Raw genomic sequence first — 109,918 nt, forward strand, 5'->3', positions numbered from 1 at the left:
ACAGAGTAGAACTCAGTGTTTACTGTCATTTTGTTGTTGGTGTGTTTTGTTTTTCCCTACCTCCTCTGTTCAAAAGTCATCTTCCTCAGAAAGCCTTACTACCTCACAAGGTTATCTTGTGAATTCCTGAAATGTTGTCTTCACTCCTGGTCAGTTCTGGGATAGCGTTTTATCCATAAAAGGTGCTTTAACAAATTGATCAATGGGTTGGAGAGAGAGATGTGTATGTCACCAGTTGAGGTATGTAGCAAATGGCATATTCTCTGCCCCCTAGATCGCCTGGGAGATGACCCTGAGCTGATGAAACCCTGAACAACAACACATAGACAGAAGTCGGGACTGATGGAGTGGGAGCCGACTGGTTACATCAGCAATTTTCCTATGCCTTTCACATACATGCTTGCTGCACTCTGTTAATTTGTAAATTTATATGCCTCACTCAACTACAATCTTCATTCAGAGCATGGTTCATGACTTATTTCCAAACTGCCTAGCACTACGCTTTGTACACTGAACAAATGTCATGTAAAAATAAGGAACGGAGATGTGCATAAGACTGAACCTGGAAACAGGCCAGGAGCTCTGATTGTTGAGTTGACGAGCGAATTCGCATAGTGCGGGGCAGGGGGTCGTGTTCTGCGGTATGAATGAAGACCCGGTCGGCCCTGGGTTTAAATCTCTGTTGGTTTTCCTTATTAGCAGCATCCCTCTGAGATTTTCCTCATCGGTAGAACTGGATGGTGACCACCAACGACTATTGTACTATTGTCACATAATAGTAACAAAGAATAAATAAGATCCCCTCTTATTAGAGGGGAATGGTGCCTGCGCGCAGGAAACGCCAACGTTAATTTCCCTCCCCAAAAGGCAACAAGGAAGTTATCCAATTCTCTGAGAAGGTCACCCGGGGTAATCTCAGCCCCGGGCTGGCCGGAGTGGCTCCGTCACTCAAATCTTTCCCTCCCTCCGCGAGGCAGCGCGTGCCAGAGAATAGGGGCCCGTCAGCGACGCCAGGCTAGCTCACAGCGGCGGGACTCAGAACCGGCCAGAGGCACCCGGCTTGAAGGGTCCGCTTCCTGCCCTTACGCTTCCGTTGGCTTCGTTTAAACAGGCCGCTTTCGACAGCACCCAATCAGGAAGCTCGATCTTCGGCCGCCGCCCAATGAGCGCGTGTAATGGGGGGAAAAAGGGCGTGAAGCCCAATCGCAGCGCCATCACACTTGAGGGCAAAGAGGTTAGGAAGCCGGCATGGCGCTCCGGTCAATAAAATCGATAGCTGGAAGCTGCCTGTGTTCCAGGCTAAGGCGGTGCGGGAGCAGCGCCGCCATCTTCCCCGAAGGCATCTTCCGGTGCCTTTCACCCAAGTTCGGGCAGGAGTTTCCTGAATAACAGCGAAAGGTTTCCGTTAGCCCCGCAAGGCGGCCGATTCCGATTCCCTCCGGGCCTCCCCAGGCACGCTCAGCCCCGGTCCGGCGGGGGCTCCCAAATCTCCGGGTCCGCCAGGGGTCCAGGCCGAGACGGGGAAGGCCGTGGCGCCGGCTTCTGGGGTCCAATGGCGCCACCTTCGGCTCCGCTCTCTGCGCGGGGACCAGGAGAGGCCAGACCCGGCCGGAGAAGGGGAAGGAGGCCGAGGGCGGTGAAGTTCGCAGACGTGGCCGTGTACTTCTCCACGGAGGAGTGGGGGTGTCTGCGCCCCGCGCAGAGGGCCCTGTACCGGGACGTGATGCGGGAGACCTACGGCCACCTGGGCGCGCTCGGTGAGGCCCGGCCCAATTCGCTTCCGCGGGGCCCGAAGGGATGGAGGAGCTTAGGGGCGGGGGTTGGGGGGACGGCAGAGTGTCCAGGGACCTGGCCTGCGACCAGGTTGTGTCAGGGGAGGAGGACAGGGTCTTGGCAGGAGATGACACCGGGTAGGTATTTACCCAGCGTTATCTAGGAGCTGGGCGTCTGACTGGTTCTCCTTCCCCAGGGTGCGCAGGTCCCAAACCAGCTCTCATCTCCTGGTTGGAACGAAATACCGATGATTGGGAACCGGCTGCTCTGGATCCGCAGGAGTGCCCACGGGGGGTAGCAGTCCAAAGAAGTGAGTGAAAAATGCCTGTGGAGGGCCTGCGGCCTCTAATGACTCAGTTTCAAGTTTTGGTAGCTAGGGGTTCCTCTGGCCCGTCCTGTAGTGCTTTACTTACTTACTGTGTTGGTTTTCATAACTTCAGGGTCTTGTCTCTCTGATGGTGTTGGGTGGGTCCACCATACAATGGTTTACCCATCAGTTTGCAAACTAATGGTCTGCAGTTCTCTATTGTGTGAATGAACCAGTGAGCTTTTCAAAGGAGTTACACTCCGGTGTCCTTCCCAGGATCCCTGTCCTCAGCTAGCTTTGAATTGGGCCCTGAGGCACCTGGTACCTTTCTGAGTTTTCCGGATTTTGGTTGAACGGATCTCATAGGGAACAGCTGCCTGGGATGTAGGGCCCTCTTTCTGCCCTTTTGGCGGGGTGACTGCTGATCAGTGCAGGAATCTGTACTCTTCTCAGGATCTAGCAAGGCTCTGATTGATGCCATTCAGGTAGAAGGACCCCAGATCCACCCACAGGGACGGATGTAACTGTCGGAGCTGGAGTTTTGGTGCCAGATTCTCTGAGACCAGTGCTATCTTTCCAAGATTCAGATCTGACCATGATACTTCCTTACTTAAAACCTGTTAGTTTGCGGGGCATCTGGGTGGCTCAGTCGGTTGAGCTTCTGACTTCGGCTCAGGTCATGATCTTGAGGTCCGTGAGTTCGGGCCCTGCATCGGGCTCTGTGCTGACAGCTCAGAGCCTGGAGCCTGCTTCGGATTCTGTGTCTCCCTCTCTTCTCTGTCCCTACCTGCGTGCCCCCCCTTAAAAATAAACATTAAATTTTTTTATTTTATTTTAAAAAAACGTGTCCGTTTTTGCCACGACAGGTTGGCAAATGGCTGTCAGTTATATCAAGTCACTTGGGGAACTTGGTAAAAAAAAAATACACAGATTTCCTGGACCCAGAACTATTGACTTACTCTTATGGATGTCTAGGCCATTTGTAACGGCCCCAGTCAGTTGGCATGTACGTTTAGATTTGAGAACCACTGGATAAAATATAGTTCAAGGCCCTATACAGCAGTGGTTCTCGGAGTATGGTCCTCAGACCAACAGCAGCATCAGTCAGGAAAGAATTAGAAATACAGATTCTTGGGCCCCATCCCAGACCTGCTGAATCCAAAATTGTCTCAATAAGTTATCCAGATGCTTCTGATCACAATAAAATTTGAGACCCATTGGCTTAGACGGCCTTAGAACCTAGAGCTCATAGCCATTATAGCTCATAGCCTATAGCCAGATCATAGCTCATTTGTTTCTGCTTCCTTGCCTTACACTTAACCTGTTCAAAAACTTTTAATTTGTAAAATCTGCATAACCTCCAAGAAACCTTTTCTGACTTCTCCAAATTGAGTTAGGGACTCCTGGAATCTCCTCTATTTCTATAGTAGTACGTCACCGTGGCACTGACACAGATTGTCTGTGGCACTAACACTCCTTGAGGAGGGGCTGAGTCTGTTTGTGTTCCAACCTGTAACACTGTCTTAGGCAAGGGTGGGGGCCCAGTATTTGTTAAATTAATTTCTCCCTGTGTTCCTGTAGAAACCAGAACCAGAAAGAAGAATGGAGACAAGGAAGTATTCCCACCTAAGGAGGCACCCCGAAAGGGGAAGCGAGGGCGGCGGCCCAGCAAACCCCGACTGATCCCCAGGCAGACGTCGGGGGGCCCCATCTGCCCAGACTGTGGTTGCACCTTCCCTGATCACCTGGCCCTGGAGAGCCACAAGTGTGCCCAGAATCTGAAGAAGCCTTACCCTTGCCCAGACTGCGGGCGCCGGTTTTCCTACCCCTCCCTGCTGGTCAGTCACCGGCGGGCACACTCTGGTGAGTGTCCCTATGTTTGCGACCAGTGTGGCAAACGTTTCTCCCAGCGCAAGAACCTCTCGCAGCACCAGGTTATCCACACAGGCGAGAAGCCCTACCACTGCCCTGACTGTGGCCGCTGCTTCCGCAGGAGCCGGTCCCTGGCCAATCACCGGACCACGCATACGGGTGAAAAGCCCCACCAGTGCCCTAGCTGCGGGCGTCGCTTTGCCTATCCCTCGCTGCTGGCCATCCACCAGCGCACACACACGGGGGAGAAGCCCTACACCTGCCTGGAGTGCAACCGCCGCTTCCGGCAGCGCACCGCCCTCGTCATCCACCAGCGCATCCACACTGGCGAGAAGCCCTACCCGTGTCCGGACTGTGAGCGGCGCTTCTCCTCCTCCTCCCGCCTGGTCAGCCACCGGCGGGTACACTCCGGGGAGCGTCCCTACGCCTGCGAGCACTGTGAGGCCCGCTTCTCCCAGCGCAGCACCCTGCTCCAGCACCAGCTCTTGCACACGGGGGAGAAGCCGTACCCCTGCCCAGACTGCGGACGTGCCTTCCGGCGGAGCGGCTCCCTCGCCATTCACCGCAGCACGCACACCGAGGAGAAGCTGCACGCGTGCGAAGACTGTGGCCGCCGCTTCGCCTACCCCTCGCTCCTGGCCAGTCACCGGCGCGTCCACTCGGGCGAGCGGCCCTACGCCTGCGACCTGTGCTCCAAGCGCTTTGCCCAGTGGAGCCACCTGGCCCAGCACCAGCTCCTGCACACCGGGGAGAAGCCCTTCCCCTGCCTGGAGTGTGGCCGTTGCTTCCGCCAGAGGTGGTCTCTGGCCGTCCACAAGTGTAGCCCCAGGGCCCCAAACTGTAGCGCTAGATCTGCTCTAGGGGGGGCCAGCCAGAAGGGCGATGCCCTTTAGTGTGGGAAGGACAGTGGCAGTTCATTTCAGTGCATGGAGGGGCCCAGGTCATACAGGGCAGAGTCAGAGCAAAAACCCAGGTTCCCTGCCGCAGAGACCTGAACTTCAGTGTATTCCACCACACTGGCTGCCTTACTGGATGTGTCGAGAACGGAGGGTCCCGTTAGGAGAGGTGACATCATTTGGTTGTTTCCCGGCTACCCTATCCTGAAAGAATTTCTGTGTGTGGATATCAGGACTGAGAGTTCTCCCGTCTGTTTTAGAGGCTGTTGGCTTTTGCTTTCTTGTCACAGGGGTTACCTGTCCTCTTGCATAGTCAGGAGAATCCCATACTCTGCCCCTTCTTCCATACGTGGTTAAAGCCAACCTGATCTAGCCCTCTTTTTACGACACTCCTGCCAAGTGTTTTGTTTTTTTGTTTTTTGTTTTTTTTTTTTACCCTTGCTTTAAAACCTCCCTTGACGGGGAGCTTACTACCTCACAAGGCAGGTCATTTCGTTGTGGGATAGCTCTGATCTTTAGAAGGCTGTTCAGGACCACATTCTCCTTCCCTATAAGCCTTGCCCAGAATATGTAATACTTCATGTGCGTGACAGCATTTCAGAGAACTCTATCACGACTGCTTTTGCCCCACGTTTTCAGGTTAAACAGCATCATTTGGTCCATCATTCCTTAAAGACAGGGTTTCAGTTCCCACACACATGCTCGCTCTCCAAACAGGTGCTGGGTTTTCAATGTTCCTTTTAAAGCCGGCACCACAGTGTGCACAGTACACCTCCTTGGTCTGTACTTGTCTCGGTGGCTCTAGATTGCACTGACTTTGGGGATGGTGGCACTGCACGGGGCTTCATTGGGTGACAGGCACCTAAATACCTAAGGTTTTTGTTTGTTTTTAAACCACATACTGTGAAGCTAAGTCTTCTGCAGCCTATGTTTGAAAAATTGGTTCCAGTGGGTCTGGGACATAGGCAAAATGAGCTCTGGGAGAGGACTGATTTTAAGGCAAAGCAGGGGAGCTATGGTCTAGCAGCAAGAGGCAAAACTGGGACCAGCTTGTACTTCATCCAGTGGATTTGGATTCGTTCCAGGCAGCCAGTGGCTGGAAAACCCTTGAGAACTGGGTCTCACCCTTCCCTGATTTCTCATCAGAATAAGGAGACATCAGCACAGACCTTCCAGGAGTCCTCAGCCAACATTTTTCATAAAATGGAGTGAGGCCATTCAAGGAGGGTAGAGTCAACAGTCATCAAGTTGTGCTCATGCCTGCCTTCCTCACATAAGCTCTCCAAAGCAGCAGCAGCAATGTGTCTTAATCTTTGATATGCCTCCCTGGTACCTACCCCTGAGTAGATGCTCAGTAAAGCTTTACCGCATTAAATGAACAAGGCCTACCACTTTGCCTTGGGTAGCTGCACCAAATTGGAATTTCCAAACATGACTTCTCTCCTATTCCAACGGCTGGAGTGGGTCATGTTCCTACCCCTATTGCTTGTTCCTTCGGCTCTCCTCATCTCAGCCCCAAAGTCGGGGAGCAGTTGGGGAACAGTGTTTGTAATTACCTCTGTTCTGGTGTTTAGCAAGTTGCATTGTAACTGTTTCTCCTTGGATGAATGGATGAGCTACCCCAAGACGGGTCGTACCAGATTGGGTCTCATTAAAATGTCTGATAAATGAATTATGTTCCTTGTGGAATTACTATTTATAAAATGTAAGTGTAGGTCCTTGACCAGAAATTTTTACAGTTTTGTTGTTGTTTTTAATGTCTATTTCTGAGAGAGCGGGAAAGGGGCAGAGAGAGGAGACTCCAGGCTCACCCACCTCTTTCTTTACCTAGGAATTTTGTAACTTTCTTTGGCCTGGATTGTAACTCCAAGACTTGGGAGCCACTGGTGGCCAAGTTCCAGTGTGTGGTCTGTGGAGGGTTGAGACGAGTGACAACTTACTAGGTTCCCTAAAGCACTTCAGTCTCAGGGTCCGTTCCATTGACCAGCTGTGATCCTGGCCCTGTTTTCAGTGGGAGATCCCAGTATCCTTCCAATAAACTCCCCCTTCTGTTTTAGGTAGAGTTTGTTACTTGCAACCAAAGAGCGAACGGATTCATAGTCCCAGTATGGATTTACCTCCCATCTGCCTTCATGTCTATGTACGAGCTGTGAAGAAGAAAAAATTGCAGGGTTGCTGAAAGCCCGCATGACGCCTTTCCTGATCTCCAACTTCAATTGAGCCTTCCTTATTACTTAAGTCTTCCCTCTGTCCTTCACCAGTGAAACACAAGGTTTCACATGGGAACTCTTAACATTCCACTCCCCACTGCCCCCACATTTACCAGTGTGACCACGAGTATTTACTTGCTTCCAGGAACCACCTCAGGGGACTCCCTTATGCACCATGATCGCCAACGAAGCTGTCCTTGGATTTCATCTACTGTCCTCTCAGGGACTTTGCTATTGTTCGTCTCTCCCCTTAATTTTATGGTTTCAGAGTCCCTCTCTTTGTTGGAACACACACATGCCAGTCTTTAAACATGATAAATATTTTTTAAGATTTTATTTTTAAGTAATATCTCATAACCCCAAGATCAAGAGTCACACACTCTACCAACTGAGCCAGGCAGGCGCCCCTCAGCTAAATATCTTGAAGGAGTAGCCTATGTTCACTTTATTCTTTGGCCTACTGCAACAGTATTGTAGCTACTTTGTTGAGCATTTAATGATCTGCCATGTACTGTGTTAAGTACCTTGTACACTCCAATCTAATTTGTAGGAGAACCCCTTCAAGTAAATGTTAGGAGACGCGCCATAATGTGTCTCCAACATTGCCCCGCATTCTGCTGAGTATGCCAAAAATGCAAGGCCCTGCCTTCAGCAAATTCTCCGACAAGCCGATTCAGACCTAGAGCCTCCTGAATGAGGAGGGGTTGGGTCCCTTGATGAAGGACTATGTTACACTGGCAAAAACATGCCGTGTATCTTCTAGCCTTTTCCAAATGGACCTGCAGCCATTTCCCAGAGTGGCAGGGCACAGGAAAAGGGGAAGTCACAAGAGTGTTCAGCGATTACTGGACACTGGATCTAGACATTTTCTAATTCTCGGGGATCCAAAACATGACTGTTAGTTCACCAGGCACAGTGGACTCATGGAGATCAGGCGGGTGTAGAAAAGCGTTGACTCAGCAGGCCTATGTTGCTTCAACCCTGCACATTTCAAAGAAAGTTCACCTTCAAGACTGGCACTTGGCTCACTCCTGCGAGATAAATTCTGAGCCCTTGTAATATTTGGCCTGATTAGGGTGTTTTGTATGCTGGAGGCCTCGAGTCACACTCTACCAGTCTGACCAGATGAGTTCATCCTAATAACGTGGTTTATGATGAATGCCTGTTTTTGCTCTGGGGGGCTGAGTCTGAGTAGCTGAGGTCAGTCATGTGGATACTCCATGTCTGTATGACTGACCCTCCCCCCGCCCCCAATGAAAACCCTAGACACCAGGGCTGAGTTTCTCTAGTTGGCAACGATTCACATGTATTGTCACAAATCCTTGTTGGGGGGATAAAGTGCATCTCTGCAACTCTACTGGACAAGGACACCTGGAAATTTCCAAGTTTGTGCCTGGTTTCTCCTGGGCTTTGCCCCATGCACCCTTTGCCTTGCTGATTTTTATCTGTGTCTTTTTGCTTTAATTAGCTACAAACTGGAGGATAGAAATAAAGGGGGGGAAATGCAAGGCCCTGACCACTCTTTCACTCTTTCCCCAGCCATTTCTTAGGGTTGTGTTTGCATGAAGCAACTGTCAGGGAGAAATAGTGTCTCTACATGGGACAAAGAGCAGCTTCTTCCTACTTGCCATGAAACGCCAGGTTCCCCCAGCTCATTGTTCCTCCCCCACAGTGCAACTCTGTGTGTCTAGAATCCACTGGGCCCCTCCGTGTCGTCTCTGTGGAGCTTAGGAGGCAAAAGAACCAATGCATATGTGATGCTCAGGTGACGTGTGCCATGAATAAGGTCTTTTGTCTCTGACATTGGAGTCTCTTGTCCTCTGCCAGCATCCATGAAACAACAGACTAATTTTTTTACTTTGTAAGTAGGGTAACCTTCACTTGCACACCTGACAATAGGTATTATTTCCCTTTAATAGAGGAGGCTCAGTGATATATTAAGGAACTGGTCCAGGATCACATATCTGGTACATCTAAGGGCCATGATTTCCAAGCCAGGTCTCACTCCAAACCTAGCTGCGAGACAAGGTATTACAACACAGAAACTGTCCTTTAAGACGCCTTGATGACTCAGCAAATCAATGATTTAGTTTTTATCTTTTTTACCTTAGTTTTCCTACCAGAGCTCTCATGTAACTTAGCTTTCATGCCTCATATTCTTCTAGTGTTCCTGGCATTTCTTGTGGTTCCTTCTAGTGTGTACACGTAGGAATTCCTTCTCAGTGTTTCTTGTGAAATGTACACGTTTTCCCAAATTCCAAGAACAATCCGTCAAGAAACTGGGAAAGTGCAAAAAATGTATCATAATTCTCCTGTGAGCTAAAGCTTAACAATAAACATAGAGAAAGAAGGTGCTGGTTTGGAAGGGGTCATTAAAAGCAAGAGCAGGAAATGCTGACTGTGCAGAGTTGAAAGTGAATGTCAACACACCTGTGAAAGGGGCAGGAGCAACTAGAATAAAAGATATCACAACAAGGGCGCCTGGATGGCTCAGTCAGTTAAGCATCTGACTCTTGATTTTGGCTCAGGTCATGGTCTCACGGTTTCTTGAGTTGGAGCCCCGAGTCCCCGCGTCAGGCGCTGACAGGGTAAACCCTGCTTGGGATTCTTTCTCTCTCTCTGCCCCTCTCCCACTCATGCTCGCTCGTTCTCAAAATAAATAAATAAATAAAAGCTATCACAACAGGATCAGGTAATGTTACCTGTAGCTGTGGCCACGTTGGAAGCCTGTGTTCCTGGTCCTGTCTGCTGCTAATCAAGAGTCATTCTTGCAAATAAAGTGTTATATTCACAGGATACTTTGCACAAATCTATAAATGGTGTTAGAGAAATAAGTTTTGGAAGCAAAATAAGTTGGTCTCTTTAAAAAAAATTTTTGTTTAAATCTTTATTTTTGAGAGAGAGAGAGAGAGAGAGAGAGATACAAAGTGCAAGCGAGGGAGAAGCAGACAGAGGGGGAGACACAGAATCTGAAGCAGGCTCCAGGCTCTGAGCTGTCAGCACAGCGCCTGACGCGGGGCTCGAACTCATGGACTGTGAGGTCATGACCTGAGTGGAAGTCAGACGCTCAACCGACTGAGCTACCCAGACACCCCAAAATACTTTTTTTTTAAATTAAAAAAATTTTTTTTAACGTTTATTTATTTTTGAGACAGAGGCAGAGCATGAACGAGGGAGGGCCAGAGAGGGACGGAGACACAGAATCTGAAACAGGCTCCAGGCTCTGAGCTGTCACCACAGAGCCTGACGTGGGGCTCGAACCCACAAACCGTGAGATCATGACCTGAGCTGAAGTCGGACGCTTAACCAACTGAGCCACCCAGGCGCCCCCCCAAAATACTCTTAAAGTACTGTGAGAGCTACAAAACTGTGGACTGTTGTGGTAAAATATACATAAAATTTACCATCTTAACCATTTTTAAGTATACAATTCAGTGGCATTAAGTACATTCACAATGTTTTATAACCTGCCACTATTTCCAGAACTTCTTCATCATCCCACAGACACTATGTACCCATGAAGTAATAAACAAATACATGAATGTTGCATTTGCAATTTTGATAGTTATTACCAAATTGCTTTCCAAGGAGGTTGTATGAATTTACACTCCCATCAGCAATATGTGGGAGTGTCTCTACCACCTGTGAGAACACAGTGCGTCATTCATTGCTTCATTCAACAGATATTTTGGGCAACTGCCACAGGCCATGTAATGTCTGCCCTCATGGAGATTCGAGGCTAAAGAAAAAAATAAATAATGTCAGGAAGCGGTCAGTGCAGGATGAGGGGATGAAAGTGATGAGGGGGATTATTTTGGGACAGGAGTGTCAACAAACTTTTTTTTTTTAAGATTTTATATATATATTTTTTTCTTTCCAACGTTTTTTTTTAAATTTATTTTTGGGACAGAGAGAGACAGAGCATGAACGGGGGAGGGGCAGAGAGAGAGGGAGACACAGAATCGGGAACAGGCTCCAGGCTCCGAGCCATCAGCCCAGAGCCTGACGCGGGGCTCGAACTCACGGACCGCGAGATCGTGACCCGGCTGAAGTCGGACGCTTAACCGACTGCGCCACCCGGGCGCCCCCAAGATTTTATATTTTTTAAAGTTATTGCTACACCCAACATGGGGCTCAAACCCACAACCCGGAGGTCAAGAGTCGCCGCACACTCCACTGACTGAGCCAGCCAGCTGCCCCAGCAAACTTATTTTTTAAATTAATTAATTAATTTTGAGAGAGGGGTGGGGGAGAGAGAGAAGAGAGAATGAGTGGGGTAGGGGCAGAGAGAGAGGGAGAGAGAGAATCCCAAGCAGTCCGCCCCATCAGTGCAGAGCCTGATTCGGGGCTCGAACTCAAAAAAACTGTGAGATCATGACCTGAGCCAAGATCAAGAATCAGACACCTGGAGCACCTGGGTGGCTCAGTTGGTGAAGCATCCGACTTGAGCTCAGGTCATGATCTGGTTCGTGAGTTCAAGCCCCAAATCCAGCTCTGTGCTGACAGCTGGGAGCCTGGAGCCTGTTTTGGATTCTGTTACCTGTAGCTGTGGCCACGTTGGAGGGGCCATGTCTCTCTCTCTCTCTCTCTCTCTCTCTCTCTCTCTCTGCTCCTCTCCGGCTCGAACTGCCTCTCTCAAAAATAAATAGACGTTAAAAAAAGTTTTTTAAGGGGCGCCTGGGTGGCTCAGTCGGTTAATCGTCCGACTTCAGCTCAGGTCATGATCTCACAGTCCATGAGTTTGAGCCCTGTGTCGGGCTCTGTGCTGACAGGTCAGCGCCTGGAGCCTGCTTCGGATTCTGTGTCTCCCTCTCTCTTTTCCCCTCTCCTGCTCATGTTCTGTCTCTCTCTGTCTCAAAAATACCTAAAAACATTAAAAAAATTTTTTTTAAGTTTTTTTTTTTAATATAAAAAAGAAAAAAAGAGTCAGACACTTAACTGACTGAGCCACTCAGGCGCCCCCCAGCAAACTTTTTGATCCTTACTCATCTGATAGGTGAAAAATACTATCATTCAATTTTAGTTTGCATTCCTCTATTAGGAGTGACTTTTAAAAAGTAGGCTCCACACCCAGCGCGGAGCCCAAGGCAGGGCTTGAACTCAAGACCCTCAGATCATGACCTGAGCCAAGATCAAGAGTCAGACACTTACCCAACTTAGCCACCTAGGTGCCTCTGATTAATTTTTCAAATGCTTTAAGAGATCCCTGTATTTTCTTTTACATGAATTGTCGTTTATATTATTTTTTTGTTGCTAGTCTTTGTCTTCTGCATTTGTAGTTTTTAAAAAATTTTTAAAAATTTACAGTCAAGTTAGTTATCATATAGTGTAACAGTGATTTCAGGAGTAGATTCCTTAATGCCCCTTACCCATTTAGCCCATCCCCCCTCCACAACCCCTTCAGTAACCCTGTTTGTTCTCCATATTTAAGAGTCTCTTTTGTTTTGTCCTCCTCCCTGTTTTTATATTATTTTTGCTTCCCTTCCCTTATGTTCATCTGTTTTGTATCTTAAAGTCCTCATATGAGTGAAGTCTTTCTCTGACTGACTAATTTCACTTAGCATAATACCCTCCAGTTGCATCCACATAGTTGCAAATGGCAAGATTTCATTCTTTTTGATTGCCGAGTAATACTCCATCGTATATATATGCCACATCTTCTTTATCCATTCATCCATCGATGGACATTTGGGCTCTTTCCATACTTTGGCTATTGTTGATAGTGCTGCTATAAACATTGGGGTGCATGTGTCCCTTCGAAACAGCCAACCTGTATCCCTCGGATAAATACCTAGTAGTGCAATGGCTGGGTCATAGGGTAGTTCTTTTAATTTTTTTGAGGAACCTCCACACTGTTTTCCAGAGTGGCTGCACCAGTTTGCATTCCCACCAGCATTGCAAAAGAGATCCTTTCTCCGCATCCTTGCCAACATCTGTCGTTGCCTGAGTTGTTAATGCATTTGTAGTTCTTAAATAAGGAAATTAGTCCTTTGGGATATAATTTGCGAATATTTTTCTTAATTTGTCATTGTATATTGACTTCTTTTTAAAATTATTTTATTTTTAAATGTTTATTTATTTTGAAAGACAGGGAGAAAGAGCCAGTGGGGGAGGAGCAGAGACACAGAGAATCCCAAGCAGGCTCTGCGTGGTCAGTGCGCAGAGCTGGATGTGGGGCTTGAACTCAAGAAACCATGAGATCACAACCTGAATAAAAATCAAGAGTCAGATGTTTAACTGACTGAGCCACCCAGGTGCCCCTTTTTTAAATTATTTAAAAATTGAAAAAAAAGGTTATTTATTTTGAGAGTGAGCGGGGGGGGGGGGGGGGGGGGGGGGGGGGGGGGGGGGGGAGGAGGAGGGGGAGAGAGAGAGAGAGAGAGAGTCCCATGCAGACTCCAAGCCCTCAGTACAGAGCCCCACTTGGGGCTCAACCCCACGAACCATGAGATCATGACCTGAGCTGAGATCAAGAGTTGGATGCTTAACTGCCTGAGCCTCCCAGGTGCCCCTATTGTAAATATTTTTCTAGTGAAATGTTAGTTTTCATTATTCAGTGCCACACGTTGTGCTTTGACTCATATTGTTTCCTCCAAGTTCATCTGGGAAGGGTGGTGGTTTGCTGGGGAACCGCACAAAACATGGAATACTTCACAAATTTGCTTGTCATCCTTGAGCAGGGGTCACGCTAATCTTCTCTGTATCATTCCAATTTTAGTATGTGTACTGCTGAAGTGAGCCCTGTATGCCTATTTTTAATCTAAAATGAAAAATACTTTTGGGGTGCCTGGCTGGCTCAGTTGGAAGAGCATGTGACTCTTGATCTCTGGGTCATGAGTTCGAGCCTCATGCTGGGTGTAGAGACTACTAAAAATAAATAAACAAATAAAACTTAAAAAAATGAAAAATACTTTGAATTTTGGCCCTTGATTCCAACTGTTATAATTTCCCGGATTTTAATATTATAAACAAAACATTTGTTAGTTGTGCTGTAGTTGATTTGGGGGTACTGTAACTCAACATATAATTTCCCACCTCAGTGTCCAGGTTGTACCTTGCTTACTCTATCATGTTTTATACTTCATAATATTCTTTTGGTCCTTAAAAGAAAAAAAAAATCATGTAGGAAAACGATGTGGAAAAAAAGAAACATGATGTGAGTAGCAAAATTTATATTTTTCTTTTTTAAAATGTTTATTTATTTTTGAGAGAGAGACAGAGCATGAGCAAGGGGGGTACAGAGAGAGAAGGAGACAGAGCGCGTGAGTGAGTGAGCAGGGGAGGGGCAGAGAGGGAGACACAGAATCCAAAGCGGGGCTCCAGGCTCTGAGCTGTCAGCACAGAGCCTGACATGGGGCTTGAACCCATGAACCGTGAGATCATAACCTGAGCCAAAGTCAGCTGCTTAACCGACTGAGCCACCCAGGTGCCCCCATTTTTCTTTTCTAGCCAATACTGGGCCCCTCTGTTCTGTTGCTTTTTCTTCCTCCACCTCCTTTCACTTATTCCACACTGCATAGCAAAAGATTAATGGGTGATAGTGATACAGTGCTTGTAAGGAAGGAACTTGCCATATTTCTTACAACAGACATTGTTGGACTATTTGCCAAAGCACACTTGACTCGGTGGGGAGCTTTTGTACTTTTTCTTGCAGGAAACACAGCCACCTTTGGAACTATAGTTTTCTTGGCCTTTGGGAGCAATGATGACTTCAGTTGGCAGCAGTGGAGCAAAGGAATCACTGATCTATCAGCAACTGGACGCTTTGTCATTTGGTGGCAAACAAGAGACAGGAATAATGCTAAACGAAATAATAGCAAACCTCTTAGGGTTGATATAGGTACTCACCTTTTACTTTTATTGTACACAGTATTTTCACAGGGACTTGCTAATGCATTTAAAAGGTTTTTATCTTTTGGAGGAAAAAAATAACCCAAATCTCCATACTATAGGCACAATAGAAGGACCTTACAACATTTTCACGTTAAGTCATTATGCTCCCATTTAGGTCACAGCACAGGCCACTCCCCAGCCACCGAGGGAGGAACTGATTAAATGGGAGAAATTTATTAAATAAGAGAAAATAAAATTTCCTTCTAGAAACCTTTACATTTATGATCAATTGATTTTCTTTCTTTCCTTTTGAAGTTGGCTCCACACCCAACAAGGGGCTTGAATTCATGACCCGGAGATCAAGAGTTGCATGTTCTACGGACTGTGTCAGCCAGGTGCCCCTATAAGCAGCTGATATTCAACAAAAATGCGAAGACAATCCAAAAAGTGAAATAGTCTTTTCAACAAAGGGTGGTGAAACAACTGGATATCCACATACAAAAGAATGAAGCTGGATCCCTATCTTCAACCACAAACAAAACTTAACTCAAAGGAGCGCCTGGCTGGCTCAGCTGGTACAGCATGTGGCTATTGAATCTCAGGGTCATGGGTTCAAGCCCCACACTGGGGATAGACATTACTTACTTAATTTATTTATTTTTGATAGACAGAGAGAGAGACAGAGCACAAGTGGCGGAGGGGCAGAGAGAGAAGGAGACACAGAATCCAATGCAGGCTCCAGGCTCCGAGCTGCCAGCACAGAGCCCAATGTGGGGCTCGAACTCACAAACCGCAAGATCATCACCTGAGCTGAAGTCTGACACTTAACCAACTGAGCCACTCAGGCGCCCCGAGATTACTTTAAAAAAAAAACAAATCTAAAAAAAAAATTAACTCAATATGGACCGTAGACCTAATTGTAAAAACTAAAACACTTAGAAGGCGGTGCCTGGGTGGCTCAGTCAGTTGAGTGTCTGATTCTTGGTTTTGGCTTAGGTCATGGACCATGGAATGGAGCCCCATATCAGGCTCTGCGCTGACAGCAAGGTGCCTGCTTAGGCTTCTCTCCCTATAAGTAAGTGAATGAATGAATGAATGAATGAATGAATAAGGAAATAAACACTCTTAGAAAAAAAACATTGGTGTCAATCTGCAATCTTGGGCCAGGTGGTTTGGTGTTAATCTGGATCTTGGGCCCTTTTCAAGTTTGTTTGTTTATTTATTTATTTATTTATTTATTTATTTATTTATTTAGAGAGGGAGCATGAGAGGGGTAGGGACAGAGGGAGAGGGAGAGAGAGAATCCTAAGCAAGCTCTGTACTGTCAGCACAGAGCCTGATGTGGGGCTTGAACTCACAAACTGCGAGATCATGACCAGAGCTGAAACCAAGAGTTGGATGCTTAACCGACTGAGCCACCCAGGTGCCTCTGGTCTGGCAATGGTTTTAGATATGACACAAAAAGGACAAATGACAAAAGATATGCACTAATTAAATCAAGATTAAAACTTGTGTTTCAAAAGATACCTTGGAGAGAATTAAAAGACAATCTACTGAATGGGAGAAAATATTCCCAAATGAAAGGAATTTGAATCCATAAACTCTTACACTGACGCTAGACAAAGACATTATAAAAAAAGAAAATTCTATGGGGCGCCCGGGTGGCTCAGTCGGTTGCACATCCGACTTCTGCTCAGGTCATGGTCTCACAGTTTGTGAGTTCCAGTCTCATGCTGGGCTCATTAGCAATGAACAATCCAGAAAGGTAATTAGGAAAACAATTCCATTTATAATAGCATGAAGAAGAATAAAATACTTAGGAGTAAATTCAAGTAAGGAGGCAAAAGACTTGTACATTCAAAACTATGAAATACTGCTGAAAGAAATTAAAGACCTAAATAAATAGAAAGATATCCGTGCTCATGGATTGGAAGACCTAATATTGTTAAGATGCCAGCAATACCCAAAGAAATCTACAGATTCAGTGTAATCAAATCAAAATCCTAAAGGTGATGACGTTTTGAGAGAGGTGGTGGTTGCAAAACATTGTGAATGCTCTAAATGCCACTTAATTGTACTTTAAAAATGGTTAATCACAGGTGCCTGCCTCTGGCTCAGATCACGATCTCACGGCTCGTACGTTCAAGCCCCGCGACGAGCTCTGTGCTGACAGCTCAGAGCCTGGAGCCTGCTTCGGATTCTGTGTCTCCCTCTCTCTCTGCTCCACCCCGCCCCTCACCCTGCTAAAAAAAAAAGCATTAAAAAAATTTTTTTTAATGGCTAATCATGCTTTGTCTAGGCAATATGCAGTTTGCTTCTCTTTTCTTTTTCTCCCAACATTTTATTTTGAAAGTTTTCAAACACACAATAAAGTTGAAGGAATTTTACAGTGACCACCCATATATTTACCACCTCACCTCATTCTAGCATTAACATTTTACCGTACTTGTACTTGCCTTATCATGTAACTATCCATCTCTCTACCAGACCATTTCCTTTTTTGATGCACTTCAAAGAAATTGTCAACATCAGTACACATGACCCCTGAACATTTCAGCATGCACACTATTAGCTAGAGGGCAATAATATTTGCTTTACATATTTTTGAGTTAAACTTACATAGAATAAAATGAAAATAAATTTTAAGAATTTGCTAAGCTGGCACAAAAACAGACACATAGACCAATGGAATAGAATAGAAACCCCAGAACTAGACCCACAAACGTATGGCCAACTCATCTTTGACAAAGCAGGAAAGAACATCCAATGGAAAAAAGACAGTCTCTTTAACAAATGGTGCTGGGAGAACTGGACAGCAACATGCAGAAGGTTGAAACTAGACCACTTTCTCACACCATTCACAAAAATAAACTCAAAATGGATAAAGGACCTGAATGTGAGACAGGAAACCAGCAAAACCTTAGAGGAGAAAGCAGGAAAAGACCTCTCTGACCTCAGCCGTAGCAATCTCTTACTCGACACATCCCCAAAGGCAAGGGAATTAAAAGCAAAAGTGAATTACTGGGACCTTATGAAGATAAAAAGCTTCTGCACAGCAAAGGAAACAACCAACAAAACTAAAAGGCAACCAACGGAATGGGAAAAGATATTTGCAAATGACATATCGGACAAAAGGCTAGTATCCAAAATCTATAAAGAGCTCACCAAACTCCACACCCGAAAAACAAATAACCCAGTGAAGAAATGGGCAGAAGACATGAATAGACACTTCTCTAAAGACATCCAGATGGCCAACAGGCACATGAAAAGATGTTCAACGTCGCTCCTTATCAGGGAAATACAAATCAAAACCACACTCAGATATCACCTCACGCCAGTCAGAGTGGCCAAAATGAACAAATCGGGAGACGATAGATGCTGGAGAGGATGTGGAGAAACGGGAACCCTCTTGCACTGTTGGTGGGAATGCAAATTGGTGCAGCCGCTCTGGAAAGCAGTGTGGAGGTTCCTCAGAAAATTAAAAATAGACCTACCCTATGACCCAGCAATAGCACTGCTAGGAAGTTATCCAAGGGATACAGGAGTACTGATGCACAGGGGCACTTGTACCCCAATGTTTATAGCAGCACTCTCAACAATAGCCAAATTATGGAAAGAGCCTAAATGTCCATCAGCTGATGAATGGATAAAAAAATTGTGGTTTATATACACAATGGAGTACTACATGGCAATGAGAAAGAACGAAATATGGCCCTTTGTAGCAACGTGGATGGAACTGGAGAGTGTGATGCTAAGTGAAATAAGCCATACAGAGAAAGACAGATACCATATGTTTTCACTCTTATGTGGATCCTGAGAAACTTAACAGAAACCCATGGAGGAGGGGAAGGAAAAAAAAAAAAAAAGAGGTTAGAGTGGGAGAGAGCCAAAGCATAAGAGACTGTTAAAAACTGAGAACAAACTGAGGGTTGATGGGGGGTGGGAGGGAGGGGAGGGTGGGTGATGGGTATTGAGGAGGGCACCTTTTGGGATGAGCACTGGGTGTTGTATGGAAACCAATTTGACAATAAATTTCATATATTAAAAAAAAAAAAAAAAAGAATTTGCTAAGCATACACCCAAACCTCCATCAAGAGATAGAACATCACTATCACCCTACAAAGTTCCCTCATGGCCTTTCCTAGTTAAACCCATTCCCCTCCCTCCAGAGACTACTGCTCTAATTATGTTGCCACTACAGATTCAATTACGCTGTCATAAAACATCACATAAATGGAATCCTAAGTGTGTGTTCTTTCATGCAGCAAAATGTCTTTATTGCTTCTCTTTTAGATCTTCAATTCTAGAATTCAGAGCTAGGAGAGTGCTCACATCCCCAACACAGTATTTGACAAAGCTCAGAAATTGCTATTCATTAGTGTTACCTGTGTTGGTTCCCCACTGCTACTGTAAGAAATTACCAAACTAAGAGGTTTAAAATAACACAAATTTATTATCTCACAATTCTGCAGGTCAGAAGTCTGAAAATAGGTCTTCCAGGACTAAAGTCAAGGTGTCAGCAAGGTCGCATTCTCCAAACTCTAGAGAATCCATTCCTTGCCCTTTCCAGCCTCTCGAGGCTGCCCCGAGTCCTCGATTTGTGGTCCCTTTCCAGCAATGCGTCACTCCCACCTCTGTTTTTGTTGGCACATCTTCTTTGACACTGATCTTCCTGCCGCCTCCCTCCCTTTTTGTTTACATAACTCATTTATTACAGGCTAGCAGTGTTTCAAATGAAGAAAGACTCCTCCGGTCCTCAGAATTCACTGTGACAACGGAAGTGGTCTTGTAGGTCCAGGCACCACCGGCTACTCTTTTCATGCAGGCACTACGATGCCAGATCCCCACAGTTCACGTCTTCACCCTTGTTTTGCCACAGAAGGAGCAAACGTACTTGGAGTGCTGGCTTATTTCAATTTTCTTCACCATTTTCCTGAGGGAGGCAAATGGGTCCTGTATTTACCGACAATTCTGACCTTCTTGGGGCATTTTAGCCATGTCACTGCAAACTAGGTCTGAGCCCAGACAGGACCCTCTTGCCTCCCTTTTATAAGGATCGTTGTGATTACATGAGACCCCCTGGGATAATCCATGATAGTCTTCCCATCTCAAAATCCTTGGCTTAATCACAACTGCAAAGTTCTGTTTGCCGATGTAACATATTCACAGGTTTCAGGGGTTAGAACATGGACATTCTGGGGTCCACTATTCTGTCTGCCATGTCACCTGAATAAATAAAAGACCGTAAAACCATGCTTCTCAAACCGGGTAGCCTGAAGATAGAAAAGAAATATGGTACATATTCTGGATACGCTTCTTATGGATTTGGGAGACAATTTTACTAACTTAAATTAATAAATGGCTTAAAACACTAGACTTCCCCTCTGAGTCAGAAATTCTGCTTCTATGATTTATTCTACAGACACGCTCATATATGTGCCTAAAGAAGTATATCTAAGGCGGGGGGCAGTGCATGTGTGGCTCAGTTGGTTGAGCATCTGACTCTTAATTTCAGCTCAGGTCATGATGTCAGGGTTCCTGAGTTCCAACCCTGAGTCAGACTCTGCACTGACAGCGCAGAGCCTGCATGGGATTCTCTCTCTCTGCCCGCACCCCAACCCCAACCCCCCTCTCTCTCAAAATAAATAAATAAACTTAAAAAAAAATCATATCTAAGGATGTGATTACATTATTTTATGGCAGTAAGACTGGAAAAAAACTAACTGACCATTAACAGAAAATGAACTAGATAGGGGCACCTGGGGGCTCAGTCGGTTGAGCATCTGACTTCAGCTCAGGTCACGACCTCATGGTCAGCTGTGCTGATAGCTTGCTCAGAACCCTGGAGCCTGCAGGGGATTCTGTGTCCCCTCTCTCTGCCCCTCCCCCACTCACGCTCTGTCTCTGTCACTCAAAATTAAATAAATGTTAAAAAAAATTGTTAATACATTTTTAATAATTTTTTTTAATTACAAAAAAGAAAATGAACTAGACAAACTGTTCCATCCATAGTGGAACACTATGTACGCAGCCATTAAAAAAAGCAGATCTATATGTACTGAAATTGAACAATCTGCAAGGTGCATCAAGTGAGAAAAGAAAGCAAAGTGAACAGTGTTTTTATTATACTACTTATGAAAGGAAGAAAATGTATCCTTTCATGTACCTAAATTATCTCAGGAAGGACACAAGAAACTGGCAATAGAGGTTGTCTCTAGGAAGGGGGAAGGGGAGGGGAGTAGAGGAAGGAGACTTTTTTTTGTTTTAATTGAAGCATAACACACATATGTAAGTGTACGTACAGGTCAATTTTCACAGTCTGAACACATCTGCATAACCAGTGCCTAGATCAAGAAACAGAATATTGGGGTGCCTGGGTGGCTCAGTGGGTTGAATGTCCAACTCTTGATTGTGACTCAGGTCATGATCCCAGGGTTGTGGGATTGAGCCCCATGTCAGGCTCTGTGCTGGGCATGGAGCCTGCTTGGGATTCTCTCTCACTCCTTCTGCCCCTCCCCCTTGCTCACAGGCATTCTCTAAACAAAAAGAAAAAAAAGAAAGAAAGAAACAGAATATTACCAGCACTGGGGCGCCTGGGCAGCTCAGTTGGTTAAGCGTCTGGCTTCGGCTCAGGTCATGATCTCGCGGTTCCTGAGTTCGAGCCCCGAATCAGGCTCTGTACTGACAGCTCAGAGCCTGGAGCTGCCCCCAGATTCTGTGTCACCCTCTCTCTCTGCCCCTCCCCTGTTCATGTTCTGTCTCACTCTCTCAAAAATAAATAATAAAAACATTAAAAAAAATTAAAAACAGAATATTACCAGCACTTTATTTTTAAATGTTTATTAACTTTTGAGAGACAGAGCGTGAGTGGGGGAGGGCCAGAGGAAGAGGGAGACACAGAAACTGAAGCAGGCTCCAGGCTCCACACTGTCAGCACAGAGCCAGACGAGGGGTGCCAACTCACAAGCTGTAAGATCATGACCTGAGTTGGATGTTTAACCAACTGAGCCACCCAGGTGCCCTGCTTTATTTATTTACTTCAATGTTTATTTATTTTTGAGAGTGAGAGAGAAGGCACACGAGCAGGGGAGCGGCAGAGAGAGAGGGAGACAGAGGATCCCACGCAGGCTCTATACTGTCAGCACAGAGCTGGACATGGGGCTTGAACTCATGAACCATGAGATCATGACCTGAGCCAAAATCAAGAATGGACACTTAACTGACTGAGCCACCCAGGCACCCCTACTTATTTATTTTAAAGTAATCTCTACACCCAACGTGGGGCTCAAATTTATGACCCTGAGAGCAAGGCTCCACTGACTGAGCCAGTCAGCCACCCCATTATCAGCACTTTACAAACAAAAAGCTTGGATTAGTTTTGCCTGTTTTTATATTTTATGTAAATTGAATCACATATTACATACTATTTTTGTGTCTGGCTTTTTTTGCTCAACAGTATGTCTGTAAGATTCATCCATATTATGCATGTAGTTCTAGATTATTCATTCTCATTTCTAAATAATATTCCATGAATAGTATTCCAATGATTTATTTATTCATTCTTCTACTGTTGTGAATAGGTTGTTGGCTACTGCAACTAATGTTGCTTGAACATTTGAGTACGTGTCGTTCAGTAAACCTATGTATGCACTTCTTCTGATTATGTGAGTAGGAGTGGAATTGCTGGGTCATAGATAGGCATGCAAATCTTTAGCTTTAGTAGATACGGACAGTTTTCCAAAGTTGTACCAATTTACACTCCACCTGTAGTATAAGAACGTTCAACATGTTCAAAACTTACTTTTGACTATGCACTCTATTGAATTTGACTATATTATGAAATAGAATGCATATCCACATGAATTGTATAGCTAGATTATGTCTTCAAAGTGGTTTCACTGTACGGATGGACAGTTTTTTGTTATATCCGCAGAACTTTCCTTCTCTGCTCCCATGAATACTACTTGGTTGGAAAAGTGTGAAAAACAGATTAAGAGGTGATTTGATTCATTTCCCAGTTTGATTACTCATTTATGAGCTGTAATTCGAACACAAAATTTCTGATCGAGACAGGGTACAGTAAGTAAGTGCTTAGCTAAGCACTTGGCTGAACCTGGGAGCCAGATGATTTTGAACCTGCTTTCTGTCCCTCAGCTGCTGCGTCTGTGAAAGGCAAGACATCTGTGACCTCGGGGCATGGGCCAAATCAAATACCGGGTAGGAATCGTTTCCGCAGCTCGCCCGGGCTAGCCCTGCCCAGGGTACCCAGAGCAGGTTGGGGCAGGCCAGCCCTCACTTCCATCATCTCCAGTTTTCAGCCTTTGGCTTTTACTCACCTTCAAGCCCGGGACATCTGCACCTGCTCGTAACAGGTCTCATGTAAGTAGAAGGCAGTAACCTCAAACCGTCAAAAACACTCTTTTAGATCCTGTCCCGGAAAAGCCAGGTCAAAAGAAAGCCTACTTAAGAAGAGAGAAAAGAAAGAGAAAGAGCCTACTGCCTCTCAGCGCGCGCCACCTTCCAGACAGATCGCTCCTTCTCCTCAGCCTTTCAAATAGGCCGCTCTGGAGAGACCAATCACAGCCTTCCTTCTTCCCCTAATCGCCGGCGCCGTCCAATCAACGTACGTCATCTACGACTTGCTGCCCTGCAGGTCCAACCTCCCTTCTGGTTTTCCCCTCGGTGAGGAAGGGCAGACCGGAAAAGCAAAGGAGGTTGAGGCCGAAGAGGCGCCATGTTGGTTAAGGGCAGGGCCGTGGCCGTTCAGGACTTTTTCAGAAGAAAGCTAGCAAAGCTCTAGCGTTTTCACATATTCCAGAAGCCTCTCTCGGCGTAGCACTGAAGGGTTTTTCCATGACGCCTCCCGGGGAGGCCGGGCGTGAGAAAGCAGCCCTGGGGTCGTGAACTTCGCGGACGTGGCCGTGTACTTCTTCTGGGGGACTGGGGGTGTCGGCGGCCAGCGCAGAGCGCCCTGTACCGGGACGTGATGTGGGAGACGTACGGCCGACTGGGCGCGCTCGGTGAGGCCCGGCGGTCCAGCTAGGGGGAATGACGGGAAGGGGGGGGACTGATGTCCCCAGATTCGAGTGGGATGGAAGTGTGGGACACTGAGGAAGCAGCCTCATCCTTCCCTCTTGGGTTCTCAGCCGAACCCAATGTTTCCCCTCCGTAGGATTTTCAGGCCCCAAACCCGCTTCTATTTCTTGGGTGGAAGGAGAGGTGGAGGCCCAGGATCCAGAGGGTGAGACCCCAGCAGCTGTCATCAGAGACGGGGGAAAGGTAACGGGTGGGTACTTCACTCAAACCCAGTATTGGCACCTCTTAGACGCCCGTCCCCTAACTCGAATCCATAGCACACACTGTCCCCTCCAAAGCCCCATCGCGTATCCCTAAACCTCCTCTCCAGAAGGTTCCAATCTCACTGCAAAATGGCTCATAGAACAGCTAAATAGCACTACTTAATCATACTGGGAAACCCCAGTCTAGTACAAAATAGTGCTTGAGTTGTCAGGGCAGCAAAAGGAAAGGAGAAACACACACCTAATTTGATTTTTCTTGTGTAATAAAATGAAGATAAATGTTCCTTTTAGGTATTAATATGTGGACCACAATGCAAGGATAATGTCATTCATCAGAGATTCTAAAATAAAACATGTTGGGGTTCTTGGGTGGCTCAGTCAGTTAAGTGTGGGACTTTGGCTTAGGTCATGATCTCCTGGTTCAGAGTTCCAGCCTCGAGTTCAGCTGTGTGCTGAGAGCTCAGAGCCTGAAGTCTGCTTCAGATTCTGCATCTCCCTCTCTCTCTGCCCCTCTCTCACTCATGTTCTGTGTCTCTCAAAAATAAACATTAAACAAACAAACAAACAAACATGTTTTCTCTGCTGTCACGTCATAATAAATGCTCGTTCCCAGGTCTTCCTGTGGAACCTGGAGTATAGTCCAAGTGTAGACTATTTGATGACATCCCCTTACTGGGGTTGGCCCAAGGGAGGTCATTTAGTGGCTGTTTTGCAAAGGGGTCATAAATAGGTTCAGGGTTGTAAGCTCCACAAAGGCTGAGACCATCACCACCCTCAGTGCCTGACAGAGTAGGGGTTCACCTCTGTTTATCTCCAGCTTTCAGAGCTTTCATGTGTTAACACCGTCCAGATGATGAAATTTGCTTTTACTCCAGGCTAGCTTTCTGGGTTTGATGAGGCCCCAGTCTCGAAGAGCCCCAGTCCAGCAGACTGCCGTATATTCAGACATTCATGCTGCTTCCCAGGTCAGGCCACCATATGGAATATACTAAGTTTGAAGTTTTATCTTTTATCCTGTCTCAGGATCCGGGGATGACAGTGAGGAAAAAGAACTGAACAAGAGTCCAAAACAAAGAGACGGCGCATGAGGAAGTGTCTCTCGAGGAGTGGTTACCATCCAGCAGGCCACCTGGCCCCAGTCACAAAGCCACCTGCCCAGAGCTCTACTGGACTCTGGGAAGAGCCCGATCTAGCCTTGGTTCAAGGACATTACAACCCACAAATCACCCTACTCTTGCCCAAACTGTGGCCACAACTTCAGCTACCCCTCCTTCCTGGCCAACCTGGGGAGCAGCCCTGCCAGTGTGACCAATGCCAGGCTCGTCTCTCCCAGTGCAAACATCTGCTCCAGCATCAGCTCGTCCACACAGGTGAAAAGCCCCACTCTTGCCCTGATTGTGGGCAGCGTTTCCACCAGAGGGGTTCCCTGGCCATCCACAGGCGGGCTCACACCTGGGAGAAGCCCCCCCCCAGACTGCAAAAGTCGCTTCACTTACCCCTACCTGTTAGCCATCCACCAGCGCAAGCACAGAGGGGAGAAGCCCCGACAGCTGTCCCGGCTACAGCCTCTGTTTTGCCTACACCTCCCCGCTGGCTGGCCATCCTCAGGTGCACACATACAGGCGCACACACTGTGTGGACTGTGGCCTCCGCTTTACCTATACCTTTCTCCTCCTCAGTCACCGGCACATTCACTCTGATAGCCCGCCCTTCTCCTGCCCACAATGTGGGAAAGGCTTTAAGCGCAGGTATGCCTTGGAAGCCCATCAGTGGATCCATCGCTCCGGCGAGAGCCTGAGGGAGTAGTGGCCTGTGTTAGGGCTTTCAGAGCCGATCCCTGTTTTGGGAGGCCTCCAGTTCATTTCCGGTACTTTCCAGGTATATTTCAAGAAAGTGGGTGATGGAGCTCACAAGTGATGATTAGAGTTTTCTTTGGAAGGGAAAAGGCCAAGTTTATGCATTTGCGGGATAAGGAGTGGAAAGAAAGGAGGCATTTGAGGAAAACAAAGCTCTGAGTTCAGAGGGCAAGCTGATACCTTGGAAGGAGGCAGGAATCAAAAGCCACTTGAGGGCTGAACCCATTTTCTGAGGCTTCTGCTCCCAAGTCCCATGTGGAGTTTCTTCACTGCCCTAACTAGCTTTTCCCCCTGGGTTGTTCTCTCCCTTAGAGCATTCTGCTTTCTGGACTGTAGCTCTCCTGTTCCTCAGAGATGAGATCCTCTGGACGCAAGAGCCTATGGAAGGAGCCTGCACCCTCTCCGAGGACCTTCTGAAATAGAGGGCACACCTTGGGCCCATCCCCAGTGGGGGAAGCTCATCCAAGGATTCTTTTAGCCAGTGCAGGTGAGACACTTGGCAAGGAGACACATGCAGTGTCAAGCCACTGTTGGCACTCTTTGGTTATAAGGGCCTAAAGGTGACGACAGGGAGGAGAACAGTGGCTTCAGCTGGGAAACTGCCCTGCCCTGTGCTCACTCTGTACATAGCGCACTAAAGTATCACGCTTAGCTGAAAGGTTTTTTTTTCCCTCTTTTATGAATTAGTGATTACGATGTTGTGTGTTTTTTTTTTTTTTTCCTCAGATATTCACATGTTCTCTGGATTTTACACCTTCTGAATAAAGATGTGTTCTTGGACCACAGCAGGCGGAAACAAAATGCTGGGACTTTTGTTTAAAAGAAAGAGTAAATTACCGGTGATAAGGGTTGAAATCAAGGCCTAGTATCTCCAGTCTAATTTTTACTGTAACGTTTTTATGTGTCAACAGTTAAAAGGGGTCTTTGTGACCCACTTAGATCTGCTAGCCCTATTTTCGATTAGGAAACTCTTGAAGGAATAAGCAAGGAAGTGGATGGGACTAAGCATGTCTGCATGCCAGGCATGGTGCCAGGGGATTCAAATAGCTCTTTGAACAAAAGACTGCTCTCAAAACCCCTGGGTTCCAAAAATGATTATTTTCTAAAATGTTTATGTATTTTGAGAGAGAGAGAGAGAGAGAGAAAGCATGTGCAGGGGAGGGGCGGGGGGGGGGTCGGGGAGAGAATCCAAAGCAGGCTCCACGCTCAGCAGGGAGCCTGACACGGGCTCGAACCATGACTAACAATATCACAACCTGAGCCGACATCAAGAGTTGGATGCTTAACCGACACTTAACCACCCAGGAGCCGCCCCCCCCCCCCCAAATGATTATAACTGGGTGTTATTTTACCTCACCACATAGCCTCTCCTGAATTGGTAGACATGGATTCCAGGCTGGGCTCAGTCCCAAGTAGCTATGGGGTCTTAAGCATGTCATTCAACCTTTCTAAGCCTCAGTTGTCTCACTTGTCAACCTCACAGGGTTGTTGGAGATAAAACGTGAAAGCACCTAGCATGTCTTCATAGTCTGAAGTGACTGAGTGCCCTCGTGTCACCGTATGACATTTTTTCAAACATTCAAAAGAGTTGTAAGAATTTTATGGTAAACACTCGCGCCCATCATTTAGATCCCACAATTAATCCAGATTCTACAATTATGCTTTATCACATGTCGATCCATCTCTCTAGCCCGTCCGTTTGTTTATGCGTCGTATTTTATTTCACAGTAAGTTGCAGACCTCATTACCCATCATTCCTCAGCTCTTCAACATAAGGCTGAGCTGTATGCAAGAAACTTCGGCGTTCCGTTATAACTAAAGCTATCTTCTGCATGTTTTATGAATTCTCATAGTCCTATGTGATCGAGATTCTGGAACAACATGTTAGTGGGCAATCAAAACATTTTGAAAGCGAGAGCATCTTTGTATTTTTATGTGTGGCAGGAAAAACAACATGACCTCAGCCACTTATGATGAAGCACAGTTTTAGTCTTGAAGGTGTGTTTCAATCCGATTAGTTAACACCCAAGTTTATTGTTTAGCTCTATCTCCCTCTTAATTTTTCTCTATCCCTCGTGCAAAAAGAAGTGGTTTATAACATTGTACGTGAGTACACAAAAGTATTTTTTGGTTCAGGTGAAATCCTTTGTAGTTTCTCTTTAGGTAAAGTTGATTCTCTGCTTGGAAGGAGACTCCTATCTGGAGGCACATTTTTCCTTACTCTATTTCTACACTATTCATCACTGTGAGTGCAGTGAGGCCCCTCCAGGACTCAAGGTTTGGTTTTTTTTTTTTTGATGTTTATTTTTGAGGAAGAGAGAGAGAGACAGAGTGAGCAGGGGAGGGGCAGAGAGAGAGGGAGACACAGAATCCGAAGCAGGATCCAGCACAGAGCCTGATACGGGGCTGGAACTCACGAGCCGTGAGATCACGACCTGAGCCGAAGTCGACGCTGAACCAACTGAGCTTGGGGCACCTGGATGGCTCAGTCAGTTGCGCGTCTGACTCCGGCTCAGGTCGAGATCGCGCGGTCCATGAGTTCCAGCCCCACGTTGGGCTCCGTGCCCATTGCTCGGAGCCTGTTTCGGATTCTGTGCCTGCCGCTCTCTCTGACCCTCTCCCGTCCGTTGTCTGTGTCAAAAAAATAAATAAAGGTTAAAAAAAATTTTTTTTTAATTCTTTTTAATGTTTATTTTTAAGAGAGAGAGAAACAGAGCATGAGTGGGGGAGGGGCAGAGAGAGAGAGGGAGACACAGAATCTGAAGCAGGCTCCAGGCTCTGAGCTGTCAGCACAGAGCCGGACATGGGGCTCAAACTCGTGAACTGTGAGATTGTGACCTGAGCCAACGATGGACACTTAACCGACTGAGCCACCTAAGCGCCCCTCCAGGACTCAAGTTTTAAAAAATTATAAAATAAGCAAGTAACTGTTGAGGTGATATCAGTGGAAGGCACACCAAAAGCCAGAAGTATTCCAGTGAAAACCAGCAAAGGTGGGGCAAGAAAATACAAAGACGGAAAAAGGCACTAGCTTGGGCAGCAATGAATAATTTGTGACCACAAGGGGGGAGGGGCGGGGACAGCAGGTGCTAGCGCAGGCAGGACAGCCAAGCAAGGAGTGGTTCCAAGACCAGACAGTGGACTGCCGTCAACAGAGAGGAGGGTTTTGTTAATCCAAGGACCAAATGGCACCTGCCTGATTGCAGGAATATTCCCAATGGGATAAAGCTATCTAGTATCTGTAGCCCAATGCCACAAACCATTAAGCTGATCCATCTCGACTGAAAAACTAGGAGGATTTTGAATCTAGGAGCCAGAGGATACAATCCAGGACAGTGGGGAAGTAAGACCCTGGACGACAACTAAGGCCCAGTCCAGTTTGAGGGCTCAAGGAGGGAGGTTTCCCGGGGGGGGGGGGGGGGGGAATGGGAATTTGAGGTTTGATGCTATCCCTGGTAGTTCAGAACAACTTAAAGAAGCAGAAAGGGCAGATGACGCAAGGAGAAAGGAAATACAATTAGAAAGTTTTTAAAAGCGGGTGCCTGGGTGGCTCAGTCGGTTTAAGTGCCTGACTTCGGCTCAGGTCATGATCTCACAGCTCGTGGGCTTGAGCCCTGCATTGGGCCCTGCGCTGATAGCTCGGAGCTGGAGCCTGCTTTGGATTCTGTGTCTCCCTCTCTCTGCCCCTGCCCCGCTATTCTCCGTCTCTCTCAAAAATAAATAAACATTAAAAAATTGAAAAAAAAAAGTTTTTAAAAGCAAACAATGACAATGGCAATATTACAATATGTAAATGTACCAAATCAACATGTTATACACCTTACATTTACACAGTGCTATATGTCAAATACATTTTAATTTAAAAAAAGCAAACACTGACCATAAAAGAAACATAATCACAGCATGTATAGGAAATTTCACAAATTTATTACCTCACGTCTGGAAGAAAGGTGAGCAAAACGGGGCTAGAAACCAAGCAAGTATCATTGCAGGATGCTCACAAACAATTTCTAAAATGAGTCTATCAAGAAACAAGAAAAGCATATAACACCACTGAACTGTAAAATTAAAAACGGTTCAAATGGCAAACTTTATATCTTGTGTATTTTACAATTAAAAAAATAATGTAACATACAAAACCCATTAAACTGTACAATTTAAATGCAAGAGGTATCTATTGAGCTAATTTAATCTCAAAGCTGTTAAACAAAATGCCTTATACAAACGTTCACAGCAACACAAAAGGTGGAAACAACTCAAATTTCCATCAGCTGATGAACGGGTAAACAAAATGTGGTATACAGGTGTCCCCTCACTTTTCAAAAGCTCCCATTAGGCCACTTCACTTTAAGAAAAACCTACGTTAAGGGGTGCCTAGGTGGCTCAGTTGGTTAAGCGTCCGACTTCGGGTCAGGTCTTGCGGTTCATGAGTTCAAGCCCTGCGTTGGGCTCTGTGCTGACAGCTCAGAGCCTGGAGCCTGCTTGACATTCTGTGTCTCCCTCTCTCTCTCTCTGCCCCTCCCCTGCTCATGCTCTGTCTCTCTCTCAAAAATAAACAACCATTTGAAATAATATATTTGTTAAAAAAAACACAAAAAAACCTACATTAGTACCCGTTTTCACTAACTGAAAGAAAGCCAAAAAGAATTTTTGCTTTTACAGAGGCAGCTTGCACCCCAAGCAGCAGGAATGGCCCCACCAAGCTCCTTCCCAGGGAACTACACTCAGCCCCTTGGCATCAAGCTACTATAGCTTTGAACTGTGTGAGTATCTGTTCTTGATCTAGATTTATTTTGTGCATCCTACGGTATAAGTAAAGCCTAAGAGAGGTTATTTTTGGCGTCTGGAAATGTTTAAAAAAGTTTTCCATATAAGTTAATGGTAATTGTTTCTTGGCTTTACACCATTTCTGGGTGGCTCAGTTGGTTAAGTGACCGACTTCGGCTCAGGTCAAGATCTCATGGTTCGTGGGTTCGAGCCCCACACTGGGCTCTGTGCTGAGCACTTGCTTGGAGCCTGGAGCCTGCTTCAGATTCTGTGTCTCCTTCTCTGTCTGCCTTTCCCCTGCTTGTGTTCTGTCTCACTCTGTCTCTCAAAAATAAATGTAAAAAAAACCTTTTTTTTAAAAGAAAGGTTTCATAGAAACATTCTACTATCAGATAGCAGGGAAAACCTATATCCATACAATAGAGTATTATTCAACCATAAAAGGAGTGAAGCACTGATAAATGCTACATCGATGAATCTTGAAAACTTTTTGCTAATTTCAGAAATCAGACATGTAAAGGCCACAGATTGCAGGATTCCATTTCTGTGAAATATCCAGAAAAAGTAAATGCATAGAGACAGAAAGGTTCGTGATTACCATGGGATGGAGGAAGGGGAGAATGAGGAGTGGCTGCTCAAAGGGTTGGGGGTTTCCTTTAAGGGTGATGAAAGTAGTGATAATGTTTGCATATTATTAATGTACTAAATGCTATTGAATTTTAAGGTATAAAATTAATTTTTGTTATGTGTATTTTACCACAATCAAAAATTGTGTAATGACTGGAAAGTGTGTACAAGGAGACATTCAGGGGTGACATCTAAGATGTATATTTTGTTTTGAGTGATGGTTAACACGGTTGTATGCATTTGTCAAGACTCAGCGAATTTTACATTGAAGAGCTGTGCGTTTTACTTTATGTACAATATAATTCAAATTAACAAAAGAGTTCAAAGTGGTCTTTAGGGAACAGAGTGAAAAGGGTAGGGGAGCTGCCTTTTTCATTAAAAACCTTTGCATTACTTTTTAAAAACCATGACTATTAGTTAATTTGGAAAAAATTAAAATGTAATTAAAAATGTCCCCATTCCGATTCCAACCTCACCAACCAAGTTCTCCCCCTAAGCTCCAGTCCAGAGACTGACAGCCGTCCCGCGATGCAAGGAGTCGGGCGCGATCCACAGCCGTGGTCCCAACGGTAAACGTGTACCTGGTTTCTACCTCGGCTGTACCCCAGGGCTTGGCCAGAGCATTTGCGTCTCTGGGGCTGGGGACCGGATTCCAGATCCTGCCGCGGGAAGGCGAGGAGGGACAACGTCGAGGACACAATGCGCAGCTCCACACGGGCCGAGGGCCGCCGGAGGTTCCACAGCCAGCCGAACGAGGGGCGCTTTCCAACGCTCCACTCGCCCGGCCGGCCGGGCGGTGCGGCCTCTTCCTGCTCTTGGAACCAATCACCGGCCGCCTGGCAGTGCAGGCAAAGAGCGGTGCTGGAAGCCACGGTCCGTCCATCCTTCTTGAAGGCAGGAAGGCTCCGCCCCTCAGCCCACCTCTACCCAGTTCCCATTCCGCCCCGTCCCGCCTATCTCCTCTCCCACCCCACCTGCAGCGGCCATTGTGGTTGAGGGCAAGTGGCCGCTGAGGCCGGAGAAGCCAGATAGGCGCCATGTTTGGTATGATCAAAGAATGGCGCCCTTAAAGAATCCAGAGACAACTGGAGCCAGGATGTCGCCATATTTTCTGAAGACACCTTCCGGGTCTCTTAACCCGGCTGTCTAAATCCAAGCTGCCATGAAGTGAATAAACACCGAGGGGTTTTGTTTGTCCCCATCACACCCCCCCGAATCCCTAGCAGCCAGTCCCTGCTACCTCGGTGCCCTCGACTGCGTCCGGACGCTAAGGCTGGGCGGGGCCCCGGCCTCCGGAGCCCTTCCTGTGGACGACGAAAGCTGAGGCCGCGCGCGGGGAGGCAGTGGCCTGGGGGTCAGGGCGGCCGCTGCTCGGGGCCGGGAGGCCCCATGGCGCCGCCCCCGGCCCCGCTCCTGGCGCTGAGACCGGGGGAGACCGGGGTTGGTTGTAAGAAGCCTGGGGCCGTGAGCTTCGCGGACGTGGCCGTGTACTTCTCCCCGGAGGAGTGGGGGTGTCTGCGGCCCGCGCAGAGGGCCCTGTACCGGGACGTGATGCGGGAGACCTACGGCCACCTGGGCGCGCTCGGTGAGGCCCCGGGTCAGAATACCCCCCCACCTCCTCCTTCACTGGGGTTCACAGGGGAGATGACGTGAGGACCGAGAGGATTGTGAGCTCTAATCCCGCACTATTCCACCAACAGCACCACAGCCACCTCCATTCCCAGGGCTTCAGGTTAGGGAGTGCTTCCATCCCGCATCCGCTTCCTTCAAGCAGGAGCGTTGCAGAACTTGTCCAGCTTGAGCATAAGTTCTGAGGAGGTGCCCTTACCCTGGCAGGGGGATGCCATCTTCCCAGGACAGCCTCTCAGGCCAGCACTGTGATCCCTGTTCTCTCCCAGGATTCCCAGGCCCCAAACCAGCCCTCATCTCTTGGATGGAACAGGAGAGTGAGGCTTGGAGTCCCGCCGCCCAGGATCCTGAGGAGGGGGAAAGCCTGGGAGGAGCTCTGAGAGGTGAGGGATTGTCCCAAGTCCCCCCCCCCCCCCCCCCCTTGGCGCTCCAGGGCTTCCTGTTTCACAGAATTTTCTTTTGAATCCCCACTGCCAGCGTCCCTAAAGGAATTAAAGAGACTGCCAATGTTGGATATTAAGGAGGAAAGAAGACAGACCTGGTACAAAGTTTTCAGAACTTGGGACAGTAGTCACGTTAGGACCAGAGTAGGAGAAGTAGGAGCCCAAGTCCAAGACTCTGGTTTCTAGGTCCCACTTGGAGAAAACACCAGCCATTCTTCCCTTTTCAAGAACAATTAAAAACCCCTAGGAATGGAAGCGGCTTCAGGTCTGCCTTTCACATTCCTCAAGCAAGGCAAAGTGGTACAAGAGAAAATGCCCAGTAATCAACAACTTGGTTTCCCCCCCATCACCATCCCCTAGCTGAATGCTCTTGTGCAAATGTTTCCTCGTCTGTAAAAGTCTTACCCTACAAAAAAAAATTGAGAAAACACAACAGTGATAGCTACTGTTTTCTTGAGCATTTACTAAATGCCAAACATGCTTCTACTGATTTAATCCTCCCGGAGACCATGTGAAGTAAAGAAACCTTTGAATCCCATTTGCTACATTGAGACACCAAGGCCCAGATAAGTCACTCTTCAAAGCTTGCGTTTTAATCGCTGGACAGTACTTTTCTGACACTTCCTAAGTAAAAGAATCCTATAACCTGAGACGGTGGAAGCAAATGTGTTTTAAAACGTATCTTAATTCCTGTTTCCCAGGAGGCACCCCAAACAAGAAGGAAGAGGCAACAGAGGAAGGGCCAGGAGCCAAGGGACCCAGAAAGACTCCTGGGAAGGAGCCTTCTAAAGAGCTGGTTAAACACAACCCTGACTGGACCGTAAGAAAGGTTTCGGCAAGAGCACAGCAACCCACCAACGCTGCCTGGAACCAGAGCACAGGTGTGCAGCCCTCGGTCCCGGTGCCTGGCGTGGACACTCAGGACAGCCAGCGGCGTCACGTGTGTGCAGACTGTGGCCGCCGCTTCACCTACCCCTCGCTGCTGGTCAGCCACCGGCGCATGCACTCAGGGGAGCGGCCCTTCCCCTGCCCCGAGTGTGGCATGCGCTTCAAGAGGAAGTTTGCTGTGGAAGCCCACCAGTGGATCCATCGCTCCTGCTCTGGGGGGCGGCGCGGTCGGAGACCTGGGATTCGGGCTGTGCCTCGGGCTCCGGTGCGGGGGGACCGGGACCCGCCGGTGCTGTTCCGACACTACCCGGACATCTTTGAGGAGTGCGGGTGAGCTGCTCCAGCAGGCTGGGGTGGAGCCTGACCTTGGACTGCCTGGGCCCCCCAGGGAGGCTCCCGAGTCAGGGATTTGGGAACCAGAAATTCATCCCTTGGGCTTCCCTCGAGGATCCCTCAAGTTTTCAAACTTGTAAAAAGAAAAGTGCCTGTAAAGATTCAAATAGATTAAACTTGATGCTACTCCCCTCTCAGGCTTTCTAAAAAACTGAAGAGGGTAGACGTTTCTCAAAGTGTTCATCTCAGCAGCACATGCCACCGAGATCTTTCTGGGGTCTCAGAAACCAGCCCTTGCTGCTTCTCTACAGAGGAAGCAAATGCTGAGGGGACTAAGGCCTGGGGAGGCCCCAGGGGGTGGCGAAGCCCTGGCTAATTGACAGCAGCAGGGAGTCTGGGAAGTGAAGTGGGTGGAAAGAACACAGATGCACGGATCTAGTCTCTGCAACTTGTCCCCAGGTACAGCTGGTAAGTCACATGCCATCCCTGAGCCTCAGCTCCCTCACCTGTAAAATACAGATTCATAATATCTACCTCAGAGGGTTACTGTGAAGGCTGAAATTTTAACAAGGTAGTATGTACAACATAGTAATTGTGCAATAAACATTTGTGGGAAGAACAAATTATTGTTGATATTTTATGCATTTTAAGGAAAATGTAAAGAAGCCTGCTAAAGAGGCAGGGCATGGATATCAGCAGCCACATTTTGCAGATGAGTAAACTGAGGCTCTGAGAGAAAAAGTGATTTTCTCAAAGCGTCACTGCTATAAGGCAGCAAAGCTGGAAACTGACACAGTGCCTAGAAATCTGCCACTTTATTTTTCTTTTTAAAACTTATTTATTTATTTTGAGAGAGCGCGAGCAAGCGAGCGGGAAAGGGGCAGAGAGAGAGAAAGGGAGAGAGGGAGAGAGAGAGAGAGAGAGAGAGAGAGAATCCCAAGCAGGCTCCATGCTGTCAGCACAGAGCCTGACACCGGGCTCGATCCCACAAACTGTGAGATCATGACCTGAGCTAAAATCAAGAGTCGGATGCTTTACCAACTGAGCCACTCGGGCGCTTCTATCTACCACTTTCAATGGGCAGTCCTATCTGGACAGAAAACAGATCAGGGGCTCAGGTGTGGCTGAGGTGAGAAAGGAGGCCTGGGCAGAGGTCTAGCCCTGCCTTCCTGGGGGAGTCTCAGCAGGAAACAGAGTCCCATCAAGGCCGGTGACCTTGCACTTAGAAAGTGCCATCAACATTCAGTGGCCATATGTTGAGTGGCTTCTGTGGGAGACTGCTAGGTGGTAAGGGAATTCTGGGATAAAGTAGGCTGATCCCATTCATTCAGCAAACACCCTATAAGGCCTCTGTGGGTTTTTGTGCTGGGCTCCAGGGACACTCAGACTCACTCGGATTCAGGTCCCAAGTTCCATGTGGGAAGATAGTGATTGGGGCTATGATGGAGGAAGCCCAGAGGCACCACCTAACCCATCCTGGCTGGTGATACACCAGGAAATGCAGCTTGGAGGAGATGGTTGTGCTTCCCATGACATGAGTAGGAATTAGAGTAGAAATAGAGCAGAGTAGGAATTGGTGTGCGTGGGAGGGAGATTTTCAGGCAAAGGGAGCCTTGTTTCATAGAAAGGATAAAAAATCGGCACGGTGTGGAGTAGAGGTTAAGAGCATGGTCTCTGGAGTCAGACTGTCTGGGTTCGGACCCTGACTCACTTGCTTTTTTTTTTTAATTTTTTTTTTCTAATGTTTATTTATTTTTGAGACAGAGACAGAGCATGAACGGGGGAGGGTCAGAGAGAGGGAGACACAGAATCTGAAACAGGCTCCAGGCTCTGAGCTGTCAGCACAGAGCCCGATGCGGGGCTCGAACTCACAGACTGTGAGATCATGACCCGAGCCGAAGTCAGCGGCTTAACCGACTGAGCCACCCAGGCGCCCCCTGACTCACTTGCTTTATAGCAGTGCAGTCTCTAGCAAGTCACTTCTTGCCCCGCCTCTCATGTGCCTTAGTTTCTTCATCCATGAAACCTGGATAATAAAAGCACCTACCTCATAAGAGTGGTGTAAGGATTAAATAAGAGGGTACAGGGGCCCTTGGGTGGCTCAGTCGGTTAAGCGTCTGACTTTGGCTCAGGTCATGATCTCACAGCATGTGAGTAAGGGCCCTGCTTCAGGCTCTGTGCTGACAGCTCGGAGCCTGGAGCCTGCTTCGGATTCTGCGTCTCCCCCTCTCTCTGCCCCTCCCCTGCTCACGCTCTGTCTCTCTCTCCCTCAAAAAGAAATAAACATTAAGAAAAGAAATTTTTAAATGAGATAATACAGAAGAGAACCTGGCACGTTAGAGTTTAATAAACAGTGGTTATTGTTATTCCAAAACAATACAAAATAGTATGTGAAGAGGGCAAGGAGGAGACCTGGACAGGTCTTCTGATTCAAGGAAGGTTTCCTGGAGGAGGTGGTTCAAACTGGCCTTGAAGGAAAGGAAAGATATCAACCAGACGAGGCATGTATAGGGAGTGGTCAGGGGCTCCACCTGAGTGAAAGGTAAAGAACCAGGTACAGAGTCATAGAAGACACCTGCAGTAACCTGGGAAGGTCACAGATCCCAGCGGGAGGGCTTGGGGTTTACCCTGTAGGCACTCAGGAGCCATAGAAAGGTCTTGAATAGGAGCAGGGCTATTTGACTAGTGCTGTCTGAAGATGTCTTTGTAAAACAGTGTGGAGCGTGAGTAAGGAGACCGGACTAGGAATCCGTTCGGCATTTGCTCCCAGGTAAAGGTGAGCGAGAGCTGCGATCAGGCTAAAGACTTTTTCTTTTCCTTTTTTTTTTTTTTTTTAAGGTTGGTTTATTTTTGAGAGAGAGAGACTTCAAGTAGGGGAGAGGCAGAGAGGGTGAGAGAGAATCCCAAGCAGGCTCCATATAGCACGGAGCCTGACACAGTGCTCAATCCCACTAACTGTGAGGTCTTGACTGGAGTAGAAACCCAGAGTCAGAAGCTTAACCGACTGAGCCACCCAGGTGCCCCCAGCAAGACTGTTTCTTGCAGCTGCTCTGGTTTGCTGACTTTTGAATTGGGGAGAAAGATACTCAGGAGAGGCTTCTGCCATAGAATCTGCATGGCTCGGTGACTGACAAGATGAGCTATGAACAAGTAAGCCCCAGAGGGTTCAAGCATGGAGAACTGGAGCAAGGGAGCCAGCAAGTGGGAAGGCGTAGAGGCCAAGGGATGACCAGTCCTAGAGAGGGATGAGTCAAAGAGAAAGGGAAGCTGGAGAGAAGAGGCCCCACCAGGGAGGGAGGAGCAGAACCAGGCACAGTGTATCAAACACAGAGTTGCCCAGGCCAGCTTAAGGCACAGAGGGAGTGCTGTCTGCTTTCTTTCTCATGTATCCATTTAACAAGTAACAAATAGTAAGCATTTGCCATGAACTAGGCACTATTCTGTGTGCAAGATACTGCAGGGAAAACAGACATAGGAACCATTTTGGAACTTACTTTTGAGAAGCGTGGGGAGAGACAAGTGATAAGCCAGTACCTAAGTAAGACAAGGTATTGTGACTAAATAATAAGTACTACAAAGGTACTAAGACAGAGATGTGCTCAAAGTGCCTGTTGCAGATGGGTACTTAGGCCAGGCCTTGGTACAGAGGAGACCTCTGAACGGAGTTCCAAACGATGAGAAAGAACCAAGGGGAAAGGGGTCAAGTGGCAGGATGTGGGAGTGGGGGAGCGCAGGGTTTCAGAGGCTGGGAGTCGGGGGCAGGCAGGGGTTCCCAGACAGACGGAATAGCGGACGCCATGCTCTGAGGTAGGGATGAGTTTGGGTGAGGTGCAGAAAGGACACTAGTGGCTGGATGGAGGAACTGAGTGGAGAAGAATTACAGGTGAGCTTGGAGGAGGGGGAAGGGAGTTGGTCACAGGACTCTGGCTGGCCACGGTGCCAAGTCTGGATTGATTCTAAATATATTGGGAAGCCACTGGGTTATGATTTTTCTTTCTTTTTTTTTTTTTTTTTTTGCCTTGTGATAAAAATACACCAACACATTTTACCATTTTAAACATTTTTAAGTGTACAGTTTACTGGCATTAAGTACATTTACATTGTGTGCATCCATCACCACCATCCCATCCCTCTCTAGAACTTTTCCATCTTCCCCAGCTGAAACTCGGTACCCATTAAACACTGACTCCCGACTCCTTTCCCCAGGCTCCTGCAACCACCATTCCACCTCCTCTATGAATTTGACTGCTCTAGGGACCTCATAGAAACCACTGGGAGGTTTTTTTTTTTTTTTTTTAATGTTTATTTTTGAAGGATGGGGGGAGGGGCAGAGAGAAAGGGAGACACAGAATCCGAAGCAGGCTCCAGGCTCTGAGCTGTCAGCCCAGAGCCCTACGTGGGGCTGGAACCCACGAGCCGTAGATCATGGCCTGAGCTGAAGTCAGACACTTAACTGACTGAGCCGCCCAGGCGCCCCACCACTGGGAGATTTTAAGTAGAGTGTCAAGGTGATGTGATTTGCAAACCCATTCTGGCTGCCCTAAGAATGGGCTGCAGTGGGACAAGCAGAGTGGAAATGGAGAGTAGCAGAAGGACCAGAGGTAACCACTGAGAATTAAAAGGACGGGACCTGTCTGTGGGCTGGATGTGGGGGCTGAGGCATCAGAGGAGCCTGGAATGATGATAAGGTTTTGGCTGAGTGAGGAGGTGGAATGGAGGAGCCAGTTCCTGGGGGGGGGCCCTGGGGTGGGGGGTGGGGGCGACGACAGGGTGGACTGCAGCATTTTAGAGCTGGAAGGGAGCGCTTGGGAGCTGGTTCCAAAGGTTTAAGCAGGGTTTAGGAAGCTGTGGGTGGAACAGGTTTCTTTGCTGAGGAGGGGTGTGGGGAAGAATGCTTGTTCTTTCCAGAAGCTCTCCTGTAAATACTGTTCCACAGAATACGCTCTGAGAAAGGCTGAGGCCCGGTCTTAAAGACCTTATTTAAGATCACACAGTTGAATTAGGGGCAGAGGTAGGCTTGGAACCCAAAGCTCTCGATTTCTCAGTGGGTGAGCCTGCTCTTTTCACTACACCAGGCTGCAGTGTCAGATGGATGGGACAGGCAAAAGCTGGAAGCCCAGAGACCAGCCAGGTGACCCAGGCCCAAACCATCAAGGGCCTAAGCAAGAGGAGCCCACTGGTGACAGCTGCAACAGAGTGCCTTTTGGGAAGCCTGTCACCCTTCCTCCAGAGCAATTTCACATACCTCCTAAACACCTGAATGACACACATATATATTTTTTGCCCTGACATGACCCTTAAATACAACCCTTTTACTTACTTTCAATACTTACCAGAACCTGTCATTTTTTTTCTCTTTACATTTATATGACAGTATGGAATTGTACATGCGACCAGAAACAGCTCTTCTGCCCTCCTAACCACCTCGCATTACAACTGCATCTTGGTCACCTGGCTTGAAACCCTACCTCTCTCTGGTTGCTGAGGTTGTACGTTCAATTGTTTGAGGCATTACAACATGAGTTCTGGAGTTAGGCTGCCTGGGTTTGAATCCTGGCTTCACCACTTACTAGCTGTGTGGCCTGGGGCAAGGTCACCCCTCGGGCCTCAGCTTCCTGATCCAGAAGGGCACTTATCTTTGAGGGATTGTAAGGGTTAAATGAGTTAACCGGAGGAAGCACTTAGAACAGTCTGGCATACAGTAAATGATCAAAGTAACATTATTGATGTCTTAGTCGTTATCACAGAACCCACTGCAGCCCCTGTACAGGCTGCCATTGTTCTCTTAGAGGAGCCTGGGCTTGGGAAATCCGGGAGCACCTTCAACTGGAGTATCAAAACAGTTGAGGGGCGCCTGGGGGGTCGACTTCAGCTCAGGTCATGATCTCACAGTCCGCGAGTTCGAGCCCCCCCCCATCAGGCTCTGTGCTGACAGCCCAGAACCTAGAGCCTGGAGCCTGCTTCAGCTTCTGTGTCTCCCTGTCTCTCTCTCTGCCCCTCCCCTGCTCATGCTCTGTCTCTGTCTCAAAAATAAATAAAAATATTTAAAAATTTAAAAAACAACAGTTGAGCCATGTCTTTCAGTAACTCATCTACTTTTTATACAGTCATCACTTAAATGGAGAATGCTGTTCATTTTCAGTAGGTCAGCAGGGGTCAGTACATTCAAAGTCTTCAGCTGCTTTTCTGGAACAGGCCTGGAGGAAGCAGGGCGAGATGGTGGAAGAGGCTCGAATTTAGTAGGAGTCTCAAGACCTGGAGTCACTAACGGGTTGCCTGACCTTGGGAACAACTAGGTTTGTTTCCTCTTCAGTCAAATAGCTGAATTCTAAGGCATCCAGAGGCATCTGGCCCAGTGTCCTCCGTTAAAGACACAGCAAATGGGGGCGCCTGGGTGGTTCAGTCGGTTAAGCGACCGACTTCGGCTCAGGTAATGATCCCACGTTTCATGGGTTCCAGCCCCGTGTTGGGCTCTGTGCTGACAGCTCCGAGCCTGGAGCCTGCTTCGGATTCTGTGTCTCCCTCTCTCTCTGCCCCTCCCCTGCTTGCTCGCGCTCTCTCTCAAAAATAAATTAAAACATTAAAAAAATTTTTTTAATTTTTTAATTAAATTTTAATAAAAAAAATTTTAATAAATTTTAATTTATATATTTTATATATATATTATATATATATTATATATATTATATATTTATATATATATATATAAAATATATATATATATTATATATTTTTATATATATATAAAATTTAATAAAATTTTAATAAAAAAATTTTAATAAAAAAAAAAAAAGACCTAGCAAATGTATGGAAATACCACAGACAGGCTATATCTGGAGGCATTTAAGAAACGGTGAGGAGGCGTCACAGAATATCATGCTGTACCTTGCAAATGAAAAAAATATTTTTGAGCAATGAACTAACTTGCTAAACATAATCTTTCTTGTAAGACCGGAATGGGCCCTCTGACCCGGATTGAGAGAAGGTCACCAGGCCGGCAGCCCTTAGTCCTGGCCCCCTTTCCCTCCGTAGGACCCCGGGCCGCCGCCGGCGCTCACGCACCGGAGCCTCTTCCCCTTTGCCTCGCCAAACGGGAGCATAGACGCCGAAGCGGCCACGGCCATCTTAACTATGGGCAAGAGGGCCTCCCAAGAGAGCTGGCGGAACAGCAGAAGACAACTCGAGGGCGGAATACACCAGGTTATTACCACCAGACCCATAATGACGCTATTAAATGCTTCGCTCTAAAATTGGAAGACGCTGGAGTGCCACCATCTTTTCTGAGGGCGCCTTTATTTTCTCGGACCTGGGACCACCAAGTTCGCGTAACGGACCGTTTCTCGCCGTCCTAGAGCGGCCCCGCCGAGGCTACTTCCGGCCGCCTAGGCCCGGAAGAGCCCAGCTCCCCGGAGGCGGAATCCCGGGCGTCTCTCCTTGGGGGGTGGGGGTGGGGACCCCGACTCCGTCCTTGGCCCAGTTCCCGGCGCCCTGCTGAGGTGCCCGCTAAGGCCGGTCAGGAAGGAGAAGGGGAGAAAAGGCCGAGGGTTGCGAACTTCGTGAAGGTGGCAGCGTACTTCTTCCCCGAGGAATGGGGATCTCTCTGGCCCGTGCCGACGGCCGTGTGCCGGAACGTGATGCGGGAGACCTACACCTACTTGGGTGCGCTCCGTGAGGTCTGGTCGTCCCGCATCTCAAGGGAAGGGGGCGGGTGAGGTGCGTAAGTCTGGGTGCCAGACTCGCCCCCACTTCTCCCCTAGGTTGGGTTCGTTTCCCGTGATCCCCGCCAGATCGGCCTGAAACTTATAACTGATCCTCTTCTACCCGACACCTCCAGTGGCTCCCCAGGACTTACGCAAAAAGTTCAGAACCTGTGTACCATAGCGTGAAGGCCCGTGGCATGCTAATCTCCTCTTCCAATTCAAACCCAATCTCTCCCTACAGGCGAATGATCCCATGGGTTCCAGCTACATGAAATCTGTGTTTTGGAGGACAGACATCTAACTAGATGACCCTAATGCAACATCTTTTGTGAGCTCTTCTGTCTCATGTAGGAAGACTCAACTGCAGCTTTTTAGCTCTGTAGCTCTGCCTGAAGGTCCCCCTACTGCGTCCCCATAGCTGATAGGTGACATCGCTCTCCCTTAGTTTAAATTTAGAGCTTAGTGTAAACTTAGAGCAGGAATCTTATCTTGGTTCACCAACGTCTCCAACACCCAGAACATCTAGAACAATGCCTGCCACACAAGAGATGCCCAATATGTTTTCTTTAAATAATGAGTTGTTTCTTGAGTGCTTTGGGTTCTTCCCCAGGACTCTCAGACTCCAAACCAGTCCTCATCTCCTGGGGGGAGCAGGAGGCCCAGCTGTGGGGTTTAGATGCTCAGGATCCCCAAGAGGATGCCAGAGAGAAAGAAGGATGAGAGGTGGGGGCAATGTCTCAGTTCCAGCTGGAAGGGAACATGTTTTGTTGAACAAGAAACACCATCTACATGTTCCTTACTACTTTTTGCTGACCTGAATTTATGATTACCCACTGGAGACTGGAGTCTTGACCTTCTCTTTCTCAATTGACTGTGGCATCCAGTGGTCCCATGGCCAGGTCACAGTATGAATCATCCAAACTCTGACAGTGGCAGTGTCTGAATTAAAGCTTAGGATGGAGGCCGTTCACCTTTTTGTCCCCAGGTGCCTGTACCTTGTAACAGCTGCTCCTCTGGATGAGGGTATCTCTTCGGGTTGGTTTCAAAGTAGAAATGGCCCTGACTTGTGACTCTCTCGATTGTGACCAACACAGTCTAGGTGGGTGCTTCCAGGGGCTAGGTACCCATCTGCAGTTGTGAAGGTTGAGTAGAGTTTGAATCTACTGTGTTTCACAACAGCCACTCAGAAAAATGATACATTTGGAAGGGGTCAGCAGAAGGAGTCTATTTGGGAGATGTCATGAGCCCCTGGGGTGAGAGACACTAGCTTGGCTTCGAGCTTGTGGCCAAGGGTGCCTGTATGTAGCCAGGCCTTTCCCAAGCCCCAACTCTACACCCAGCCTCAGTGTCTGCTACTCACACAGCACCCTACACCAAGTGCAGGCATGATTTGGCATGACCTTTCACCTGGAGAGGGACTCTGTGCCTGCAGTTAGTGTGGCCACTCCTTCTGCCATAGCTAGTACCTTTCATGCTCCCTGCTGACTCACACAGGCAAGTTGTTTTATTCCTGTCTCCAGTGTGGGAGGCACTTTAGTCAGAGAACCACCAGGAGACCCCGGCCTGGTGCCATGGACCTCAGGGGCTGACATGGGTGTGAATCCTGCCCTGGGTTCTTCCTCAGGAGCATCCAGACCCCTCTGTGGGTTTTCAGCACTCCCAGAGCTCTTCTAGGCCTGCGTGTGAGAGGCACCACCATGAGGAGTGGGCACTGACAGATGAGAAAACCCCATTAGTCTTATGGAAATCTGTTTTTCTTTCTTATGTCCTTCAGTGGTGTGAGAGGCTAGGAGGAACTACAGCTCAGTCGAGTCCCTGGGCAAATCTGCATGCTTACCTTTTCCAGGCTTTTTGTCTTTTCCTTTTCCCCTTTTCTGCTGTGATCAACTCTACTTGCCCAGCTCCTCCGATGTGGGGAGACGTGTCCACCAGATACAAGGTGTTGGGCGCAAGGCTCAGGGAGGCCTCTGGAAGGAGGCAAGCAGAGAAAAGCTCCAGACTAGACCCCAGACCTGCTGAAGGGAAGTGCATTCCCATGAGGTGTGTGAAATGCTGTGATTTAGCTGACCAAAGGAAAATGATCAAGTCTTCTTAGGGAAGGGTATTTATGAAGGCAAGTAGGGACACAGAGTAAGCTGTCAATTAAATGTGTGGAGGGAGGGGGGTTCAAGGTAGAAATGATGGAGAGAGTTGGTGCCGTTTGCTGTGATAAAGACCCCAAGAGGAGCAGGCTGGAGGACCAAAGGGATGAGTTCAGTTGCAGCCGTGACTAGTCCAAGGTGCTAGTTAGTGGGACATTCACGCAGGGCAAGGGCGGCAGGAGGCTCTGTGATGAGGAGTTTATGAGCCAGGCTCGAGCTAGAGGTAAACAGACGTTAGAGAGGCCTCCTGCAGGGCAAGTGGGGGAGAGTAAGCTTGCAGAAAGCGGGTCCTTCTGACCTTTTACAGACCCTATCCTACTCTCCCCCAGCTGCCCCCACCATCTCCTGAAATAGAAGCTCCCAGAACATCAGGCTCCAACAAGCGTCCAGTAGAGAAGGTTCTCTTTTACCCCACTACATTTTTCTCCTTTCAACATTCGGAAAAGGCTGCTGTCATCCAGTGACGGGTGGAAACCCATTTAGGAACGTGGAATTCACAAAGGCAGAGCGGGCGGGGTCAGGCCGGACCTCCCGCCGCGCCCGTGCCTTCTGCAAACCCTGGCGGGGCTGAGACGGCGCCTCCCGGCGTGACGGGTGCGGGAACCGATGCGGGGCAGTGGTGGCCCGCCGCCCCTCCGTGGGCCGGGCGGAGCGGGCCGCCCTTACCGGCATTTGTAGCCGTCGCGGCCATTTTGGCTGAGGGCTCGAGGACAAAGCCACCTGGAGACCCCGGGGGAGGCGTCATCTGGGCACGGTTGCGTAGGAGCAACGTTCGCGCGGCGCGTTGCCGCCATTTCTTTCTGATGGTCTGTGTCCCTTCGGCTGGCAGCTCTTGGTCGTTGGCCAGCGGGGTGGGCCCTCGAGGGGCCGGCTGCCGCGCTCCCGGCCTTCCGGCCCGCACCCCGGCCCGGAGGCTGCTTCTGGCGCGGGAGGCTCCCCGGCCCCCGGCCCGGCACTTTCCATGGCGCCGCCTCCGGCCCCGCTTCCCGTGGGGGAACCGGACGCGGCCGGGCGCGAGCGGAGGAGGCCGGGCGCCGTGTGCTTCGCGGACGTGGCCGTGTACTTCTCCCCGGAGGAGTGGGGGTGTCTGCGGCCCGCACAGCGGGCCCTGTACCGGGACGTGATGCGGGAGACCTACGGCCACCTGGGCGCGCTCGGTGAGGCCCCGCCTGCTCGCCTGGGCCACCTCCCCGCCCACCCCGCCCGGCCTCCGGGCCGGCTCGGGCAGTGGGAGGCCCTAGGTCCGGGAAGTCGGGACCGCAGGGGGAGGGCCTCCCGGCAGCGTGGGGTTTGCATTCTCCTCCCCCAGGGTTCCGAGGCACCAAGCCAGCCCTCATCTCCTGGGTGGAGGAAGAGGCCGACCTGTGGGGCCCGGATGCCCGGGATCCGGAGGTGGGAGAGGGTCTGACGACGGCAGACACAGGTGAAGTATTGGGTTCTGCGTCTCCTGGGACCTCCTCTGGGCCTGACCCATCCTGCTCCCCTGTGCCAACACCTACCCTGCTCCTCATTTTCTTCCCTGAATTGCTTTCCCAGCTGAGGTTACCATGCCGGCCTCTGCCTAGGCCTCTCCAGCGAATCTGTGCCCCTCACCACTTGTTGGTCCCTAAGCTCTTTTGAGCTTCACATCATCCCTCCTGCCATTTTCCTACCCTCCAGCTTCTCTGCCGCCTTGTGTTTCAGTTTTCTTTCTTTTGGTTATATTTTTGTGGCATCTCCATTCTCTTGGCTTCCACTGTTTTCTTTCTGCAGTTCATCCTTGCACCGTATCCTGTCCCTGTGTACTTGTCAATGCCAGCCACATTCATCCCTCTCTTGTACTGTTCCTGCTGCCTGGACAGCATCCTTAAACATCCACTCCTCCTCCGTGATCCAGCAAAAATGTCCTCCCCTCCCCCATTTCCCTAACTCTGAGGTAGAATGTACGGTGCCCTGTTCCTTCCGTTTTTGTCTCTGCGTCTTTTCTGTCCTCTGCAGCTCAGGAAAAGGTGTCACTCTGAGCTTCCCCGCCTGTACTGAGCCGAGTCCCAGAGGCAGCAGCGGTGGGTCCAGAAGGTGGCTCTGTATCTAAGAGGCTTCTCTGTCACCATTTGGGGTTTGGCTTTAAGGACCAGGACAAGCCAGAGTCTGAGCTCTCTCTCCCCTTACCTCCCGGCAGATTCCAGAAACAAGGAAGAGAAAGGACAAAGAGAAGGGACTGAGGCACTAGAGAAGATCCTCTCTGCGGAAGCTCGGCCTGCTGGGCTGACGACTGTGAAACACCCTTCTGCTGGGCTCCCTTATGGCTTGGAGCAGCCATCCAAGGCACCTCGCCGGGGTCGCCCCCCACTCTGTGCCCATCCCCCTGTCCCGAGGGCAGACCAGCGTCATGGCTGCTACATGTGTGGGAAGAGTTTTGCCTGGCGCTCTACCCTGGTGGAGCACCTGTACACCCACACGGGTGAGAAGCCCTTCTGCTGCCCTGACTGCGGCAAGGGTTTTAGCCAGGCCTCCTCTCTGAGCAAGCACCGGGCCATCCACCGTGGGGAGCGGCCCCACCGCTGCCTAGACTGTGGCCGGGCCTTCACCCAGCGCTCTGCCCTCACCACTCACCTTCGGGTCCACACAGGCGAGAAGCCCTACCGCTGTGCCGACTGCGGCCGCTGCTTTAGCCAGAGCTCTGCCCTCTACCAGCACCAGCGGGTCCACAGTGGCGAGACTCCCTTCCCCTGCGCGGACTGTGGCCGTGCCTTTGCCCACGCGTCAGACCTTCGGCGCCACGTGCGCACCCATACGGGCGAGAAGCCCTACCCATGCCCAGACTGTGGGCGCTGCTTCCGACAGAGCTCCGAAATGGCAGCCCATCGGCGTACCCACAGTGGTGAACGCCCCTACCCCTGTCCTCAGTGTGGCAGGTGCTTTGGCCAGAAGTCAGCCATGGCCAAGCACCAGTGGGTCCATAGGCCTGGTGCTGGAGGGCACAGGGGCCGGAGTGCCAGCGGGTTGCCTGTGCCCTTGGCCCCTGGCCAAGGGGAGCTGGACCCACCTGTGGGCTTCCAGCACTACCCGGAAATATTCCAGGAGTGTGGGTGATGGTGATGGTCTGTAAGATGGCAAGGCAAAGGGTGAAGGTCTAGGCATTGCCTGAGGCCCAGGCTTAGCTCAGGGGCTTGAACCTCTGTGGCAGCTCCAGGGAGGTCACAGAATTCTGGACAAGAGGTGGACCTGGGGGACGAGGACCATCTTATCTTAGGCCTTCACAAGCTTGATCTGTTGACACCTTGCTCCCAGATTCTAGAAGCCCCCTTTGCTGAGTTAGGGCTGAGGTAAGCACTTCCACAAGACATCCACTGTGGGGGAAGAAAAGACCCGTTTCTCAGCCTAGACGTGTCAAGAGGATTGAGGTAGAAGAGAACTTTATTCTACCCGTTGTCTTTTTACTGCAGGGCTTAAAAACTGATGGCCGTGTACTGAATCTGGCTCGCAGCAACATTTAAAACATTACTTTTGGCCCAACCAGCATTTTCAAGTGTCCCAAATTCTTGGTTAAGATTTAAAAGGATATTGCGCGCAAAAATTCAGGTTTCTGGGCTCTTTTGAAAAATCCAAAGATTTGGCAACTTGACCTGCGCTCCCACGAAACCTCAATTGGAGGAGCCTAGGAGCAGCTGTCCAGCACGCCCACCACTCCATGTCACCTCCTGACTAGCATCAGCTGGCACTTGTCATTACTTGTCCATGCCCCCGGGTAAAGCAGGCCCTCTTTATCTGGCATTTCCCCCTCATTTTACATGACCTCTTGGTTTCTTCTAGTCATTTGAGTTTGCAAACCGGTCCACAGCATTCATGTTCTCCTGAATCAGGGATTCAGGTAGGATGTATGTGAAAGGGTGGCAGGAGAGAAGTAAAAGCAGGCTTTATTTCAGATGTTTGCTGTATCACATTCTCTGATTTACAAAGTACTGTCTTGTCCCTCAACTCATTTTGTCCTCATAACCACCTGAGGAAGGAACCATCTTGCTTGGAAAGGACAGTCCAGTCAGGAAGAGGCTGTCAGGATTGTATATTTTGCCCCAGACCGAGTGGTATCTCTGTCAGGCCACGGTATGACTCTCAGCTGACCGGCAGTTCCTGTGTTTGAAGAGGAAGGCTCTGAATGTACCCTCCAGTCTTTCTCGGGCCACCCTGGGAGAGCCCTTTTGCTCAGGCTTTAAGCCACCCTCGAGCCAGCGAGGAGGGCCTCGTCATCTTTTTGAACTGGAAGGGATCTTGGCTTTTCCATCCTTTTTTCATCTGGGGACTCTGAGACTGGGGGAGGCCAAACAACCTGTCCAAGGTCACATACAGAGTGATATTCCAGGGTTCTTGGTCTACAGCTGTCTTGACCACAGCACTCCTGAGTTCCTTGCCAGTGTCTCAGCCAAGGTTCTGGAGGCATCTGCTCACTCCCTATAATGGCTCTAAGCAATGACCTGGACTAGGGACAGAGGAACCCAGTATCGGTGAAGCCCAGGCACAAGATGACTGACAAAACACACATAGCAGAGCAAGGCAAGAGAGAAACCAGCCCAAGATGAGAGTTCCAGGGCAAACAGAAGCAAAGCTTGCCTCTTCTCCTTTTTAAGTACTGCCCATCACAAACAAAGGGGTCAGGCCAGGAACATGTGGGATTAGCAGCCAAGGGACCCGTGCTCATCTTTATTCCCAAGCTGTATCACCTGTGACTCCAATATCCACCTACTACCAGTTCCTCTGTGGTCAAGTCCAGCCTTGCCCAGGTGATGAAGCAGCCAGCCAGGAGCGGACCCGTTCCTGCCTCTGGCCAGGATGACCCTTCACCTTCACCTCAAGGAGTAATACCAGGGTCTTGTGTCTTCTGCTAGCCTGTATGCACTTGCTTTCTTCACCCAACTCAGCCCCAGTCGTGTCTGGCCTACGTTAGGAAGAAACCAGATTTGTTGTAAAGGAAGAGGTAGAAAATTTGGTGAAAAGACACTGTTCAGGTGAAGTAATCAACTGACTTGATTCCAACTTAATCTTCGAATCGGACCCTACCAAGACCTGACTTACCCTAAATTTTACTGGGAAGATTGGCTCATGCGCCACCTTGTCACAAGGGGGACGTGAAGTGAAAAGAGCACCTTGGCAACAGGAGCTACATTTGTATCAGCTTTTAATTCCCTAGAGAAGCCAGTGTACAACCCTTCCCTTGCCTAAACCCTCAGCACTGCCTGGGGAAAGCCCAGCCTGCAACACCAGTTGTCAGCTCAGCTTCAAAGCCAGATCTGGACCCTGCCCGCAGCTTACCAATTAAAGGTACCATAATTACTACTTTCTCTGAGTGCTTTGAAGTTTGCAAGGCTTGCTTAGGGGCCCAAAACCAGACCCAGCTCCTCTGCTTCCTGCCTTTGTGACCCAACGTTCCACCATTTAATTAAAAAATTTTTTTAAAAAACATTTATTTATTTTTGAGAGACAGAGACAGCACAAGCAGGGGAGGAGCAGAGAGAGAGGGAGACACAGAATTTAAAGCAGGCTCCAGGCTCGGAGCTGTCAGCACAGAGCCTGACGCGGGGCTCGAACTCACGGACCGCGAGATCATGACCTGAGCTGAAGTCAGCTAACTAACCAACTGAGCCACCCAGGCGGTCCTAATCAATTTTTTAGTGTAATGAAATAACTTATGGCTCAGCCTCACTCTGTTCTCAGCTCCTCATTTCTTGGCATGGATACCGCCACCAGGGATGGAGCTCCCTTTTCTCTCTGCTACCACAGGTCTTTGAGGCTCAGAGCCTGAACAATTTAAGCCAGGAAGACAGTTTTCCTAGGGCTTCCTGGTGCATCAGGAGAGATGCTTGTCTGCACTGGACAAAATGAGCCCCATCCACGTAGCTAGAGTGAAAGGTTGAGGTCATGACCACGTGACCCATTCCTAGCTTGTCCAAGGCATGTAAAATAAGGACAAGTATTGACTTGAACTTTTAAAGACCCCTAAACAGTTTTGAATGTTTATGTGCATCTTTCTAGGAACAGGATGTGCAAAGATGTTTATAAGCCAAAGAAGCAAAAACCTGCTCTAGGGCAGTTTTTTTTAATGTTTATTTATTTTTTGAGAGAGATGGGAGTGCAAGTGGGGGAGGGTAAAGAGGTGAGGAGACAGAATCCAAAGCAGGCTCCAGGCTCTGAGCTATCAGCACACAGTCTAACACAGGGCTTGAATTTGTGAACTGTGAGATCATGACCTGAGCCAAAGTTGGACGCTTAACTTAGCCATCCAGGCGCCTCTATGCCAGAATTTTTTCAAAATAAGGCCTTTCTGCCACAGAATCCCATGCAGTAACTTTAAAATGTAGCTAGCTTCCTGGGTTCTGTCTCTGGCCTATTGAATCAGAATCTCCTGGGATGGAATCTTATGCCTGGTAATGATGCGCTGAGCAAAACATTACTTTCTAGCTGCTCTTAATTTTGCAAAATGTGTCAGGTCAGAGGATGACCTAGCCATACACAAAGACTCCCATTTTCTTTGTTTGTCCCAAAGGGGCCTGTGCCATGGCTGAGCTTTTCCTGGGGACCTGAAATCTTGAAAATACAGGGGCATCTCTTGTAGCATCTGACAGAAGGCCTCTTAGAGGGCTTGTCTGTTGCATGCAGGGAAATGACAGTTCACGCAGAAGCCCCCTCACACTGAGAAACTTTGCTCGGGTGTTGGCTAAGTTGGCTGGACCATAAGCCTTGGCCGCACAGTCAATAGCTCTGCCCCAGTGCTGCTGCACACCAGGGATGATGCTGTGGACAAGGTGCCCACCCCCCCCCCCCAACCCCCCCAATTCAGGACACACACACAGCTCTTCCTCACCAGGGCACAGTGATAGAATAAGGTCAGGGGACTCCTGCCTTGGATTAGTTGGTGCTGGGTCAAGTTGGAACCTGCATCAGAGGATTCCCTGTGCTTAGAGCCTCTCACTGCTATGGCTGGTTGCTTCTCAAAGGTCCATTGCGTGGATAGGACTGGTACTGGAGGAGCCTACCAGGAAGTCAGCCACTCTTTCACTCTAGGCACTAGTAAGACTGAATTTCCACGGGGAAATGCTATGGTGCCAGAGGAGCCTGAAGCCCTGGCCTGACTCCTGCTACACGTGGGGCTTGTGGAGAGTATAGGCGATGGCACCACTTCAGAGCTGTGGCTGGAGGCCTCGCCACACACTTTGCAGGGAACAGCTGCTCTCCTGTGTAAATTTTCTGGTGGGTAAGCAGCTTGGCGGTCAGAGAAAAAGCGTCTAATGAAGGAGACTTGTTCTCATTTGTGTGAGTGCGTGAGTACTGTATTCTGCCCACGTGGACCATCTAGTGCTGGGCGGTGTGAGCCATCCTTGCCAAAGGCTTTAGGATAGGTGTGGAGGTGGAAGCTGTTCCTCTGGAGGGGAAACTACTCCTGCTTTATTTCTAGGAAGATAATTGTGATTCTGCTTGTAAGCCTGCTTTCTCTAGGCTTTTACCGCTTGGAATTCTCCAGATTCTTGTTCTCATCTCTTTCAGGAGAATAGAAGATGCCATCTTTCCTCCTAACCACTTTCTTCCCTTCATTTGTCTGAGAAGGCAACAAGAAAACACAATCATGGCTCCTGATCATGCATACAGGGAGAATTTGGCTCATCAACTGTCAAGAACACTACCAAAATAGTTTCAGCAGCAAGGGTGAGAGAAAAAAAAAAAAAGGGACAAGCATTGGATCCTATGAAGTTGTCTTTCCAGAGTCACTTTTTCCTTGATTCAGAGCTGCACGTAGGGCAGTGTTCCTCAGGTTCCCTTCCTCTACAAGCTTCTATCCCAAGTCAGACAGGACTGGAGAGTTCTTAGCTCCCTTAAAGGCCAGATGGTTCTCTCCTTCTCCTGAACTCCATCACCCTCACGTGGAAGTAACTCCCATAGGATCCCTGTCTCCCTGTGAGAAAATCCAGGAACTAGGGACTAAGGATCCCACTTCAGGGAAGGTGGAAGGGAGAAGCAGGTGATAGAAAAGAAAGCCGCCTCCTTTCTGCGGGAGGATCCGCCAACTGGCCCTTTCAGCACCAGAAACGTGTGGGAGAAAGGAAAGTGCTGGGAAAGGAAGTATGCGGGAGACCGGGGTAGGAAGGTTGTGTGTCTCCAGGTCCCTGGCTTTCTTCAAAAAGGCGAGACGGAATGAAAGGTAAATAGGGGCGGGAAAAGTTCTGAAAGCATACGCCCGACTCTAAGGCAGACGCCAAGCGCCTCCCACTCAGCCCGCTGGCGCTTCTGGCCGCGGGGGTAGGTGGAGCCAGCCTGCGCCCCCTCCACCCAATCAGAAAGGTGCCTCGCGTTCCCTGGCGACCATTAGTGCCTAGCAGTTGGTGTAGAGGGAGGAGGCGGGACGATCGAGCTCTACCGGCCAATCGCTGTAGTCCCTGGGAGGTAGAGGCCGTGTCTCTGGAAACCGGAGGCGGGGCTGTTTCCCTGGCAACGATCCTAGCCCTCCCGGAGGGGGTAGGGTGGAGATTAGGAGGAACCGAGAGGGGAGGGGGCCAGGAGGAGGCGGGGTGGGCGCGCCGATGTGGAGAAGTAGAGTTCGGGTTTGGGGGTGGGAGGGAGGTCCCAGACTCAGGAGCACAAGACGGGGAGTCCGTCCAGGTTCCCGAGGCGCGGCCGGAGCTGACCCTAAGGCCCGAGAGGGGAGGGGAGCTAGACACCGCCCCCGCTGGCGCCGGGAAGCGTCGCTCCTTCTCGCTGACCTTGGTCTCGCTTGTCGCCTCGCCCTTGGCCACAGGCACTGACGGACGCAGGGCTCTGGAGACGGATAGATAGGCTCCTGGATGGACGGAGACCTAGGGGACAGCACACAAAGTGCCCCAGCCTTTCCCGCCGGCTCCAGGGCGCCCCGTCATCCCCCACCTCAACCACGGGGCCATCCAGCCCAGGGTTAATGCCAACGAGTTTCCACCTCCAGCCGCTCCTAGAGAGGCCGTGGCGCTAGCCAGCGGGGGAAACTGGCCGCGGACGGACACTTCCTGTGCGGGAGGGGGAGGGGGTCGGACAGCCGCAGCCCAGCCGGGGCTGGGGGGGCCAGACGGCGGGGTCGCGGGCGGGGAGCGACGTTCGGGGGCGGCAGGGCGAGTCGTGAAGACCCTCATCTCCGAGGCCACGACGCACGGGGGCCTTTGAGGGCCCCAGGGCAAGGCGAGACCTTGTGGGTGGGGGCGGGGCCGCGGGTAGGGGAGGGGCCCGGCCGGCCGGAGAGGCCCAGGGTCAAGACGTCCGGCCTCAGGGGCCCGGGCTGGGCAGCCGGGTCCCCTGGGCGGCGCTGAACAGGCGGGCGGCGAGGGCCCGGGTCTCAGGGCACTCAGGCCTGGTCGCAGGATCGTCCGCCATCGCCGCCGCCGCAGCACTGGGAGCCGGCGGGGATGGAACGGGAGGCGTCGCCGTGGGGCCTCGAGCCCGGGGATGTGCAAAGTCCTGATGAACTGGGGAGCCCTGAAGGGTCCCTCAAAGGTGAGGGAGGGAACGCCTCTCCGGGGAGCGTGCCTGGGAGCGGGAGAGGGGGCTGTGGGCCGTGGGAGGGGTAGAGAGCCGTGGGCTTGGACACTTGGGACTTGGAAGAGGCGGGGGCGGGGACTGGATGTCCTGGGTCGGCTAAGGGGGAGGTGGGAATTTCAGCACTTGCTCAAGGGCCAGCGACCCTGCTGGAGGAGGAGGGAGAGGTTTGTGACAACTAGTGTTGGGACCAAATGACCTTCCAGGCCCCACGCAATATGGGTTTTCTGTAATTCTCTGATCCTGCAGGCAACGTGAGTGAGAATGAGGAAGAAGAAATGTCTCAACAAGAAGGCACTGGGGACTATGAGGTCGAAGAGATACCCTTTGGGCTTGAGCCCCAGAGCCCTGGGTTTGAGCCACAGAGCCCCGAGTTTGAGCCCCAAAGCCCCAGGTTTGAGCCTGAAAGCCCAGGTTTTGAGTCCCGAAGCCCTGGGTGTGTGCCCCCAAGCCCTGAATTTGCACCCAGAAGCCCTGAATCAGATTCTCAGAGCCCTGAGTTTGAGCCCCAAAGCCCTAGGTATGAGCCCCAAAGCCCTGGGTATGAACCCAAGAGCCCTGGATATGAACCCCGGAGCCCTGGGTATGAACCCAAGAGCCCTGGATATGCACCCCAGAGTCCTGGATATGCACCCCAGAGCCCAGGATATGAGCCCCAGAATCCTGAGTTCAAAACCCAAAGCCCTGAATTTGAAGCTCAAAGTTCCAAATTTCAGGAAGGTGCAGAGATGCTTCTGAATCCGGAGGAAAAGAATCCCTTGAGCATCCCCTTGGGAGTCCATCCCTTGGACTCCTTCACCCAGGGGTTTGGGGAGCAGCCCACAGGGGCCCTGCCCCTAGGGCCACCTTTTGAGATGCCCACAGGGGCCCTACTGGCTACACCCCAGTTTGAGATGCTCCAGAATCCCCTGGCCCTAACCGGGACCCTTCGGGGGCCAGGCCGGCGGGGTGGCCGGGCCAGGGGTGGGCAGGGCCCTCGGCCTAACATCTGTGGTATCTGTGGGAAGAGCTTTGGGCGGGGCTCCACCCTGATCCAGCACCAGCGCATCCATACGGGTGAGAAGCCCTATAAATGTGAGGTCTGTAGCAAGGCCTTCTCCCAGAGCTCTGACCTCATCAAACACCAGCGCACCCACACGGGCGAGCGGCCCTACAAGTGTCCCCGTTGCGGCAAGGCCTTCGCTGACAGCTCTTACCTGCTTCGCCACCAGCGCACCCACTCTGGTCAGAAGCCCTACAAGTGCCCGCACTGTGGCAAGGCCTTCGGTGACAGCTCCTACCTCCTGCGGCACCAGCGCACCCACAGCCACGAGCGGCCCTACAGCTGCCCCGAGTGCGGCAAGTGCTACAGCCAGAACTCTTCCCTGCGCAGTCACCAGAGGGTGCACACTGGGCAAAGGCCCTTCAGCTGTGGCATCTGTGGCAAGAGCTTCTCGCAGCGCTCGGCACTTATCCCCCACGCCCGCAGCCACGCGCGTGAGAAGCCCTTCAAGTGCCCCGAGTGCGGCAAGCGCTTCGGCCAGAGCTCTGTGCTGGCCATCCATGCCCGCACCCACCTTCCAGGCCGCACCTACAGCTGCCCCGACTGCGGCAAGACCTTCAACCGCTCCTCCACGCTGATTCAACACCAGCGCTCCCACACGGGCGAGCGGCCCTACAGGTGCGCCGTGTGCGGCAAGGGCTTCTGCCGCTCTTCCACGCTGCTGCAGCATCACCGGGTCCACAGCGGGGAGCGGCCCTACAAGTGCGATGACTGTGGAAAGGCCTTCTCGCAGAGCTCCGACCTCATCCGCCACCAGCGGACCCACGCAGCTGGCCGCCGCTGACCTGGGACCCCTCCGGGGGTGGGGAGGCAGTGGGCTGAAGAGAAGGGGACAGGAAGCTAGAGAAACCTTTAGAAGGAATAGTGGAAAAGCTGGAGGAGGTTGGAGGAGGGGAGGGCCAGGGTGGAGGAAGTCACGAGCCCTGGAGACTTATGGGAAGCGGGCTATGGAGAGGGGTTGGAGAGTGGCCAAGCAGGCGGTGGGAGGCTCTGGGAGAGATCCAGAAAAGAGGTCAGCGGAGATCTGGCCTCGGCGGCAGCATGCCCCTTGGTGGGTGCCTGGCTTGGCGAAGTGCTAGGCAGGGAGGGGGGAGGGGGGAGGGTTACTTAGAGCGGGGTAGCTTAGATTGGTAGCTGCTGAGACCCTCGTTGAGTCAGGAAGGGGTGAGGGTAAGTGGGGTGGGGAGTGGGACCCTGGGGTGGGGCCTGGGCCTCGGTGCAAACCCCAGCCTCCCTTGTCTTCCTCAGGCTTTGGAGCCCCTGAATTTGAGTTCAATAAAAACCTTTATGTGGTAAAAGAGACTTGTCCTTAAAATGTGTGTATGGACAGTGGCCCGGGCAGTGGGAGACACTCGGTGGCAACTATACAGTGAAAGCCATAGGGCCTTGTTTGGGAAGTGCTTTTATGTTCCACGTGTCACGAGAATCTTATAATCCGATGCTCCGGAGACATGACCTTCCCATATCTTCCCAGGTTCATGTCTCATGCTTTGAATCCTGCACACGGAGGGCGCTCAGTGTGGGAGGTGCGAGAAAGCCTTCAACTTTGTGGGATATCGTCTTACCAAACAGAGGGGCTGGTCTGTCCTTGGACCAGAGAACAGACCCCGTTCTCGTATCCAGGCCTAGAGCCTGGGTTCCATCTCCATCGCTCTCTCCTCTCCCCAGCGGGAACCTCTAACCCTCACTTTGGGCGGACCCTGAGTCACCAGAACTGCAGGGAGTGTGTGCAGTTCCGACCCCACCTGTAGGGGGCACGTGTGGGACCAAGCGTGAGGATTGGACAAGTCTAGCCTTTAAAACCCACCCACCTGGGGCACCTGGCTGGCTCAGTCAGTTAAGGGTCTGACTCTTGATTTGGCTCAGTTCTGATCTCGCGGTTTGTGAGATAGAGTGTCGGGCTCTGAGCTGACAGTGTGGAGCCTGCTTGCGATTCTCTCCCTCTTTCTCACTCTGCCACTCCCCTGCCCTCTCTCTCTCAAAATAAATAAACTGAAAAAAAAAAAAAAAAAGACCCACTCCCCAAGCTGTGCCTGATTTGCTACAGCTCTGCCTGTTGGGGGGAACCCCTAGACCTATTGGGATCACCTTGCTCCCACCCCACCTTTAGCCTACTTTTCTTTCGTAAGCCTCAGCCCTCCTAACACTTGGCTCTTAGGAAAGGATGAGGAGTTGGTGCTGTGGGCGAGCCTGGGAGCTCCTGGGGCGTAGCCTGCCTTTACCTTAGTTGAGTAGGACTCATTCTTTTTTCATTCTTTTTTCACGGATGAGGAAAAATGAGTTTGCAGAACTGCTCAAAGTCACTGCATGGATAAGAGGCAGTGAGACATTCAGACCACGTCTGCCTGGCTCCATCGGCCCCCGGTGGCTCGGCCACGTAGGCAGGTGAGGAATCCTCGCTCTATGGGGCTCTCGGGCCTCGGAATCCTCACCTCACCCCCAGCCCCACGCCCGTCTATAGGGCCTTATAACTTGTCAGAAGCAAATAACTTCTCTGAGCACATTTCAGTTCAGCGTCTCATGTTCTCCAAGGTTTAGAAGGAGACTTGGAGATTATGCGGTTCAATGCAGTTTGGTTGTGTTTAGTGTTTTTTTTTTAAAGTTTTAGTTTTGGAAGTGGGACATTATTTTTCAAGTAACATCTCTTGGTCTTTTAAAGACCTTTGTAAACTTTATGCCCATTCTTGTACAGACATCCTACCACACAGAACTTCAAATATTAAATATTCCACCTCCCCCATTTGATAGACTTCATATATGTACCTACATGTGTTAAATAGAACTGCATTTGACCACCTGACATATTACATTTATAGACATTTGTTTTAACATTTATTCCAGTTATACAATTTAATTTTCATATTTTGGAGTTGATTTTCTTTTTCAACTCCCAAACGTGTTTGTGGGCCACTGAAAGCTGGGAGGCCCCGGGCACGGTTCATCGATGAAGTAGCCTATATGCTATTTCCAGAACTTTAAAACATTAAAGCAGATCAAATGACAGGGGGAGACTCAGCTGCTCCGCCCCTACCCCTCTCTTCCCCGTGAGAGCTCCTGAGGTACCTTCAGATCCCAGGTGGGGCAGGCCAAGCCCGGAAAGGGCACGCGTCGTTCCCGAGGTCACGGTGGAGAACTAGGACTCCAATGCTAGGCCGTTTGACCTGCAGTCCAGTGAGCCGCTTTTACCACATCATCCTGTGCAGCTAAACTATATTTTAATGTTTATTTATTTTGAGAGAGAGAGAGAGAGAATGCATGAGCAGGGGAGGAGCATAGAGAGAGGGAGAGAGAGAGAATCCCAAGCAGGCTCAGCACTGTCAGGGCAGAGCCCAAAGCGGGGCTTGATCCAATGAACTGAATGGTGAGATCGTGACCTGGAGCTGAAATCAAGAGTCGGATGCTTAACCGACTGAGCCAGCCAGGCGCCCCTAAACCATGTTTTAAAAAGTAATCTCGGGGCGCCTGGGTGGCTCAGTCGGTTAAGCGGCCGACTTCAGCTCAGGTCATGATCTCGCGGTCCGTGAGTTCGAGCCCCGCGTCGGGCTCTGGGCTGACGGCTCAGCGCCTGGAGCCTGCTTCAGATTCTGTGTCTCCCTCTCTCTCTGACCCTCCCCCGTTCATGCTCTGTCTCTCTCTGTCTCACAAATAAACAAACGTTAAAAAAAAATTAAAAAGTAATCTCTACGTCCAGTATGGAGCTTGAACTCACAACTCCAAGATCAAGAGCCGCGTGCCCCACCGACGGAGCCAGCCAGGCGCCCCGCAATGAAACCATTCGTATCTACCACCTTTATCAAGCCCTTAGGTGCTAGCAACAGCTTGCCAGTATTATTTCGCGTTCACAACAGCTCTGAGGTCTATGCAGCTATGATTCCCATTTTACAGATGAAGAAATGAGTCCCAGAGAGGTTAGGTACTTGCCCTGTGCGGCTTAGTTACAAAGCAGCAGCGCCTGGACTCCAACCTAGGTCTGACTAGGTTTTGACTCTTTTCCCAAGGAGACCAAGATGCTACTTTCTCACTTTGTGCCATGAGTATAGTGTTTTCTAGAGGCGGCATGACATGTGATAACATGTGTCATCATTCTGACAGCTTGCGGGGAACGTGGGCTGGGGTGTCCTGATGTTTTTACATTTTTCTCCCTTTTAATTTCTTTAAAAAAAATTTTTTTTAACACTTATTTATTTTTGAGAGAGAGAGAGGGAGAGAGAGAGAGACAGAGCATGAGGGGGGGAGGGGCAGAGAGAGAGGGAGACACAGAGTCCAAAGCAGGCTTCAGGCTCTGAGCTGTCAGCACAGAGCCCAACGCGGGGCTCGAACTCACAGACTGTGAGATCATGACCCGAGCTGAAGTGGGACGCTTAACCGACTAAGCCACCCAGGCGCCCCTCTCCATTTTAATTTCTAATCGGATAAACACCGATGGATATAACCCATATAAACAAAAGCTCTTTGGGGATCTTTAATTTTTAAGAGTATAAAAGGGTTCTGAGACCAAAACACGTGAGGGCCACTGAATCAAACGCTTACTTGTGCCAGCCTTGGTGAGGGGTCAGTGTTGGTCACACATGTGAGTGAAGACTGAATCCTGCCTCTTAGAACCTCCTAGTCTTGAGAGAGGAGCCCACACAATCAGCGGTATGTGTTCCAATGAGGTATGTAAAGTGGAGATTAAATGGGTCATTTTGTCCAGGAGCTGAGGGGATGACAAAAGCTGTGAAGTGCTTCGAAGTAGGAAGATTTTGTTTTATTTTTTACTTTTTAAAAACATTTTAGTTATTTTATTTTTAATTTTTTAAACATTTATTCATTTTTTGATGAGAGAGACAGAGCACGAGTGGGGGAGGGGAAGAGAGAGAGGGAGACACAGAGTCGGAAGCGGGCTCCAGGCTCCGAACTGACAGCACAGAGCCCAACGCGGGGCTCGAACCCACGGACCGTGAGATCACGACGTGAGCTGAAGTCGGACGCTCAACCGACCGAGCCACCCAGGCGCCCCTAAAAATATTGTACTTTTAAGTAATCTCTACACCCAACATGGGGCTCGAACATACAACACCAAAATCAAGAGTTGCATGCTCTACCGACTGAGCCAGTCAGGCTCAGTAGGATTTTAAAGAATAGAGAAGAGGTGGGACTGGGCAAGGGGAACAGCACGTGCAAAGGCACAGAGGCAGGGAAGGACACATAGGTATTTGAGGACAGGAGCTGTTAAGCAAGTTGGGATATAGATTCCTGGGCATGACGAGGGCAGGTCTGTTCCTGAAATGAACCTCCCAGATTTTCTTGTTTCCAACCTTAGTGAAAATATTTACCTGTTGTTTGTGTGTCACAGACTATCACTGAGGTGAGAGGATCCTCTCCATCACTCTCCAACCTGCTATCCTGCTTTTCTTCACAACACCCTCACCATCTGGAATCACGTTTCTACTTTAATTTTTTACGTTTATTTATTTTTGATAGACACAGAGAGACAGAGCACAAGTGGGGGAGGGGCAGAGAGAGAGAGGGAGACACAGAATCCAAAGCAGGCCCCAGGCTCCGAGCTGTCAGCTGAGAGCCCGACGCCGGGCTTGAACCCACAAACCGTGAGATCATGACCTGAGGTCGGACGCCCAACCGACTGAGCCACCCAGGCGCCCCACATTTCTACCTTATAACTGTTTTCCCAGCGGGGCGACGCTTCCTGAGGGCAGGGACTTCTCCCTGGTTTTCATCACCAGGCCCTCGGCACAGAACAGGGCCTGACACAAAGCTCTCAAGAATCAGTGGAAGCCGGTGGGCTTCTCGAGACCTAGAGATAATCTCATGTCTTTTTAGCAGTTTTGCCTTCCCTGGGACGCGGGCCTCACTTCTTCCTTTCTCAGGTCTTCCCTATGAGGAACCATGGGGCTGGACCAGAAGGGTGCTGCCGAAGCTGAAGAGGCAGGCAGGCTTTGAAAGACTGCTCCGGGCCTTGTGGGCTCAAGAATGTTCGCTTACTCTCCTGCAGGCAGAAGGGAGCCATCAAAGGTCACCGCTTGGAAGGTCAAATGTTGCTTCTCAGCTCCCATTGTTGGACCCAGAGCTGGCTTCAGAATCACTCCGTATTCTGCCCTACCCCACCCCCGCGCCCCCATCCTACTGACACAAGAGGGCAGCAGTGATGAGCCCCCATCCTTCCTAATGCTGCGGGCCTGGGGTCAGGCTCTACCAATTGTTGCTTAAAAAAAACCAAACCAAACCACGGAGGGCCTATTCTCACACCTAAATGAATTGTCAGGGTCAGAATGTGCACTGGCATGAAAACATCGCACAACTGGACAGATTTTCACATTTATTGGGTACACACATGCAGGCACCGTGAGCCAGGTGGACAGCCGTGGCCTGCTCCCTTGAGCTCACAGCCTCCCAGCGGGGGCCGCAGCGGGGTGGGATGGAGTCCTGGTGGGGGCTGGGAGCAAGGAGGCAGGAGCCTGGGGAAGACCTTGAAGGGTGGAGACGCCAGGGGCCCATCCGAAACGCTTTCTCGATCTTTTCACAGGCGCTAGGTTCAGTGAAATCGTGTCAAGCGCCTACTGGGTCTGGCTCTGTGATGTCACCGAGGGATCCCAAGGTGAACATGACAGGTATGGTCCCTACCCTCTCGGAGTTCGATGTTTAATTTGAGAGACAAATATTAAGTAACAGTGTGATCTGTACTGTGAGGGGCAAATGTAACACGGGAACCCACCTGGGTTGGGGTTGGGGGCGGCCCTGAGGCAGTTATACGCGAGCGGAGATCTGAAGGCTGAGAGAGTCAGCCAGGAAAAGGGCTGCGGAGGAATGTTCCAGGCAGAGGGAGCAGTCTGGGTGAAGGCGGTGAGACAGGAAGGAGCCTGGCTAGGGAGAAAGGCTGGTGTAATCGGAGCTTAGGAAGGGAGGCGGGGAGTCTCTGGAGGAGGCCAGGAAGGCAACAGGGGCCCAATTCTGCACGGGCATGTTAAGGCTATTTCGCAGATCGTGGAAGGCGTATTAAGGAACTTGGTCTGTAGCCAAAGAGCAGGGGGTTTGCGGCGGCCATGTAGTGACACAGATCGGATTTGCTCTCTGGCGGCAGACCGGAAAGCTGACTGGACTCCAGGCAGGGGAGAGTGAAGGACGAGGTTCTGGGAGTCTGAGGCCTCTGGGGACGTCCAAGGGCAGGTGGGTGTGAGGGCCGGGAGGGTCACTAGGTCCTGAGATGACAGTTTTTCCAAATTTAGATCAGACAGTCTCTTCCAGGGGAGGATACTAAGAAGGGCTGGGGGAAGCCAGGACCAGCCGAGAATTACAAGGCCTTGCCTCCGTAGCCTTCCTGGCCCATCCCTCACCATGAACCTGCAAAGCAGGCCGGCAGGAGTGAGCTCCACGTGCAAGACAGCGAAACTGGGGCCTAGGTGGGGGCAGTGACTTGCCCGAAGACACGCAGTGAAACACAGGTAGAGGCAGAGTGGTACCAGGCCTCCCGAGTCCAGTCCTGGGCCCTCTGCATCGGGCCTGGGCCTCAGTCTTTGTCATTTCCATCCTGGGTCTCCTCCTCCTGGAGGGGCTCCAGGCAGCCCGGATCCCCACCCTCTTCCTTGGGCTCTGGTTGTCCAGAGTCTTCTCTAGGGATTCCATTCGAAGCTTCTACGGTAGCCTCCATCTTCTCCTTCAGGTTCCGTTTGAAGAAGCCGAGCTGTAGGAAGACAAAAATTGAGTGAGCCACGGTCCCCGGAACACTCTGGACGAGTCAGCCTCGGCAAAACATGAAAACACCCTTAATGTTAATGAGTCACACATGCCACGGACGCGTGGTATCTGCCCCAGGGACAGGACGAGGGTCTCTGCCACACCCAGCTCCTGGCAATATGTTAAAAAGCTGTATGTTTAATAGTGCGTTCTTTAGGCTCATCAAAATGTCACGGAGCAATATTTTAGGTGGGCGATTTGACCATATCCAGTGATACTATTAGCGAGAGCCTGCTCTCTGTTGAAAGGTCAAAACATATATGTTCTTTGGCTCAGCCATTCCAGCTCCAGGAATTAATTTTTTTTTTTAATGTTTGTTTATTTTGAGACAGAGAGAGAGAGAGAAAGCATGAGTGGGGTGGGGGAGGAGCAGAGAGAGGGGAGAGAGAGAGAATCCCAAGCAGGCTCTGTGCCATCAGTGCAAAGCCCGACGCGGGGCTCCATCATATGAACCATGAGATCATGACCTGAGCCGAGATCAAGAGTCAGACATTTGGGGCGCCCGGGTGGCTCAGTCGGTTAAGCGGCTGACTTCGGCTCAGGTCATGATCTCACGGCTTGTGAGTTCGAGCCCCGCGTCGGGCTCCGTGCTGACAGCTCGGAGTCTGGAGCCTGCTTCGGATTCTGTGTGTGTGTGTGTGTGTGTCTCTCTCTCTCTCTGCCCCTCCCCCGCTCATGCTCTGTCTCTCTCACTCTCAAAAATAAATAAACGTTTAAAAAAATTAAAAAAAATAATAATAAACATTAAAAAAATAAAAAATAAAAAGGTGGGGCATCCAGACAGCAGCAAACCAGCCAAGTGAAAAAGCAAGAGGCAGGTCTGATTGTGCAACACACACAGAGACATCAAGATATAGTATCCAGTGGGAAATATAAGCTCCCAAGCAGTATATATGGAATTATTCCATTTGTGTTTTCTACACATATACATAGACACTGACTTCTCTCTTTTTCTCTTTCATGCTCATACATATACATATGTTTAAACAACAAAATTAGACCCTGGAAGAATAGAAACAAAATGGTTGCTAATGACAGCCCTCTGCGGGGTGCAACAGGGAGAAATTGATTTTCTGTGTTGTTTTCTGGAGTATTTGAGGTTTTCATGTGGAACAGCTGCCCTCCGGCACTATTCACCTGCCTGCTCCTTCTTCAAATCCCAACTCAAATGCCTCCTCTCCTGGGAGGGCTTCCCGGACTCCCCCAGCCTAAGTGAGGCTCCAGCACCCAGGCCCCTGAGTGGGGCCCTTAGCAGGTATGTTCCTGTCTGCCTCCCCCGTTAGACTGTGAACTCCCCGAAGGCAATGTCTGTGGTACGTGCCCCTGTGTCCCACTGCCTGGCCCGTGATACGTGGGAAAACCCTCCTTCCCTAGATACCCAGTCCTGGCTCTGCCAGTGCTTAGTGGAGGCTGGGGGAAAGCCTCACTTGCTCTTTGGGCCTCAGGAGTCCTAACTACAGAAGGAGGGAGTAGGCTGAGGACGCTTTTAGCTTTAATGCTCCCTGATCTTGGTATTTTCTGCCCTTTCCCTAGCCTGGCTGTCTCAGCCAGGCCCATTACTCCCAGAAGCTCCCACCTTGTAGAGTACCCCGAGAATCACCAGGAACAACAATAGTCCCCCAGTGCTGCTCAGCACGTAGACGTAGAGCATGTCCTTCTCATATACGATGTCCACCTTCATGATGACCTGGAGGAGGGGGGGAAAGGGGACCGTAGGAAGAAGGCTTTTCCACCTTTAATATTCTTGTGAACGCCTAGGCCTTAGCAACTTCTGGTCGGGGTTGCTTCCTGACACTACCAGGCTCTGGCCCAGACACTTCCCTCCAGCGTGCACCCCCGTGCGGCCACCGGAGTGAACTGGCGAACTTGCACGTGACCCACCTTCAGCCCTTAAATGGCTTCCCTTCGTCCCAGGATAAAATGCCAGAATCTCAGCTCAGCGTGCAAAGCCTCCAGAATCCGGCTTACGCTCACCTTGTTAGGCGCAGCGTCCCTTCTGCTGCTCTGAGCTTCCTGCTCTTCAACCTGCCTCGCCCACCCGCTCAACTGGGTGGCCTGGGCCCCGCGCTCGCGACCCACGCTGCTCGGAGCGCTTTCCCATCATGCGCAGAGTGGGTATGGGGTGGGTACCCTGGCTGAGCTGCCCGCAAGTTGACCTCCGCCCGACACATCTCAGACAGGTGACCTTGGGGGCTGCTTGGCCACCAGTGGTGGTGGGGAGCCCCGGGCATCCACCGAGGCCCTCGCCAAGGCTGACGGCTCTGATGGCCGGGAAGCTCTTCCCTGTGCCGAGCCTGGACCTCCCACGTGGCTGTCCCCCTTCTGGCTCTAGCTCTTCTAGCTCGACCCTGGGGCTCCTCAGATGCCCCTGCTGACCTCTGCTGCCGGGGCTTCTGAGGAGGCAGAGACATACCTGGGCCAGGGAGGCACTGCCGTCATACAGGTGGAAGTGCTTGCTGCTGTTGAAGGAGATGGAGAGAGAGCTACAGAGGCTGAGCATGGAGGAGGCCTGTGGGAGGGTGGGGGAGGGGTCAGGCCAGGGAGAACAAGGGCCGGGACCCACCAACGTCCGCATCCCACCTCGACTCAGCGTAGAGAAGCTGAGGAGCACGGGACCCAGTGGGGTGCGCCACGGCCACCGTGCTCTCTACCGTAGCGTCCTCACGGACCACTCCCCGCGGCTGGAAGGAAAGTTTTCCTACGGAGAACCCAGAAGAGCCATCCGCAGGCCCGTGAACACAGCCCGGCGAGTTTCAAACAAATCATGGTTCTCTTTCATCCGCCACTATGTAAATATCAGGGCTTTTCATCAAGGTAGCAAAGAAAAAGGCAGGAAGACCAGGTGGTGGGGAAGCCCACCCTCGAGCCGTCGAGGTCCCCCCACACCCCCTGGACCATGGCGTCTGCGGCCAGCGGGTGCTACCTTGATCTCCTCCACCAGCTCCATTGTCCCGATCACTTGGACGAGGATCTCCTGCTTGAACGTAAGTGGGCAGCGGAACTTGGCTCCGGGCAAACAAGGCTGCCAGGAATAGAGACAGCAGCGGTCAGAGAGGCCCGTCTTCCCACCTACACTCTGCCGGCCCCGGCCCCGACCTCTGAGCCCGTGCCCCTGTACCTCAGCCACAGTGGGCAGCGTCTCCGGATCCTCACGGTGGCAGGTCACAGAAGGATCCTAGGAATGGTCTTCAGTTAGTCCAGAGCAGAGAGAGGACGCCGGCCCCTTAAGAACCTGGCTTCCTCCCCCACCTCCCCCGGCCTCCTGGGGTGTGGCATCTCCCACAGTTCAGTCCCACTGGCTCGTGCGGATTCAGAACTCACTGAGCCCAATGGGATTCGTCCACCCTCACACCCTACACATCCGTCCCCCTTTAGGAGCTCCCCGCCACAGACCTGGGTGCGTTGCCCTCCTCTGGGCAGGATCTGCACAGTCCACTCGTGTTTGATGGGCCCCTTGCTGAGTGACTCTGGTACCCCGACCAAGGCCTCCAGGGGGGGCACGTTGTGGTCATAGGCAGAAGGCTGAATCGTCACCTAGGACAGAGGACGAGGGGCTGCAGAGCCCTAAATGCCAGCCGCCCCCCAACTGCCACTCCAGATGCCATTCTCACGGGCTGAGGCCTGAGAAGCCATGCTCTGTCGGGCTTCACCCGGCCCCTGTCCTCAAAGCCTTACAGCGTGGGCTACGGGTGCCTCCGTGCTTTCTCCCACGGGGCAGACCCTGGCACATCCAGCAACGTACTGCTCCAATATCATTTTTGAAGGTCTGGCTGATCCCCTCAGCGGCAGGGCGGCTCCCCCCGTGTGCATCTCCACTCGACTGCGTGCTTCCTGAGGGCAGCAGCTGTGGCTTATTTCGCTTGCAATTCCCTGCTGCTTGACACCCTACCTAGCATAGCAGGCCTCCCAGAAAGTCATTTTTTGAATGAATGACATTTGACAAGGATAGATGCAAAAAGTATTTGCACGATGCAGGTTGCGAAAGCCTCCTTTTGGCAAGGGCCTTGGTTTAAGAAACATTTCCTGAGTACCTTTTATATGAAAGAGCCGGGGTGCCTGGGTGGCTCAGGCGGTTAAGCGTCTGACTCTCGGTTTTGGCTCAGGTCGTGATTCTGTGGCTCACGGGATCGAGCCCCACGTCAGGCTCCACTGCACAGTACAGACTCTGCTTGGGATTCTCTCCCCTCTCTCTTTGCCCCTCCCCAACTCGTGCTCTCTCTCTCTCTCAAAATCAATAGACAAACTTAAAAAAAAAAAAAAAGAAGGAGCTATCTGTGCTAAGGCTGGAAGACCCAGATATGGACAAGAAAGTGACACAGAAATAGCACCGGTGAACGTCCCAGGGAGGTCAAGCAGGGAATCAGATGTCCAGTTTGAGAGGTTCTATCATTTATTCACTCAACAAACATTTGTGGACACTTGAAAAATATCAGTCAAATTAAATTGAAAAGGCCTAATGTCAGAGGCAGCGTTTGAATTTAACTGTGAAAGGTAGAGAGGAGTCAAACGGATAAAGACAGAGAAGGGCATCCAAAGAGAGAAAATGTAGCAGTTAGGGCAGCACCAGGGGAGTATGATGCGGCTGGAGGTGCGGTGCCTGGGGACAGAGATAGGAGGTACGTCTGGAAAGGAGACTCGGGATGAGACAGCGTGCCCGGAAGGCCTAAGGGCGAGAGATCAGGGGACCCTCGGCTAGGCAATGGGGAGTCATGGCAGGCAGCTGAGGGGGGGCGGGTGGCTCCAGGGAGACTCACTCACTGCAGCTCAGAATGGAAAGGAGTGGGAAAGGCAGGTTGAGGTCCACGCTGGGAGCCCGTGCCGACGGTCCAGTTGCAAGAAGACGAGGATCCGAGTCCGAGCAGGAGCGAGGGCAAAAGAGAGAAGAGAATACAGAACGGAAGCTGAAGAGGCAGGGGCCCCAGGCACAGAGGAGGGAGAAACTCCCCCAGGCTTGGAAGTTTTGCTTGAGGAAAAGGGTGCCTTCGAGGGATTCTCAGCAAACCGGAGGTGATGCTGGCTTAGGAGAAAATGATACATTTGGTTTAGAGCATGTTAAGACAAAGCATCAAGAGGAACCACTGCTCTCCTAGGTGTATATCCAAGAGTTTCTAAAACACGTCTGCATCAAAACTTGTACAGGAACGTTCGAGCAGCGTTGTCTGTAATAGCCAAAAAGTGGAAGCCACCCAGATACCCACCAGTTGATGCGTGGATAAATCAAACGCGGCCTACCTTGCCGTGGAATATTATCTGGCAATAAAAATGAATGAAATACTGACACACGCTCCAATGTGGATGAACCTCGCAAACACTCTGCTAACTGAAAGAAGCCAGTCACCAAAGACCACATACTGGGGGCGCCTGGGTGGCTCAGTCGGTTAAGCAACTGACTTCAGCTCAGGTCATGATCTCACGGTTCGTGGGTTCGAGCCCCGTGTCGGGCTCTGTGCTGACAGCTCAGAGCCTGGAGCGGGCTTCAGACTCTGTGTCTCCCTCTCTCTCTGTCCCTCCCCTGCTCGTGCTCTGTCTCTCAAAAATAAACAAATGTTAAGAAAAATTAAAAAAAAAAAAAAGACCACATACTGTATGATTCCTCCTCCACATAATACCCAGAACAGGCCAGTCTATGGACAGAGACTAAAGTTGTGGTTGCCAGGAGCTGGGGGAGCGTGGGGGAAGAGTGACCGCAAATGGGTACAGGGCATCTTTCTGGAAAAAGGAAAATCTTCTAAAATTATACTGTGCTGTTAAGTAGTAGAGCTGGCATTTTAGCCTAGGCTGGGACTCCAGAGGCTGGAACTGGCACGCTCTATCGCCTTCCTTGGATGACGGCGATGACGACAATGCCGACAGCAACCACCGTTGACTGGTTGACTGGTCCCTCGTGGGTCAAGGGCTACGCAGGACACTTAACAAGCCTTTTCTTATTTGCTCCTTATAACGACCCCATACAGTAGATGCTATCAGCGTCCCCATTTTACAGATTGAAAACCTGACACTCAGAGAGGCTAAGTAAACTGCCCAAGGCCACACAGCTTTACATGGCAGAGCTTCAGAAAGACTTCAGGTCTGGCTGAGGCCTATGCTCCTAACCAGCCAGGGGAGAGGGAGACCATGAGGAAGAAGACCCCGTGGCCCAGCTGTCAAGCTCTCACTGGATTACCATGCCTGTCCAGTTTACTATAAACCTGAGCTGACCTCCTGGTGGCAAAAAGGGCCTAATGGGACAGCTTCAGGCAAGAGAGAATGATCCCCGGGGTGCCTGGGTGGTTCAGACGATTAAGCCTCTGACTTTGGCTCAGGTCACGATCTCATAGTTTGTGAGTTTGAGCCCACATCGGGCTCTCTGCTGTCAGTGCAGTCTGCCTGGGATTCTCTCTCTCTCCGCCCCTCTCCCGCACTCTCTCCTTCTCTCTCAAAAATAAACAAACAGTAAGAAAAAAAGAGGGAGTGATCACCAACGTCCCAGGCCATGTTGGGTTGTAGTTAAAACAGAGTTCGTTAGGGGCTTTGGCAAGAGTGCCAAGAGGGGCTGCGTGGTGGGTCAGGCGGCAGGGAGCCAAATGCAGAGTTTAAGACGCTGATGGTGGTGAGGTGGACAGAGGCATCTAGCCCCGACAGAGAGATGAATGGGGTGTGTGTATGTGTGAGGGGAGCTCAAAGGGTTTGAGATGGCTCCCTGAGGAATGGCACAAGAATGGAAGCAGGCTTCCACAGTAGCTTGGGAATGTCAAGGCCACAGCCCAACACCTGCCTCAGCTATTAACAACCTCCACTTCCTGGGCATCACGCCAAGCACTCCATGAGGAGTAAGCAACCCACTTAAGCCTCACGACACTTGGAAGTTCTCGTTCCAAACGCCATTTGTCACGGCGGGGAACAGAGGCATGGGTAGTCAAGCCCTTGGCCCAAGGTCACACAGAGCTCGAGTGGTAGAGTTGGGGTTTGGATCCAAGCCTGTCCAAGTCTTTCCCACTATTCTGGTGGTAAAAGGACTGGTCTGCCAACCTCCGTAGGGAACCCAGAGCCATCCCGCTGAGCAGCACTAGAAACCAACTCAACTGGCCATTCTCAATGCAAATGGGCATCTGACCTCCCTGAGGGCCACTCTCCTCCGTTGTCATATCCAGGTGACATGACTGCAGCCTCTGTTCTAAGGGGGCTACCTGCCTGGGGTGCCTTTCCTGCTGGGTTCCTGCTCCAGCCTGCCCTGATACCAGTGCGGCCTTGGGTGAGACAGTTTCTCTTTGGGGCCTCAGTTTCCTCCCCAGAAAAACAAGAATGCTCTTGGCTTGGTCAATGCCTACTCCTCCTTAGAGTCCTTGAGCTTTAGACTCAGCGGCTGGCCTCCCTCTTCTTTGTTACCACAACAAAGATGTTATCACGGCCCCAAGCATATGGCGTGAGAAGTGACACATCGTTAACTTAGAGGTTAAACACGTGGATTTGGGTATTCAAACATGTGCTTGAATCTGACCTTTCCTCCTTATGAGCTGTGTAACCTGGCAAGTTACTGGACCTCTCTGTGCTGTGGATTTCTCATCTGTAAAATGCGAGTGGCAACGCCTCTACCTCACGGGTTGGTGGAAGATCACAGGGGGGTCGCACATATAAAGCACCAAGCCCAGAACTTGGGTTGGGTGAGCGGTCAGGGGCTCCGATTTACTTATGGCTGCCCCAGCACCTAGCAAAGTATCTAAACTAGAACAGTGGCTCATTAAACGGGGGAATGGAAAACTAGGTTCTCTCTCAGGGCGCTTCTCCCAAGCGCTGCGATCCCACAGACCATCCATCCGGGTGGTGGCGGAAAGGAGCTGCTGAGTGTGTCGCTACCGGAAGCGTGTGAGGCTCTACCGGAAGGATCACGGGATGAGGTGGAGGGCGCTGGGTTTGCTGAGGATGGGGCCGTGTCCCGCTGGTCTCTGCAGCCTCGGTCCCCAGGACGGGGCTGACAAATGTGTGGCCCAGAAGGGCCTTTTCACACGGGGCTCCTACCTCGTAGATGTGTTTGGCATGGCGGATCTTGGGACCCTTGGGGGTGAAGTTGACATACAGTGTGGAGTTTTCCTGGCTGTGGAGAGAGAAGAGCAGAAGTAGAAAGTGGAGATGTCGACAGCCCCGTTTCCAGAAGAGCAGGGGCCCCGGGCCAGGGGAAGCCTCTGCGCTGCCAGGCCCTGGGATAGCGCTCTCATAGGCATGACCCCCCGTGACCCTTCCAGCGTTCTGCTGTCTCCCTTGGGAAGGTAAGGCTGGTGGGAGGGGTCAGTCTGTTGCCCCACGTCCTGCGGCAGCGGACGGGGCCGGAACCCAGGTGGATGTGCCTTTGGAGCTGCATTCTCCCTGCTCCATGGGGTTCCCCGCCCCCCTTGAGGGTCTCCACTGTCCTCTGGGTTCTTCATCTCCTGCATAACAGCACAGCCTCTGGCTTCCTCTCCACCCCATCCTTCCAGGGACCTTCTTACGTCACTGTCTGATCCTGCCACCCACCTACTCAGAATCTGCCACTGGCTCCCTGCTGCCCACGAGGGTCGGGTCCAAAGCCTCCCATGTCCAGGCCTGCCCACTTCCCAGCCTGCCTGCTCACCAGGCCCCACGCATACCTGCCATCCCCTGAGCCTGCACACTCCCTACTCCTCAAATCCACCCCACTGCTTGCTGCTTCCTTTGCCTGGGCTCTTCTTCCTGCTGGACCATCCTTCCTCCTCCTTGGCCCTTATCTGATCCCCTCATTCTCCAGACTCCAGTTCAAGCCCCTACTTCCTCCACGAACCCTTCCATCTCTCCTCAACCCACATCATCTTTCCTGGCTCTAATTTCACACGACACTTCAGACAATATCATTGTGTTTGGCATTTATGTTCAAAGCACCAGAGACGTTGGCTCGGTCACTGTCCCTGTCCTTCTCACTGAGCCAACCTGAGAAAGTTCCTCTGCTTTTCTGGCTTCGTCCTCTTTTCCGTAAATGAGAAAATCCAACTAGTGATGCCCATGGGTCACTCCTGTTATATATAACCTCCTGAGACTCACTGATTCTGTGTGCGTATGAGCTTGGCCTCTCCTACCAGACTAGGAGTTCTCTGTGGGCAAGAGCCACTGTGAACACCTTGTCCTAATCTCTTCCAGCATGTCTGACCCCCCAGGACGGGAGGGCATCCAGCACAGGGTTTTGGAGTTGGACAGACCCAAGTTCAGAGGGTTCATCAGTGCTTCCTAGCTGTACACCTCTGGATGAGCTCCTCCCTTCTCTGATGATCCTGTTTGTTCATCAGTAAAGTGGAGAGAGGCGTGGCTGCCTCATGACATGTTGAAAGTGTTGAAAGCTTGGGGGGGCGGTGGAGGGAGCCCCAGCTGCACAGTGCAGCCGGCACAGCATCTGACATAAGGTCAGCACTCGCTGTGCCTTTTCTCCCATCAGTAAACCGCTGATCTGACTCAGAACTCTTAAAGGGCCTCCACTCTTGTGGGTGTTGAAAACCGTCAGGGTTGTGGCTGGAATCAGTTCTAATTACTCCTGGCGGGGGGGGCCCTAGAGAAGGAGGGGGCTTTGAGGGAGGCCCTGGGAGGCTGAGGCGGGGAGGACAGCGCTGGCCGGCTGCTCAGGACTTACTCCTTGGTGAGGATGTTGATGGGGTACAGGACTGGGATGCTGGTGGTGGCAGAGTTGTCCTCCAAGAGGTCTGAGTCCTCATTGTCACTGTGTTGGGGCGAGGCAGAGGGCAGTGTTAGGAAAAGGGCTTGGCCAGGGCCAGGCGGCAGTCTGAGAGCGAGCGGGGCAGGTACGCTGGCGGGGGTCCGGCGGGGGCCTGCTCACCAGTTCACACTGGCGTGCAGCTCGACAAAGTCCCCCCAGGAGCTGTTCAGCAGCTTGTGGAACATCACCTGGATGGCAACCTGGCAGGGGAGGAGAGGGGAATGAAGCACCTCACGGCCCCCACGCCCAACTGCTGTAATAATAGAGACCACTGTTACCCCTGAAAATGGTGCTTTATCCCCATTGCACAGATGAGGATACAAAGTTCCAAACGGTTAAGTCACGTGTGCAAGGTCATTCGTAACCCAACCCCAGGTTTGCCTGATTCCAAAGTCCAGGCTGTTGTTCCCGTTGGGGTCGGACCTGGGGTGAGTCCGTCTTTACCATCACCTGCACCCTTCCCTCCCCACATGAGCTCACAGCCCCTTGGTGGCTTGGTTCTTGGGGGCCTGAAGCACTCACCAAGGTGCCCGCTTTAAAGATCGGAGAGCTCACGTTGCAAGAGAGGGTCCTGGTCAGAAGCTTGGATTCTTGAGGAAGCTCCTCGCAGCTCACAGGTATCTGGCTGTGGGGCTGCATGTGAGAAAAGAAAGAACAAACTGAGTGGGCCAGGCCACCAACCCTTAGTGGGCCACCAACACTCTGGGGCCACGGTCCCTGGTAGGGACCCCAGCGGTGTCCCTACCAGGGCACATTCTCAGAGAGGTGGGGCCAAAGTTTAGTTCAAAGATGTTCACTGCACCAGTATTTATAATCATGAAAAACTAGAAGTGATCAAATAGTTCAAAGAGATAGGAATGGTTCCGTGTGTTGCACAATCACAGGAGAGGATACAGTGAGATTGTTAAAACGCTACTACATCCACACAGTCAGCAACCATTTTTATTTATTTTTTAAATGTTTATTTATTTTGAGAGAGAGAGAGAGAGAGCGAGGAAGGGGCAGAGAGAGAGGCAGAGAGAATCTCCACATTGGCAGCACAGAGTCCGACACGGGGCTCCAACTCACGAACCGTGGGATCATGACCCGAGCGGAAATCGAGAGTCAGACACTTAACCAACTGAGCCCCCCAGGTGCCCCGTCGGCAACCTTTTTAAAAATGAGCTTGCTCCTGGGCTAAGCAGTATAAAACCAGTCATCTTCATCATCTGTGAGGACAGATTTCAGCCTCAGATAGGAAATGGAATTAGACAGGGAAATAGAGACTTGGGGAAGTTCAGTGACTTCCCCAAGTCCCACCACAGGGCAGAAATCTAGAAGAAATCTGAACACAGGTCTGTCTGACTCCAGATCTCAAGTTCTTAATCACTCTACTAGATGACCCTTCCGGAAGCATTTAATGTGTCTGTATAAAGAATAATTCAAATGTCCAACAGATGACCGGATAAACAAAATATGGTCTATCCATACAATGGAATATTGTTCAGTCTTAAAAAGAAAGGAAATTCACCCATGTTTTCACATGGATGAAACTCACAAGCACTATGCTAAGCGAAAAAGACAGACACAAAAGGACAACACCATATGATTCCACTTCCGTGAAAAATGAGAACAGGCAAATTCATAGAAATGGAAAGTAGATTAAAGGTTACCAGGGACAGGGAGTGGGAAGGGGGAATTATTGCTTAACAGGTCTACAGCTTCTGTTTGAGATGATAAAAAAGTTCTGCAAATAGATGATGGTTGCACAACATTGTGAATGTACCTAATGCCACTGACTCGTATGCTTAGAAAGGCTTAAGATGGTACATTTTCTATTACATATATTTTACCACAGTAATTTTTTTTAAACATGGAGGAAAAATAACCATATGGAAAACAAAATGCCAATTAGTTAAAACAAATATAGAGTGAATAAATATACAATGTAATTTGTATGTACGTGTATAGATACACTGAAGAATAAACATCGAAATATTAAAAGTAGTAAGTGCTGAGTTATAGGAGAATAGGTGATTATTTTCTCTAAACTGCTGTGTGGTTTCCAACCTTCTGTGGTGATCATGTATTATTTCTATGATAATAATTTAAAAAATAAAATTGTGCTTAAAACAAGTTAAAAAAATTTTTAAGTTTATTTATTTATTTTGAGACAGACAGAGACAGTGCGAGTGGGGGAGGGGCAGAGAAAACGGGAGAGAGAGAATCCCAAGCAGGCTCCAAGCTGCCAGCACAGAGTGCGTCACGGGGTTTGAACTCACGAACCTGTGAGGTCATGCCCTGAGCCAAAACCAAGAGTCAGGTGCTTAACCACTGAGCCACCCAGATGCCCCTAAAACAACTTTTAAATACAGGCCAAGAGGTGCCTGGGTGGCTCAGTCGGTTAAGTTCCTGACTCTTGGTTGCAGCTGAGGTCATGACATCATGGTTCATAAGATCGAGCCCCGCGTCAGGCTCTGTGCTGACAGTGTGGAACCTGCTTGGGATTCCCTCTCTCCCTCTCTCTGCCACTCCCCCGCTGTATTCTCTCTCTTAAAATAAATACATAAACATTAAAATAAAATAAAATAAAATAAAATAAAATAAAATAAAAATAAAACGATCCAGGCCATCCTGCAAAAACACTTTGGTCACCTTTAGGAGGGAGGGACTTTGAGTTTACTGTATCTATGCACACCTTCTTGGTCACCAGATCCACGAGCCTGTGTCACAGTCTCCATTCCATGTGACCCCCTCACTAACCCTGCGGGTGTCCCCAGCCTCACTGATGGTGTAATCTGAGGCCCACAGAGGGTGAACCTTGTGTCACAGGCACACAGCTGGAGGGTGGTCATCAGGCTGAAAAGTTGGATGTGTCCCTAAACTTTCTGCAGGCCAGCTTTGGCCTCTCTTTAGGCTGTCTTGTCTGCCCGCCCGAGGCTCCTTGAGGGGAGCAGAAGCTGCAGGGACCAGTGTGGGCGCTCACCTCGAGTATCTCTACTTTGCGGAAGGACAGTCCCTGGGGGAAGCTCAGGTTGAGCTGGACCCAGTAGGCATCTTCTCTCAAGTTACTCAGCGTCAACTCTACGGAGAGGCTGGCAGAGGGCGTCAGACGTAGGACTCTGGATCTGGGGGGCAAGACCAGAGAAAAGTTACAGGGGCCAAGGTGAAGGAAGCAGGGTCACAGGCAGGGGTTTTCAGAACGCAGGGATCTTCTAGGCTAGAAAAAACGAATACACAAAAACCAGCTCTTGTGCACAGGCTTTAAGTGGTGTGACCTTGTCTAATCCTGCCAGGAGTGCACAAGGCACGTGAATTTCTCAGAGAGGGGGCTAAGCCCCAGAGGACAGATCTAGTGAGTACAGATGGGGGTCTTCTGACTCAGAGCCCCCTATCCTTTCTGAGACACGAGCTGCCTCAGGAAAACACCAGGTGGAACAGGAGGGTCCGGGGGGTTGGAAGCCTCACCTTGCAGGGGAGAAGGACAGCTTCAGGTTCGCCTCACACTCCTTGTCCTCCCCACAGTTCTTCTCAAAAGGGATCTGAAAGGCCAAGAAGAAACACTAGGAGGCTCAGGCCCCAGACCCAGTGGGGAGGGACCCCGGCCTCTCCGGCTGCCCCTTGTCCCTGCTTACCTCCTTGGTCTCTGCATGCGGTAAGGGTCTCAGGATGGGCTGAATGTCTCGGCCCTGCTGAGCATGAGTGGTGGGAGGGCCGGGAGACAAGGCAGGTTAGTTGAGGCAGCAGAACTCTTGGAGGAGGGCTGGAAGCAGGGCTCAGGGCTTGGGGCTCAGCTGGGTTGGCTTGGCTGGCCCCTCTTAGGAGCCAACGCCTGCCCCAGGGGGACCTCACCCTTCTGACTCGGCTCAAGGCCACCCTGTGCAGCCCTTGGGCAGCAGCTCCTCGAGGAAAGCCGAGGCTCAGGGTGTCCGTTCTCCTGAACAGATCTTGGCCTTGACACAGCAGCTCCAAAGCTCCTCCCAGCCCATCTCCTTCCCTGGGCTCGCCTGCCTATGACTAGCTCTTACTGTGCTTCTCCTCTGCGAACCCCATCTCCCTGCTAAAAAGTTCCATCTCTTCTCAGATCAAGGCCAGTTTTCCCCAACGTTTCCAGGGCTTCTGCTCTGGGCCAGGCCCTGTTATGGGCACCGGGTATACACCAGAGGACAAAACAGACACACTGCACTGCTGTGCCCCCAGTCTGGTGGGAGAAATGACATGGCATCTTCAAGTGTTTGATGGGACAGATACAGGTATATTCAGAGCATGTAGAAGCGAATCCTACCCCCGACATGGGGATCGGGGAAGCTTCCTGAAGAAACAGATCTCAACTGAAATCTAAAGGATGGGCAGGAGAGAGCCAGACGAAGAGAATGGAGAGGGGCAAGAACGGACGGCCCCACACAAAGGCACAAAGCAGGAGGTTGAGCCTGTGCACGTGACAAGAAGATGCTCAGACGAGCCGCTGTGCTGTGTGTCGGGGGCAGGAGATGGAAGCAGGGTCTAGGCTCCCCTGGGCCTTGCAAGCCACGATCGAAAGTTGGGACTTTATCCTGAGGGTAATGGGGTCATAGAAGTGTTTATGAGTTATAAGCTGAATGCTTTAGAAAGACTCCAGCCTCCACTTGCAGGCCACCCGCCAAATAACCACCAGACTCCTGAGTCCCGGCAGCCTCTGCTGACTGCTCCCACCCACGCTCAACACAGATTCCTGCTACCCACTAGACTGCAGCCAGTCCCCAAATGGGCATTCTGGGTCTCTGTCTTGCTCAGTTGTCCTTCTACCAGAAGCTAAGCCCACCTCCGCATTTCCCTTGAACGTACCACTGTACCTTTCCTTATGCTGTTCCCTTTACCTCTCCTCAATCCACCTACCCAAAAGGCTACTCATTCTGAAAGATCCAGAAACAATGACGCTCCCCCCAGGAAGCCTTACTTGTCAACTCTGGGCTCAGGTCTCTTTTTTACCCTGAGTTCCTACTCTACACAGCTTGGCTTAAAAAAAAAAATTGGGGCGCCTGGGTGGTGCAGTTGGTTAAGCGTCAGGCTCTTGATCTCGGCTCGGGTCATGATCTCATAGTTCATGAGTTCAAGCCCCGCATCAACTCTGGGCTGATGGTGTGAAATCTGCTCGGCATTCTGTCTCTCCTTCTCTCTGCTTGTGCTCGAGTTCTCTCGCTTGCTCTCTCAAAATAAATAACTTAAAAAAAATTAGTGTTAACGGCAGAGACTGCTGGCTGTCTCCAGACATCCTTCCTCACTATCTGCCCTTCAAATAGAGCCTCCACTTTTTATCTGGTCCTATGGCCACCTGGACAGGAGACTCTGTTTCTCCGTCTCCCTTGCAGTTAGGTGTGGCCATATGACCAATTTCTGACCAATGAGATGTAAATGAAAGCATCATGTGGATTTCCAGGAACTAGTCTTTTTTTGTTTATTTATTTTGGAGAGAGAGAGAGAGAGAGAGAGCATGAGTGGGGGAGGAACAGAGAGAGAGAGGGAGACAAAGAATCTGAAATAGGCTCCAGGCTCCGAGCTGTCCGCACAGAGCCTGATGTGGGGCTCGAACCCACGAACCACGAGGTTATGACCTGAGTTGAAGTCAGACACTTAACTGACTGAGCCACCCAGGCGCCCCTCAGGAACTAGACTTAAAGGGAAGGGGTGTGCTCTTCTACCCTTTCTAGTGAGCCGTGCTCCCAACACCCACAAGCTCAGGCATCTTTACTGCCTGTGCTCACACTATGCCATCTTGTTGAATGCCCACCCCCCTTCTCTAGCTGGGGACGTTAAGGATCCCATCTTGTGGGAAGACTTTCCTTATCCCCCAAACACGTGGCGTGAGATTGTACCGCCACCCTGTATCTAACTTTTACCACAGCCTTATCACAGCATGTTGTAACTGTCTGTTGACTCGTCTGGCCTCCAGAGCAGATTGCGAACCCCTTCCGGGGAGGGACCATGTTTTGTCTACTCCAGTGGAGCTAGTGCCCCGAATAGGGCTTAGCACAGGCAGGTGCTCAAGCAACTTCCCTTAAGTGCATGATGAGCGTCTGGTGGGCGGGGGCTTTAATTTTGGTGAGCACGTCACCGTCCTCATCAGATCTCAGGAGAGTGAGCGCGCGTGGGGGAGCGCTCGGTGCATGCTGCCAAAAGCCACGAGAAAGAGTGCACTTAGCAGCCACTGCGCTCCAGCTCTGAAGAGGCCTCATAAGGTCGGGACTTCTTTTACAGATGGGGACACAGTCCCAGAGAGGGATGGAACCTGCTCGTATATGCTCATGCCAGGAAAAACCAATCCACATCCTCAGGCTGGGGGGCCCAGGCTCTTTCCACCAGACCCTGCTGCCTTCAGACAGAAGCTAAACCACTGAGCGTCAAGGATTTAAGGAGATGGGATCTGGCTTTGGCCCCGGGTAGGGAGTATGCGGTCCGGCAGATGAGGGTAGATACTGTTTTCCTCTTCTTTGACACCATGACGACACCCCAATTTGGCTTTGAGGGAACTACCTGCTCTCAACTGGATATGCTCGGTGGGAAGGCGGATCAGGGCGCCCTGTCTTCCCACGAGTAAGGCTAGGCAGGGTGCCGTGTCCCCCCTCGAGTGTACACTTTGAGCAGCGCTAGGGGCCTGGTGAGGTGTAAAGCTGACGCTTGGCAGGGACCTGGAGCAGATTCACCGAAGGGGCCGTGCCCTGAAGAGTCCATCCATTATCCCTTCCCCTCAAGAGCCCCTGGCGCCTCCACCCTGGCTCCCTTTCTTCCCAGTCTTGAATGGCCAAATACAAGCTCCCATAGGTTCCCTTCCTGCTGAAGTCAGCTGTATTTGGTTTCTATTACTCAAAACCAAAGACTCCTCTATGATACAGTCTTGCTAAACTGAAATTCTCCTCTCCCCAGTTTCCTATCAATTCCCCTAGGTGATCTCTTCTTACCAGCCATTGGTCCCTTGGTGTCCCTTCTTCTTCCCGGAGAGAGAAATTTAGGGAGACGTTGATGGGAGAGATGAGGTCTTGAATGCACACCTGAGGGTGATGAGAATACCACCTGTGTTGTGAGTTTAACCTTCCAGTTAAATGCTCACCTTGCCCATACTTTACAAATGATGAGATTCTAGTATCTGGTGTTTATAATGTCTGGGGTCACTTCTCAGCACAAGTGTCACTCTCAGCCCCAATTCCCATGGCAGACATCACTAATCAACCACCCCACTTTCCCCACTGAGTCCTGATCAAAGCCCCTGAATCTCTGCCAGGCCGCTCTAGGCAGCCATTATTGAAGTTTGCACAAGAAAAGAATATTCTAGAATAACTAGAATATCCTAGTTCCTCAAGAACAGAGCTGGGGATTGGCCTTTTATGTTATTACTGGTCCCTCACAGTGGCACTTTGTAGGCACTCAAATCATCTTCACCTGAATTCCTACCAACCCGAAGATGTAGGCATTATTATTCCCACATTAGAGATGAGGAGAATGAGTGCAAAAGAGATGACCCAAGTTTCCTAAGGACTAGCACTAGGAAGTGAGCCCAAGTCCGTCCAATTCCCAAGCCTAAGGTCTTCCCATCATAACATACTGCTTCTTCTTTGGAAGATTTGTGTTGAAAATTTCCAAATCTTTGGGTGGGTGGGGGTTGCAAGGAAGCAGAAGAGAACTGAGTGGAGCTATGAATGAGCTGAGAAAGTGAGCTCAGAATTGTTGACACTGGGCGATGGGTATTTGGGGGTTCATTAAGCTATTTTTTTCCTGCTTTTATAGATTGAAACTTCCCACAACAAAAAATTGAAAACATGGGGCGCCTGGGTGGCTCAGTCGGTTAAGCGTCCGACTTCGGCTCAGGTCATGATCTCGCGGTCTGTGAGTTTGGGCCCCGCGTCAGGCTCTGTGCTGACCACTCAGAGCCTGGAGCCTGTTTCAGATTCTGTGTCTCCATCTCTCTCTGACCCTCCCCCTGTTCATGCTCTGTCTCTCTCTGTCTCAAAAATAAATAAACATTAAAAAAAAATTGAAAACAAATTTCAAAATCTTATACACCAATCCCACACTCAGTCTCTTATGAAATATTTAAAAGACTGGAAGAATTTACCACCATCCCTACTTCACACAGGACTGTTAGAAGCAAACAGAATTTGGGTATTATGGCAGTTGTTCAAATGATATTAAAAAAAAAAAAATCTTTTTCTGTGATAAAACCTTTTTCTGTGATTTATTTAGCAATGACCATGTACCTGGGAAATAAGGATGCACACGTGACTGAATATTCTGCAGCTATTAAAATAATCATGAAAAGCCGGGGAGCAGCATTGATATATGATGGGTGGAAAAAGGGGAAAAAATGGGAAGTATTTTACAATGGTAATTATGTTGAAAACACCAATGTACATAGATTAAGGACTAGAGAAAATATGCGACGGTATTATCACCACTATTACACAGTAGAGGAAATGATAGTATAGAGAGATCCAAGAGACCTGTGACCCCATGGGACATGACCGAGCTGTGCCTTGCACCCAGTGTCTCCTGTCACTGCAGTCAGTTCTGCCGCCCCCTCACTTCCCACAGCAGCTCTATGGCTCCCTTACCGGGAAGTGGAACCAGAACTTGATGCAGGACTCGTCTTGGGTGACCTCTGTGTTCCTGCTGAGTTCACGTCTACCTCCTGGGAACAGCCCCCGGCTTCTGGTCCGATGGCCATCCAGTTGCAGAGTGTAAGTGAGGGCGGCAACCAGGTGCCCTGGGCAGGGTGAAAAGGCAGGAGTTGGATGGTGGCAGATCCTGGGGCCATAAGTCTGCATCTGGGGTGGGCAGCTGCTCTGGGGAGCAGGAGAATGGCACTGACCTTGAAATTGGGGGGTAATAGGCTTAACCTGGAAACAGACTGTGATGTTAACTCCTTCTTTCTTCTTGTTACTGGCTGAATAGGAGCATTCCACTTCATGCACTGGGATCTCAGCCGGGGAGAAGGACATCAGAGTGAGGACATCTACTACAGGCCGGGAGCTGCAGGGCAGAAAACCACCAGCTCTCTCACTCTCGGCCTCAACTTCAGTCCCCAGTCAGACCTGGGACTCCAGCCACCAGAGTCCAGAGGACTCTCCTTCCTGAAAGCAGACCTCAACGTCCCTGTCTCCTTGAAATGGTAATAATAATTATAATTCACTAGGGCTTCCCAGTTTCTTCTAGCGACCTTCTGATCCGCTTTCCATACGGAAGGATGAGCTTTCAGAAAGAGAAAACATAGGCAGCTACTTCCACGCTTATAACCCTTCACTGATGCTACATGATATTCAGAATAAAATCCAAACTTGTTGCTATCCATGCCACACTGGCTGCCTCTCCACTCTTATTTCCTCCCACCCTCTCCCTTGGTTGACATTCCCGCCAAGTTAAACGTTTGCCTGCCTTATGGCTTCAGCACATCCTGAGCTTTCTACCTAGAAAGCTCTCATCCCAGATTTCTGCAAGGCTGGATCCTTCTCATCTTTCAAGTCCCAGCTCAAATATCACCTCCTCAGAGAAGCCTTTCTTGGCCACCCGATCTAGAATAAGTCTCCCCTAGTCTTCTGTCTCACAGAACGCTGTTCACTTCCCCCATGGCACTTACAATTTGCAATCACCTACTTGTGTGTTTAATCTTGTATTATATATTTCCCCACCTACACAGTCTGTACCCAATGGCTGGTTCAGTATTAAGACACAGCAGGTACCAGGGTGCCTAGGCGGCTCAGTCGGTTGAGTGTCCGACCTCGGCTCAGCTCATGATCTTGTGGTTAGTGGGTTAGGGCCCCACATCGGGCTCATTGCTGTCAGCCTGTCAGCACAGAGCCCACTTTGGATCTCTGTCCCCCTCTCTCTGCCCCTCTCCCGCTTGCGCTCTCCCGGCCCTCCACAGCAGGTGCTCAGTAAATGTCTATTCACTATATGATGTTACATGATGCCTCCAGTAACTCTAAGATATGGTCAAGACAGGAAATGTCTTCACCAGTTCAAAGATGAGGAAACTGAGGTCCTGAGAAGCTAAGTGACTGGGGTGCGATCATCCAAGAAGTAAATGGCAGAGCTTCAGCCTGAATCCAGGTGACCAGGTTCTAAAGCCATCACAGGATCTTTAATGTCAGACAGGCCTGGGTTCAAATCCCAGTCTGTCACTGAATTGTAGCTGTTTAAACTGGAGTAAGACAGGGGCGCCTGGGTGGCTCAGTGGGCTAAGCGTCTGACTTCGGCTCAGGTTGTGATCTCATGGTTTGTGAGTTTGAGCCCCACGTCGGGCTCTGTGCCGACAGCTCGGAGCCTGGGTCCTGCTTCGGATTCTGTGCCTCCCTCTCTCTCTGCCCCTCCTAGCTTGTGCTCTGTGTGTCTCTCTCTCAAAAATAAACATTAAAAAAAAATAAATAAACTGGAGTAAGACATGAAGCCTGTATAGGAAGGGTACCTATGTGACAGGGTTGGGGGAAGACCAAAAGAGTCCTGCTACGTAGTAACTGCTCCAAGGATGATTAGCAGTCCCGTCTTACCTGAGTATGATCACCTGCCCTTCGGCTCCCACAGCCACATCTGTCAAGCCATCTCCTCCAAGGTCTTTCACCCCATGAATGGAGCGTCCAAACCACCGAATTCCTGAGAACACCTGGGCCCCTTCTATCCGCTGAGACCAAGAGAAAAATTCATGCTAAGCTAGGGAGAGGACAGGCTGGAGTGGGAGGAAGAGTCGGGCTGGGGAGTGGGGTCTGGGCTTGGAGGCTTCTGGGTGCCTGGGAAGAGGTTTTGGTTGGCGGGCAGGGCGCCTCTCACCTGGCTTGGCTGGGGGCTCAGCCCACCACACTGCCCGTTGAAGATGTACACAGCCCCCTGCCCCTCCAGAGGGGCCCCCACAGCCACGTCCGCCAGCTCATCCCCATTGATGTCGGTCAGGGCCGTGATCGCTGCTCCAAATCGCCCAAGAGGGTAGCCAGGATCCCCCTGCAGTTCTGAGACCATTTCGAACCCCAGCTGGGAAGGAGCAAAGTGACAGGTCACTCAGTCACTCTGCAAGCATTCACAGGGTGGGGCACCGTGAACAGGAAGAACGCTGAAGAAAGGTCAGACGTGGTCCCTCAAAGAATCGGTATGGTGCTGGCAGACTCACCCGGGTTCAGGGCCCAGCTCCACCCCCTTGCTGTCTGTGTGACCTTGGGGCTTTGGAAAGTGACGCAGCAAGGCTCCCGTTTATGAAAGAAAGCTCAGAGCTACTCAAAAGTTGACTTGGAGGACCCAATGAGGTCTCGTGTAAATAGAAGGTTTGACACTTGCACACAGCCCACCCACCCAAGGATCAGCGATTATCTGTCGGCTGTTCTAAAGATCTGATTCACCATGATCAGACAGAGAAAGCCTTTCAGAATAGCTGGGACCTGGATCGGCCGGGGGATCTGTTTCTCCCACCCCTTCAGGTCAGGGTCCTGGTCCCCACCTGTTTTCTCTGGTAGACAAACACCCTGCCTCCCCTCTGCTCCCCATAGAACAGGGGGGCTCCAATCAGCAGCAACTCTGTCTCCCCATCTTGGTCCATGTCAACGCCACACAGCTCGCCACCGAAATAAGAGCCAATCTGCAGGGAGAGGAAGACATTCGAGGAAGCACCTGCGAGCTGGACACCTGCCTCCCCTCAGCTGGACCATGTTTGTCTTACTCCAATCCCTCCAATGAAGGTTGAAGTCCTGGACTCCCCCACCTAGCACCTGTATGAATTAGGACAAGGTGGGTTCTCTGAGGTTCAGTTTCTTCAACTGGGAAGTAGAGGTGACAAAGCTTACCTCAGGGGGCTTTGTGAGGACCGAACCTAACAGTGCTTGGCATAGGGCCTGCTAGCAGACGGCAGGGAGCATGACCAGTGCCCCACGCGTCCCTGATCCCCTAGGGCCATGCTCACCTGGATCCCGTCTATTTTCTGGACCTGGCTCCAGTGTCCTCTGCCCTTCAGCTCCTGGAACAGCAGCACCCGCCCCACATGCTGGTATCTGGGGGCTCCAACCGCCAGCAGCGATGGGAGCGTTTTGTCGGAGGGCAGCCAGGTCACAGTGTAACCTGTGGGATGGGGGGAGAGAATGAGAGAATGGGAGGGGGCTGGTGCTTGGAATTAGGAACACAATGGCTGCTGCAAAAAGGTAAAACCCAGGGGCAAACAGGGCAGAGACTGGAAAACTGGGTTAGTAGCAAAGCTACATTGAAACAGCCAGAGAACCTTCTCCTGAGAAGAGCAGCCACATGCTTCTCGTGGCACAAATCCCGCCATCCTGGTCGAAGGTTGCATTTGTCAAACTGTGGACAACATGCAAGGAAAGAGCAGCCATGCAGAACAGGGTAACCATGGCGCATCTTCCCGAGGCTCAGCGGACCTGAAGGTTGGTAAGGGAGACTACACATTTGACTTGTTGTTGTTGTTTTTACTTTATTGTTTTGAGACAGAGAGAGACAGAGAGATCGGGAGCAGAGGAGGGGCAGAGGGAGAGAGAGAGAGAGAGAGAAAGAGAGAGAATCCCGACCAGCGCAGAGCCCGACACAGGGCTCCATCTCATGAACTGTGAGATCATGACCTGCGCCGAGATCAAGAGTCAGAAGCTTAACCAACTGAGCCACCCAGGCGCCCCTACACTTCTTAAAAATCAAAAAATACAATGAGATATATTAGCAAGAAGAGTGCAAAATCTGCGCGGACATTAAAAATAGAGCAGGAGACCTGAAAAAAATTTGTTTGAAGTTATCACTCCAGGCTATCTTCCTACTTCATTGCTAGTGTGTGTGGCAAGGTTTTCTCGTTGCTGGAATGTCTGAGGAAATGCTGCAGGAAACCGGACCAGGGATTGGGCTCGAGCCAAGATCCACCTAGTAGGAATGCTCTGATTCAAGAGATGACTGACTCAGTTTCATCTTCTCTGCTTAGAGTAGTTGCAAGTGAGTGAGAAAACAGAGACAACCGAGATGATATGGCACAGACAGGAAGGGCGAAGAGGCTGAACCACTTTCCCATTCATTCGTGAACATTCCTGAAGCACAGGGGTTAGGAACTTGTCCTTTGAAATCAGAGACGAGGTTATTATTCCTTGTGCTGATACTTCCTAGCTGTGTGATCTTGAATCGATTATGCCTCGCCACTGAGGCTCAGTTTTCTCGTCTCCCATCCAAGTACTAACCAGGCCCGACCCTGCTTAGCTTCCGAGATCAGACGAGATCGGGCGCGTTCAGGGTGGTATAGCCATAGACTCAGTTTTCTCATCTAAATAATGGGATAATAAGAACCTCATAAGGTGGTTTTGAGGATTAAAGAAGACCACGGATATAAAATGCTGTGCTATGCTAGTGATATCTAAACTAAGATCTGAAGGATAGTGGCATCACAGGCACCCAAGATTATATTTATTTTTTATTTTTATTTTTTTAGCAGGAGTTGAAAGTTTTCTTTTTTTCTTTTTGAAGTATAGTTGGCACAAAGTTATACATACACAATCATATACCTATATATACATATAAAATATACATATATATACATATATATATGTATATATACATCTATAATCACATCCCTCTGTCCCTCCCTCCCTCTCTCTACATATATATATATATATATATACATATATATATATATATATATATATATACACATGCAGTGTGTGTGTGTGTGTGTGTGTGTCTAGTGTGACAGGTGCTTAACTAGAGATTAAACTTCGGGTTATTTCTTCTTCAGTGAGTGAAACCGCCAGCTAGCTTGCAGTATACTGGGGGACACAAAAGCACCCTGAAGGCACTAGGGTAGAAGCTATAAGGTAAGTGTGGTGGTTACCAGCACAGACTTTGGGGCTACACTACCTGGGTTCCACCTACTAGTTTTGTGACCCTGGGCAAGTTATTTAAACTCTCCTGGGCTCAGCTCCTTCAACTATAAAATAAAGGTAATAAAAATACTCGCAGGGTTGTTATAAGAATAAAATGAGATAAACTAAGATAAAATATGTCAATACATCCCATGCACTTAGAACAGTGCCTGGCAGGGGCACCTGTGTGATGCCTGATGCCCCTGATGCAAATGGCTCAGTTGGTTGAGTGTCCAACTTAAAAAAAAAATTTTTTTTACGGTTTATTTATTTTTGAGAGAGAGAGACCAACAGAGTGTGAGCAGGGGAGGGACTGAAAGAGAGGGAGACATAGAATCCAAAGCAGGCTCCAGGCTCTGAGCTGTTAGCACAGGGTCTGACGTGGGGCTCGAACTCATGAACGATGAGATCATGACCTGAGCAGAAGTTGGATGCTTAACCGAGTGAGCCACCCAGGTGCCCCAAGCGCCCAACTCTTGATTTTGGCTCAGATCACGATCCCAGGGTCGGGGGATCGAACCCTGCATCAGGTGCCGCACTGAGCATGGAACCTGCTTAAGATTCTCTTTCTCTCCCTCTGTCCCTCTCCCCGACTCACATGCTCACTCGCTCGCTCTCTCTCTCGAAAATAAAAAAAGGAAACAACAAGAAAACAGTGCCTGACACATAATACTCAGTAAAGAATATCGAAAGAAAAAAGAAAAAATTGTGGAGAGCAGTCTCCCTCAGAAGGGTAGATGAAAGGGGCACCTGGGTGGCTCAGGCGGTTAAGCGTCTGACTCCAGCTTAGGCCATGATATTATGGTTTGTGGGTTCGAGCCGCGCATCGGACTCTGTGCTGACAACTCAGAGCCTTGAGCCTGCTTCGGATTCTGTGTCTCCCCCTCTCTCTGCCCCTCCAATGCTCATGCTCTGTCTGTCTCTATCTCTCAATAATAAGTAAATGTTAAAAAAAAAAAATGTACCCGGGATTTAATTTATGGGTAAGATGCAAAGATGACACAGAGAGGTTCGCTGCCATTGAAAGAAGTTTATTATGCACAGGTCTCCATAGCAGGAGGCATGGGCACGACAGGCCATGCAGGGCCACGTGGCAGAAGCACCAGGGTCAGTGAGGAAGCAGAAGGAGAGAGGAGAAAATGGCCCAGAGCCCTTATTGTGCTTTTGGTAGGAAGGAATGTGAGGTAGCATAGGCCAGCTTGAGCAAGCTTAGGATGGCATGGTTTGAACAATGTTGGCCGGCTCTGGTCCATTGAGCTGGTCCTTGGCTGACTAGAGATTTAGGTCAGGGAGAATACGGGCTTGGTGTGTGAAAGTTATGGTAAAGGAGGTGGTTGGGAATACAGGCTCAGGGCTGGCTGGTTGGCATGTGGAAGGCCTGCTCACAGGTCACTTGTTTACTCTCCGTGGGAACTAGCTAGCCCTGGCAGGGGCAGTCTCTCCAGGATTCATAAGGCCTCAAGATGTCCGAGCATCAGGGTTACCTGGGTAGCTCAGTCAGTTAAGCGTCTGACTTTGGCTCAGGTCACGATCTCACGGTTTCTGAGCTCGAGCCCTGTGTCTGGCTCTGTGCTGACAGCTCAGAGCCTGGAGCCTGCTTTGGATTCTGTGTCTCTCTCTCCCCCTCCCCCTTTTGCACACTCTCACTCTCTCTTGCAAAAATAAATAAACATTAAAAAAAATTTTTTAAAAACCCGCTGTCTAACCATCATAAAATACAGAAAATAAAAACATGATTACTACACAGCAGAGGGGCTACTAGGGGAAAAATTAAGAATGTTACGGCTATATTTAAACTCTGAGTTTGTTCATGCTGGTTGCTTAATTGCTTTCATTATTATTTTGAAAGTTGGTCTCAGTGACTCTGGCCCCTACGATCAAAAGAACCCAGCAGAAAAGAAAAGTACTTACCTAAATATCCTGCTCTTGCTTCTGGTGTCAGCGGTTCATTCCCAACAAATCTATCATCCTGCAGTTTGGCATCCATGTCTAGAAAGCCCCCAGCCCAATCCTTGGCTCCGACTGCCCCCACGACACCGTGACCCTGCCCAGGGAAGGAGACGAGCGGGCTCAGCCACATTCCCATAACGTCCGCCAGCCCCCTGCTTCAGGCCCGCCACTCACCTGGCTGAGGTCAGCGCTGATCCCACTGGAGGACAGCTCCATGTTGAAGGAGGTCAGGTCCTGTTTGCTCGTGCCTGGGGGACAAGGTCAAGAGCATGGGTGGACCCCCAGGGAGCAGCAGGGACAGTGATACTGGAGAAAGGACTGAGAAAGAAGCATGGGACCGACCTTCGGACGCAGAAGGAAGAGCCCACATCACAGTCAGACTGGGCAGTGACTTAGGCAGAGTCTGATGTGAAAGTGCACGAGCCCCAGACTCGGCACGGCCAAGATGGAGCCCTGGAGTTCTGTTCCCGCTCAGGCTTCCCCGCTGCAAGGGCTGGAGCCGCCACCCCTCCTGGCGAACCAGACTGATTCTCCCCTTCCTGTTCTTCCTCCAACGCATCACCAAGTCAAGATGGTTCTACCTTCAATGCGTCTGCCCCCTTCTCTGAAGGGTCAGTATTGCCGCCACAAGGGTCCAAGCCACTCTCCTCCCTTGCCTGGCTACTGCAGCAGCTTACTTACTTGGTCTCTGACGTCTTTCTTCTTGTCATGTCTATTTTCCACAGAGCAAGCTGGAGTAATCTTTCTTTGTTTTAATTTTTAACGTTTATTTATTTAGTTATTTTGAGAGAGAGAGAGAGAGAGAGAGAGAACAAGAGGGGGAGGGCCAGGGAGAGAGGGAGAGAGAATCCCAAGCGGGCTCTGCACCGACAGCAAGGAGCCCGATGTGGGGCTTGAACTCACGAACTGTGAGATCATGACCCGAGTGGAAACCAAGACTTAGACGCTTAACCCACCAAGCCACCCAGGCTCCCCTGGAGTAATCTTTTTTAAAAATGTATATCAGACCACACATTTCCCTTTCTTAAAAAGCTCTTCATTACTTGCCATTGCTCTTTGTTGTTTATTTAAAAAACATATTTTTAAATGTTTATTTATTTTTGAGAGAGAGAGAGAGAGAGGAGGGAGAGGGGCAGAGAGACAGAAGGAGAGAGAAAGAATTTCAAGCAGGCTCTGCACGCTCAGCACAGAGCCCAACTCAGGGCTCAAACCCACAAACCATGAGATCATGACGTGAGCTGAAATCAAGAGTTGGATGCTTAACCGACTGAGCCACCCAGGCACCCCTGCCATCACTCTTTAGATTAAAACCCAAGCTACTGATGAGGAAATGGAAGGCCCTTGCCTCTCTCTCCAACCTTCTCTCATTTACTCACCACACTGCTATCACCGTGACCTTTTTCTGTTCCTCCAGCTTGCCTGCCCATCCCCCACCTCCGGGCCCCTGAGCTGATGATAAGGCTCTTTGCCCACATTCCTCACATGGCTGTTTGATTCTCATCTTTCGCGTCTTGGCTCAAATGTCATCTCAGAGTGAATTTCGCCTCCATTAAAGAAAACAAAAAGGCATCTAGAAAGGCCTTCCTTGAAAAGCCTATCTATAGTGGCTCCCCCCACTCCCCCATAAACCTTTCTATCCAACTTATTCATTTTCTTTATAACACTTATCATCATCTCTAATTATCCTGTTTGGTTTTTTTTTTGTTTATCCAACCCGAATACGAGCTCCGTGTTGACACTACCCCTGAGTGCCTTGCTCACGGCCCCCGGTACCTGGTTGGTGCAAGCATGAATTAATACAATGAAAATCATCCCACCAGCCTTGCAAGGCTCCTGAGAGCGATGAATTAAATGATACAGATAAACTGTCTATTACCTGTAAGCTTTCAAGAAACGCACTGATTACTGTGAAGATTTGTTCATTCACTCTTAATAAATGTTTAGAACAACTATATATTTGGTGCCACGGATACAACGGTCAAAAGGCAGACACAACGCTTGCCATGACAGACCTCACAGTGTGGCGTGGGAGGCAGACACGGAGCGGATGATTCAATACAACGGAAGTCTCGGGGGCCAGGATAGGGAACACACAGCCGTTACCGCGACACCCAACCTAGACTCGAGTTCAGTGAGAGCTTGTCAGAGGCAGTGACATCTGAAATACGATCTGGAGACTTTCTGGCAGTGCTGACCTGCCCAAGAGAACATGCCTCTCGCGAAGGACCTCCTGCCCCCGTCCCCGGAAGAGGAGGAGAGGAAGCCCAAGAAGCAGCACCTGGCGCAGAGCCCCAACTCCTACTTCACGGGCGTGAAGTGCCCAGGACGCTACAAACTCACGACCATGTTCAGCCACGTGCAGACCGTGGTGCTGTCTGGGGGCTGCTCCACCGTCCTGTGCCAGCCGACAGAAGGACAAGCAAGGCTCACGGAAGGATGCTCCTTCAGATGGAAGCAGCACTAAAAGCCCCGAGTCAACATGAGTGGGGAACTATCCCAACAAACAGCTTTAGGATTAAAAAAAATAATAATAAAATAAAATAAGATAGAATAGAATAGAATAGAATAGAATAGAATAAAATAAAATATGATCTGGAGCATGAGGAAAGGCAGGCCAGGATAGGGGATCAGAGCTCGATTTGTACACAGCCTACGAGGTACCAAGCACTTTGCTAAGCAGTGGTTAGGGCCTGAACTGTGTTCTGTAAAAAAAGATATTTTCACGTTCTAACCCCTAGTACTTCAGAATGTGGCCTTGTCTGGAAATAGGGTCTTTGCAGTGTAATTAAACTAAAATGAAGTCATCGGGGTAGGCCTTGATCCAATATGACTGGTGTCCTTATAAAAAAGGGAAATTTGGACACAGAGAGACAGACACACACAGAGAGAAGATGGCCAGGTGGCAGGAGGGATGCAGCTACAAGCCAAGGGATGCTAGGGACTGTGGGCGAACACTGGAAGTTAGGAGAGGCAAGGAAGCCCTCTCTCCTAGAACCATCAGAAAGAGCACGCCCCTGCCGAACACTTCATTTCTGACTTCTGGCCTCCAGAACTGCAAGACGGCAAATTTCTGTTGCTTTAAGCCACTCAGTTTTTGGTACTCTGTTACAGCAGCCTTAGGAAACTAAACCAACAGTTAAACCTTCCAGTGCTGTGAGATTGGTATTATCCCCATTCAGCAGAGAAAGAGCCTCAGGGAGAGAAACTGACCTGGCTGAGGTCACACAGCATAGGCAGAACGGATTCTTTTTTTTTTTTTTTTTAAGTTTATTTATTTATTTTGAGAGAGAGAGAGAAAGAGTAGGGAGGGGCAGAGAGAGAGAGAGAGAGAGAGGGGAAGAGAGAGAATCCGAAGCAGGCTCCACACTGTTAGCCTGGAGCCTGATGAGGGGCTCAAACTCATGATCGTGACCTGAGTCAAAATCCAGAGTCAGACACTTAACTAACTGAGCCACCCAGGCCCCCCGACAGAGTGGATTCTTGAGTGGTCTACCCAATCCCGTTATATATACATAGCTTCGGGGAGCCTGGGTGGCTCAGTCGGCTGAGCGTCTGACTTCGGCTCAGGTCATGATCTCACGGTTCGTGGGTTCAAGCCTCGCGTCAGGCTCTGGGCTGACGCCTTACTCAGAGCCTGGAGGCTGCTTCATATTCTGTGTCTCCTTCTCTCTCTGCCCCTCCCCTGCTCGTGCTCTGTCTCACTCTCTCTCTCAAAAATAAATAAATATTTTAAAAATCGTATATACCATTGCTTCTTCAACTGAACTGAACACCGAGCCTGTGTCCTAGCAAAGGGGCCTTCCCAGAAAGAATCATGTACCTTTGAGCAGACTAGGATTCCTGGGGAATTACCCTTCCAAGGCAAGTGTTCTATCCAGAGGCTACAGTCATAACCTTTTATTCTGGGCCAAGAGGGCCCATGGGCTCCCTGTGCTCAGACGCTGTCCACTTGCCTGTCTTAAGTAATTTGAAGATAAGTAAAAATGAGGGAGCTGGCAGAGGAGGGGGCGGAATTATAGTCTTTCCAGAGCCCTCGGTTGACACCAGCAAAATAGAGGTCAATTCTCGCTCCACCCCAGACCAAGCTGAGCTTTCCAAAGAAGATGGAATTTCAGAGGGAAACAGAGGCTGGTCCTTAAAGCATCCTCTCCTAAATTTCCTCCTGAGGTCCTATTCCAGGAGAGCTCTTGACACAGCGTTAGATACTCCATAAGCGCTCATTATTATTACTGTGTCTCTAGTCTGATGTCCCAGAAGTGTTTCTGTAAACAACTTCCCAGACTCTCTCTCCCCGGGTCTGCCACTCACCCTCAATGGCATAGATCTTCTTTTGCAGCTCAGTGAACAGATCTTTAAGCTTCTCGAACGTGGCCAGAATCTTTACAAACTCCTTTGCAGGTTTTGAGGCAAACTTGTGGAGCGTTTCCTGACTTTCCTTGGTTTCAAAATGCTTTCCGATCTGTGAGGGAGTAAAGAGTGGAAAGCTGGCATTCCCAGAATCACAGACCAATTTTCTAATATTTTCACAAAGCCCTGGCCCCAAGGAGAAAGGGGAGTGGGGGTTCAGGAACAGGAGAGGAAAGAGGGGACAAGCCAGGGGCCAGGGTCCGTACCCCAATGATGTAGCGGATGATGTCTTTGGCTGAGTCAATGTTCTGATCTGAGTCAGTGGCTTCCCCGTCAGTGATGATGATAAGCACTTTGGTGGCATCTGGCCGGGCCCCCCGGTCTTGCCGGAACACATTTTCCCTGTGTCCAGGAAGGCGGGCGATGTGAAAGACTCCTCCAGATCATGGTCTCCCTGACTCATCCAGCTCATTAAGTCACTGTCCTGCTGATTATGCAAAAGCCCTTCTCCCATTCCCCAGGCAGGTATTCCCAGCCTTCAAAGTTCTCTTCTGAACCGCCTACCTAACCCTACCTCGCCCTGGCTGCCACACCTCTCCTCCCTACCCTGCTCTTCCACAGAATTCTGGGCGGCCAGGGGGCTGTCCCCAGAGCCCATGGGCAGCGACAGGGAGGCTTTCTGAGGAGCTGTCTGGGCTTCCTACTCTCCAGTTCAACCACATGCAACTACTCTGTCACCAGTTAGACATGCTGGGGATCCAGGTGAGATTTCAGTGTGGAAAACGGGCTCCACGGCTGGAGAAAACTGGGAAGTCACTTTTCCAGAGCAAGCTAATCTAGCACTCCCTATCCACCCTGCCTCCCCCACCATCGCCAGGCCACCTGTAGACCTCTGCTACAGCAAGTCTCCCAGGGGACTGAAGTGACTTGTTTCCATGTCAGTTTTCCCCAAACCGTGAGTTCCTCAAGGAAGGACCACGTCTGATTTGCTGCTGTATCCCTGGCTCCTGACAGAGTAGGCACTCAGTGCATGTGACATAAAAGGAGGACGGGAGTACTGAATGTCGGACAGGCCCAGGCGCCAAAGTCCCACCTGTCCACGGCCTCCTTCTGAAGCCAGATAGGGTGCCCATGGCTTCTGTTGGGACAGCAGCTCTATGTGTACCATCTGATCCTTCCCTCCCCACCCCACAGCCAACAGAGATGGACGATTAACCCAAGAGTAGCAGGTCTACAACCCCTGACTTATGACATGACCTGCTTTGGGAGCAGAAGCTCAAAGTCACACAGAGGGGCTGCGGTGGCAGGTGGAGGAGAGACGCAGAGAGAAGGGCAGGAAAGCCCCCTGGAAGCTTTAGAATGGAGGAGCTCTGACAGGCAGGGCTGAGACCCCTGTTCTATCTTGGATGCAAACTGTTTCCCCAAACTCTGTCCGCACGGACATGGCCTCTCATGGCTGTTCATGGATTTCCACCCAAGTTTCAAATTTTTTAAAATGTTTCTTTATTTTTGAGAGAGAGAGAGCAAGCAAGCACACGTGTGAATGAGTGAGCAGGGGAGGGGAAGAGAGAGAGGGAGACACAAAATCCAAAGCAGGCTCCAGGCTCTAAGGTGTCAGCATAGAGCCCGACGTGGGGCTCAAACTCACGAACCATGAGATCATGACCTAAGCCGAGGTCAGACACTTAACCGACTGGGCCACCCAGGTGCCCTGATTTCCACCCTGGTTTAAACCACCATCACCTCTCATCTGGATTTTTCGGTAGCCTCCTACCTGGCCTCCCTGCTCCCATCCTTGCCCCCTCCACAGGCTAATAGCAGCCAGAGGGATCCTTTTAAAAACATAAATCAGATGATCACCCCTCTGCTCAAAAACTCCAATGGACTTGTCTTCTCACTTTGAGGGAAAGCCAAAGTCCTCACTATGGCCTCCAAGTCCCTAAGTACTTGGATTCCCAGGTTCTCTCTGACCTCACCTCCTACTACTTCCACCCCTACTGACTTCTCTCCAGCCACACTGGTGTCCTGGTTGTTCTTGGAGCCTCCCAAGCACATTCTCATCTCATGGCCTTTGCTATTCCCTCTGCCTGGGACAGTTTCCTCACCTTCAACGAGTCTTTGCTCACAGGTAACCTTCCCTCATCTTCCTACTGAATATTGCTTGCTTTTTCTTTTTTCTTTTTTAATCTTTATTTATTTTTGACAGAAAAAGAGAGAGACAGAGTGAGAGCAGGGGAGGGAACAGAGAGAGAGGGAGACGCAGAATCCAAAGCAGGCTCCAGGCTCCGAGCTGTTAGCACAGAGCCTGACGCGGGGCTCGAACCCACGAACCGCGAGATCATGACCTGAGCCAAAGTCAGACGCTTAACCGACTGAGCCACCCAGGCGCCCCTGCTTTATTTTTCTTTATAAAACTTACATCTTCTACTATATTATCAAATTGACTTCTTTATCCTATCTGTTGCATTTCTCTCCCCTAATACAATGTTGAACCTCAAGAGGGTAGAGATTTTTGTTTCAATTACTGCTCTATTCCCAGAACCTAGAACTTGGCATACATGGCCAAAACCAGCCCACAGCTTGTTTCTGTATGGTCCATGTGTAAAAAAATGCATTTTATATATTTTTTAAAAGAGTTACAAAAACAAACAAAGAAGAATATGCAAGAGATACTAGATGTGGCCAGAAAGCCTAAAATATACTACCCAACTCTTTTCAGAAAAAATTAGCCAAGTCCTGGCCTTGAATACTGCCTGGCACACAGTCAGGTAGTCAAGAAATATTTATAAAATATATTTCTATGGCTGCTCCTTTTTGCTTCTACAGCTGACACCTTTTGGGGTACCTTTCCATCCTATCATAACCTCTTTCTCTAAGAAACTGCCCCCTTCCCACAGAGGTGGGACCCCAGAATCCACATCTGTGCTATGTGACTTTATGCCACAGAGCAGAGCTGGATGGACCCGTGGACACCTAACCCAGGCTCGGCCAATCAGCTTTTCTCTCCTGGAAGCTGGAAATCGGGTTGCTCATCTGAACTGAGGAGCTGAGGCTGCTATTTTTTCCATGGACATGGCTTGCCACGGACCCACCAAAGCTGTCTGTCCATAGACAGGGAAGAATGAAGCAGACAGGACAGGTCAAGTGAGCCCCAGAAGAAAAGAGGTGGAAACACATCTGTAGAGTCTTAAGGACATGCATCACTTGCATGTGTAACTAATGCAAATTCAACTATACCTGCCCAGCAAAGGAATGAAAATGTGAAAAACAAGCATCATAGCACAGGAGGCCCATGCTGCTCTTTCAATGGATTTGAGTGTGTGCCCAGGGGAGCATGAGACGGAAGATATAATTCTCTTATTCCCCAAATTGCTTCCATGTTTCCACGTTTCCAGTTTTCATAGCCACTTTAATGTTGAAAGATGGGCATTTCTGGCTCAGTCGGTTAAGCGTCGGACTCTTGGTTTTGGCTCAGGTCGTGATCTCATGGTTTCGTGGGTTTGAGCCCCGTGTCGGGTTCTGTGCGGGCAGTGTGGAGCATGTTTGGGATTCTATCTCTTCCTCTCTCTGCCCCTCCCCCATTCTTGCCGTCTCTTTCTCTCAAAATAAATAACTATAGGTCTTAAAAATTTTAATGTTTCTTCATTTTTGAGAGAGAGACAGAACGTGAGAGTGGGTAGGGGGAGAGAGAGGGGGACACAAAATCCGAAGCAGGTTCCAGGCTCCGAGCTGTCAGCACAGAGCCGGATGCGGGGCATGAACTCACAATCTGCAAGATCATGACCTGAGCCAAAGTGGGACGTTTAACTGACTGAGCCACCCAGGTGCCCCAGGAAAGGTATTTTTTTTTTTTTAATGTTTATTATTTCTGAGAGAGAGAGAGACAGAGCATGAGCAGGGGAGGGGCAGAAAGAAAGGAAATCACAGAATGCGAAGCAGGCTCCAGGCTCTGAGTGTCAGCACAGAAGCCCGATATGGGACTCAAACCCACGAACCATGAGCTCATGACCTGAGCCGAAGTCAGACGCTTAACTGGCTGAGCCACCCAGGCACCCCCAAGATAAGTATTTTTTTAAATATACAATATGGGGGAGCGTGGCTGGCTCAGTTAGTAGAGCATGCAACTCTCAATTGAATTCTCAGGGTTGCTAGTTCAAGCCCCACGATGGGTATGGAGCCTACTTAAAAAAAAATAAATGAAGTGAATGAACGAACGAATGAATGAATGAATGAATAAATACATAAAATAAACAAACAAACGGGCTCCTGGGAGTTGTAGTTTGGTCCGCTTGTGCTGGCACTGCTATTGGCTCGTGCTAGCCTCTGTCTGTCTGTGGGCAAGCGCCACTGTGGTGTTCAAGAACAGCCCATGGGAGAATCATTTGAAGAGGTGGTGACGAAGGTCATACAACAGGCGTGGACATGTTTGGATTTCCAACAGCTACCCTGCTGGATTGCCGTGGCAGATATGCCCCAAATGTAGCATTTTTCAGTGCACGTGAGGACAGAAGCCCAGCACAAACATGTTCACTCCGAGGCCGCAGGATTCTGAAAGGGATTTCCAGAACCCTTTCAGAAGAGAGAAGCTGGAACAAAAATCCCCAGAGTCAAAGACACTACAGGAAGATTCACCTGGAGTGAGGCAGAGGGTCTGTGAGTGTCAGGGCTGTGGAAAATCCTTCAGGCAAAAAGGCAGTCTAACCTTGCGTGAGAGAATCCACACTGGTCAAAAGTGGACCCACTGTGTCCACTTTGAGTGGACCCACTGTGGATAAAGCTTCAGGGGCAAAGGCAATCTTGTCACATATCAGCAAAAACACACAGGAGAGAAGCTTATCAGCGCAAGGAATGTGGGACAAACTTTAGTCAACGAGGTAGTCTGGCCGTTCATGAAAAACTCCACACTGGACCGAAACCCTACGAGTGTGCTATTTGTCAGAGAAACTTCAGGAATCAAAGTAACCTTGCTGTTCAAAGAAGAGTTCACAGCAGTGAAAACCCCTACAGATGTGATCAGTGTAGAAAAGCCTTCAGTCAGAAAGGAAGCTGAATTGTTCACATCAGAGTCCACGCTGGCCTGAAACCCTATGCTGCATACGGTGCAGGAAGAGTTTCTACACCAGAAGGAATCGTATCTTGCAAGGCAAAACACGCAGGAGAGATACCCTATCTGTGTGGCCAGTGTGGGAAAAGCTTCACTCAGAGAGGGAGTCTGGCTGTGCACCAGCAAAGCCGTCCACAAAGACTCACCCTTTGATCACTCTCGTCAAAGGAAGTTCTCTTCATGAATTAAAAGTACAAAAACCCTCAGATCAAGCAACTTATCCAATTCTATGGGATGAACGGTGACTCCTTCAGAAAGACCATCATGGGGTAGGGCAAACTGATTTTTCTCCTTTCCCCCAAATGAGTATGAAAAGTAAATGTCTTGTTTATTACCCTCAACAGTAACAACAAAATAAATAAAATATATAATATGGCCCTTCAACACACCCCAGCTACATTCATCTAGGCCTCACTTTAAACACAGCCATCTGGCATCTCTTTCTGTCCATGCGTCCTGTCCCTGTGCTTTAATAAAACCACCTTTTTTTGCACCGAAAACAACAACAACAACAATAACAATAAAGCCATCTGGTCCAACTCTGGGGGAAAAAAACTTCTATAGTAGATTTAGGAAATCAGGATATGCTAGTTTCCAACGTGGACTTGAATATGTCGAATTTTAGAACAGTTCAAGGAATTCTTCAAGGACAATTTTGACTATCAGAGATTTTTGTTCACACACTGACTCCAGAAGCCGATCACCATCTATGATGGGACTCTACCATGGCTTCCATGTTCACCATCACTTTCCAAGTCTTAATTCTAGTCCCTCATGAGGTCTGGCCATACTCCCTGCCCCAAAGGTTTATGAGCTATCCCTGCATCCTCCCAAGAACTGCCCTGGGGGATTTAGTTAGTATAAAGTAGGTTTCTGTTACTTACAATTAGAAGAAACTGTAGTAAAATAGCTTCACTTGAATTCTTCCAATAACCCGCCCCTTGCTGAGCCCACCTGTTGAGTTCCTACACCCTGAAACCTGAAGAAGCCAACGAAGAGTGGGCTCTCTCCTGCACAAGGGGACTCACGTGACATAGTTGATGGCATGAAAGGTATTGGTCAACAGCCGCATATGTTTTACTTTGCCCAGCAGAGCAGCAGGGTTCTTCACCCTAACATAATCCAAGAAATCAAATTCTGTTTTGCATTCCGTGGAAAACTGAACAGCAGCAAACTAGAAAAAGAAGAAATGAAATGGCATTACATATCCCTTCCCACTTGTCTGTTCCAGTCTATTTCTTTTAATTAATTAACTAATTAATTAATTTTAATTTTCATCCAAGTTAGTTAGCATATAGTGCAACAATGATTTCAGGAGTAGATTCCTTAGTGCCCTTTACCCATGTAGCCCATCCCCCCTCCCACACCCCCACCAGTAACCCTCTGCCTGTTCTCCATATTAAAGAGTCTCTTCTGTTTTGTCCGCCTCCCTGTTTTTATATTATTTTTGCTTCCCTTCCCTTATGCTCATCTGTTTTGTATCTTAAATTCCTCATGTGAGTGAAGTCATATGATATTGGTCTTTCTCTAATTTTGCTTAGCATAATACCCTCTAGTTCCATCCACATCGTTGCAAATGGCAAGATTTCATTCTTTTTGATTGCCAAGGAATACTCCAATCTATTTCTTATCTGAGACCTGGGGAACCCAACTCCGCATCCCTGCCTCAAAGCATTCTTTTGAAAATGAGGTAATATACACACAAACACAGAAATAAAATTAAATAAGCCTCTGATCCCTTACGTCGTGCTGTCCGCTGAACTCCTATCCTCTGGGTCAGCCTGCCTCACCAGCGGGGATGGCTTCTAGTAACCATATTTGTGCTGAATGACCCTGCTAAACTGACTACAGCTGGTTGGGCCACGGACAGAGAGCCACTTGACTGAGGCTAGGCCAGTCAGAATCTATTCTCCGGGAATTTGGAACTTGCAGAGGGAGGGGTTGGTTGAGAGGCCAAAAACAAAACAAAACAAAACAAAACAAAAAAACCCATCCTCCTGAAACCTTCACATGTGAACTTGGGAGCTTTCCACAGTCTCATGTGATCCAAAGAAGCTGAGGGAGCTAGTCTGCAAGAGAGAAGAGGGAAGCAAAAGCCAAAAAGAAACAGAAATGAGAACTAAGGAAAATCCTACAAGCTTTTTACTTCCTGGTTCTTGACTCTTCCAGAGGTCCAGTTACACTGTGGCTTTAGATTCTGGAGACACCTCATGCTAAATTTTTTTTATGCCTTAAGCTAGCTCAAGTAGGCATGTATTGCCTACAAACAGAAAAGCTAATTAATATATTTACCTGGTAGGAAGAGTTGCTGAGTTTCCTCATCACATCCTTCATGAAGTCCAGAATTTTCTGAAATTCATCTTGCTGCAGGCTCATTGAACCATCAAACAGAAATACCAAGTCTACGTTGCCCTTTATACATTCTACAGAGGCCAGACACAAAGGGACTTAATGAAGTGTCTCCATGGGTTGGCCTGCCCATGCTGGTTCCCTCGTATGAGCAACCACTTGGGAGAGATTTTTACCCATGAGATCCCCAGCTCCTTACCCTGATAACCAGGATGACTTTGCAGCACAGGACCCTTCAGATTCTGGTCGAAAAGGTAACACAGGCCACTCAGATAAACATTCTGGTCACATGTCCGAGACAGTCCAGGGTCACAGGCCTGAAGGAAGCAAAGGTTAAAAAAAGAAGGGTTAGGGCTTCCTTTTCCTGTGTGTCTTTTGGGCATCATCAGTCAAGAACAAGAACCTTCAGAGTCATCATCCCCTATCCTCACTCCCCACATCCAACTGGTTATGCCTAGAGGACAGAGTCTATACTCTTGAGTTTGGCATTCATATTGTTTACAGTTGAGCACTACCCCACATTTCCAGGCCCTTCTTCTCCCATTCCCAATCACACATTCTGTGTTTGAGCCAAATCACTCACTATTCCCGGAATATACAGTGTTGCTTCTTTCATTTATGACTATCCCTCCTGCCAAGCTGCAATTTTTCTTGAAAGTCAGAGCTCATGTCATCTTTGTATCTCACTCCTCTGACCCCATCAGAACCCAGCACATCGGCTGGCATGTTAATAACAGCTAAGTAAACAAGCTCAAATTAAATACTGGGTAAATATTTCACTCAGCTAGCCTTCTATCTCTCACATACCTGTGTCAGAAGATGCTGCTGGGATGAACTGTAAAGACCAATGGGCTTACAATCAAATGGGAATTTGACTCCAATCCTGGCTCTACCTCTTTAAAACCATGTGACCTTGGGGCACCTGGGTGGCTCAGTTGGTTGAGCATCTGACTCTTGATTTCGGCTCAGGTCATGATCTCGTGGTTTGTGAGTTCGAACCCCACGTCGGGCTCTGTGTTGACAGTGTGGAGTCTGCTTGGGATTCTCCCTCTCTCCCTGCCTCTCTCTCTCTCTCTCTCTCTCTCTCGATAAATAAACTTGATAAAAAATAAAATAAAATAAAACCATGTGACCTTGGCCAAGTCTCTTAACCTCTTTGGTTTTGCTTTCTCATGTATAAAATGTGTATACTGATCCCTATCTACCCAAGTGTCTCAAGGGTTAAAAGAGATAAAGCAGTGATTCCCAAACGTCAGGCATTTGTGTACCATGGGACAATTTCTGCCATGTGGGTGTCTCAGGCATATTATTATTTATTTGATATTTTATTTACTTTAAATTTACTTTCTTAAAACTTTAGCCTCATCCCAAGCAATTCAATCCAAGAAATCATGAATTTGATGTGTTGTATATTTTTCCTAAAAAAAACCATTAAATGAAAATGTAACCATAAAACATTAAACGCTTGCATACCACCAAAAATCATCTCTGTACATCAGTGGTCACAGATATTTCATATTTGGAAAAAACTGATATTGGGTCTCAAAAATAACTGGCTCATATTCAATTCTTAATAAACACTGATTGAATCAGAATCTCTTTGATGCTTTTAATCTTCTACAGGATCTTTACTCCATCTTCCTTTCTTCTTCTCAATCTCTCCTTAGCATCAAGCTTCACTGGCTCTCATATCACACTATACAAAATTCTTACCAAAAGGCTTCCCTTTGTGGAGTCTGTCGCCAGGGTCATTCCCAAGTACTTGGAGGTATAGTTGGAACCTGTAGACACCAGGAGATTGGGCTGGAGGAATTTAGGCAACCCAGGTGTGGTGGGCCAGCCTCAATTTCCCTGGGACACCGTTCCTCCCAGTTTTCTGACCAGTTACTCACCATGCAGGCTGACTGGGATGCAGTGGCCAGTGCCTGCCTGGCACTGATAGAGGTTTCCTGTGCTGTTCCCCTCACCTGGAGCTCCTACGACAACCCTGATGAGAAATCTCGCCTGTGAGATTGAGTTGTCCCGTTTTTTACCCACCCACTCCCACCCACTGAGGGTTCAGATCCACAAGAATCTCAAAGCAATGCAGCCACTCTCTTTCAGGGAGGCTCCTCAGCTCCCACCCCTTCCCTGTGGAATCCCAGATAAGATAAGCCAATACGTCAAAATTCTAGAAAGTTAAGGATCTTTTTCCATTTATAGTCTAGAAAAACTGAGGTCCAGAGAATGATGTGGGACAATGTCACATTAGGAGTTCGTTCAATCTGTCATCAATTCAAATTCAATTCAGTTCATCAGTAGCATCAATTCAGTAGCATATCTACGATGAGCTAGGCTGGGGTATACGCTAGGGATGAGGTGGGGGAAAGACGAGCGAAATCCCTGCCGTCAGGGAGCTCACTGCCTAGTCGGAGCGCCAGTGGCAAATCTAGGAAGCGTTGCCAAGCCTTTTAGGGGCTGTGATATTTACTCTTCCGTCAGACACTTATGTGGAGCTTTAAAGATGGGCTGTCCTCGTCCTATCTGACGGCCTCGCTTCTGTTTCCGAGAAATCCCACCCCGACTCCGTGAGACGGCAAGACCCTGGGGACCCGCTGGTTCCCCATCTGGCCCACCCGGGGCTGGGGTCCTGGCCGCCTGTCCTGACTCCGCAGGGCAGGGAGGGCCTGGGAGGCAGCTCACCAGTCTCCAACCTGCAGAACGCGGTACCCAAAATGCCTCCCGGCGTGTGGGAACGAGAAGTTTTGCACGTGGCGGACTTCCAGGTTGTAGCTGGAGACCTGGGCTGAGGGAGACGGCGGAGGGGGGGTGGAGGGGGGGAAGGTGCGGTCAGTCACTTCCGCTGGCCAGCGACCCCGCACGCGCCCCCAGAGCCACGGGCGCCGATTGGCCGGCGCCCACGTGCCCTAAGTGGGTGGGTCCACCCACAAAACCCTGGCGCTGTCCTCCGCCGCCTCCGCAGCCAGCTGCCTACGCCCCAGAAGGAGCCGGACCTTTCCCCTTGGGCTTCCCCTTTGACTGCCTTGACCCCGGGGGAAATTTGCAAGGAGCGACTCCCTACTACCCAGAGCCCGTTTGGCCTCCCTGCAAAGAAGGAAGGATGAGAAGGCGGAGGTCCGTGAGATAGTGGCAGATGGAAGGCGCCCCCCAGGCGGTGCGGTTGCCCCATAGCAGGGTGCATCTCCCTACACACCCACTTCTCCCTTGGGCCGCGGCCCAAGATAATTAGCCTCCGGCCTCCTTCCACAGACTCAGAGTCAGGATCCCCTGATTTCTGTGAAGCTGCCTCTCATCTCATGCTCCCTTACTGCCTACGCCACCATGCACCAGTCTCTTCCTTAGCTCTCAGATTCCCCCATGCCACCCCCCCACCCCCCACCCCCCAAGCAGCCTGGGCATCCTCTTCAAGCCCCTAACTGTCCATTCTGGCCCTGCTTTCCTTCCAGGCACCAGGCTTATTTCCACAGCATCCTAGGATGGCAGAGATGCTGCCCGCCATTTGTTCAGGTGAATGGACTGACCCCCAGAGAGGGCAAGCCCAGACCCCAGCCCAGCTCCAGGTACCCATTAGCCATCTGCCTTTTTCTAAGACCTCACTCCACATCTCTACTGCCACCTGTGTCTCCCTTCTCTGTCTTTCCCTCCATACCTTGCCTCTACTTCGGACTCTTTCTTTCCTTTCCCCCTTCTCCCTCCAAGATTCCTGATCCTCACATCAGCTAAGGCCATTCCCACCCTTAAAGCCGCTGCTCAGTACTCCAGTTCCACAAAGCCCTGCCCTTCCCCTGGCCACAGACACATGTCCCCTCCCCGACCCTCCCCTGTTCCCTTGCCTACCAAAGAAAAGAGGCCCAGAAAGCAGCAGCCTCACTACGATGGTGCAGGAATTCATCCTTCCAGCGGCTGCAGGGACCTGACCAAGGAAGGCTCCAGGTTCAGAGAGCCCTGGGGATTCGCTGACAACCCACACAGGGTGAAAGAGGAAAATGACAATGCCCCAGGGCCTCTTGCAGTGGGACTTTCTCACAGAGGCGCCAGCCTGGTGACACTGGGTGGGGGTGAGCCTGTAGGGGTTGTGAAACCGCATGAGTTGAGAGGAAGTGTAACCAGGTTAGAGACATTTCCTGTGCCTGCTTGCATTTTCACATCATCCAGGAGCAGACAACACGGTAGGTAGATGACCACCTCTTCTGCCCAAGGCCTGCTGATCCATTGTCTTTCACCAAAACAAACGGAAGACTCTGTAAAGGTCAGTAAAGGACTGGTCAAATAAACTGTGGTACAAACATAATGGGATGCCACCAAAAAAAAAAAAAAAAAAAAAAAAACCAGTAAGGAAAGAAATAAGGTAGGAAAAAGAAAAAGAATGAGATAGCTTTCTCTTCACATTGAAAAATGCCCATAATACACTGTTGAAGAAAAAGAGCAAGTTACAGACAGTATAGTTAGTGACTTATTTTTCTTCTAAAAAACAAAAAAGCAAAAAAAAAAAAATCCACAGAAAGGGAGAAAATATTTGTAAATCACATATATAACACAGGACTTGTATCCAGAATATACAAAGAACTCTTGTAACTCAACAGTAAAAAGACAAATAACCCAGCTTTTCAAATAGGCCGAGAGTTTAAATAAACATTTCTCTGAAGATGACATGTAAATAGCCACTAACATAGAAAAGATGCTCAGTATCATCAGTCATTAGGGAAATGCAAATCAAAACCAAAATAAGGGGCACCTGGGTGGCTTCGTTGGTAAGCGTCCGGCTTTGGCTCAGGTCATGATCACACGATTCCTGAGTTTGAGTTCCGCATCAGGTTGACAGCTGACAGCTCAGATCCTGGAGCCTGCTTCAGATTCTGTGTCTCCCTCTCTCTCTGCCCCTCCCTGCTCACCCTCTGTCTCTCTCTCTCTCTCTCAAAAATAAATAAACATTAAGAAAATAAATAAATAAATAAATAATAAAATGGTGAGGTTCACAGTATGTGAATTCCATCTTTAAAAAATGAAAAATATGGGAACGCAAGCTGGTGCAGCCACTCTGGGAAACAACACGGAGGTTCCTCAAAAAACTAAAAATAGAACAACCCTAGACCCAGCAATGGTACTACTAGGCATCTATCCAAGGGATACAGGTGTGCTGTTTCGAAGGGACACATGCACCCCCATGTTTATAGCAGCACTATCAACAATAGCCAAAGTATGGAAAGAGCCCAAATGTCCATTGATGGATGAATGGATAAGAAGATGTGGTAGATATATACAATGGAGTATTACTCGGCAATCAAAAAGAATGAAATCTTGCCATTTGCAACTACGTGGATGGCACTGGAGGGCATTATGCTAAGTGAAATTAGTCAGAGAAAGACAAAAATCATATGACTTCACTCATATGAGGACTTAAAGAGACAAAACAGATGAACATAAGGGAAGGGAAACAATATAAAAACGGGGAGGAGGACAAAACAGAAGAGACTCATAAATATGGAGAACAAACTGAGGGTTCCTGGAGGGGTTGTGGGAGGGGAGATGGGCTAAATGGGTAAGGGGCACTAAGGAATCTACTCCTGAAATCATTGTTGCACTCTATGCTAACTAATTTGGATATAAATTTTAAAAAAATTAAAAATAAAATTTTAAAAAAAGGAAAGCTGAATTCAATCTATAATATTTGGCAATTTATAGAGAGCACCCATAAAAGTGAATCACTGTGTCATGAAAGAAATCAGATTGAAAAATAAAAAAATAGAAGTTGAAATTGTTTGCGCGTGTGTGTGTGTATAAAAAATCTGAAAAGACACGCAACCAAACTCCCAAACAGTGGTTACCTCTGAAGAATAACATTGACACATTTCTGTATTGTCAGATCTTTTTTTACAATGAGGATGTATAAGTTATGTAACTTAAAAAAATACAAATAGTTAAAAGCACAACAGAATTGAGGAACTTGTCTTCACTTATGGGAAAGTGGGAAGGACCTTCAGATTCTCCCTCTGTTGTGAAGAAATCCTGTTCAGCTTGCAAAGCCACTTTCAGTAGCTGTCCCTGGGGAAGGCTTTTGCAGACAGATTATCTATAATCTGCTGCTAGGCAGCTACAATGTGACAAGTTGCCTCCTGGTACTTAGATAATATCAGGTAGTCTTTTTCAAATTCAGTTAAAATCAGATTATTCAGACTGATTCCTTTGGTCCTCTCTGCAGCGGTTATGATTTACTTCTGACCAAATTCTTTTCTATTGTTCTGAGATGACAAAAAAGAACATACACCTAAAAACTCAAACATTACAGGGGCGCCTGGGTGGCTCAGTCGGTGAAGCGTCCCACTTCAGCTCAGGTCATGATCTCACGGTTTGTGAGTTGGAGCCCCACGTTGGGCTCTGTGCTGACAGCTGAGAACCTGGAGTCTACTTCAGATTCTGTGTCTCCCTCTCTCTCTGCCCCTCCCCCCCCACTCTCTCAAAAATAAACATTTTTTAAAAGTATAAAATTAAAAAAATTTTCAAACATTACAGAAGCATGTAAAGTAAAAGGAAGAAAACTCTCTTTTAACATCCACCCCAACTCCTAAATCTCAAAAATAACCACTGGTAATAATTTAGAGCCATACATTCTTTGTGACAAAAAAAAATGTTAGTTCTAATTATTAACCGTACAGGTTGGACGTGTTTGGAAAAACTAATTATCTTCCCACAGAACATCTAACCCAGAATTAATTGTCAAATCAGCCCTCTCCAGAGTAAAGGTTTTCTTCTAGGCCATCTTCAAAATTTAGATTCTTGAATCAGGGCTTATGTTTATAGAAACTTCAAGTGTATCTGTAACAACCCCAGGGATAGAAGGAATTCAGCAAATGATCTCAAAGTCTCTACTGCTTGGATTATAGTCTATGTGTATGCTTCAGCAGGTAAGTATACTCATTTACATATTTATCAAATTTTGTTTTTCAGTTTGTTAATTCATTTAATTTATTTATTAAGAGACAGCAAGAATGAGTGGGGGGAGAGGGGCAGGGAGAGAGAGGGGGGGAGAGAGAGAAAGAGAGAGAGAGAGAATCTTAGCATGGAGCCTGATGCAGGACTCGATTCCACAACCCTGGGACCATGATCGGAGCCAAAATCAAGAATCGGATACTCAACCAACTGAGACACCCAGGTGCCCCTGGTTTTCAGTTTAAAAGAGCAAAAGAACATTTTTCCCCCTTCTGTTTGAGGGCTATAAATCTGAGGAAGCCTCAAAAGTACAAGGAAGCCCCAAGGATTCTAGGGAATCAGACGTTCCATGTTGGAGAGAGCAGATGACTCCCTGAAGAGTTGGGTTGCAGACATCTGAGGTTGGGACCACGTGGGGAAGTCCTGAGACAGGATGTTCCTTGCACACTTGTGGGCGCGCACGCACACACACACACACACACACACACACACACACTTCTTCCTTAGTCACAGGCCTTCATCATATCTCAAATAGTCTGTTCTCTGAGGGCTCAGTTGGGTCTCTCAGTTCCATTCCATTTGCCCAAACGCCCATCAATTCTCACGGGAACAATTTACTGCCACTGTAGCTCTTCCTTTCTTCACTCTCCTGCCTCTAGAGAAGGTTCCACCTCCTGGGGAAGGTCCATATTAACCTTGAGAAACCTGAGCTTGTCTCTCTTAGGCTTTAAAACCTCTGATGATTCTCCTTTTGCATACACACGATCATCTCCAAGCTTGTTGGCATGGCTTGCAAGGGCCTTGTTGCCTCTCTAGACTCTGTGCTCCAATTTAGCAAATGACTCATCGGTGTTCAAACAGATGAAGCATCTAGAGAGGACTTTATGAAACTCAAAGCATTGGCCTTACTGTCACCCACTTCTGAGGAAAGCAGCTGCAGTAGGTGCCTTCTGCTTGATGTTATCTTGGCTGCATCAAATGAGCAGTATGAAACTGACAGGCCAGGGGTGCCTGGCTGGCTCAGTCAGGGGAGCATGTGACTCTTGATCTCAGGGTTGTGAGCTTAAGCCCCATGTTGGCTGTAGAGATTACTTAAAAATAAAATCTTAAAAAAGAATAAGAAAGAGGGACGCCTGGGTGGCTCAGTCGGTTAAGCATCTGACTTCGGCTCAGGTCACGATCTCACGGTTCGGGAGCTTGAGCCCCGCATCAGGCACGCATCAGATGAGCTCAAGGCCTGCTTCCGTGCATATGAGCCCTGCTTAGGGTGAGCCCCACTCCTCTCTGTCTCTGTCTCTCTCTCTCTCTCAATCTGCTCCTCGCCCACTTGCACCTTCTCTCTCTAAGGAAGAAGGAGGAGGGGCGCCTGGGTGGCTCAGATGGTTAGGTGACTGACTTTGGATTAGGTCATGATCTCACAGTTTGTGGGTTCGAGCCCCACGTTGGGCTCTGTGCTGACAGCTCAGAGCCTGGAGCCTGTTTCGGATTCTGTGTCTTCCCCTCGCTCTGCCCCTCCCCTACTCACTCTCTGTGTCTCTCTGTCTCTCAATAATAAATAAACATTAAAAAAATTAAAAAAAAAAAGGAGGAAGAGGAAGAGGAGAAGAAAGAAAGAGAAAGAAAAAGAGAAAAGAGAAGACAAGAGAAGAGAAAAGAAAAGAAAAGGAAACTGATCGTGCTGGCAGGGAGACAGCTAACCAAGGGCAAGGTAGCCTCAGATAGACTGAACCCAAAAGATGCCAGCTTTCTTCAGGATGGCTTAGTTGCTCCACTTACCAACTGTTCCATGAAAATGGACTCAAGCATATCATGTCACAGAGGAGTGACAAATGAGACCCCACGCTGGGAAGTTCTGGGGTACCCAGGATCTGTGCATCTAAGATGAAGCCAGCGGCCTGGATGCCTCAGCTCTTCTGTGTCCATTGTAAGGTAAAATGATTTCAAATATGTCTTATTTTTCTATAGGTCCATCTGTAAACGATGAGAGAGAATCTTCTCTTGCTCCACGCAGGAGAGTAAACAAGATTTTGTGTGCAGCCATTTCTCATCTTCGTCACTGCTCATTCCCTGGCCCAAGCCACCATCACCTAGGGCCAGGATTTTGTGGCAGTCCCCTAACTGGTCCCCTGCTTCCAGTCTTGCCCCTGCTATAGTCTGTTCTCCATACAGCAGCCAGGAGGATCCTTTAAATATACAAGTCATGGGGCTGAGCCTGGATGGCTCCGTCGGTTAAGCGTCTGACTCCTGGTTTCATCTCAGGCCATGATCTCATGGTTCATGGGATGGAGCCCCATGTGGGGCTCTGTGCTGACAGCAAGGAGCCTGCTTGGGATTCTCTCCTCTCTCTGCCCCTCCCCTGCTCTTTCTTTCTCTCTCTCAAGATAAATAAATAAACATTAAAAAAATAAAATAAAAATATATGTCAGATCATGCTGCTTTCTTGCTCAAAACCCTTCGGTGGTTCCCCATTTCACTCAAAATACAAACCAAAGTTCTCATTGTGGCCTAGAGGGACTTAAGTTGTCAGATACATCTCACTATCTTTCTGAAATTTAGTCCCCGTCTTGCTCACTCCTTTTCAACTACACTGCTGTCCTGGCTCTTCGTTCAGTCCAACACACCTTCGCCCCGGGGCCTTTGCACCTGCTCTTCTCTTGCTTGGGTTTCCCAAGAAAGCCTCATGGCTCATTCCTGGATCATCTCCTCTGAACTTTTCTCCTTAGCAGTTATAGGGCTTCAGCTTATAGTATTTAATTTACTTATCCATCTGGTTTACTGTCCACCTGTTAGAATATGAACTCCACCAGGGCAGAAATACTGTTTCTTGTTGCCATTCACTGCTGTATCCCCGG

The 109,918-nt window shown here is 49.6% G+C and overlaps 6 protein-coding genes, 1 long non-coding RNA gene and 1 other non-coding gene across 14 annotated transcripts; 6 read left to right on the forward strand and 2 right to left on the reverse strand.

Moving 5' to 3' along the window:
• Positions 1-983: 983 nt before the first annotated feature.
• LOC102953474 (zinc finger protein 689) lies at positions 984-6,520 on the forward strand. Its single transcript, XM_042971884.1, has 3 exons — positions 984-1,757; positions 1,970-2,083; positions 3,662-6,520. The coding sequence occupies exons 1-3, from the start codon at positions 1,553-1,555 to the stop codon at positions 4,843-4,845; spliced, it is 1,503 nt and encodes a 500-aa protein (XP_042827818.1). The 5' UTR covers positions 984-1,552; the 3' UTR covers positions 4,846-6,520.
• A 7,173-nt stretch (positions 6,521-13,693) lies between these two features.
• Positions 13,694-13,800, reverse strand: LOC122234779. Its single transcript, XR_006212733.1, has one exon. It is a non-coding gene; the product is annotated as a U6 spliceosomal RNA (small nuclear RNA).
• Positions 13,801-23,619: 9,819 nt separating this feature from the next.
• Positions 23,620-26,905, forward strand: LOC102953176. 2 transcript variants are annotated; one of them, XR_006212513.1, is made up of 5 exons: positions 23,620-23,911; positions 24,064-24,177; positions 25,214-25,560; positions 26,359-26,533; positions 26,773-26,905. It is a non-coding gene; the product is annotated as an uncharacterized LOC102953176 (long non-coding RNA). The 2 variants fall into 2 exon arrangements; XR_001511541.2 differs by having other exon boundaries at positions 24,064-24,170.
• Positions 26,906-32,319: 5,414 nt separating this feature from the next.
• On the forward strand, positions 32,320-44,720 carry LOC122234555 (zinc finger protein 688-like). 4 transcript variants are annotated; one of them, XM_042971288.1, is made up of 4 exons: positions 32,320-33,025; positions 33,339-33,452; positions 34,214-34,730; positions 41,766-44,720. In XM_042971288.1, the coding sequence occupies exons 1-4, from the start codon at positions 32,830-32,832 to the stop codon at positions 41,833-41,835; spliced, it is 897 nt and encodes a 298-aa protein (XP_042827222.1). In that variant the 5' UTR covers positions 32,320-32,829; the 3' UTR covers positions 41,836-44,720. The 4 variants fall into 4 exon arrangements, with proteins under 4 accessions (XP_042827222.1, XP_042827224.1, XP_042827223.1 ...); XM_042971291.1 differs by lacking the exon at positions 32,320-33,025 and adding an exon at positions 33,057-33,172; XM_042971290.1 differs by lacking the exon at positions 33,339-33,452.
• A 679-nt stretch (positions 44,721-45,399) lies between these two features.
• LOC102952014 (zinc finger protein 764) lies at positions 45,400-52,256 on the forward strand. Of its 2 annotated transcripts, XR_006212339.1 has the most exons (4): positions 45,400-45,731; positions 45,884-45,997; positions 46,733-49,869; positions 52,090-52,256. XR_006212339.1 is itself a non-coding variant. In XM_042971287.1 (3 exons), exons 1-3 carry the CDS (start codon positions 45,536-45,538, stop codon positions 47,644-47,646), a joined length of 1,224 nt encoding a protein of 407 aa, XP_042827221.1. In that variant the 5' UTR covers positions 45,400-45,535; the 3' UTR covers positions 47,647-49,884. The 2 variants fall into 2 exon arrangements, 1 of the variants encoding a protein (XP_042827221.1); XM_042971287.1 differs by lacking the exon at positions 52,090-52,256 and having other exon boundaries at positions 46,733-49,884.
• An 873-nt stretch (positions 52,257-53,129) lies between these two features.
• Positions 53,130-56,426, forward strand: ZNF768 (zinc finger protein 768). The gene is made up of 2 exons (XM_042971286.1): positions 53,130-54,057; positions 54,349-56,426. The coding sequence occupies exons 1-2, from the start codon at positions 53,970-53,972 to the stop codon at positions 55,923-55,925; spliced, it is 1,665 nt and encodes a 554-aa protein (XP_042827220.1). The 5' UTR covers positions 53,130-53,969; the 3' UTR covers positions 55,926-56,426.
• Positions 56,427-61,444: 5,018 nt separating this feature from the next.
• Positions 61,445-104,254, reverse strand: ITGAL (integrin subunit alpha L). Of its 2 annotated transcripts, none has more exons than XM_007094761.3 (31): positions 103,977-104,254; positions 102,822-102,924; positions 102,032-102,126; positions 101,853-101,920; positions 100,339-100,456; positions 100,083-100,213; positions 98,819-98,964; positions 92,953-93,088; positions 92,648-92,798; positions 88,514-88,587; positions 88,301-88,433; positions 84,451-84,605; positions 83,992-84,129; positions 83,334-83,531; positions 83,057-83,187; positions 81,382-81,542; positions 81,125-81,276; positions 79,478-79,567; positions 76,178-76,234; positions 76,011-76,084; positions 75,529-75,670; positions 73,086-73,196; positions 72,684-72,763; positions 72,480-72,566; positions 70,868-70,943; positions 66,266-66,406; positions 65,991-66,047; positions 65,796-65,894; positions 65,286-65,381; positions 64,449-64,559; positions 61,445-62,819 (listed from the first exon to the last, which is right to left on the reverse strand). In XM_007094761.3, the coding sequence occupies exons 1-31, from the start codon at positions 104,224-104,226 to the stop codon at positions 62,646-62,648; spliced, it is 3,735 nt and encodes a 1,244-aa protein (XP_007094823.3). In that variant the 5' UTR covers positions 104,227-104,254; the 3' UTR covers positions 61,445-62,645. The 2 variants fall into 2 exon arrangements, with proteins under 2 accessions (XP_007094823.3, XP_042826863.1); XM_042970929.1 differs by having other exon boundaries at positions 76,178-76,231; positions 103,977-104,250.
• Positions 89,571-91,585, forward strand: LOC107180805 (40S ribosomal protein S27-like). The gene has a single exon (XM_042970931.1). It carries the CDS (start codon positions 90,549-90,551, stop codon positions 90,801-90,803), a length of 255 nt encoding a protein of 84 aa, XP_042826865.1. The 5' UTR covers positions 89,571-90,548; the 3' UTR covers positions 90,804-91,585.
• Positions 104,255-109,918: the final 5,664 nt, after the last annotated feature.

The sequence above is a fragment of the Panthera tigris genome, chromosome E3 (genome assembly GCF_018350195.1).
Source record: "Panthera tigris isolate Pti1 chromosome E3, P.tigris_Pti1_mat1.1, whole genome shotgun sequence".
NCBI classification, from domain to species: domain Eukaryota; kingdom Metazoa; phylum Chordata; class Mammalia; order Carnivora; family Felidae; genus Panthera; species Panthera tigris.

Excerpts from the sequence above, each read along its gene's own strand:
- LOC102952014 (XM_042971287.1), top strand. The coding sequence starts at position 45,536 with ATGGCGCCGCCTCCGGCCCCGCTTCCCGTGGGGGAACCGGACGCGGCC. Across the intron at positions 45,732-45,883 it reads CGGCCACCTGGGCGCGCTCG|GGTTCCGAGGCACCAAGCCA; the intron begins GTGAGGCCCCGC and ends CTCCTCCCCCAG. Across the intron at positions 45,998-46,732 it reads TCTGACGACGGCAGACACAG|ATTCCAGAAACAAGGAAGAG; the intron begins GTGAAGTATTGG and ends ACCTCCCGGCAG.
- ITGAL (XM_007094761.3), bottom strand. The coding sequence starts at position 104,226 with ATGCGGTTTCACAACCCCTACAGGCTCACCCCCACCCAGTGTCACCAG. Across the intron at positions 100,214-100,338 it reads AAGTCATCCTGGTTATCAGG|AATGTATAAAGGGCAACGTA; the intron begins GTAAGGAGCTGG and ends TGGCCTCTGTAG. Across the intron at positions 75,671-76,010 it reads CTGTCCTTCTCCCCTGCAAG|ATCCAGAGTCCTACGTCTGA; the intron begins GTGAGGCTTCCA and ends CTTGCCCCCCAG.
- LOC102953474 (XM_042971884.1), top strand. The coding sequence starts at position 1,553 with ATGGCGCCACCTTCGGCTCCGCTCTCTGCGCGGGGACCAGGAGAGGCC. Across the intron at positions 1,758-1,969 it reads CGGCCACCTGGGCGCGCTCG|GGTGCGCAGGTCCCAAACCA; the intron begins GTGAGGCCCGGC and ends CTCCTTCCCCAG. Across the intron at positions 2,084-3,661 it reads GGGGGTAGCAGTCCAAAGAA|AAACCAGAACCAGAAAGAAG; the intron begins GTGAGTGAAAAA and ends GTGTTCCTGTAG.
- LOC107180805 (XM_042970931.1), top strand. The coding sequence starts at position 90,549 with ATGCCTCTCGCGAAGGACCTCCTGCCCCCGTCCCCGGAAGAGGAGGAG.
- LOC122234555 (XM_042971288.1), top strand. The coding sequence starts at position 32,830 with ATGGCGCCGCCCCCGGCCCCGCTCCTGGCGCTGAGACCGGGGGAGACC. Across the intron at positions 33,453-34,213 it reads CCTGGGAGGAGCTCTGAGAG|GAGGCACCCCAAACAAGAAG; the intron begins GTGAGGGATTGT and ends CCTGTTTCCCAG. Across the intron at positions 34,731-41,765 it reads GACATCTTTGAGGAGTGCGG|GACCCCGGGCCGCCGCCGGC; the intron begins GTGAGCTGCTCC and ends TTCCCTCCGTAG.
- ZNF768 (XM_042971286.1), top strand. The coding sequence starts at position 53,970 with ATGGAACGGGAGGCGTCGCCGTGGGGCCTCGAGCCCGGGGATGTGCAA. Across the intron at positions 54,058-54,348 it reads CCCTGAAGGGTCCCTCAAAG|GCAACGTGAGTGAGAATGAG; the intron begins GTGAGGGAGGGA and ends CTGATCCTGCAG.